The sequence below is a fragment of the Heterocephalus glaber genome, unplaced genomic scaffold (genome assembly GCF_053883595.1).
Source record: "Heterocephalus glaber isolate CG9 unplaced genomic scaffold, H.glaber_assembly_v1.0 deba00001729, whole genome shotgun sequence".
Taxonomy (NCBI): Eukaryota; Metazoa; Chordata; class Mammalia; order Rodentia; family Bathyergidae; genus Heterocephalus; species Heterocephalus glaber.
In genome coordinates, this window is record NW_028258440.1 from 2,824,978 (window position 1) to 2,969,156 (window position 144,179).

The 144,179-nt window shown below is 38.5% G+C and overlaps 2 protein-coding genes across 3 annotated transcripts; one reads left to right on the forward strand and one right to left on the reverse strand.

Moving 5' to 3' along the window:
- Positions 1 to 9,164: 9,164 nt before the first annotated feature.
- Frmd7 (FERM domain containing 7) lies at positions 9,165 to 55,540 on the forward strand. Of its 2 annotated transcripts, none has more exons than XM_087199867.1 (12): positions 9,165 to 9,287; positions 34,501 to 34,605; positions 35,407 to 35,449; positions 37,711 to 37,744; positions 40,192 to 40,289; positions 48,236 to 48,350; positions 48,540 to 48,687; positions 49,551 to 49,646; positions 50,845 to 51,008; positions 52,234 to 52,302; positions 52,415 to 52,490; positions 53,708 to 55,540. In XM_087199867.1, exons 1-12 carry the CDS (start codon positions 9,231 to 9,233, stop codon positions 54,794 to 54,796), a joined length of 2,094 nt encoding a protein of 697 aa, XP_087055993.1. In that variant the 5' UTR covers positions 9,165 to 9,230; the 3' UTR covers positions 54,797 to 55,540. The 2 variants fall into 2 exon arrangements, with proteins under 2 accessions (XP_087055993.1, XP_087055992.1); XM_087199866.1 differs by having other exon boundaries at positions 9,181 to 9,287; positions 37,666 to 37,744.
- Positions 55,541 to 56,540: 1,000 nt separating this feature from the next.
- Stk26 (serine/threonine kinase 26) lies at positions 56,541 to 110,607 on the reverse strand. The gene is made up of 12 exons (XM_004860074.3): positions 110,433 to 110,607; positions 110,179 to 110,332; positions 79,048 to 79,278; positions 70,347 to 70,403; positions 64,842 to 64,950; positions 64,605 to 64,762; positions 63,302 to 63,487; positions 62,060 to 62,208; positions 60,877 to 60,970; positions 60,392 to 60,454; positions 60,174 to 60,310; positions 56,541 to 58,298 (listed from the first exon to the last, which is right to left on the reverse strand). Exons 2-12 carry the CDS (start codon positions 110,218 to 110,220, stop codon positions 58,274 to 58,276), a joined length of 1,251 nt encoding a protein of 416 aa, XP_004860131.1. The 5' UTR covers positions 110,221 to 110,332; positions 110,433 to 110,607; the 3' UTR covers positions 56,541 to 58,273.
- Between the last annotated feature and the right edge of the window lie 33,572 nt (positions 110,608 to 144,179).

Below are 144,179 nucleotides of genomic sequence, written 5' to 3' on the forward strand. Positions count from 1 at the left end.
GCTCCTCACCTCTCAAACAAAGAAGGATGAACCACACGCAATCAGTGGTTTTCAAAATTTTAAAGAAAATTTTCTTCTTGAAAAGGTTCTCCAAAGGCAGCAAAAGCAAAAATAGACAAATGGGATTGTGTCAAACTAAGGAGCTTCTGCACAGCAAAAGGAAACCATCAACAGAGTGGAGATATCCTACAGAATCATAGAGAATAGTTGTCAACTATTCATCTGACAGAGGCCTAACATCCAGAACATATAATTAATAAGCTCAATTAAAATGATCAAATAATCTAACTTTTTAAATGAGCAGATGATCTGGATAGATATTTCTCAAAAGATGAAATACAAATGGCCAATGAATATATGAAAAAATACTTAACATCACTACCCATCAAAGAAATGCAAATCAAAATCACAATAGTATATCATCTCATTCCTATCAAACTGGCTACTATTTGGGCCAGGGATTTAGCTCAGTGGTTCCGCTGCCTGCCTCGAAAGTGCAAGGACCCGAGTCCATCCCTGGTACCAAAAAAAAAAAAAAAAAAAAAAAAAATGGCTCCTATCAAAGAGCAAAAAACATGCTGGCACTATAGAGATATAAAGAGAACTTATATACACTGCTGGTGGCAATGTAAATTAGTGCAGCTATTATAGAATACAATATAGAGGTTCCTCAAAAAACTATAAATAGGTATACCATTGTTATGGCCTGTGTTTAGATGTTCTGACAAAGCCTCATGTGAATGAGGTGGGGCTACTTCGGAGGTGGATGAATCTAGAGTATGTGATTCATGGTGCAATGCTAGGTCCAAGAACACTAGGATTAAGGGTGTGAGTGCTACCTGCCCTAAGGAGTGTGATCAGATAAAAGGGGCAGGAAGAAGCTGTTAAAGTTCCCTTGTTGCTTTTGCTACCCTGTGGGCACCATGAAGTGTTTCTCTGCTGTGAGGCCCCTCTGCTATGTGGCACTCTGTCCTGTAGCCAGCTAATTAAGGACTGAAACCACTATGAACTATAAGCCAAATAAACCTTTCTCCCTTTGACTTTAGGTGTTGGATATTTTGTTTCAGGAATGAGAGAAAAGTAACTAAGACAACCATACTGTCCTTCTGTCGGAGACCACTGCAGTTAGGTTACAGTACCCACTTGCCCAGTATACAATGCAGGCCTGAGAAAAAAATACACTAAGAGACAGAACTAAGAGACGAAAAGTAGGGTGCTGAAGGACCGATGCCGGTGCAACCGAAAAAGGCACTGGACAGTCCCAAGCACTGACTTTTATTGGCAATCAATTGTGTTAAAAGCGAGCTACGAGTGGTTTCTATGGAAATTAATGTAAACAAAGCTCATAAAGGACAAGACAAGGCATTCTCAAATTAGGAACAGAATAGACAAAATATATGATTGTAATTAGAACATTGTCCTTCTAGTTAGAAGGTTTTAGTTCTGGGAACAGAATTTGGGTGTGAGTTACTCTGGCCTCAGCATGTAGGCTTCAGCCAGACTCATGTCTCAAAACAAGCCAATTGTGGGGTTAACTCTTTATAGCCTGCTTTGGGCATAATCAATATTATAGTTGCAGAGGACTGTATCCATCTATCACATGCAAGGAACATGAAATCAGTGTATCAGAGACTCTTGCAGCCCTATGTTTATTGCAGCACTATTCACAAGAGCCAAGACATGGAAATAACTAAAGTGTTCGTCCGCAGATGAATGGATAAAGAAAATGTGGTATATATAAATAATGTAATGTTAGTCAGCTATTAAAAGAATAAAATTCTATCATTTGTGGCAAAATGAGTGGAACTGGAGGACATTATTTTAAGTGAAATAAGCCAGACACAGAAAGGCAAATACATCATATTACTTTTCCTATTGGGAAGCTCTAAGAATGTTGATATAGAAGCGAGCAGAATATTGTTTACTAGAAGTTAGGAAGGGGAGTGGGTAGGGGAAACAGTTGGATATGGATACTCAAATACACTTAGGTTGGAAGAGTAAGTTCTAGTGTTCCACAGTACTGTAGGGGGACTGTAGTTTATGACAACCTATTATATATTTTATGAGGAACTAGAAGAGAGGAGTTTGAAGGTTCTTAACACACAAAAAAAATTATAAGTGCAGGATACTGCAGTATTGATTATGCCCCAAAGCAGGCTGTGAAGAGTTAACCCCACAATTGCCTTGTTTACAGAAGCGAGTCCCACTGAAGCCTACATGCTGAGGCCAGAGTAACTCGCACCCAAATTCCATTCCCACAACTAAAACCTTCTTAACTAGAAGGACAATGTTCTAATTACAGCCACATATTTTGTCTATTCTGTTCCTAATTTGAGAATGCCTTGTCTTGTCCTTTATGAGCTTTGTTTACATTAATTTCCATAGAAACCACACGACTGCCCATCCTCGCATGGAGTTCTGCCTTTGCATGTAGCTTGCCTTTACCCCAATTGATTACTAATAAAAATCAGTAGCTTGGACTGCCAGCACCTCTGTAGGTTGCACTGGCATTGGTCGTCCTGGTACCCCGCTTTCTTTCTCTTAGTTCTGTCTTTTAGTTTGATTTTTCAGGCCTGTGTCATATACTGGGCAGGAGACTGGAGCCTACTGCAAGGTTTCTGGTAATGTTTCAGGGGTCCCCAGTAGATAAGGACATGGAAATGCTAATTACACTGATGTGATCTGTATACCTTGTATACACATATGTGCAATTATTGCATTCTAATTAAAAAGAAAAATTGTCCTCCAGAAAATATTAATATTTAAAAAACAGAATCTAATTTGGTCCCATAGAGTCAGGGGTAGTGTAACATGTGTTCTATCTGTCTCCCTGTGCTGGCAGAGACATCCAGTTTCCATGAATGGAATGTACTTTGAAAGGACACACACAATATTATCAATATGATTTCCTTGGAAAGAGAAGATCCACAAGGATTTATGTGCATAATAAAACAGCATATATTACATATAAAACATATATACAGTGTAATCAAAATGTATGGTGAATGTTTATATTTTAAAATTTATTACAGTAAAAGACACATTAATTCCCCTCAAAATACTTCTCCTCACTCAAACACACTTATCCCATCGTTCTTGCCACTTTCTGAAGCAATTCTAAAAGCCTTCTTTCATGAGTGTCTTCATGAGGTGTGATAAAAAATGGAGTGAATGCCATCCAATGGAAAGGCAGGCTTGTAAAAACATTAGGATGTGTCCTCGTCCACTTCAGTCACTGGATCTGGCATCGTGCAACTTCTGGTTCTTCCCCAAATTCCAAATGACCATGAAAGGTAAATGTTTTGAGTCAGTTCAGGACACTTGAAGCACCCACAATAGCACAACTAAAGATATTCACGAAAAATGACTTCCAGAAGGATAAATTTGAGTCATTTGTAGGAAAATGGGTGAAATTTGAGACCATAATGTTAAGTGAAATAAATCAGACACACTAAATATGACATTACTGCTCTTGAGAAAGCCAAAGTATAAATAATTTAAAGAGCAAAATAAAAGATAATATGAGATAGATCCTCAGCAAATGGGAAGGGGAACTAGGGATGGAGGGGGGAGGGAAAGGAGGGCAAGGGGGAAGCAAGAAGAATGAAGATGTGTTATGGACATGTACCAACTCCCCACAATGAATGTAATCTTTATGTACAGCAAACATGGACTAATAAACATAAAAAGAAAGAAAGTGGAAAGAATGATGAGATAAGTTGTTAATGGTGGTTATCTCAGCTGAATGGATTTCAGGTGATTTTAATTCCTTCTTTAAATTTTTGGGGGAGGGAAACTTTGGAGACAAGTTCTTGCTATGTAGTCCAGGCTAGTCTTGAACTTGTGGTCTTTCTGAAATTTGTCTTCAGAGTATTGGGAGTACAAGCGTGCACCACCATGATAGGACCCTTTTTTGTGCTTTATTTTATTTGAAGGGGGTGTGATGGGAAGCAAACCCAAGGCTTTGCACATGCTAGGCAAGAAATCTACCTACTTAGCTACTCTCTCAGTCCTGTTATTTATGTTTTTTGTTAATCTTTTAAAAAGTGGACATATCAATGTTATCAGGAAAAAAGAGCTGTTTTGATGAGGTACAGAAAATGAAAAAAAATACATGTAAGAAGTCTCTTTTGAGTGGCTGGGGATTTAGCTCAGTGGTGCCGTCGCCTGCCTCACAAGCACAAGGTCCTGAGTTTGATCCCCGGTACAAAAAAAAAAAAAAAAAAAGAGAAATCTCTATTGAGCTGGATATTTTATTAAATCCATTGATAAGTAATAAGATTGATAACATCCAAGAATACTGGGACTTTAATAAAGGATCCTGAATTTAGCAGACATTCATTCCAAAGTAATAAGGAATGAATGAGGAGGTGCCAAGAAATGGGACCATTATTTTGGTCAGAATTCTTCACTTCTAACAGTCAAGTTATATCACAAATTACTCTTGGGATCTTAGGTGAAAGCAGTTGTGTGGTGCTTTTCATTTTTTATTGAATTTTTTTTAAGGCAGGATCTCACTATGCTGTTCAGGCTGGCCTTGAACTCACTGTGTCATTCAGGCTGGCCCCAAACTTGCAGTGATCCTCCTGCCTCAGCCTCCCGAGTGCTGGGATTATACGTGTGCGCCACCATGCCCGGGCTCATTAAAGTTTATGTATTTTTCCATGATAATGCTAAAATCTTTGTCAGCACACTCTTCTCATGCTGTCCCACTCACTGAGCTAGGAATCCATTGCCTGTCCTTCCCCTTTTCTGGCCTCCAGCTCAGCTCCCCTCTCCACCTCCCTCCTGTGGACAAACACAGGGCAGACTGGCCAGGCTCATGTATTCATTAAAAAGTTCAATTTCAGACTTTCTCACAAAAGCAGAATATGAAAATTTTGTTTACAACAGCTTCCTGTTTTGGATCACAGTCTCCTTTGTAATTTTGCCAGTAAAACCTAAGGAAGGAAGTCTAGGTGGAAAAAGAAAGAAAAAGAGGCAATCCGTTCTTCATTTACTGTTTTTTACTTCAGCAAAACAGTGATTTATTCATTTTAATTTTCTTGCTATTGACTCCTTCAACAAACATTTGTTGAGTGCCTACTTTGTGCCAGGCGCTGAAATATATGACTTTGCCAATCTAGAGCTTTTATTTCTGAAATAACTCTGTGAGTTAGGATTGCCACTTTATAGGCAGGAACTTAGGCACAGGGAGCTAAAATGACATGACCAGGTCACATTGCTGGTAATATTCCACATAGACTCTTCAGTCACCAGAGCTACTGCTTTTCCTACCAGCCTTGCAGCTGCCTCTCCAGTTGGAGGTGCTGTGGAGTCTGCAGTGAGCTGTCAAAATATCAGGCAAGGTGTGAACCCTTGTCCATCGTTATGACAGTGGTTCACTGGTCCGATTTTACCAGCCCATTTATTTAGTGCCATAGAATAAGTCGGTTGAATATAGACAAAGGGTGGTGTTTTTGGCTGCCTGCCTAATTGGGCTTAAATGTACTTTTAAAGATGTCTCTTTCAAAAGCTGCAGTCTCACTTAGTGAGGAAGTTCTGGAAGCTTTCCCACTGAAGTCAGGAGAAAAAAAAGGATGCGCTCTATTGCTACTATTATTTAGCATTTTATTGGGAGCATTAGCCTACAAAATTAGAAAAAGAAATAAATTAATGTTACAAGATTTGGAAAGGCACTCTGGAGGCTGAGGCGGGAGTGTGCTAAGTTTCTGGGCTATAGAGCAAGACTCTATCTCAAAAAGCAAAACCACATGTGCACACACATGCACACACACACACACACACACACACACATTGGAAAAGAAATACAGCCATTTCTAATCACAAATATTAGAATTGTCTCATACCTGAAAAGTTAGAATCAAATAAAGAACTACTACACACTTAAGAAAATTCAGTATGAAAGATATAAAATACATTCCTTTATATATGCAAACAGTTGTCAATTCAAAGATAGAATGGCAGAGAAAAGCAACCAAGAAGATTACATAACTGCGTTGAATATAGCAATGCATAAAACCTGTATGTGGAATATTGTCCCATACTTAAATGCTCATGGCCTAAACCCATTGATCAGTCCTAGCATCACTATAAAAGAGATACACCTCCTCCTATAATGTAATATGAACTACACACTACACACCATCAACTACGATGTATCCTTACAAAATAAAAGTTCAATGTGAATCTAATCAGGCATTGATAAGAAACACGGAGAGCAGAGGAACAATTAAATGACACAACAATGAAACAAGCAGCAAAGTCTAGGACAGTGATGGTGAACCTTTTAGAGCTTCCAGTGATACAAACAGCCCACTGCAGCACACATGCCATAGGTTCACCACCACTGGTCTAGTACATATGACATGACAGGACCTTTGGCATAAAAATTGTCAATAAATCAAAAAGAAAACAATGGGGAAGGGATACTGTTATAGATCAAAAGAAGATGGATAGATTTAACAATCAAGCACAATGAATCCTGATTCAAATGAATCAACTGTACAAAAAAGATCTTTGAGTCAATTGGGGAACTAAATATGGACTTTGTATTATATGAGAATGAGAGAGTGTTTGGTAATTTCGTAGGTGTGGTAAATGGCTTTGAAATAATACAAGAAAATGTCCACATTTTTAAAGGAATATCTACTAAGTATATTTAGAGGGGGAAATAGAATGATGTTTGGGATTTGCTTTAAAGTATTTTGTAGGGGAAAAAACAGTGATTTGTAGGAAGTAGAGAGGAGGAAAAAGACCCTAGGGAGAATGGCAAAATTTCAATATTATTTGGATTATGCTAGGATTAGTTTGCTATGGCTGCCATAGGAAAATACCACACACTGGATGGCTTAAACAAAAAAAGTATAGGGCTGGGGATTTAGTTCAGTGGTTTCACTGCCTGCTCGGCAAGTGCAAGGACCAGAGTTCGATCCCCGGTACCAAAAAAAAAAAAAAGAAAGAAAGAAACAAAAAAAGTATTTCTTACAGTTCAGGAGGCTAGGAGTTCGAGATTAAGGTGTCAGCAGGCTTGGTTTCTCCTGAGGCCTCCTTCTCAATGTGTCCTCAATGGTTATTCTCTGTGCATGCATATCCCCTGTGTTTCTCTGTCTCCGAAGCCTCTTCTGCTAAGAACACCCTCATCAGCTTGGGTTAGGGCTTGTCCTAATAGCCCGATTTTAACTTAATTTCTTCTCTAAAGTGCTCACCTCCGAATACTGTCACATTCAGACTTCCTGAGGGTGCGAACTTCACCGTACACATTTTGACTGATGATGTATGGATGGGAGTTTATTGTCCTATCCTCTTTGTTTTTAGGTATTTATAAAAATGTATATTAGACGCAAGAACATTCTAGAACACAGGGACATAAAAAAGTAGATCTGAACAAATTGAGTAGGAAGACTCGCCATCCAAACAATATCAGTTACCCCTAAGTGAATTTATATTTTTTAACACATTTCAATAAATTTACCAACATTCATTTCTTGGAACTAAACAAGGCTATAATATCTAGAAAAATAAGTAAATAAGAATAGGCAGGAAAACTAAATAAAAGAAAGCAGTAGGTTATGGAGCAGCATTACTAGCTAGTATAACATACTCTGGAGTCTCAAAAATTAAAATAGTGTGGTAATATTTATACAGAGTACATATGGAAATTTAGGATATGATAAAGGCAGCTTCTCCAGTCAATGGAGGCAGAAATAAACTTTCTGAACAATGATGTCTGGGTAACTGGCAAGCCAATCAGCAAAAGGTTAAATTGGATTCATATCTCATAGCATACATCAGGATAAAAATCCAAATAGATCAAAGATTTAAGTTTTTAATGCTCAGAAGAAGTATAGTTGAGTCGAATGGAATCTCTCCTTTTAGCTTTCTGAGGAATCTCCATACTGATTTCCACACTGGTTGCACTTAGTTTATGTTCCCGCCAACAATGAAGAAAGATTCCTTTTCTCTACAACCTCACCAGCGTAATGTCCTCTTTTTATAAGGGCAACAGTCAGATTGGATTTGGACTCTTCCTAATGACCTCATTTCAATTTAATTATCACTTTAAAGACACTGTCTTCAAATCTCCAAACGCATTCATGTTTTGGGTGGGGTTAGGATTTCAACATATGAATTTTATGGGACATGATTCAACCCACCACAACCCGTATGGAAGACAATCTAAAAACAGCAAATTCAGCAATGCATTGTCTGTGACCAGCAGCTCCACTTCAGGACTCTGTTCTGTAGATGTACCTGAACACCGTGCAATGACATATGTAGGCACATTGTCATTTCAGCGTCCATGAGGCTGAAGTATTCATCTCAGACTGGCTGAATACACTATAGTTACCTACACAGTCAAAATGATGACGCTGTAAAAAGAACTGAGAACTCCCTGCACGCACATCTAATGGGAGATCTCTACAATATACGATGGAAGAAAGGGAACACACAAAACAGTGCAATAGCCCATTACCTAAATAGGATAAATACCTTTGAGTTTGCATGTACAAGGCTTGTGTAAGGAACTACCAAGGGTCTACACAACTATAGCCAAAAACTAGTAAAATTGTTACTGATGGTGCTATAGTGGGAACACAGAATAGAGGGGACAGTAGAGGAAGTGAGACTTTCTGTATATTCTTTGTGATATGGTTTTCACTTCTAAATCATGAAAGTTCAAAATAATTAGAATTATATGAGATATACAAAATAAAGGATATTTCCATTTCTAAATCATGTAAATTAAAAATCATAAAAAGGCAATATACATAGGGAGATATATCTCCCTAGTCCAGCCTTGAAATTCCTAGTACAGTATGGATTAGCTAATCTTTTCACTTTTGAACATGGCTACTCTCAGTTTTATCAAAGGTTCATGTAGGGTTTCCATATTGTGCACTTGTGAAATGAAGAAAATCCCTAGAAGTCTCCAGCACTTTCTGTTTCTTCATAGAAAGGAACTGAGTTGAAAGTCCAGTTGGCTTTGACATTGACCATAGAGGAGGCTGCCCAGATGCTGCCCATCCCAGCGCTTGGCAGCACAAGCGCCCTCGGGTGTGTATCACTTTGCACAAATAGCAGTGGGCCCCGCCAAAAGTGGGGATGCCTGACTGGGGGTGGGAGACTGAGCGCATCCAGCTGGGAGTGAGATTGCTGGAGAAAGCCCCTTCCTGTCACAGCACCCACAGCACTCTGAGCCTGCTCACAGCCCAGCGGCCTCTCTGAGGATGCTACATTTAAAAGTGCAGTTTTTGGATGATTCCCAGAAGATTTTTGTGGTTGATGTAAGTGGAAATCATGTTGCTATTATTCCTTTATTATTCATTGAATAATGGTCATTTGTGGGCAGCCCATTAGCCGGCGATGCTATGTCTTTTTTAGGAGCGAATGAGCGAGAACTGGGTTTTAGCATTGGAAAAGAAATTTGTATTTAATATCACAATGTAGCTCATGTTTTCCCATTAACCTTTCTGCTAGAACATGTTGTCTTCTCTCAAAGGACAGTGATAGCAGATTTTGAAGATATGCTAAATATTTGTGAAACGGCAAAGCAGCAATAATTTAGTTCTCCTACCCAATAAGGTATTATTGTTCATTGAAATGATTTATCTGTGGCTCTCACGCCCTGAGCATTGGCAAAGAGAAGACTGTGGTTCTGAGGGAAAGGAGAGGGGACAAGCTGCCCTCCTTCTCTGAAGAAAACCTATGGGCTGTGGGTGTAGAATTATGTAGTTCTAATGAGAACTTCAGGAAGTAATAACAAGTATGAAAGAGAAAAATAGGATAAGAGATGATTTAGTTGGATTCAGTACTTATAGTTCAGAGTTCTTAATATAATTCCTAGCTACAAGCTGATTGCATACAATTATACCTCATCTCATGAAAGAACAAATGTATTAAGCACATCATTTGGTGCTCATGTTCCAGGATCTTAAAATGCGTACATTTTTATGTCAGGATTTATGGATGAGCATTTTAAAATGTTCTACATTTTTATTGGAACCCAAAATGTTATTTCCTCTGATATCTACATTAGCTACTAAGAAGGAACAAATAGTTCATTTTCTTGGAAATTCATACAAAATGTTGGTTGTTTGCTTTTGTACATAAAATGACAACTACTGTAGCTCAGCCATAATTCTGGGTGTGCGGGGAGCCCATTTTTCAACTGAGTATATCACTTTATTTGAATCATGTGCTTTGGGGATGATGACTGCATTGGGTTCAGCTGCTGTTTTGCTGTCTTTTCCTTTAAGTTTTATGTGCAGAAGGCATTTCTAGGTCCACAGAGCTGAATGATTTGTTTTCATAGCAAATAGCTTCCATTAGAGGTATGAGGCATTTCCTATTCTTTCTTGGAACTATATTTAAGGGTGGAAAATGTCTTTTGAGTAATTTATCTGTTTGCTGTTAGTGGACGCTCACAGTGCTCCAGTACCTGAATTACTGAGCCTGGTATTCAAAAGACACTGCTTTAGGCTAAGTTTTTAATAGACATTTCAAGCGACTCAAAGAGAAATCTTTGACAAAAAGTGACAGAAGAGTTTTGTGAATGTGCAGTTCTAATTCAGATCCAATTAGATGGGGAATGGGGAGCAGAGTGCTGAGGCTTCAGAAAATTTACCTTCAGAAGAGCCAATTCCAGCAACTTGAAGCCAGCATGATTTGGCTTCAAGACAGGTTGTCTCTTTCCAGCTGCAAATACATTGTGTTCCTTGGAAAGATAATAGGAGAGATTTGATACCCAGCAATTCGAGTGTCAAGGCATCTGATCCTTTTTGCTGTGTGGAAGGCTGCTCCGTAAGTAGCAATCATGGTGTTACTGAGAGTGGCAATAGTACTTGCTGCAGTCCTCTGGCCAGCTTTGTCCTGAGGAGACAGAAGCTTGACTTAGCATCTGATCATGCAACAGTCTCTTCTCTCCCTAACACTAGTAGGTGTCATGATGGTAATGAAATGATGATGATAGTGATGATAATGACAGCAGTGGTAGTGAGTCACTGGGGGATGACGCTTAAAATTCACAAAAGGATTTCCCATCCTTTACTGCATTTGATCCTCCATTTCACCCTGTGAGTGAAGGTAGGAAAAAGATCTTTTCCCATGTTGTAAATTAAGAGATGGGGTTTCCAAGAGCCTAAGTGACTTGTCCAGGACCACACAACGTAGAAGTACAGAGCTGGGATTTCCCATCTAGAACTATCCCTTCCTCCATACGCAGTTTTATCCAGAACATAGGTCTGAAATATTGCTCATGCATGTTATTTTTTCCCATTGCTATCAAAAAGCATATGACACAGAGTGAGCTTCTGATGATTCTTGTGAACAAATTAGTAGATCCTTCTTTCTTTTTCAATGGATGAAGAGTCATGTGGGAAAGAGGTCCCTAGAAGTCACGAGTCCATGGCATGAATCTTTTCACTAATTCAAGTGCTTTAAAAAGCAATCTTAAAATGCGCTTTTAAAATTAGTATTAACATCCTAAATAGGACAGGAAAATACTTGGAATCATAATGAAGGAAACTCAGTAGCTGAGAAAAGTCACGTAGAGGGGCTTTTGATACCAAACTTAACCAAAGTTGCAGGAGGCATGGATTGTTCCTAGGGAGACTTGTCCTTCAAGATAAGATTCAAGAAAATAATTGGTTGCATGAGGAAGAATAGTGGATACTCAAATATTCATGCTGATTTTATAGAAAGTATAGGGGTAGAAATATTTTTAAACACATACACATAATCAGGTAGAACAGTGTCATCTGGGGAAGGCTAATTGACATTCAGAACCCTTACCCTACCCTCAGTGACATTGTCTTGGTGAGTTTGCCAGCATCCAAGCAAGGTCTGGCTTAGGCCTGCAGATTATGAAGTGATTCATTGGCAGTCCACAAGAACTGAAGGCAGAAACTGATTATAAAACCGGAATGCCAGTGTCACCATTTACAGTGGGATTAGGGACACTGAGATCTTCTTGTGGATTATAGGAGGCCAAGTGGTGTCAGAAGAATCAGATATAGGGCTATAATATTTCATGCACCCATCTCCACAAAAGCCCTGTCCCTGAGACCTTTTAGTCATTCATTTATTAATGTAATTATTTAGTTAACAAATTTTTATCAAGGACCTAACATGTGCCTGGCCCTGTCTGCATGCAGTTGACTCTACCATACAGGTAGGTAAAGTCCGTGAACAAGGGCACAGCCTGTTCTGGGAAGTGCTAGCTGGGCACTGCCAGCTTGACCTCAGTGATTCCTTTCTTTCTCATTGCATGGTTGATATGGCTCTCATGCGCCCGTCTGTGTGTGTGTGTGTGTGTGTGTGTGTGTGTGTGTCTCATTGTCTCTTTAACTTGTTGGTAGTTTCAGTTAGATTACTAGGAAGAATGGCTGGCTTCAGAGACATTCTGTTTGAGATTTCTTTGCATATTTGTGCTCTGAGGAACTTGTGTTGATTTTTATAGATGCACTTTCTGAAAATATTACCACCCTTTTCCTTTATGAATTTTCAACAGTATTTAGGGGGCATAGAAGAGATATGGGACTTCAGAATTGCAGGGATGTGCCTACTAAAGTATAACCAATGATGAAATAAATGTAGTACACCTCATCTTAATTTTCAAGCCCTCATATTTATTTCACAGAACTGACCATGTATCAGCATCATCCTTAGTGCTGCTCTTATCACAGACAATATTACCTTGGACAATCAAGGAAGGATTTCTAGAATGACAATGAGAGTAGGGTAGCAGGAGGAGAAAGGGAGTAAGGTAATGACTTAAAAATTAATTAGAGGTTTTAGGACTGGGGATTTAGCTCAGTGGTTCCGCTGCCTGCCTCGAAGGCACAAGGACCTGAGTTCGATCCCCAGTACCAAAAAAGTATATTAATTACAGGTTTTAGGTAAATTCAGTTTTTCTTCCTCAACATGGAGATTGGGTGTTTTCTTGATAGAGAGAATAAGACCAAAGCTGAGGGTTTCTGAGATCTTAGAGAAGGTTAGGTTTTTAGTTTGACTACAAATCCCCCTAATACACACCCCACCTTCTCCCTCACACCAGTTGTAGCGATGAGTGTCTTTGGGGGGCAGTTTTGTTATAACCCAGAGCTATCTACTTGTCTCAGGTGGAGTTGGGGAGTATTATTAAATAGTAATTCCATACCACACTTGACTCACTTCCATCTAGTGTCTGGCTCCCTTTCCCTGCTTCATTTCTGTCTTTGCAGGAATCATTGCTTCTGAATTTCCAAAGCTGATATTTCACTTTGATAGTTTCAGGAACTTAAAAAAACAAGAGGTTGAAATAGCTCTACTCTTACACTTACTTGATTGCTAAGTGATTGTACTAGCCATGCAGTGGTTACACAGAAAACCTAGGAAGTCAGTGTTATGGTTTAGATCTAGAATGTTCCCCAGAAGGCTCATGTGTCCAGAGGTTAGGCTGTTGGAAGGTGATTGCATCCTGGGGTGTTGTACTCATCAGTGATTAACCCACTGGAGAGTTCAGAGCTGAATATGCTATATGAGGTGGGGTCTGGACAGAAGAGGCGGGTCCCTGAGATGTGACCTGGGAGGGTGTATCTCCCTCCCTGACTCCTCCCTTCTCTCTCTGCTTCCTGACCTCTACGATATGAGCAGCTTTCCTCCATCAGATCTTCCCGCTATCCCCTCCCTGCATTGGAGTCTGTGGACTGAATCCTCTAAAAACCATGAGTCAAAATAAGCTTCTCCTCCTGTAATTTGTAGGTGTCAGATATTGTATCTCAGTGACAGGAAAGTGACTAAGTCAGCTCACCTGATTTCCTTTGGAGGCCATCATAAAGGCCACGAGGTCTCATTTGATCAAAGAGACAGAGTAGAGGCAGTGTCAGCGTTGACCACTATTCAAGCCAAATAGGAAAGCAAAGAAGCGCCTAGTGATTGATTGATTGATTGAATGATTGATTTAGCAGTAGTGGTATTTGCCCTAGGGATATTTGCCCAGGAATTTGTTCTTTCAGTTTGTAGTGATAAGGGTTTGTAATATGGCTAACAGTGAAGTAGATAACCCTTTCCCCCACTTCAGAAAGCTACCATCTCTGATGAGAAGAATTGCTCTGATATAATAGAGTGTACCTGGATTTGGGGCTACAGAATTGCTCTAGTTTAGCTGTGTTATCTGGGGCCAGTCATTTATCCCCTATAGTTCCTTGAGTCATTTGAGGAGTAATACAAATGAGATAATGTTTATCTGAAGTCTGATAAACCGGGATAAATTTGACTTTGCCAGTTACAAACTGTGGGGCCCCGGGGACATTATCTGAGCCTTAGTTCTGTCTTTAAGCATCAAGAAAAGATTCCCAAAGAATAAATCATTTAAGTTGTTGAGTATGAACTAGGAAGGTGAAGGGTGGGAGACAAGAGTATAGGAGGAAAGAATAGTGATCTATGGAAATAAATGTATGAAGGCCAAACACAAAAGAGAACATCACCCTTTCAAAGAACAAAAAGAAGGTCAGTGGGAGTGAAGAGTGGAGCCTTGCAGATGAGAAGTGGCTGGAAATTAAGGCCAAATAAGAAAAGCCAGCAGCTAGATTATTCAGGAAATGTATTTGGTGTATTAAAAAGTCTGTTCTTGAAGGTAAAGAATGAATAAAGGATTTACATAGCTCAAAGTGGACACATTAGCATCGCTACAGATTTACTAATTGATGTAGTCACTCATCCAAGCAGTATTTAATGAAATACGTGTTATAAGTGTGAGAGATGTCAGGTAGAATCTGGATAATGACATCAAGTTTAGTGGCTCCGATTTTAGATGGTCGAACTATTTCCTAACCCAAACATCAATATTCCAGCCTGATTGGGGTTGAAGGAGTTAAGAACATGCCATCTCAAAATATCCCAAATTGGTCTATTGATTATTTCAAGGTGAAATCACTTTAGGAATTGCAACTTCAGAAAAAGCCACTTAGCCTGTATTTCCCTACATGAAATAGGCCATAAAGATTCTTTCAGGGGAGATGTCCTTCACATACCAAGGTTGCAAAATAGCCTAGATCACCAGAGACCGGTAATTGAGCCTGCAGTGAACCTGCATAAACATTCTTTGAAGTAAGCTTTGTCTTCTACCAGCTTCTATACCCCCCACCACGTATATCTTAGTGACATACTTGGAATTTAATACCCTATATCACACAGTCACTTGTCATATTATTTCCTCATAAATTTGTTGTTTTTTATCTAAAAAGTATAAACATATCATGCTTTGGTCATTTCTTCAGACTTCACCCTCTTGTGAAGATCTCCCTGTAGGCATACAATTAATACAAACATTTATGCTTTTTTCTAGTAAATCAGTGCTTGTATTAATTGGGTTATTGCATACAGCCAAAGAGCCCACTAAGGAGGGTAGAGCAGATCTCTCTCCCTTACAGAATCTGAATTTAGTTTGTGGTGAATACAGACAGGAAAGATGAGTAAAAGACAGTTTTACAGTTTTAAGGTGTGGGGCTTCAAGAGGTTGACTTCACGCTCTGAGCCTGTGCCCTTATCAGTACAGTGAGGGTATCCATAACCTCTATCACATGAGACCACTGTGCAGATAAATGGGACAGCAGAGGTAAAGTTCCTGACACAGAGTGGTGCGTAAAGCTTGTTAATTCTGTTCTTCCATGCTCACAGAACTCTATTTCTACACTTTACAAACCAACATAGAACAGTCTTTCACCTTCAGCTTGGAGTTTCTTTTGATAATACCTGATTTTGCAGCCTATCTCCAGGTAATAGTGTTGTGGTCCCCCAAGTCTGTGGGGCTTCTTGGGGTTCATTTGTCTTGCCTTTCTGCGGGGTTTAGTCTCTTATTATTCAGCAGCTCCAGGTGATTTGCTTTTTCTCCTGGAGTCATTAAGCCAGGAAGAGTTCATAATAACTTTCTAGAGTTACTTAAAATATTATAGGACTTCCTTTAAGAGAGCAAGTGAAAATAGCCCAACCCTTTGCATTTCACTACATTATAAACGACCCCATGGTTACTACTCATAGCAATGCCAACATGGATAATAATGAAAACAATTTTACTGAATAATTATCAGGAATAGTATCTACTGACAGATTATGTTCTAATTGTATTTTGCATGCACAATCCTACACAATTCTCACACAAGTCAAATAAGCAAGTGTCAAAAATCTAATGTAGTTATATAACCTCTCTGTGACTTGGGTTTTTTCAGGTGAAAAATGAGGATAATATTAGTATTCATTCCACACGGTGTTACAAATGAACATATGCAAAAGAACAGAGCCAGTACAAGCTGTATCAGTACTTTTGCTATATCGATGCCTCATGAAATTGGCCCCCATTTTAGACGGTGAACACACATCCAGATATTTATGTCTAAGCAGCAGTATTCCAAGCTGATGAGGCCTAAAGTATTATATTTTTTTCTACTTTTAACAATCATGTAAACTGAAGCATAGAGAGATTGACATCTAAGATCCTGTTGCTATTTAAGTCAGTAATTGAGCTGGGACTGAAGCCACAATCTACCTAGCTTCCAAACGCTGGCTGGTCTTTGCTTAGGGAGGAGGCTTATGATTCAACTCAAGTGTGATTGTTTTATGTGCAGAGAAGCTTCTTGGTTTGCAGGACTTCATGATATATTCTCTAGTTGCAAGCAGCCTACCCTACTCTAGGTATTTAATCAATGTTTGTTGATAGACCACCAGTCTGATCAGATCAGCTCACCACCACCCCCTGGCTGCCCAGAGAAGACCAAGTGAAGGAGCTTCTAAACCAGCACAGAAAAGGACTCAGCCCAGCCAATGCTGGCTGCCTCTTTGCCAAGGATTTATTTGTCATTGCAGGGGACCCATGCTGCCTGATGAATGCTTCCCTTTAAACTGAGTTTGCTCTGTCCCTCACATCTGAATGTTTGTTGATTTGGGAAATAAATTGAAGAGAAAAGAAAAGAAAGTGCTTCTGCTTTGACTGGCCCAATGCCAGGCTGAGCAATGGGCCAAGTGTGGTTTGGTGCCACCCATTCGTTCCACCCCTCTAGGGGCCCCTTATTTTCTGTGTCACCTGCCTGCCAGGCTGCCTTCCTGCTCCATCAGAGAGGCCTGGCTTGCAGGCTTCCCACTCCTGCCCCTGCCCTGCCTTTTCTCCTCCCATCCCCACAGCTGAAAGGAGGGAACCTAATCCAAGAACATTTGAAGCACTGGAGGAGGCAACTGGGGAGCTGGCTTTAGAGCCAGGTGGGTGGCACTTGTGTGTTCGTTCAAGTCTGCACTCGTGGGACTCTGTGTGAAGAGTTTCAGTTAGTTGGGGCTTGCCACTCCACCTTCCAACCCTGCGCAAAGCCCTCCCTGCTGTGGCCCCGTGGAGGCTCCCTACCTTGAAGCCAGGGCTCTTTTGCTAGAGGGCAAGATTCCCCTGGACTCTATAGATTTTCTCTCTCTCTTCTCAAAGGCCGATTACCTTGGATTTGCATCATTGTTCGACCTGTCACAAACACAAATACCCTTTAAGAGCTTAGTCTTAACTTGTGCTTTAAGACAAAGAAGTTGTCTACTACAACTTGTGGAAGGAGAAATTCTTTGAACTCACTGTGCCCGGTCCACTGCCTTGGGGTCAAAAGGGTATGACCTGAGGGGCAGAACCACCTGGGAGGCAGCTGTGGACCCATCCAGCCTTTTCCTAAAATGGCCTGAAACCTGCCAGCCCAGCAGTAGAGAGCAGTACTCGCCTTTGCAATATAAGCCACTCTGCAGCTGTGTGCCACACCCATCAGAACCGCAAAGTCAGTCGGTTAGACCAGTTCTGCTGCTGAGAGATGCACCCTTGGAGTTCATTTGCACCCCAGGAGGTGGTGCAGAGCTGGCCAATGAGGTGCTAGGGTAAGGCACCCCTGGGAAGAGCTGAGGAAGGCTGTGCTGCTCCGAAAGAATGGAAGGTGACAGGCGTTTGGGAGGCACTTCTCTGGGGGCTGCGGAACTCTGATGTATAGCTTGTCTCATCCTAAACACAGCTGTTGTGTAAAAGCTACAATTATTCCCCATACAGAGTCTTGTTCTATTCTCTTTTTCTGTGTTCCCTCCCTTCCTCTTTCCCCATTTCCTCCTTTTCTTCTGGGTCCCAGGTGTGGGGCCCAAAAGGGGAGGTCTGTCTGGGGAAGCTGACCCCAGGCCCTGGAAGCACTTAGGCTTGGCGCCTTACCACTAATCGCTGGGCTTAGCTGTCTTAAACAAGAGGTCCTTTGTCCTAGGAGATTCCTCCAATGCTGACGAAATTCACCTTTCAACGGACTTAAACAAACACAAAGGTTCTCCAGAACTTCAGGCTCAGACCATTTCAAGTGTTCAAAAGTTGCTGTCAGTTACCTTTAAAGCTATGAGAGATGCCATTTCCTGACCTAATAATATTCCAGGAATTTCAATTTACCTTATTCCCTATGATCATTAGTACATTTGTAAGATAGGTATAATTGTACTCCTTCATTCATTTATCACTAGTTTAGCAAGTTTCCTGAAGTGCTCACAGATTCTATGTTCTGTGTAGCTCTTGAGGATGCAGAGATAAGTAGGAAATAGCACTCTTCCTGCAAGAGCTCATAGGCTAACAGCCGAATAGGAAAATCAAACAAGTACTTCCATTACAGTGTGGAGAATACAAATGACAGCAGCAAGGATAGTTTTCCTGGCACAAAGGAAGAGTAGCATCCAACCCAAACTGAAGTGTGTGTGTGTGTGTGTGTGTGTGTGTGTGTGTGTGTTTAGGGCATGGTCAAGAAGGAGGTGATGCCTGCCCCAGCCCTAAATGACCAGTGCTAATTATTTAGGTATGTGTGGAGGAGTTAGGGGGATGGCGGAACAGAAGCAGAGGTTGGTCTGAGCAAAGGAAGAAGCAGGGATAGGCCTGTGGAGTAGCTGTCTGATTGGATCCTAAAACTGAGGGCAGGGGTGACTGAGAACTGAGACAAGACAAGCAGGAGCCAAGTCATAAATGGGGTTTTTCCTATGAAGACACGAAGATTCACCAAGGTTAAATATGAGCCCAAGGTCATAACTCCAAATAGGTACTTGAGTCAGAAATTAAACGTGAATGCTAACTGCCTCACCCAAGTCTCCTTCCTACAGCCTGCTGCCTTCTAAATACCCAGTTTGGGTTTGGAAAATCCTTAAGAAGTAATGACAATCACTGTCATAAATCCTTCTCACAATTCCTATTCCTATTTCAACACTTGATTAAAAATTTCATGAAAGTTCAATTAAGCATTTTAGTATTTAATTATAAATCACAAACAAAAATAAGGCGAAGAACAACCTAAACGAGCTGGGAAAATTTGATTTCTGCAAAACTGTATTTCAAGGAAAGGGCTGAAGTTGGCTATAAAGATGTATGTACATGTTTGAGTGCTAAGATGCTTATCTTGGTGTTGTTTACAATAGCTAAAAGGACAAAATAACTTACAAGCCCAACGAGGTAGTTTCTTATACAGAAACTAATGATATTCATAACACTAAGATTTTCAAAAATTGATCAAAGTGTATTTTTATGTCACATGCATTGAAAATTATCTAGAAAGCTTAACTCTAAGATCCTTATACTGACTGTTTCTTGATGAATGTGATTACCAGCACTTTATTTCTTCTTCCTCCTTTTCTGTGTATGTTCTTTGCTTACTATTTTAGTGAGCATATATTGCTTTGGAATAAGGCAAAAAAAAAAAAAAGAAAAGAAAAGAAAGAAAGGAAGTTAATTTAAAAAAAAACTGTCCTAGTGATAAATATCTGAGATAATATATATGTTAATTAGCCCAATTTGGCCATTCCACAATGTATACATATTTTGAAAGGTCATTTGTACATGAAAAATACATATAATTTATTTGCTCATTAAAAATAGTAAAATAAAAAACTGCCGCTGTGTAAGATCCATTTCCTCCAAAAACAATCAAAATAGGGAGCTCCTCTCAAAGTGGCAGTTCCAGAATTTGCAACCTGTTTGCAGCCACAATAGGTGATATGCAGAGGTTCCAGGCACCTGCCCTCAAATATCAATCTCCTTGAACGTAAATTCGTCATGACTCAATTCTTTTCCAACCTAAATAATAGTGATAAGAGCTAATATATGTGAATAGAATGTTCATTACGTACTAGGCACTAGTTTAAGTGTTTTACTTATATTAGCTAATTGAAATCCTTAAGTATTTTACATGTATTAGCTTATTGAAATTTTCCATACAGCAGGTGCTTTCTGCATTTCTATTTGACAGATGAGCAACAGGGAAGAGAGGTGAACTTGCCCAAAATTTCAGACGAGTAAGTGGTAGGAACAGGATTTCATTTGGGCACTTCGGGTTAAGACCCCATGCATTTCGATCTATCATTGGATCCAGCTATACACTCCTGGGTATATTCTCACATTAAAGTCACCATACTTTGGGATACCTGTACATCCATGTTTATGCAGCATAATTCACAATAGTCAAGCTATGAAACCACCCCAAGTGCCCATCAACAGATAAAGGAATAAAGGAAATGTGATATATATATATATATACATATATATATATACATATATATATATATATACATATATATATATACATATATATATATATATATGATGGAATATTATCCAGCCATAAAGGAGGATGAAAGCATGTCAATTTCAGAAAAATGGATGGAAGTAGAGAAGTAGAGAGTATCACCTTAAGTAAAACAAGCCAGACTCAGAAAGACAAATATTGCATGTTTCATGTCATATATGGAGCCTAGAAAAATTAGGGTAAAAAGAGATGACAAAGAAGTAGAAGGAAGACTATTTATAAAAGAGGAAAGGGGGATGGAAGGAGAAAGATGAAGGGGAGTATGGGGTAAAAACAATCAAAGTAAGTTATAAGAATGTATGAACATACCAGAATGAAACCCATTATGCTTTATAACTAACGTGCACTAATGAAATTTTTAAAAATCTAAAAAGCCCATGCACTTGATCACTTTATCCACTTTTAAGCCTTTTCCTAGAGTGTCTTGGAGTTATCTTGGCATTTCACATCTTAAACTGTTCTCGTGTGTTTAAGGAAAAGTGGTGTAGAAAATGGTCAGCAGTTGGTAGGGAAAACTAACTGAGGAAGCAGGACCTTCAAGAGCCACCAGAGAACTTTCATGATACTGATGAACAATGGAAATGACTCAGAGAAACAGACAGGGTTAGAGAGGTATGTGGTGTCAAGCATTACATGAGGCCGAAAAGAAAGGATATTTGGAGCTCAGTGGGTGGGACCAAGTCCAAAAGAACACAGTGAGTTCTATTAAATCTGTGAAGGCAAAGTACATCTGTTGAATAGTTAGTACTTAACTTGAAACATCGTAAATACAGAATAAATATCTATTGAATCAATGAAGAAATTAATTCTGTTCTAGTTTTCAGCTGCCAGGCAGCTAATCCCTGCTCAAATGCGCTAATTGATAAAATGTCAGTTTGCTGATAAAACATTCTAGGAAGTAAAATCTTAGGTCAGGAGAAATGTGATACAAACATTTCATGTTTTATAGGAAGGATTTTTCTCTACACCATCCTTGTGCACATGTAAAAGTGTATGGTCACAGTTAGCCTTTGCTGACTTTTTAAAATGGGGTTCCCAGAGATGACAAATGATCAATGGCGAGTCTTCTAAGAACAAAGGAGAGATCATCCTCATACCTAATCATCTAGGAGGGCTCCCCAAGTCTTTCTGTGGCCACTACAGTGAACATATTTGTTCGTTTCTGTATTGGGAGGATTGCGGATTAGAGCCTCCTAAATTGGGAAAAGCAAATGTCAAATTCAACATTCAGATGAGAGGAATATCTTTGGTTTTGATTTATAAATAGCAGTGAGTCAGCTTAATCAGATCGTTCTGCACAAATAATTCTACTTGAGCAATTATAGGAGAAAGGTATTGGGAAAACTTGCATTGGGAGTGTGCAACTAATTTTAAGACAAAGTTTAGTATCTCCTGGGCCCCAGTTTCTCACTAAAGATTGATTATAAGTTGCAAATCCTTCTACTACCCCCTTTTCGGGTTGTCTGCGATCCTACATTTTGCAAGTTAAACCATGCTTTCTCTTTCTTTCTTTCACATTAGCCTTTTTATTAGCCTTTAATAGTTAAAGGAAATATATGAATTAAAAATATTCTGGGTACCATGTGTGGGGTAATCCCAGCTACTTGGGAAGCTGAGGTAGGAGGGTTACAAATTCAGCCCCAGCCTGGGCAACTTGGTGAGACCATGTCTCAAAATAAAAAATAGAAAGGGCTGGGGAATATAGCTCAGTGCCTCTGGGTGCAATACTCTGTCCTGCAAAATAACATTGTGCTTGGTTTTGCTTGCACTAGGGTACAACTAGAAAATCCCACTCAACTGTTTTGAGTTATACTATATACACTAACAATAGAGGTGCCATACTTACATAGTATTGGGGCAGGATGGTGGCTAAGGCCCCCAACCTGGGGCCAGCCCCAGACTAGGCCAGACTGAGAAGAACATGTAACTCCTAGGGTTTGGTTATAGAGCCCAGATTAATCTGAGACTCACATGTGTGAGTTAGCACTAAGAACATGGGTGGCTTTATGCCAGTGTGGGTTGTAAGGAAGGGGCAAAAAAACTGCAAGTATGCTGGGTGTGGTGGCGCACGCCTATTGCCCCAGCACTCGGGAGGCTGAGGCAGGAGTATTACCATGCGTTCAAGGCTACCTGGGACTACACTGTGAGTTTGAGGCCAGCCTGAACTACATAGTGAGACCCTGTCTCAAAAAAAAAAAAAAAAAGCTGCAAGCAGACCTGAGTTAAGTTATAGTGCTGAGCCACTGGTTCAGCAAATCATTATGAAGCACCTACTGCATGCATGACAAATGTGGTGATCAGTCAAGAGGAGAGCAGAGCTCAGTGAAGGCTGTGATAATAGGTCCGAGTCAGTACCAAGCAGCAAGAAGCCAAGTGAAGAAAATAGGGGAACAAGGGTCAGAAACTCAGCCAGATGTCTGGGTAGGAAAAGAGCAATTTTAATGATAGGTCCTAAGTGATTGCTGCAAATGTGCAGCTTGGCAAGGAGCCAAGTGGAGACTGAGGAAGAGGCCCCCTGTAAGGTTCCTGCTCCAGGGCAGAACTGGTCCCTTAGTGTAGTCTGCAGGTGTTGACACGCAAACACACCTGGCCAGCATGAGGGTGTTGAAAGGGCTAGGGACTGAGATGAATAATGGCAGGGTGATCCCAATGAGTGATAGTTCACACGGCTCATGGAGCTCATCAGTTAGAAGTCCTTAGTTTGTTTTTCCATTTCTCATAACCACTTCAATAAACAATACAACCAGAGTTATTTGTAATACATTAGAAAATTCTGATAAAAAGAAAATTAATTTGAACTATACTTCCATTGCAGATTTTAACATTTTGGAAGTTACTTTATAGATTGCAATACTATTTTCTTATGGATTCCTAAACTCAACATGCACTTTCCCACTCCACTTAGTTTGGGATAGTTTCTGGAATATATTCAAAAAGATTTTCTGTTTAGTCAACACCTGTTTTCCATGTTAACCCTAATATGCTGGGTTTCAGGACCTCCTATGACTTAAATGTTGGAAAAGGCATTATTCTTTAAGGGGTTCTTTATAGTGTTCCTGTGAAACTCACAAGCTGTCAGGACACAGTGGCTCCCAACCTGCTCACAGCCCATCTGGCCAACAGAGCGAGCACTCTTTCTAAATGGAGCAAAGCTGATTTAAGGAAAGAAGAGACAGGAACAGGAAGCAAGCGAGGAAGAGGAAGCTAAAGGAAAAGGAGAGGAGAGGCATCGGAGGAATAGGCAGGAGAGAAAAGACAGTCAACAATACAGTCCAAAGGTGAGAAAAGATGATAATGGCAGGAAAACAGACTGAGTATGAACAGGAAGAGTGACTGAAAAAAACAAACTACAAGTGTTGTGGTAGGGTACAGCTCAATGGTAGGGTGCATACTTAGTATGTGTGTCGCCCTGGGTTCCATCCCCAGCACCACATGCAAGAATTGGGTGTTTATTTCTTTCTTATCCTTTATCTACCTAGATAGTAGTTTTTCCTTTATGTGTAAGGGCAGCATGATGTAATGAGATGAGCCTATTACTGGAGGCCAAGAGACCTGGGTTCCATCCCCAGGTCTGCTATTCACCTGCTGAAAGACTACAGGCAAGTCTCTTACCTCCTCTGGATCTCAGTCCTCACACTTGTAAAACGAGGAGCTGGGAGGAAGTGATTTTTGATGATCTCCATTGTGTCATTGCTGGATGTATACAGATTCAATTTCAAGTTTAAGAGAAAATTTTAACTACCATTTAGAATCTGGTTGTGCACCGTGCACACCGCATAGATTTAGTGCTAAAGCATTACATGGAAACAAACAATTATAATTGTTTTAATTACCCAGGGCAGCTAGTAATTTCGACAAGACTGGGAACACTGTCTTGAGAATGCTATTATTACACTGTCACTTTGCAGCAGTCTTTCCAGTATAGGCATGATAATTTCAGCGTCCCAGGAGTGGCGGCAAGGTTGCTATTAGGGTGGTAATCTTGTGGCTTTTTTCTTTTTCCCCTTAGTAGAAAGGGTAATGCTGCCTGGTGAGAGTCACTTAGACTCCCTCCAACCACTCTAGCAAAGAGTATGAGTCAGATGTAACCTGTCCAGGTCATGAGGCCCATGGCAATGACACATTATCACTCCCTGTGGTTTTGGAAGGATGTCTGCCAGAAAGTATTACCTATCAGGTATTAGACTAGGTAATCTAATTCTAGAATTCTCTTCGTAATTTGGTGTCATCACATCAATATGGTGGAGGGTAGAGGGTTGCTGGTCAGTCAGCTGCTCAGTTCTATTCTCCAGGACCCTGCAGGACAGTCATGTGGGCTGGAACTCTTTCTGAGCGGTTAATCCCAAGCAACTTTAAGCTTCTCATCTTTCACACATGCAGTGGCTTTGAACTGCTTTATGTTTTCAGAAATCAAATAAAAAGCAGTTGTAATTTGGTGTGAATTTTACCGCATGCACAAGCAGCTATAAGGGTTGTTCTTTTTGCTTGCCCCCACCAGGGAATCTTAAGTACACAGTTAAATTGTGCTTCCCTCCAGGGTTTAGGGCAGAGTCCTGGCGATCTGGGAAAAGGGCCTTGGTCGACTTCCTACTTACTCTTTGTTCTTTGATGTGTAACTGCACCTTGTTCTCCACCAGATGCTAAAAGACCAGACTGCCTGCAGCAGCGAGAGCTCCATTTTAGGAGGAACTGCTGCTACATGGTAATTACCCTCTCAAGGCCTTTGGCAGTTTTCCTTTTACCAGGAGTTAACCCCCCCCCCAGAAAGGTTACAGCCTGGTCAATGAAATTTTCCTGCCCTGCCCTAAAGGAGCTCCCTGAGTGGCTTACATAGTGCAAACTTTCAAATTATTGAAATTATTTCACTTTGTTTCTTAGAAAATTGGTTGCATCCGATTCTGTTGGCAAATATATAACATGAATACCTTGTTTTTAAATGTCAAAATGTTTGCATTTTTAATGAAAAAAAAAAACAGTCCCAGGCTTAATGCTCAGGGGGTTCTGAGATTTCTGGATATAGCCTATAGATGATAAGAGGAAGGTTTGCCTTCAGAGAGTCCAAGCTCTCTGCAAATAAGCTGCAAGCCTGTTGCTGTTCACAAACAGGGGGAAGGATTGGAGTGACAGAGTATAAACCCAGATGCAGAACAAGATTCCACTATGATTCACACCTGAGGCTAAACCAGCATCACTGAGAACATGCTTAGCCTGGAAGTTCACCGACTGTTACCAAAATGCAGAAATAACTCGAGACTTTCTGTTCCACTTAGCGTAAGTCTGATCCTCTCCCTAGAGTGATCTACTGGCTCCGGGTTCCAAAATACTATTTAGAGTTCAGAATTTGAAGAGTCAAAGGAGAAATGAAAATTAGTAAGAAGATGGGGCCGGAGATTTAGCTCAGTGGTTCCGGCGCCTGCCTCACAAGCACAAGGTCCCGAGTTTGATCCCCAGTACCAAAAAAAAAAAAAAAAAACCCAGAAAATTAGTGAGAAGAGTAGCCAGAAGGAACTAGTTCACAATGGTCTATCTGTACAAAGCTGCTAACTGGCCATGTGTTCATAAATGAAAAAAGCTGGTTCTGGGCCAGTGCTGCATGAATGACTTGGGTCAGCTGCAAAAGAGATCACACATGAAGATGCTCTGAGGACAGTAAAGACCATGCCATGTGGGTGACTATAAAATGAAATAGTGAACACATTAGAGGTGGAGTGTTAAAGGGATGTTTTATCAGTTTATGTTAGCTTTAAATATGTCAGGCCATGATTTTCTTTTCAAACCTGGGCAAAGAGTAGGGAGTGGCAAAAGAGGGGCACAACTATGTGCACAGATTGGTGAGGAATGTTGTAGCATTCCTACTGGTGGGAAGGTCAGTGTGGGAAGAATTCCGCAACAAGGTGTGGGTGGGATGGAGGCAAGCTGCTTGGGTAGTGCCTTGCTGTGCTGTGGTCAGTGAGCCAACTGATAAACAGCAGGCATGTGCATGAAGGCACAAAAGACTGCAAAATGTAGGCTTATGCCAGAAGCAGTGGTGCACAGCTGTTACCCCAGCTACTTGGGGGACTGAGGCGGGAGGGTTGCAGGTTTGAGTCCCACCTGAGAGACATAGTGAGACCTTGTCTTAGTCACTTTCCCATCGCTGGGATGTGGTACCTGACACCCACAATTTAAAGAGGGTTTCTTTTGCCTCACGTTTCAATCCATATTCAGCTGGCTCCAGGTCAGGACCTTGTGGCAGAGGAGCATAGGAGAGGAGAAGCTGCTCACATAGAGAAGCAGAGAGTAAAGGGTGGAGCAGGGAAGGGAGATACACCCCTCTGGGTCACACACACAGTGCCAAGCCTCTTTGGATCAGACTCACCCTCCTAAAAACAAGCCGAGTATATTGCTCATAGGATGCACTCACCTGCCAAAGACAAGAGGCACTGGGGGGTTGGGAGTCCTTTTAGATGTAAACCATAACAGACCCCATCTCAAAATTTAATTAAATAACTAAATAGATCGATTGATCAATCAATCAATCAATCAATAAGTCTGGAGATGTAGCTTAGAGTCCCTAGGTTCAATCCTCTATACTGCTCAACAAAAGAAGCCCAAGCTCAGTTATGGTGTGTGAAAACCCTCACCCTGGCAGAAGGGGAAAGGGGAGCAAGCCTCTAAAGCCTGCAGATAGAATACCAAGCATCTCTGGGCTTCTCCCTTTCTCTCACCTGCCTAAGTTCTACTGCACCCACTACGGACACATGTCTCACATCTTACCTTCTTCTATTGTCACCACTACTGGCTTAGTTCAGGCTACAATCTTCTCTGAACTGAACAGTGACAGCAGCCTCAAACTGTCTACCTGTCACCTATTTTGCTCCTTCCTCACATCTACTGAATCTAAATCTGCATTTTAACAAAACCCCCTGGTGATTCATACACACGTCTTAGTTTGAAAAGCTATGCCCCAACAATTTCCTGGCTAATGTTTCTTATAGCGGCCACCTCTGGCAAAAGTGATAGATTTTTTTTTCAGTATTGGGAATGGAACTCAGGTCCTTGCACTTGCCAGGTACGTGAGGCACTGCTGAGCTAAATGCCTAGCCCCCTGGCTAATGTTTCTAAACCACAACTCTAACCATGTCAATTCCCTGATTCAAATCATTTGGCTACCCCCATTCCCATTAGATGGGAATTCCCCATTCCTGCCCTCAACTTCCAGCCCTCCTTGGTATGTATGGCTCCAGCCCATTTTTCCAACCACTGTAGCTCACTTTCTCCTTTAGCAACACTGAACTGCTTGGAGGTTCATTGTCCACACCAGGTTTTCGAATCTCTTCTGCCTCTGAGAACCACCTCCTTTCCTTCTCTTCATATGGCTAACTCCAACTCTTGCTTCCTTCTGATTACTTGGCCCTCCATTAGAAATCCTTTGTACTGCCCCTGTACCCTCTTCTTAGGTTAGATGCCCTTTGGGTGTGAACTTGTATTGCCCCCTGCAGACATAGCTCCACAAAGGCCTTTTGCCAAGCTGACAAGAACCACTGATGAGCCTCATTTGGCTGCAAGCCTTTGTGTTCCTTTGTGGTCACATATGTGTCTTCTTCACCATAGTCTTCCTGGAGACTAGGAAAGTACCTGGCACTATTAAGCAGGTGCTCAATGATACGTGTTGAATTATATATGTTGAATTGAAGGGATGTTGGAAAGGGTCACAGAAGAGTAAAGGCATATATAGGAGGACAAAGGTTTCTATGAGGAGAGACTAATAGCGGTGGAAGTGATCCCTTACATTCCAGGTCTTGAATATTCAAAGAAATACCACTCTTCTCAAAACAGACACTGTAGGTTGTCCAAATGCTAATGATTAGGCAACTATACATCTGGGTTTGTTCATGACTATCCTGTTGTGACAGTATAATTATTATTAATGTCCCCTGTCACCCTCAAATTATCCAAATTTGTTTGAGGAATTATATAGTCATTCCCTAATAGTCAACACTCTTGAGTTCTTCTTTTGGGCCAGACACCATAGAAATCACCTTATATGAATATATCCATTAGATGCTCACTATGACTTTTTAAAAATTGAGATACAAAGCACATAGCAAAAATTCATCCTTTTAAAGTGTATAACTAAATGTTTTGAAGTATATTCATTATGTTGTGCAACTATCTACTTCCCAAATATTTTTATCACCCCCCAAAAGAAACCCTATGGTAGCTAGCAGTAACTTCCCATTCCACCTTCTTGTCTGCAGCCCCTGCCAACTATTAGTTTGTTTTCTGCCTCTATGGATTTCCTTATGCTAGATATTTCAAACAGATGGAATCATATAATATGTGGCCATTTGTGCCTGGCTTCTGACCCTTCCATTTCACCATTGAGACTCAGCAAGATGAAGCAGCCTGCCCAAGACCACTTCTCTATAGGGACAGGAGTCAAACTAGACTCAGGTATGTTTGGCCCAAGAGCCCATATTCTTAGCCACCATGATGCTCTGCCTCCTAATATTTATTATCGGTGCTCAGCACATTCTTGGAACTCCTCTTTGGCTTTTTGTAACTGGATGCATTCTTTCCAAAATGCCTCACATATCTTCATTATTTGAAAGTATATTTAGTATTTGAGAATAGCCAAAAATGATAAAGAGTAAGTATGGTAACTAAAGTGACTATCAATCTGGGGAATTGCTATGAACTGATTTGCGTAGAAGCTCATGCCCACAATGTGACTATATTTGGAGAGAGGGCATTTAGAAGGTAAATGGGGTTACATGAGAGCATCAGGATGGGATCTTTATCCAAAAGAATTGGTAGCTTTCCAAGAAGAGAAAGTGATCTTGTCCTTAAGCCCCAGGTGAAGACGTAGGGAGAAGGTGGCCATCTGTAAGCCAAGAAAAGAGCCTTTGCCAGAACCTGACTCTCCTGCCACCTTCATGTCAGATTCCCAAACTATGGAAGGGTGAGTAAATTCATTTCTCTTCCTTCAGTTGCCAGTCGATGGTATTTTGTTATGCAGTCCTGCTGACTAAGATGATCACATTTGAGGATTAAAGAAATGACCTGTAACCAGAGAGGAGGATGAGTGATTATCATCTGTGACATTGAGAACAATCTCCTAAGGGCAGCATGATAGTATTCTGAATGTCAGGATAAACACTGAAAAAAAAAGAGAAGTATCTATAAGATACATTCTATGATATTTGGCTTTTAACATTTATAGTATCAATTGTACCTCTGGAAAATATAATAAATAAAAGGAAAAAGTAAAAATAACCTTTTGGGCTGTCATTAATAATGTGGTATATTTTGTTCCAGTCTATTGATTTCTGAAATCTTAATTGTATAGTCTGTATTTTGGTTTTTTTGCAATCAGTATGTAGATATATTAGAATCTCTTTTGGGGGAGAGGTACCAGGAATTGAACCCAGGGTCTTCTCACTGAGCTATATCTCTAGCCCATTTTTATTTTGAGAAAAGGCCTTTCTATGTCACTAAGCTGCCCAGGCTGGGCTTGGACTTGTGATCCTCCTGCCTCAGCCTCCCAGAGTGCTGGGATTACAGGCGCATGCCACCATGCCCAGCTCTAGAATCTCTTTTTTCTAATGTTGTTCATGGTCATTGTTGGACAGGTAAATAATATAGTTTGCTAAAGTGAAGACCCTTAATGAATCTTATACATACACCTTAAACTACTGTATTTATTGTAACATAAAATGTACCATTATGCTCATATGTCAGTCTTTTTTATGTAAGGCCTGGGCTTTTTCTTTTTTAGTATGGACTTCTGCTTGCATTCTCCTTTGTCTGTCTTTCCTAAATCACACATATATTGCATCATCTGTGATTTTCAGTGTTGGCTGATTTAAAACAGAAAATGAATGTAGCTGCTTGGGAAACAATTTGGGTACAGAATCCATTCAGATTTTGATATACTGTCTCTTCCAATCTTTTACTGCTGTCATATACAAAACTAATTTGACAGCATATTTTTAGGGATTCCCTCTTATTGAGTCTTTATAAACAGATCAACTTAATTTTCATAGAAACAACTCATGCTTTTACTGTTCATAGCAACTTTTGATATACATAGTAGAATTAAATTGTACATTTACAATAACAATTAAAACAGACACAAATATGTTCACATCACTGTATTTATCTACACACATGCATTGCTTATGTCATATGATGTGCCAGGCACTGAACTAAGACCTTAATGTAAATTACGGTGTTCAACCCCCAGAGCAACCCTATGAGATACTGTCATACCATTATTATTTCGATTTCATAGGTGAGTAAAATCAGACTCAGAAAGGCTCAGTAATTTTCCCAGGATCACAGAGTGACTGATCTTCCTCCTAAGAAAACCATTATACTAATATGCATGGTTCAAGTTAAATGTTTGGGTCCATTGGGTCCATTGATCTATATGTTCAGTAAATTTTTATTGCATGTCCAATTTTTACCAGTCACTGTGTTTAATGCCAGGTATTCAAACATGTGGATATTGTCTTTAGATACCTAGAAAAGGTAGATGAATCTGTGAGCTATCTGATTTGTCCCAATTCATCCAGTTGAAGAGTAGAGCAAGATTATTATTAAGTAATGCCTTATGTTTAGGTGTCCCACCAAAGCCTCATGCTTTTTTAGAGGTGGCTGAATCTAGAGTGTGTGATTGATTTATGGTGGGTCTAGGCCCGAGGGCAATAGGATTAATGGTTTGAGTGCTACCAGCTCTAAGTAGTCTGAATAAAATAAAAGGGGCAGAAAGACTCTATTATGGTCCCTTGTTGCCTTTGCTACCATGTGGGCACCATGAACTATTTCTGCTGTGTTGTCCTACCCCTTCCCTTGTTGCTTTTGTGTCTTCTGCCACCATGAACAGTTGCCCTCTGCCTCCCTGCCTTGGAGCCAGCCAACTATGGACTAAAACATCTACAAACCCCTCCTGCTATAACTTTGGGCGCTGGGTATTTTGTCTCAGCAATGAGAGAAAAGTAACTAAGACAGTTATAATCTAGGTTTATTTTTAAAAATTGGTATATGGCAAACGTAGGTGCATAGCAAGCTGGGTAGGTTGGGTTTTAGAGCAAGCGTTTTTGAATATTATCTTTTCCATGAGGAGATGAGTTTCAATCCCCAGGATTCAAATCAGTGTCCAATGGTTATAGTAAATTAGACAAGAGAAATACAAGTTCTAAAAGATTTTAAAATAGTATACACTATATATATATATATATATATATATATATATATATCAGACACTGCTCTCTTGTAATCCAAAGGAGATGAGAGAAAGACAGAATTCAGGATCAGAGTTTCAATTCTTTGAGCAGGAGGACTGACTGGTGGTATGAAATTTAGATTCATGAAGGAGGTTGATCAGAATGTTGAAATGTGCTGATTTAAACAAGAGCAAGCAACTGTACAGAGAATTAGAAGTCTAGAACATTAGTAAAGTTGTACATAAGGAGATATTATGAGAAAGATAATCATAACATAGAAATTGAGGCATTGGATCATAATGGTAAAAAAATTAGAAGCTGCATGTTGAAACAGAACCAAGACCATAACTATTATGCAACTCATTCTGCAAGGCTGGCCAATTTCAACCTAGGGAGAATTGAAGGGAAATAAGCCTGTCCTGGGAATGGGGGTGGAGAGCTTGAGCCATGTGAGCGCCTGACCTCCAAGTACATAAATGCCAAAGGCGTCTAGAGTCATTTGAGAACATTTACTGCAATGGAAGAATGAGGGGATTATTCTTATAAACATGTTATTGCATCTTACAGGAAGGAGCAAAGAGAAACCCTTGACTTGAAACCTTACAAGTATTGCTATATATTTATTCCTGGTGACTACAGAAAAATTTAAGCACACAAACATGTGGAAGGTGACAGCATAAGGAGGTTTAAGTGTCTCTGTTGGAAATAAGAATAAAAATGAAGAGGAAAAAAGAAAACATTGAGCTTCTTGAATTGGTTGCAAAGAACCTGTAGTCTATGGTGGAGTCCTTGTGACTGAAATGTTTCTTTGGTGGGAAAAAGTATTGCTGTTTCTCTCTCTCTCTCTCTCTCTCTCTCTCTTCATAATAAAAATCCTGTAGCATCTCCTTGTCTGGAGGACTTTACATATAGGAGCGATTTCATCATCTGCCTGGAATGGTCTGTCAGCACTTGCCCTAGGCAAAGATGCCTCATAGACAGAAAACACCTCCCCCACTAGACACCCCCTCCCTCAACCACCCTCACCTGTCCTTGGCACCCCCACCCCCAGTGCTGACTTCCTTTTGCTGGACCTTAGTCCACTGTGATCTCTTGCAGTAAATCAAAGCCCTTCCCTCGGTATAGCAGCTGTCTTTCCAGGTGCTAGGGATGCAATGGGTTTCACCTTTTGTGGCCTATTTGCATTTAAAAATAGGGCCCCGGTTAAACCCACATGAATTTGAGCTGGTGGAGCTCTGTGCAGTGTAACCGAGTGCAGGGAAGTTCAGGGGGAGAGGGTTGCATGTTTGGTCAGTCGGGGACAGACGGGGCTGAGGTAGCCTCCTTCCTGGAAGCTATTAAATCCCAGATGTGGGCTCTGTTCAGTGTGGTGCTGCCTTGGGGTGGGGGTGGAGAGGATGGATTCCCTGACCTCTCAAGGTTGCTGTTAATTCTATGGGTCGGTGATTTCCAGCTACGTTTCCCCGGCACAGGGCTTCTTTCTTTGCAGGAATAGGGCACCTCGTGACTTGGCTTTAACTAGGGGTTTTCAGCAGAGTGTCATTGTGCCTATCAGCCAGGGCCCAATTTTCCCATCAGCATCCTCCCTGCAACAGCAATGGCAGCAGGCGGTGGCTGAAGATTAGGCCGGCCATGCTCAGCTCAGAGATGTTCACGGAGAGCCCTTTAAAGCTCTTGTTCTCAGAAAAGGCTAAGAAAGGCACTGCTTTGTGATGTGTGTGTGTGTGTGTGTGTGTGTGTGTGTGTGTAGGGGGCTTTATGAAGACAAAAACACCATGTGTGCCCTTAGTGAACAAAGCATGCTGGGTGCATATTTGTTGGGTCAAGCCGACAAAGGAAATCTCCTCAGAGTCAGATGATTAATTTGACCAATTTCATGTCGGATCACAAATATCCCATAGCCCCTACTCTGTGCCAGGCTCCGAGTTAGCCTGGTCAGTAAGAAGAATAAGAAAGCACAGTCCCTGCTGTGGAGGAAATCAGTTTAAGTGGGAGAAGTGCGTGTTTGAGGTAAGGCAGGGCGTTGGCAAGCAGGGGGCCTGCTCAGGAAAGGACAGGGAGCTGAGTGAGTAGGAGTCAGCTAAAGCCAGGGAAGGTGGGAAGGGCAGCTGTGCCAGGGCTGACAGCAGCAGAGGCACAGAGCATATGGGACTTGACAGGTGTGGGGAATTGCAAGCAGGCTGCGATCATGAGATGGGAGAGTGGCAGGCATAGGGCAGGCAATGAGGCTGAGGAGCAGGCAGGGCTGGGGCCGGCATGCCAGCCTCCCCTGTGGGGGTGCAGGAGAGCTGCAGAGGATTTGAAGCAGGGAAGTAATAGGGTCAGATTTCTCTCTTGAGTAAAGGATCTGTCAATTTAGGGAAAATCATTCAAATTGCCTGTGAGATGCATTGACTAAAGATTTCCATTGGTAGGGGAAATTTGGAGAACTAGCCATGGTTAAGTGCAAGGCGGTCTTTTCCCAAAGGGTCCGTTATTCTAAGGGCTCTTTTGGCATGTCACTAAACCATCTATAGATAGATGCACGGGTCTGTGTGTGGCACTCTCTGCATCATTTAGTAGGACAGCTGTAGGCACCCTAAATGGTGCTTAAAGGAAACAGATCTTTAAGAGTCTCATTGCTTTGTTCCTTTATTCCACACTGGATTGACAATGCCAGATTAGATACACAAACTATGCTATAATCTCTTTGTTTTGTTTAGCAAAAATCATCTGGAAAAGCCCTGTTTAACCTGAGTTGTAGCCACCTCAATCTTGCTGAAAAGGAATATTTTGGATTAGAATTCTGCAGCCATTCTGGAAATAATGTAAGTTGGTTTTATTACAGGGCTGTTTGTGTCTAGAATTGCTTCTAAAGGCAGTGTGCATCTAGATTTATAGGATCAACCCAATTTGAAAGATGACAAACCATTTATGCCCTTTCAGAATTATTGAATTTAATAACTCGCCCCCTCATTTATTAAAAATCATCACAGTTTGCCAAACACAAACTCTTTCTACCCCATAACTCACTGTTTTATCCCTGTGAACAGCTGTCAGCACTTTATCTATTTTGGCTTTCCAGCGGCTGGACCTCAACCCTGAGAATTAAAACCCCTGACCTCACCAGTGAATATGCAGGGGAATCTCCTTTCCTGATCCTCGGGGGCTAACGTTCATGAGACTCTTCCATGAGACCCTGCTGTGGGATATCTGCACTCTGGCTCCTCCCCAAAAGGCTCATTAGGTCTATTAAGCTGGCATTTGGGATAGGCAGGATTCAAATATGGAGCCAAATGCCTTCGTTAGTCTTTGTAGCAACTAATGAGCCCTGTACGTGACACTTCCGTCATCCTAATGGGGCAGGGGAACAGTGATTCAAATGTCAACAACAAAGAGTTTATAGATCAACAATGTTCACTGTCTGGGAAAAATATAAGAAGGCGGGTTGAATGTGGTGAAGGTACGTCATCTCTTTGACATTGCTATGTTTCCAAGTACCTTTAGAAATCTAAATAATCCTGCTGTTTGTTTATTTCATGTTGACCTTTATCTGGAACGAAAAAACCAGAAAAAACTACTGCACTCAATGCAATGTTCTATCAGGTTTTTCATTAATGTTATTTCAGGTTTGGTTGGAACTTCTGAAGCCCATAACAAAGCAAGTAAAAAGTAAGTATGGAAAAGCACAAAGGGAATAGAGTTCTCCCTTAAAATTTGAAAAATACATATTTCAGCAACCCTACATAATTCCTCACCTACATATGAGGGGAGGGCTTTGATATATTATTTCAATCCTTCACACATTCAGTACATTTAGCAATTTAGAAAATTGTTTTAATTTTGCTTGAGATGAAAGAGCTCATTCTGCTGGATCTTTGAGTACATGTGAAGAACACTGGTAATTACAGAACTCTGTGGATTGGCTTTAGGAATATATCTCATGCTCCCCACTGCCAATCTTCAAGCATCCTTAAGTCAGTCTGCAATGCCATTTGCCCTCTGCCTGAAGACGTTTTCGTTTTAGCTCATCACAAGCATTGCCAGTTTGCTTCAGTTCATATTGGGGTGCCCACTAAGTGTAAATTATTTCCCCTTGTATTTGACAATTGATGGTGGTGGTTCTGAAATTTCAGCGTATATTAGGATCACCCTCATTCCTGGGTGGGGTACCAGCAACCTGGATGATTAATCAATTTTACTGGTGTTTCTGAGGCAGGTGGACCAACACTTTGAGAAACACTGTCTCAGTGTCTTTTTTTTCCTGGTTCCTCTTCCCTTACCTGGGTTTCACATGTTGGTTCTTCTCATAGTTCTGTCTCTTCCCATTGTATAATGATCATCTGTCACGTTATTCCAATAGCTTCTAAAGTGATTCTTCCCAATCCATCACCTATATTACTCCCAGAGGGATCTACTGAAAATGCTACCTTGACTGCATTACTCTCCTACCTAAAACACTTCCATGGCTCCCTATGACCCTTAGAGTAATGTCCAGTCTTGTTCACCGGACACTCAAAGCACTGGACTCTTACTGCCTTTCTAGCTTTGCCCCTGCCACTAACCGTTTGTATTCCTTCTTCTTCTGACTGTGACAAAACTAATCTCAGATGTAGGGCTTAAGGATAAAATACAGGATGCCCAATTAAATTGGAATTTAAGATAAACAAAGAATTTTTTATAACTACATCCTATGATAGTGTTTAACTGAAATTCAAATTGAACTGGAGTCCTGTATTTTGATTCACTAAATCTGGTAGCCCTACTCAGGTGTCAACTCCTCTAGGAGGACTTCCTGGACCTTCTCCAAACTCTTTTCTTCCTCTGTGATTCCCAGTACTCAGGAACGTTTTGTGGTATAATCGTCTACCTGTCTGTCCTATCTGACTTGGAACTGCCTAATACTTGGCACATAAAAAAACTTAACTCAGCGAGTATTTATTGAATGAATGATAATGCTGCAATTATGTGGTTAATTTTGATGCAAAAAATTCTTTTTGCTTTGCTGGGAACAAAACCCCAGGCCTTTTGCGTGCTAGGCAAGCACTGTCCCACTGAGCCACACTCCCAGCCCCCAGTTTCTTATTTTCAAATCCAAGTAGGGATGAAAGAGAGTAGATGCAGTCTTTAGATATATGTTTTACGATAGAGACATTGGTCTACACCGCTTCTGGTTCCCTTTATGAGCTCCTGAAGCCAAGTGAAATTCATCTACCCCAGGTAAAATTGGGCCCTTTTCTCAGGCAGCAATGCAGAGCCCCAAGTAGCAAGTGGCATATTTTTCTGAATGGGACACTCCTCAAAATAGTACACAGTAGGTCCCAAAGGGGTACGGTTTTTTATTTTTTTATTAGTCTATTTTATGATACATAATAATTATATTCATCTTGGGGGATTGGTACATACATATATCACATCTTGGTCATTTTTACCTTCTCCTCTCTCTCTCCTTCCCCCAAACCCCTCTCCATCCCCAGAGTCTACGTCCCTGTTTCCTATCATCTCTCTTTTATTTTGCTCTTGAAATTATATTTTGGGTTTCTCATATTGGAGAAACTATCTGATATTTAGCCTTCTTTTTCTTTAGCCTTCTGTGTCTTATTTATGTTACTTAACATTATTGTCCCAAGATCCAAAGGGGCACATCTTTAGAAAAAGAAACAAAAAAGGGAAAAGGGATGGGAGAACTTTTTCAATTGCTGTCCACATAGAGACACAATCCAGACACACGTGAAAAAATGAAATTTAAAATAAAAGGAATATTGGAGAGGGGAGGGAAGTGGAGTGTGGGTGTATGTGTGTGTGCTTGCGTGTGCGCATGTATGTAAAGACCTGTAACTATTGTGATGAACATTTAAATAAAACTTATGGAGATATTGTGTTTTAAGATCCTAAGGAGGTTGTTTTCAAATTTATGGTGAAATTTTTCCCAGTGGACCCCGGGCATCTTCGGGAAGAACTTACAAGGTATGGTACCTATCTGTGTGTCTGCTGCATGATGTTACTTGAGAATCATCATTTTCCATTTATCAGGGAAGGGGCTTCTGGCCTCTTGCAAGGCTTGGCTTTAAGTCACTCTCAGGAGATGGTGAGAAACTGGAGAAGGAAGGCCTGACTGGCCCCCAAGGTGTTTATCTTCCAAAAGTTTAGAACTTCAGGGAGAAGTGGGGTGGTGTTCCAGAGGGGGTAGCAGAACTGGGTGACCCCTTAGTGGACATGCCATTAATTGCTGTGACAACAAGCATGCTCTCTTTCCATGGTGTTTGTGTCTCAATCAGCATAGCTATGATGCCAGCTGATTTCCATAGACGTTGATAGGGGAGTGTATGAGGGTGTATCTCCGGGGTAGAAAGTAAAGTATTCTGAAATGATGATATATGTACTTAGGAAAATGCCCTTCAGAATTACAATGTGAAAGTACTTTTACAAAAATATAATGCCAATATAACACTTCCTAAAGCCTTACTCTGCTTTCTCAACTTAGGCTTGTACACACAGAGTGGACCTAAGAGATGCCCTAGTTCGGCCCTCTTGGTTTACAGATGACCAATCTTGTCCTGGGAGCTAAAGTGACTTGGCAAAGATCATGGGATGTTGGCAGTTATTCTCCCCAATATCTCCCCTCTTTCATGGTTCATAGCCAGGGCATCCTCAGGGCATCCTTTTTACAGGGAGGCCTTCCCTCTGGGTCTTTGCAGAAGTCACTTTTGTATAAGCTCCTGTCTCTCGCTTTCTCTCCCAATTCTCTCCACACTTGTGAGTTGCAGGCCACTCTCCCAGATAACTTGATATCTTGGTATCTATATCAGTTTGCATTTGGCAACCCATTTCAGCTGAGTTCTAAACACGACCAGTTTTGATGGAGATAAACTTTCTCAAAAAATGAGAAAATCAATGCGATGATAAATGGTTCATCAGCTGTTCAGAGCAAGGATTTGTTATTTATAGCAGTCAGCCACCCTCTTCACAGCAAGAAATGTGTCAAATGACAAGAAATTTTATTTCTTGCTAGGAGCAAAATACATTTATTTTCCCTTTAGCAACAGGACTGATTATTCTCATGTACATCTATATTTGAATGGTCACAGTTAGGTTTCCTTTGATTTTTCCCCATTTGTCCATTTAAGAATACTTAATTGTAGTTGAGTTTATGGGGATGCCTTGTTTGAGGCCAATACATGAATTTCTGAGAGTGGTGTGCAAATGGAATTTTTCTAGTGGAATCATTTCTAATGCATTAGAGGAGCTCACAGTTTGAAGGGTTATAATGATTAATGTTTTTGTAAACTGGATTATCACCTGCTAAGTTTTTTTCTCTAATTTCTGTCTCTCATCTGCAATTAATTTTATCCACCATATTGCCTTCAAGGCTTAATTGGTTACCCAAAATGTTCAAATAGAACTTTACTTAGAAGATCACATTTTACATAGGGAAATCCCCACAGTAAATACTCAGTCTACTTTTGATGTGTAACATAAAGTGTTGGGACCAATTTTGAATCACGGAAGAAAGCAGTTAGTGGTCAAGTCTTTGTTTTACATTTTTTTTCCAATTTGATTTTCCTTTGATAAAGCCTTATATGTGTAAGACAAATGCTGTCTGTTAGGCAGATCCCTGGATACCAATCTGCATTTTATGGGTCCTTGAGGCTTCAGTGGGAAAAATGTCAGTCTGGCTTAGTTCCATTCAGTAAGCCTTAATTACCTACCTACTCTGTGTAAAATACTGTGCTGAGCTCTGGTGATACAGAGATAGCAGTGCCGCCAAAGAGAATGACACCAGCAGGAGCATGGCCCCAGACCCTTGATTTTTTGCACAGCAAGTAGCCTGGTTTCAGTGGCAGAGCTGAGTTGTAGCCAGCTTTACTATCTGTGGGTGATGGGACATTGTCAAAATCACCTAACCCCTCTTTGCATAGGTGTAAAATGGGGTAATCTTCTTGCCCTACTCACCTCCTCATTTGCAACAGTGAGTGCTTGACAAGCACTTTGGTTTGTTTTTGTTTTTTTTTTGGTACCAGGGATCAAACTCAGGGCCTTGAGCTTGCCAGGCTTAGCCTCCTGTGTACTCATTTTTGCTGGGTCTACTTTCCTCTCTAGCTCAGCATGTGGCTTTGCTGCAATGTGGCAAAAACCACCAGAGGATAGTTGGCCAACTCCCTCAAGTTGGCAGGAGGATTTGGCCAGGGAGATTCCCAATGGCTATGAAACCTGCCAAAAGGCTGGATCAGCCAGGTTGTGGTCTGGGGCTGGCTTAGGGCTGAAGAAAAGCCTATGTATTACTCACCATCCCTGAAAGGCATGTGACTGGGGGTTCCATTCCTTTCTTGAATCGTCTTTATTCTGGGAGAAGGGAAATGCTTCTTTCTTCCTTCTGTTTCTTTGTCATGAGGTTACCCCTGACTTTTTTGCAGGTATCTTTTTACTCTTCAGATAAAGAAGGATTTGGCTGTAGGAAGGCTTCCATGCAGTGACAACTGTGCAGCGATGATGGTTTCTCACATCTTACAATGTAAGTAACAAATTTCTGCTTTGGGACCCCCTCAGCCAGGTAGAGAAACAAGCAAAGGAGCTGAGAACCTCCAACATGCCTCTCACTGTGTCAGAGCTGGAGAGGAGAGAAACAGGAGAAAAAAACTGCTTCATTGTAGCCACTGGGGTTTGGATTCAAATTTTCTCTCTACTACTTCCTATTGCAGGGCAAGGACCCTTACTTCTCTGACCCTGAATGTCCGTGCCTTTAAAACAGTGACATAAGTACCTTCTGGTACTTCAGATACCTTCAGGGTGCATCTGTGGATTTAAAGTAAAGGTTGATTTTCTTCTACCTCTATTCAACCTTCCCCTCCCACTGCCCCTGGGCTTGCTGGCCAAGAGTTGGTTTGGACAAATCTGGGCATGGAGTTTGCCAGGCAGGTTCCAACTTCCTCTGCTTGCCCCAGGATACATCACTGGTACGTGCTGTCTACAGCACAGTGTCATGTTCAATATGATTTCTGTGTTTTGCTCTTTATCATGATTCCAGAGAACAAAGCACAGAGTACAGCAGGTGCAGAGAGGCTAAAAGGGAAAAAGGCCCCAGGCATCTATTAGTGTTCCCCATATCCCAGCAGCCAAGCAGGAACCAGTCTGAATAAGGAAAGTAGGCTGAAGGAAGCCTGGGGGCCAGTGGGGGCCTGCCTGGGAGGGGGTGACACCAGGCAGGCCAGGCTGTTCCTGCAGCTCTTAAGTGTAGGGTCTAGGCAGCCCGAGATAGCATCTCTTCTAAGGCCAGCTGGACTTTCTCTGGCGTTTAGAGAGGCCTCCCAAGAATACACTGTTCCTTACTAATCCTGCAGGATCGTAACTTCACTTTTGTTTGTTCATAAGTTCATTCTTGACCTCTGTCCCTTACCTTTGTGCAAGTCCATAAATGGTAGATTTCTGATTTCATGGGAAGCTCTAGAATGCAGTGCTTGGATAGGGACTGTGTTTATCAAGTGACTCCTGGCTGGGTCAATAAAGATAGTCCTGAGGTCTCAGAAAGGCAGTGGGCAGTAAATAGTACCTAGGGAAGGCTGAGAGAGAGGGTGGCTTTTGTGCTGGCCTTGAAAGGGATGCATCAGAATGGGTAATGGTAATTGAATGGGTAATGATCAGCAGAGAGAGCAGCGTGGAAGAACTAGTGGGACAAGAGACAGCACATATAGAGAATGCAGTATGTTTGCTTAAGAGGGGCAGTGGAAAATGAAGTATCATTTTGAAGGGTCTTGAATGCCAGAGTCACTGACTGTGTGCCCACCAATATACTTAGCACTGAGGTACGGGACACAGGGTAGAGCAGATAGAGAAACCATTACTGGAAAACACCCTTCTCCACTAGTTGACTCTTAAGGTAGTAGTCATGGAAAGGAGGTCTCTTCTATGTCCTCTTTTGGGGGAGCCGTTTCATTCTTAACAGTTTTGCCTATGGATTTGGGCATTCCCTAGTGGCCATTTCAGGCATAGTAGAGAGCACTTCAGCTTTCCCCGAGGTTATTTTGTTTATCAATAGAAGCTTTCTCCCTGGGGAAAAAAGCTGAAGTTGCAGAGTTAGGTTTTCGCCTCACAATCCCTCGCGGTCAGACTCACTGGACTGTAAGGTAGTGCACAGAACAGTCACTTGCTCATTTATCTTCTCTTTTACTCATTTATCCAATATTTGTTGAATGCATGATACATTCTAGGCATCCAGGAGCCTCCACATTCTGACCTTCTCATCTGCTTAAATCTTTTTTACACACCTTTCTCCTGTAGTCACACCCTCCTTCTTAAATACAATCCGTATATTTCAAATAAAGCCTCCCTCTTACAAACTCTTAGTAGCTTTTCTTTGTCATCCATCCAACAAAAATTTATCGAGTACCTACTGTGTGCCAGATTTGATTATAGGCATTGAGAAAACAGCAGTGAACCAAGACAAAACTCCTTATCCTTGTGGAGCTCTCATTTTGACAGTGGCGGAAAATTAGACAGAGACCAAAATAATAAAAGAAATGGCACGACTCATGTTAGAAAGTAGTGAAAGCAGTGGAGAAAAATAAAGCATGGAAGGGAGATGGGGAATTCTTGGGGTGGGTACTGAATATTGCAATAAGCAGTCAGGGTTGGCTTACTGTGAAGATGCCAATTGAACCAAGACTTTAAGGAAGACAAAGCAAGCCAGGCAGCAAAATGTGGAGAAAGAGCGTTCTAGGAAGAGAGAATATTTGGGGCAGAAGGTCTAAAGCCACAGCATGCCTGGCTGGAGCTGAGTGACAACAGGAGACAGTAATCATAGACAGCCTTAAAAATATATTAAAGACCTAGAACATAACTCGCAATGAGATGAGAAACCACTGAAATAGTTTAAACAGAGGAGTGATCTGAATGTTGTTTTGTTTGTTTGTTTGTTTGTTTGTTTTGGTGTTACTGAGGATTAAATCCAGGGAGCCCTGAGCTATGTCCCCAGCCCTTTTTAAAGTTTTATTTTCAGGGGCCAGGGATTTAGCTCAGTGGCACCACGCCTGCCTGGCAAGCACAAGGCCCTGAGTTTGATCCCTGGTACAAATAATAATAATAATAATAATAATAATAATAATAATAATAAAATTTTATTTTCAGATAGCATCTCACCAAGTTGCCCAGGCTGGCCTTGAACTTGCAATCCTCCTTCCCCCTCCTCCCAAATAGCTGGGATTAAAAGTGTGCACCACCACACCTGACATGAATTAGATCTTAACAGAATCATGTTGGCTGCTGTGGTGAAAACAGACATTAGGAAGGAATGGTAGAAGTGAGGGGACCAGAGAAAAAGAAATTGCAGCATGGTAACAGTGAAATGACATTTATTGCTTTCTGCTACTAGTGATATTTACTCAACTGTATGCTGTAGTTGTCTTCCTAGATTCTCATAAGTCTTGCGTAGGGAGAAAAACAATTATAATCTTATGGTCCTTATGTTTTCCCAAGGTTCTCATGGGATCTTGTGTTCAATTACCCAAAAGATTGATATATGTGTGTGATATATTTTTGAAAACAGCTCTATTAAGGTATAATTGACATACCATAAAATTCACCCATTTAAAATGCACAACTCAATGATTTTTAATACATTTACAGAGTTGCGCAGTCATTACTACAACCCAGTTTCAGAACATTTCCATAATGTCAAGAGGTTTCTCACTCAAGCTCATTTGCAATTACCCTCTGTTCCCATGCTCAGCCTCAGACAACCACTAATTTACTTTCTTTTTCTATACATTTGCCCCTTTTGGACCTTTCATGTAAATGGAATGATAAGATATATTGTCTTTTGTATCCAACTTTTTTCACCTAATATAATGTTTCTGAAACTCATTTATATTGCAGTACATTTTTCTGCTGCTGAGTAGTAACCCATTTTATGGATGTACCTACCACATTCTGTTCATCAATTCACCTGGCCATAAACAACTGGATTGTATCCAGTTTGGTTATTATTAGTAGTGCTGTAAACATTGGCATATGAGTCTTTGTATGGATAGATGTTTTCATTTATCTTGGGAAAATTCCTAGGAGTGTAATTGCAGGGTGTCAGTGATAAATTTGTGTTGAACATTTTTTTTTTTTTTGGTACCAGGGATCGAACTCGGGTTCTTGTGCTTGTGCAGCAGGCGGCGAAACCACTGAGCTAAATCCCCGGCCCTATTTGTATTGAACATTTTAATAAACTGCCATACTCTTTTTCAAATTGTTACACTAACAACAGAAATGTGAAGTTTCCACTTCTTCCACATCTTCACTAATACTTTGTATTGTCTGTCTTTTTTGTTATGGCCACTCTCTTGGGTATGAAAATGTATCTCACTGCAATTATAATTAGCATTTTGCTAATGACTAATGATGTTGAACACCTTTTAATATGCTTATTGCTTTTTTGGGGGGGTAAAATGCCACTTAAATCTATTGCCCATCATAAAATGGGTTTCTTACTATTGAATTTTTAAAAACTCTTACAAGTTCTGATTTATGAACTAGGTGATTTGCAGTCTCTCTCTCAATCTGGGCTTTGTGTTCTCATTTTTCAGTGATGTCTTTTGAAGTACAATTTTTTAAAAAAATTTTGGTGGAAGTCCACTTTCCAAATATTTTTTAATGAATCAAGTTTTATTTGGTGTATTAATACTTCTCACGTAATTTAAGATCACAATAATTTTTCTGCTAAGTTTTCTTCTAAAACATTTATAGACTTGCCTCTCAGATTTGGATCTGTGATTCATTTGGAGTTAACTATTTGTAAGCTTAAGTGGTATATGGTATGAAGTAGGGATCCAGTTTCCTAGTTTGGCACATGGATGTCAGTTTGTCCCAAAACTATTTGTTGAAAAGGCTATTATTTCCTCATTGAATTGTCTTGACACATCTGTCAAAAAACAATTAGCTATAAGGGCCAGGGATTTAGCTCAGTGGCTCTGCCACCTGCCTCGAAAGCACAAGGTCCTGAGCTCAACCCCTGGTACAAACAAACAAACAAACAAAAACAACTAGCTAAAATGTAAAAGTTCACTTCTGGATGCTCAGTTATGCCACATTGATTTTAATGTCTACCCTTTTGCCATCACCGCACTGTTTTGATTGTTGTATCTTTATAGTAAGTTTTGAAATAGCAAAGCGTACATCCTCCAACTGTATTTCTCCTTTTCAAAATTGTTTTGATTATTCTACATGCTGTGCATTTTCATGTAAATTTTAAGACAGTCAATTTATTTATTTATTTATTTATTTATTTATTTATTTATTTAGGTACTGTGGAGTGAACCCAGGGCTTTTGCATGGAGCTATGTCCCCAGTCCTTTTTTTGTTTTTTTTGACTGGGTCTCACTAAGTCACTAAACTGCCCAGGCTAGGCTTGAAAATTTTACCAAAAGAAAGTCTGCTAAGATTTTGATAAGGATTGCATTAAATTTATGGTCAATTTGGGAAAATATTGCAATCTTAACAATATTGAACCTTTTAGTCCATGAACCTGAAGTATCTTTCCATTTATATAAATCTTTTAAAATTTTCTCTCAGCAATGTTTTGTCGTTTTCAGTGAACAAGTCTTATACTTGTTTTTTAAATCTTATTCCTCAATATTTTATTCTTCTTTGCTGTTATTGTAACTGAAAGTGTTTTCTTCATTTCATTTTTTGATTTTTCATTGGTAGTTCATACAAATACATTTACCTTTTCTATGTTGATCTATCTTGCATCCTTGATGAACTAGCTTATTAGTTCTGATAGTTTTTGTGGATTCCTTAGGACTTTCTACACACAAAATCATGTTGACTCCAAATAAGAACAGTTTTATCTCTTCCTTTTTAGGGCAAATTGTTTATGTATCTTCTTTTTGCCTGACTACTCTTATTAGTATAGTGCTAGGTGGGGTGATAAAAGCAGACACCTTCCTGTTGTTCCTGGCTTTAAGGGAAAGCATTTAGTTTCTTACCATGTAGTATGATTATGATGCTGGCTGTAAGTTTTACATAAATAAATTCCTTTGGGTTGAAGAAGTTTCCCTTGATTCCTTATTTGTTGAGTGTTTTTAACCATGAATGTGTGTTGGATTTTCTCATTATCTTATTTATGTATCTACTCAGGTGATAAAATATGGGGGGTTTTTTTTGTCTTTTATTCTATTACCATGGTATATTTCATTCATTGTTTTTCATATGTTGAATTGGCCTTGAAATCTTAGAACAAATCCTACTTGGTCATAGTCTAAAATCCTTCTTATAAGTTGCTGGATTCAGTTTACTTTTTTTTTTTGGTGGGGGGGGACCAGGGATCAAACTCGGGTCCTTGAGCTTGTGCAGCAGGTGGCGAAACCACTGAGCTAAATCCCCAGCCCAGTTTACTTTTGTTTTGAGGATTGTTGCCTCTGTATTTATGAGGGATAGTTATATGTATTTTTCTTATGATATCCTTGTCTGGTTTGGTTATCAGAGTAAGACCAGCCTCAGAGAATGAATTGGTAAATATCCCTTATTCTATTTTCTGGAAATGTTTACGGAGAATTTAAATTTATATCTTCTTTGAATATTTGACAGTATTAATCAGTGAAGCTATCTGGGTTTCAGTTTTAGTTGGATTTGTACATTCATCAATATTGGTAAATAAAGCCATTGATTTAGATTTTAAAATGTTTTCTATAAGGAGATTTTTATTATATTGTGACTTAAAAAAATATATATATATATCACTTGTCTAAAAATCAGTGTATCTTCTAAAACACAAATGAAAATCCAAAGCAAAGAGAAAAAGCAAAACAAAAAGAACAGCCATTGCATTGTCTCTCTGGTGTGAGAAACTGAGAGTATAAATAAGGACCAAAATACATAAGCCATATTGTTAAACAGGAAGAAATTGTTCAAAATTATACCGAGTGTGAGATATTTTGTTAATAGCTAAAATGTTTTCTACAAAAAGCTATAATATTATTAGGAAATGGGTTGATAGATTAGCAATCGAAAATATATTCTCTGAAGATCATGATACACAGTGTATTTACCATTGTTATGCTCTAATTATGTTTTTTATGAAAAATTATTTTTCCATGGAACTTTTATATTTTCTTTATTAATATCTACATGTATTATACTAAAACAAAAAATTTAAAAAAGAGCAGCCTTCAAGCACTCAAACCCAGTACACTATTGTCAGTAGGAGAGCTCCCATGAAGAATCTACTTTTACAGAGCGTACACTGCTAACAGTTGTGGATGTCTAGTTCCTCTTTTAAGTTAAGTTAGAAGTATCATTTTAGAACAAACTGTTCTAAGCTTGACTTCAGGAAAAGTCAGTGACCAGAAAGCAATTCATATAAATCTGACAGATAGGGAAGAAACATGAAAATTTTTTAAAGGGCAAAAGAATTCAAAAGCCAAAGCCATTTCAGGTTATTACATTAGGGCAGGTAATCCTAAATACCTCAATTGCCAGTGTAGGCCCATTGCTGTAATCGATGTTCATAACAATAAACTGGAGGCCTCTAGAAAAGAGTAAATTATTATCATGGACAAACTGCCAGCTGTTTGGAAAGGCAGAATGATTTCTAGAATGATTCATCTACTGGGAATTCCAGATAGCTGGGGATTTAGGAGATTCCCAATGTACAGAGTGATGAATTGGCTGTGGCTGGCTTACATTAGGGTTAGCATTTTTATTCTCCTTTCTTGATAATGTATGATGAGGGTGGAGTGAGGTGGGGTATGCATTCGTTTACTAGGGCTGTCATAGCAAAATACCAGAGACTGGGTGGCTTAAATGGGAGAAATTTATTTTCATACCATTCTGGAGACTGAAAATCTAAGATCAAGGGGTTTGCTTGTTTGGTTTCTTCCGAGGCCTCTCTCCTTGGCTTTCAGATGGCTGCCTCTGGCTGTGGCCTTTTTCTGTGTGCTCACATCCCGAGTGTGTCCAAGTTTCCTCTTTTTATATGGACACCAGAGTAAATTATGTCCCACAATGTTCTCAATTTCACCTTAACCACCTGGGTAAAAAGGACTATTTGTCTCCAAATAGCTACATCTGGTAGTATTGTGGATTCAGAATTCAATGGCAAATTTTGAGCAGACAAATTTCAACAGTTATAACAGGCCTGGCTGGAAGTTGAAGAGATCAAAGAAAAGAATGTGAGAAGAAAAAACTAATAAAATATTCAACAATGACCTTGGAGCCTTTAAGATCTGTACTGGGCCTTTAACTTAACTATACTGAGACTTCATAGCATCCCACTGCTTGTGACTTGAAAAAGAACCATTTGGCCTTCCCCTATATGAAGACAAATACTGTATGCATAAAACATGGAGTGAGAAGCATGGGACTGCACTGGCTCCAAAGAACGGGCTGTTTGGGGGGAGGTCAGAAGGTTTATCGGGTGTTCCGTTATTTAACTTTTCAATAGTAATGTTAAAAATGTCCCCCTTTTCCATCCTGCAGCAGAACTGGGAGACTTTCATGAAGAAACAGTTAGGAAACATCTGGCACAAACCCGATACTTACCAAACCAAGACTGTTTAGAGAGCAAGATTGTGCACTTTCATCAGAAGCACATGTAAGTACTTTAACTGACATCTGCTTCCCTAGCAGAGGACACTAAAGACAGGGACAGACTCTTAAAAGCAAGCCCTTAAGCCTGAAATTTTTCAGGCTCAAGAAAACGCAGATCTCCTCATGGAGATCTCAGGGTGGAAGTGTCATTCTTCCTGCATTTATTAGACTCATAAATTCTTTTCCCTTGCAGTGGGAGGAGCCCAGCTGAATCTGACATTCTGCTACTGGATATTGCGAGGAAGCTGGATATGTATGGCATTAGGCCTCACCCTGCCAGTGATGGTGAAGGGATGCAGATTCACCTGGCTGTTGCCCACATGGGAGTGCTGGTGCTGCGGGTAACAACTTTTTCCATTCCAGCCCTTCTTCTTGCCAGGTGGCGAGTATCTTAACTCAAACTTGGGTGTCCGGTCCCAAGGTGATCACACACTCAGTCTTAGCACCAGTTAGAAAGTGAAGCAACATTTGGGTATGTTTTGGGTCAGCCCTCTCTCCTCAATGTGCTTTCCTTCCATTTGCAGTCTGTCACTGACTGTCTTGGTTCTGAGAAACACACGTATCAGATTAGGCCTGTGGGAAGATACAAAGGGGCTCTTTGGACCTTCTACACCAGTGGATTTAGTCGTGTAAACAGCCTATGCTGTGACACTGTCTAAATTCTCCAGAGTCACCTTGAGGGTTCCAAAATGTGGTATACTCTTTTTGTCATCGATTTCACTTGAGATGCTATCTACTTATTCATCTATTTTCAGTATATTTATTGTGCATCCATACTGTGACAATCACTAGGGCTATAGAAGTAAACAAGAATCATCCTGACTTTAGGGAACTTAAATTCCAATAAGGAGAAAACAGATCATTAAATAAGTCTAACAAGCAAATGTGATGTGCTTTGTGCTCGGGGTATGGAGTAGTCAGGTAACACATGTGAGAGGGGCTTAATGTTTAAGCTGGGATGTGAGGAAGTTATTCAGGCCAAAGGGATAGGTTTGGGAGGTGAGGAAAGGTGTTTCAAAGGAAGAACCAACAGACAAAGGCCCTGAAAAGAGCAAAGCATGGCATTCCAGAGCAGCCTCCTGCCCCACTTGTAATGCTTGGTCATAGTTTCTCCTTAGATGGACAGGATCAATCTATGCAAGAGATGGGTCGAAGAGTCAAAGACGGCGACACATTCTGAAATTTGCCGTGTGTTTCATTGTAGGGAAATACCAAGATCAATACTTTTAACTGGGCTAAAATCCGCAAGTTGAGTTTTAAAAGAAAGCATTTTCTCATCAAACTTCATGCCAACATCTTGGTAAGTATTTTTGTTTTATTTTTGGTCCCTTGGAATTTCTTGTTTCTGCAAGTGGACTAAATGTGAGTAGTAGAAACTGGCTGGCTCTGAGGAGTGATATGTCACCCCTGCTGCTTCTTGACAAACTAGTCAGAGGTTTAGTCAGACTTTTATTAAAGGCAAAACACTAAGAATTCTGATTTTCCATTTAGAATGAATAAAGGCATAGGAAAATGTGTCAGCTGGGCTGAAAGGCCTCTCTGTGGAAACTGTTTGTGAGAGATTAGATAAATCAAGTGGGAGTGACCAGATCTAACACTATGGAAATAATCATTTGTTCTCTGCTCCATTATAAAAGTGTCTTCATCCACTTTCCTTAAGGAAAAATTATTGAATACCTATTACATGTGAAAGCCAAGCAGAATATGGGTATACATGTATACAAAAGAAGCAATTATCAGGCAAGTTTGCATTGTATAGGCTGAGAAAAAGGTACCAGAAAGAATGTTCTTTTGTGACCATAAAGAAAACAAAATCTGTGTTATCAACTACAGAAGATCCAGTTTGGGCTTTATTCTTTGGCATTATATAAATGTGTTCATTTGAGCAGTTCAGGGGACCAGATCCAGTGTGAAACTCATGAAGAAAGCCCCAGGGGCTGCGTGCAGAAATCTGGGAAGGAATGAGAGAAGGGAAGTCAGTGTAATGGGTTGGTGGGACTGAAAAAAGGGGAGCTGTGAGCGTGCCATGAAGCCTTGGGCTAATGAGGCATATGATGAATCAGGTGATAAGAAAACCTTGAACTCTAAGTCTGGAAGGCCAACCTCCCCTAGAGCAGATTAAAATACATGAAAAGAGCAATACAGAACACCATAGAACAAGAGAACATATAGAGAAAATAAGTGTTTCTAGGTGGTCCATTAAAAAAAAACTCATGCATGTATAATCATCCCATAAACCCTACCATCTCTAAGGAAATCTCCATCTTCCTCTTTTCTGTTGGTCATGTAGAATTTATTGTCTCCTTGAATGGATGACCCTTTCTGTTCCTCAGAAAGTTGCTGATCATTTGGTTTCAGTAGGTGTGAAACCCACGGGAAGCCAAGGGAGAATCAGAAGCTGCATGGGCCCCTGGACAGATAGTTTGGAAGGCATTGGGATTTGAAGGTCTTTGATATTCTCAGAGGATGTTTTGCTCAATGGAAATTGGTTCATACAGGTGTTGTGCAAGGACACTTTGGAGTTCACCATGGCCAGCCGAGATGCTTGCAAGGCTTTCTGGAAGACTTGTGTGGAGTACCATGCTTTCTTCAGGCTTTCTGAAGAGCCCAAATCAAAGCCCAAAACCCTACTTTGCAGCAAGGGTTCCAGCTTCCGTTATAGGTAATTACATACTGCACATAGGAAAACTACATACACTACTTCTTTCCAATAATATGGGAGGCAAAATGAAGGGTCCAAATTGTAGAAACAATAAAGAATCCACTTCAATCACTTGAGATATTATATCCTTTACTTCTTCTACTTCATATGCCACATTAAGTAAATATTTCCTAACTGGGAGATAGGGAGAGGGAAGTACTCCACCTGAGAGATTGGATCAGAATCACAGCAAGAAAAGGGGGGTATAAGCAGTTTACAAATGTGTATTCAATGAACCATTGTTTCCCTTATATGCAAACCATAAAAAGGAAAGCTCAACAACATCCTTTTGGTGATGTTTAAGCAAAAGATAGCGTGACAAAGCCCAGGAGGGGATACAGGATTTAAAAAGATTGAGAAATATTATTCTACAAGCTCCTCACTATAGGTCACATCTTGGAAGAATGGAAGTAAAGTTGAATTAAGATCTTGTTTTTACTTGAACACACCAGCCTAGGAATTCATTGAAAGAAGCTTTCAAAACTCTTAGCTAAGATTAAAAAATTCTAATCAAATGCTTCCACACGAGGGATTTTTCAAGTAGTGGAAGGCTGCCCCAGTAAGAATTGAGTTATTAAAAAAAGCATATTTTTGATGGAACCTTTCCAAAGTGTATTCTACAAATCCCTGCATTCTTAAACAGATGATACTGAGCATATTTTGCCCTTTTCTTAATGACCTGAGTTATTATAAACATCACTTATGATCCTCTCCAGGCAGCTGGAGTTTGGTGATGGCCTCAGGGCGGGGGAGGCATGTCAGGCCCTGCAGTTCAGTGATAAACAGCCTAGACTTTTGGGGTTTTATTATTCTTGTGATTTCTTTTTCGACTCTTGTGTTTCTCCTAGCAGTCAGCTGGATTTCTTTGCTAGTGTATGCTTGACTAGAGCAATCCTCTTCTACTATTTAGTTAGCTGTTTTTTTTTTCTGGAAGTGGTATATAAAATAAGTCAGTTTACTTTTTACATTTTTACAAAAGATTTAGGCTCTGTGTAGTTGAGGTTTCTCTATTTATGCCTGGTTGTTGGATAAGTGGGTATTACCATTACTGTGATAGGCAAAACTTCACATTCTGTGTCATTTATCCAGGTGCTTTTGGTTTCAACAATAAATGAAGCTTCCAAGTTTTTAATAGCCTCTTGGCTTATGACTGAAATTAATGATTTTTATCTCATCTTTATAACAGTGGGAGAACCCAAAGGCAACTTTTGGAATATGGGAAAAAGGGGAGGTTGAAGAGCTTACCATTTGAAAGGTATATGGTTTTTCCTCTTCCTCTTGCTGATTTTAAGTTGAACTCAGAGATTTATGTGCACCCTGGTATTCCCATGATGGACATTTCAATTACCTCTCTCTGGGGATTGCAGGAAACATTACCCATCTCAGTACGACGAAAGACAGTGCAGGTCCTCACCGGACATACTCTCTGATGTATCAAAACAGGTAAGTTTTCTGAAAATTCCTACTTCTTTAGATAAGTGTAATTTATCCAAATTTTAGATGGTTCCAAGAATTGAATCTGCCAGTCTACCAATGTGTGTCACAGTTACTCTGTTCTAGTAGGCTAGCCTCCTCCTACAGAGGTCTACCGGCTCAATCTTTCCTGCCAATAGAAGACCGTTTAGCAAACTACCACTGGTGTATACTTTATAAACTAGAAAGATCTGACACATTTTCAAATTGCAACCCGTATTGTTAACATCTTACAAAATTCAGATCCAAGTAAATTCCTATGGCTTTGCATTTTTAAACTAGAAGCTCTGCTTGTTCTTTTTAAATAATAGAAAGCTTAAGGCTTAAAAGAAGGTCTTGTGTTAAGATTTTAAAGAATTTTTGTTGCTTAATTGTGTAGTTTAATGAGAAAGTATTGTTCCCCCTGGAACTGTCAAATGATGGCTTCATTTTAGTTTTACAGCAGCAACCTTGTTAATCATTTTTCTTCAGATGTCTCTACAAAAATAAATTATGTGTCTCAGAAACTCTTGTGCCTGCATTCAAGTCACTGAACATTTTTATTCAAAAAGCATCAAAGGTATAATGGTTAAAATTATCATCTAGCATATGGACTTCATGTACCATTCATAGCTCTGCTACCACTTTTGTAGTAAATTGGGAGGAGGCTGGAGCAGGGAAATTAGGGGACCTGCCTGAGGTCACACAGCAAGTCAAAGGGAGAACCAGGACCTGGCAGGTTCATTGAAACAGCTACTGAATCAAACTGCTTAAGGTGCATGCTGCTTACACTCTAAGCAGAAAACATGGTGGCCAGAAGTGTCATATCCCTGAGAAAGAATAGTGTCGCATGTACTTTAAAAAGATTTTCATATCTTTAATTTAGTTCTTTTTTTAGCTTGATCACATAGTACATGTTATTTTTTAAATTTATATTTTTATTAGTACATGTTTGTAGTGCATAATGATTACATTGCTCATGGGTCTTGGTACATGTAAATAATACATTCTAATTTTTTAACACATAACTTGGGATATTGTACAAGTTATTACTCTTTAGATACATATTTACCAACTCATGAATAGAATATGGACTGAAATGACTTTGTGGAAAACGACCTTTCAAAATTCAAGGCCAAGTTAGAATCTTGCTCCCACCTCAAGCAAATAGCTTTTTCATCCTTTCACCAATGTCTCCTTCTTTCAAGGTGGAAGATTTGAGACTAGCACCTGGCGATGGGTACTACCGAAATGTGAACGGAGCACACACCTCTGAGCCTGTGCGGGACAGCAGGAGGAGGAACTCTGCAGTAGAGGTGACATTTGCAGTTGAGCTGGAACATTCTAAACCAGAGGCAGATCCAATATTGTTACATCAGTCCCAAAGCAGCTCCTCTTTCCCTTTTATTTATTCAGATTCTGTTTTTAACACTGACCCTGATCCAGACCCCAGAGACTTCTTTGAGGAAAGGACTCCTCTAAGCTCTTTCCAAACAAGCTCTAAGTTTGCTGACAATCACTTAAGCACATCTTCTGGCCTCACAAGCAAAGTAAGTCCAGCAAGGCAGCTATTTTACACAGATGTGCCCTATATTCCTTGTACTAGCCAGCAGGTTGATATCATGGCTCCCCAAGTCTTCTTTTATGTGGACAAGCCACCCCAGGTACCCAGACGGTCTCAACTGATGGCAGAGGAAAAGGTAAGACCAGACAGCTATATAGAGCCTACTGCAATAAAGACTACCAAAAGAAGTCCACAGAATATCAGACTGAAGAGCTTTCAGCAAGACCTCCAAGAACTCCAAGAAGCTATGGCGAGGACTAGTGGTAGGAACAACATCAATGTAGATCTAGAAGAAGAAGACCCAAATTTAGAAGATGCATTTGCATATAATATTCAAGAGCAAACCCCTAAATGGTCTCAGAGCCAATCAGACATGAAAACCATTCGTTTTCCTTTTGGGTCAGAATTTAGGCCTTTAGGACCTTGTCCTGCTCTGAGTCATAAAGCAGACCTGTTCACATGTATGTTTGCAGAGCAGGAATTCCCAGCAGTTCTAATGGATCACACTGCAGCAGAAAGGTATATAGCTAGTGAATCCAGCGATTCTGAGTCCGAGATCCTTAAACCAGACTACTACTCTTTGTATGGCAAAGGAATAAAGTCACCCATGGCCAGAATCCGCTTGTCCTCTGGTAGCCTGCAGCTAGATGAAGAAGATGAAGATGCTTCTTTCAGCACACCAACTACTGAAGACAGGACTTTGCTAAAACCATGTAATTACTTCTTAGCTTAAAAGCGTGGACTCTATGAACATTTTCAAGCCAGTTCCATGTCACAATTTCAGATTTAAAAAAATAAGCAACTTATTTATAAATCATTTTCTAAGCCTCTCTTCATTGGTGTTAAGGGAATCTTCTAATTTTGGGTGCCTGGCTTATGAAAGATTCAGCTGCCATTCAGTCCCCTACCTTCACACTTCTATTCCCTCTGAACATGCCCTCTCCTCTCCAGCAGTGTGGCAGGGTTGAGAAGTATTTGTCATCTCTATTTTATACATCTTCATAGAAACAGTATAAATGAAGGGCAGATTCTTCAATACTGAAGAATGGTAACAGGATGGGTTGGCATAGGGAATTGGCTTCTAACAACATTTTGTGATTTGGTAGACTGTGACTGTGTTGGTCATTTTGTACTTAAACAGTTCCTCCTACAATGTCAGGAACAAGATGGTAGCAGAGATCCTCTCAACACAACACGTGTTTAGAATTAATATTGTACTTGGCAGAATTCTAAGCCCACGAAATTCATGAAGAAGGTCAGTTTTTAAAGCCAGATATATGCCTGATGGGGATATGATATCTGATTTATAACTTCTCTATTCTTAACTATCTATGTACTGAAAGAGAAAAGTTAACAGGTCCATTTGCTGATTGAATCTCTCCTGCCAGAATTTATTTTTGTCATATCTTATTGCATGCTTGTAGGCAAGGAAATGAGATGCTATTTTAATAAAGAGTGATGGAAAATCCATTCCATTAAAAAATAAGTATGGTCTTCCTTGTGTTTGAATCAATTTCAGAAGTGATTGGTTCTGGCTTATTACTAAGGGCCAGGACAGTTACAGGACAGAGAAAAGGAGGGAGGCAAGTGAAAATGTATGGTCAGGGATGGAGAACAGGAACTGAGGTAGCTAAAAGAAAAATGATAGTATTGACACCATACTGTGTTGGTGAACCAAAATTCTACCCTTCACCCATTCAGGATGAGACCTTTATTTGGTACATTGACCTTAATATTAAGCCCAACATACTGTTAAACATAATGTTAAATGCAACACAACGTTAAATGCAAACTTCAAAGGCAAGAAGCAATTTACAGACAAGCTATTTTTGTATATAACTTAATGGAAAGAAGATGGATAAAATAGTTTCCTCACTCTCCTGTTTCTTGTATCTGAAATATTCCTTTTAGCATACTTCATTATACCACTTTCCTTTTCTTATATTGATTGATATACAGTAACTCACAAGTCTAGAGTAGTTATTTAATAAAAAGAATACACTGAAGCCCAATCACGTAGATGTTAATTCTATACATTCTTAAAGATAAATAAAGTTTACCCTCACCCTTTTCTCTAGGAAGAACTCAAACTCCTTTATGCTGCATGTTATTTCTCATCTCAATTTCTGAACATATTTCTAACTTCGTTTTCCTCAAGAGATGTAGTGCTGAAATCTACATATGTTCTTCTAATAAGACAGTGATTAGGGATACCATATAATTTATTATCTAACCCAGGACATTTTTAAAGGGAATTTTATTAAATTTTTAAGATAGGAGGGAGAAATCAGGACAGATGTTCACTGTAGCTATAATGAATGCTTAATAAAATGTGAAGAGTACCTTTCTTTTAGTTTCCCACAAAACTTTTATTATAATGTTCCAGTAATAAATGAAAGGGCAAAGGAGAAAAAAAAATCTTGAAACAACTAAAATACCATATCATATCGCCCCAAGGAAAAAAACACTGAAGATCGTGAACTTTAAATATTTATTTTCAAAACCCGCAAAACACTGGAGTGTGCCTCACTTAGAAACAGTTTACAGGACTAATAATTATAATGAATAAGCAGTACAATTTGTATCTGTGATGCAGTTGTGTTGTAAGGTTTCAAACAATCAATCTATAAACTTGTTGCTTTTACTTTTACAAAAATATTGATTTGATCCATGGTATGAATTGCAGAATTATTTTCAGAGCTCTACATTATAAACTGTAATTGACTTTTAGTTACACAGCAGGCAAAATATTTAACTGAACCATTACTTCCAAATACAGTGCATTAAAAGTAATCGTTACAGTGTAGGCACCAATGAAAATAATTTTCTTGGCACGTGACACACAACTTTCTCAAGAGTCTGTATTAAAAAAAAAAGGTTATAATGGCCACTTCCACTAAACTTTATTCTTTATTTGCAGAACATCTTTCTTCTAATATTTGGCAAATATTCAGATTCTTTAAAAATGACTTGTGCAAAAACCAAATGTGCAGATCCAAACAATAAAACATTAACTAACAAAAGTAATTGATATCAACAATTCTACAACTACTGATATATAACCCCCTTCCAGCAAATAGGCAGGCACAATATATATACTAGGTTTAAAAGAAAAAGGCATTACCCACTTAACAGTACTATAAATATAAATGAAAATTAACTGTACAGTCTAACTTACCTTCGTATGGATAGAAATCATCCTGTACTAGGGTTATTTTCATATGAACTGTAAAATGCTCATTTAAATACCTTCTCAAAAATGAACATGCTGCTTATATACTGATAATTATGAAGAACAAAAACTTATAAATAGTTTATAGAACAATTACTGCCATGACAAAAATATGCTGGTGCAAATTATATTCATACCTGTTGATCAGGTATTTAATCACATGACAATTAGCTTTGTTATAAGCTCTCTAAATCCAAGCATGTAATATGTGTTTATGTCGAAGATTTAAAGAATAAAGCCAAACTAATTCCTCCAGTGTTACCAAAATACTGATATTACTTCAAATTTTTAACCATATTAAATACAGGTTAATTGCCTCTTCCATCTAAAAGAGAAGATGAATATTGTACACCAAGAGGTACTTCTGTTACTACATTTTGCCTGTAAATGCTTCAAACAGGGCTCTCAAATGTGATCATCATTGAGCTGCCTGGAATTCATACCAACTTGGTGTTAAGAATGAAACCTTCCAAGTTTTCATTTTCAAGAGCCTCTTAGAAACTTCTATTTTAAGAAGGCATGAGTTATTTCCATCTTCCCACAGATAGTCATTTTGTGAATATGCGTGTGTACAAAAAGCTTTTTGAAGCTTGATAATTTACCAGAGTTGAATATTTTAGAATGACTTTGCAAGACCTGTATGCTTCATGGGTGTACAGTTAACTAAAGATCAAAACACGAAAGGTATTTATCCTCGTAACTTAAGAAATAATGATACCTAAAGGCAAAACTGTATCTCAACATTTACTACAATACAGGTGAAACTATAGTATTAATAGTTATTCACTAGAAAATAATCTCCTGAAAATATTAAACGATAAACACCATCACAAAATAGTTGAATAGCTTCTTCCAAATCTTCAGGGTTGTGAAGATCCAAAAGGCACACAGAGCTCACGAGTAAAGCATTGTTAAGCTTGAAGTAGCTTTGGTGGGTTTCTCTGGATCCATATGAAATAGAAGCCACTGATAAATTTCTTAGGGGGATTCATCTGCAGAACATCTATAAAATTAAGAACGATTTAAATTGATATACAATTGTGCCTCTTTACATTTCTCACTTATATATGAACTCTGTGATGAAGGAACTGATTCAGCAAACAAGATAAATCCTTTTAATTGAATGCCAACATGTAGATGGTAAAATACAAACATCTGATTTCATAACTTCCAATTGATTTGCTTGTGAATTGAAAAGCAGACGAGCATTTTTCCATTATAATAGAAGGGATTTTAAGGGGGCTTTAGTTTAGGGGTACAAGTGGGCTTAAACACATAGAAAGACCTGTGAAAATATGTGATTTTACAGGTCATTCAGTTTGTACCACTTAGATCCCAGTGGCACCCAGGAATACAAGCAAATACAAAGGTGCCCTGAGAGGAGATGTAATGGGTTTAAAGTGAAATTCTGTATAACTTTCTATGTAGCTTGCTTAAGCTAAGGAATGTATGTGTGTATATTCATACAAAAGTCTTGTTTGAAAAAAAATTTTAAAAACAGACATTTCTCAAAGAAGTAGAAATAGCAAATAAACATATGAAAAAATGCTCGACATCACTGGTCATTCGAGAGACGCAAATGCAAACAATGCTGAGATTCCACCTCACTCCAGAAAGAATGCCTGCTATCATGAAATCAACCAATAACAAGTGCTGGCGGGGCTGTGAGGAAAGAGGAACCCTGCTCCAATGCTGGCGGGAGTGCAGACTGGTGCAACCACTGTGGAAATCAGTGTGGAAATACCTCAAACAATTAGGACTGGAAGTCCCATTTGACCCAGCTATTCCCCTGCTGGGGATCTTCCCCAAAGAATTAAAAGAATCATACCACAGTGATATATGTGCACCCATGTTTACAGTGGCACAGTTTGTAATAGCTAAAACTCAGAAAAAGTCCAAGTGCCAATCAACTGGATACTGGATAAAGAAAATGTGTGGTTTTTTGTTAATGGAGTACTACTCAGCCATACAGAGTGAAAAATTAGAGACACTTATAGCCAAATGGATGCGCATTGAGACAATACTCTTAAGTGAAATAAATAGGACACACATGTGTAAATACTGAATAGTTTATCTGGTGTGAGAAACTGAAAGTATAAATAAGTACTAAAAGGTATAACAGATAAGGTGAAATAGGAAGAAAAGGGAAAAGGGGAAGCAGAAGTGGGAAGGGTAGGTAGGGGAATGGAATTAATATGAGAAAAGGAAAAAATGGAAATAAAGTCTTTGTAAATAGGGCAGGGTGGAGGGGTTGAAGGGAGGGCAAGGGAATGGGGAAAAAATAAGAACCAAGATAGATTATGTAAAAGTACAAATGTCCAATGATGAATGTCATTATATTGTATACCTAAAAGTACCAGTAAAATTAATTTGAAAAATAAAAGAACTTTTTTGAATAAAATGAAACTAGCAGTTCAAGAGAAAGTATAGAACCTGAAGTTGAACATAAGAGCCTTTTATTGCCTTATCGTTTCCTTATCTTTTCATATGAGGGTCAAACTTAGGAACTTCAAGAATGGATATTGTATGAATAGTGGAGTTTCCGAAAATACTGAGGGTGGTAGCAAGAATGAAAGCATTCCTAAACAAAGTTTACAAGTGCTCAAGTTAAGACCTTTTATCTACATTCCCCTAGGGAAAAGAAGTAGAGGAGGCTATTTAATTCAGTAGAAAACTATCTGGCCATATTTAAAGAAATAATTCCAACACCTAATTTTAAGATGAGCAACAAATGAAACTGTTTTCAAGCACACAATGATTAAAAAGTGATTTTGTAGAAATAATTTAAATGACTGCATCAAAATAATTATATTGCATTGTAAATTAATATCCAACAAAAATGTCAACATAATAGTTTAAAATGACATTTCAAACTTACTTTTGAAATTTTTCAATTAATTTCTTCACCATTTTATCTGTAATGCCTGGGCAGGTGGCTTCAGCCACAGCAATACTTTTCTCAAGTTCTTCAATTGCCTGATTCCTGCGTGCATTATTCTCATCCTGCTGTTTAAGCTGAGAAACAATGATAGCTATAAAATTTAAAATACTGTACTACTTAAAATAGATATCCAGTGCTAAAGAATCTGCACTTACTTCAGCAAATGCAGGTGTTATTATCATAGACAAACAGCTCAGGGTTTGCACAAGGTCTTGCTCCTTTGAATAAATAATATACGTTATACACATGAAATTACAATAAGCATTCATGATTTTCCTACTTATCCTGTAAAGAATGAACTACTTTGGATTCCTCCCTCAAAAGACCCAAGATAAGGCAAATTGCTATATTTTCTTCCTATCACTACCTCCCTCTCTCTCCTAGGATTACAATAGATGTTTATGACTCTTTAGACTTGTATATCTCTAGGTGAATTGCATTAAAAATACTAATGACCACTCAAATGATTTCTAGTATCTTTTCTTTTTAAAGTTTGTGTTAATTGGCTCAAATCTAAAGATAAATGGAGAATACTATGTACACAGTGAGGAAAATTGACATTTAGGCGTATTAAATTCTAACTAGTATTATAACCTCACTGTAGTCTATCAAATGGAGCTAATCATCTCCATATACATACTGCCCCGTTCTGTAGTTTCTTTGGATCGGGCTTCTTTCGCACAGTGGTGAAACTCCATTCAGGGTGAGTATTATTTTCCCTGCTTGTGGATTCCCTAAAGAGATGGACAAAGACACCTCTATAAATTCCTAAATAATTCAGCATAGAAAAAATATTAAATCAATGCAGGCAGAATCTGAAGAGATAACTATCCCAATGTTTAACAACTCACAATAAAACAAAAAGATCACAGTTTCAGGTAGATACATTTTATTGAAGCGTAGCAGTGTCTCTCAGCTCTAAATGTATATCAGAATCCCATATGGAGGGCTCCTACACATACAATTCCCCCTGAGGACTGAATCAGGATCTCCAGCAGCATGGCTGTTTTCAAGGGTCCACTGGGCAATTCTTATGAGCAGCTAAGGTTAACAGCCTTTGGAACACAATATAAACTCTGTTAATATATTGTACACATTTCAAATTTGGGGCAATCTCTCATACATGCAGTAATTGGAGTCTTAGCTAAAGAAATCTGGTGTTGTCTTTGTTTCAGTTCACCTACCAGAAGTGTAAATTCTGGTATAGCCTGTAGATTCTCCTAGTCAAAATTAAGTTAGGGAGTTAGAGGCTCAATTGTTAATATGATACTGCCATGAAAAAACCACTGGAATCTTATTTAAGGGGTAAAAAGTGCCAGAGATTGAACCTAGGGCTCTGTGCACAATAGGACTCTCCCACCAAGCTATACTCCCAGCCCCCGCTGAGGAATATTTAAATGTACTGGTCTGATCAGAGCTTGGAACATGGCCAGGAGGTTGCAGGGCCTGCAGGTCAGTCCTCCACGGGGATTTTGCAGGGTGCCATCCAAGTATGGGAAGACCCGGTACCTCATTACTTTTTGTAAACGAATGTAACACCTTTAATTGATTCTTATTCCAAAATTTTGTAATATACTCACATATCCACTAGGGGTTAGACCAAGACCATTCAAAACTAGAGCTAGTCCCTTTCAAGAAAAAATATCTTTCTAAATTCATTTTATTCCACAGACGGTGACTGAAAAAGACTTTCACAGGTTCGAAAGTGAAGCTTCAGAATGTGTTATGTATTTTATGGGAGAACAAACATACTGGATTACTGCTAAAAGATATAGTGTATTAAAATGGGCTACCTACATACAAATGAAATAATTTGTACATACGAATCAGAGCCCTCGGAATCAGATTCATCATCACTGTGTCCTTCTGCCTTCCATCTCTTAAACCGGTCTATCAGTTCTGTCAGATACGAAGTCTTCTTTGAATTCTTTACAATGAATTTATGTTTCAGAAGTTCTTTAGCTGTAGGACGCTATGACATAGGATGAAGGATGCATGACTATTTCAAGGCTCTATGATTGCAAAGGGTGGTACAACTCCTTTAAATTATTACATAGAAAGTTAGAAAAATAAGTCTATGAACATGAAGGCAATTAAATTGCCAGAATATTGCTGTGAGAAAATAGGTAATCATATTCTTTAATTTGCTCACGAGACATTTGTTACTTTGGTACCCCAATTTAAAGCCCAGTGGGCAGAAGGTAGACAAACTCCCAGCAAACGACCAGGCAGGCAAAGTTTTCTCAAAAGCACAACATACGGTAGGATTTAGGAATTAAAGATTTAAAAACACTTCACCATAGTGCTTTAAAATACTTTTATAACAAATTTCTGTAAGTTGAAAAAATCCACAAAACCCAGGAAGGCTGTAATTTTGTTATCTTCTGTATACATTTACGAACTCCTAATTTTGTTATTATCTGCCCACATTTTATAATCCCTTCTCTATCAAGCATCAATTCTTATTGCATCTAAATACAAACACCAAATGGCATGGGAGATATTTTTCCTCCAGCATTTTATTAGTATAAGAATGTTTATTAGCAACTTAAAATAGTTACATCAAATTTAGACAGTTCTTACATATTTCTAGTCTCCAGAAATTAGCAATAGTAAAACAACTATAATAAAACTTGCCAAGTAAATGAGAGGAGCTCACTAGACCAGGAGTCATGTTGGAGTTTTTAAACATTAAATAAAAATAGATAGACATAACTTACATGAGAAACGAAAACACAGTTTAAAAAATCACTGTGAATATATGTGTGATTTAAGTATGGCATAAAATAAAGTGGAATTTATTTCTTAAATATCTTTCCCCCTTGAAAGAGGAAGTGATCAATAGAATAAACAGGAAATAGGGGCAAAGAAAAAGATGTAGGGAAAGGAGAAAAGGAACTAAGGATCTGGATAAGAACTGAGTAGAGTTAATAATAGAAAGGAAAGACCGTGGATAGATCTCAGATAATTTTCACATGCACTTCTAATCCCTGTTGTAGGAAAAGCCAGCTTTGCCATCGGTAGATCTAACAAAAGAAAAACAAGTAAAAGCGATATATACTTACAAATGATGGATCTTTATTCAGGCAAGCATCAATAAACTCCTTAAAAGATTTAGTAAAGTCTCCAACAAGAGTGGGTGGATTGTTTTTTGGAATAAGAAACAGAACTCTCATCGGATGCATATCAGAGTTAGGTGGCTCTCCCTTGGCTAGTTCAATGGCAGTAATTCCCAATGACCAGATATCAGCCTAAAGTAAGAGAAAGGAACAAAAGTATATTACCTTGAAAGTCCATTCCAGCTTACTGCCACAAAATAGTCTGTAGAATGCAGTGGTCATACAGTATGAAAACCTTGCGAGAAAAATACAGTCTACATTTTTACTTATAGAAGTCACTTATTAAAAATTTTATTGAATTCCATACTTTGCACCAGGGGATTTGGGTGGTGAATAAGCCAGACAAAAATCTCTCTTCTCAAGGAGCTTGCATTCTTAGCAAGAGGGCTAGATAAACTGAGTAAGTGAGTCAGATAGTACTCAGTTCTATGAAGAAAATAAGAAAGTGGAATAAGGAACTAATGAAGGACAGGGCCAAGAGGTTGGAAATTTATATGTGATGGCTGGGGAAACATCTTTTTTTGTGGTTGTTTTTTGAAACAGGGTGTCACCATGTAGTTCAGGACGGCCTTAAACTCACTATGTAGCCCAGGCTGGCCTCGAACTCATGGAGAGATCCTCCTGCCTCAGGCCCCTGAGCGTTGGGATTACAGGGCTGCGTCACCACGCCTGGCTGGGAAACATCTCTAGGTAGGTGATGTTTAAGCAGAGGCCTGATTGAGAGAAGGGTTATTCTAGACAAAGAGAAGGGCGACAGTGAAGCTCCTGCTGTGGGGGTTTATTTGCTATATTTGAGGAACAACAATGAGGCCGCTATGGTTGAAGCAGACAGAGTACAGAAGAGAGTGGAGATGAGGCTGGAGAGGGAGACAATGAGATCTAAAGTGAGAGCTGAAATATTACCAGCATCAGGGAATTTATGACTAAGCAGCAAATATGACATAAGTCTTAAGCACTCAGAAAAGAAGGAAAAATAAGGCAGTCAATTAACTAGGATGGCAGGCTATATAAATTGATTATAGAAACAAAATAGTTTAGCTGGGCATGGTGGTACATGCCTATCATCCCAGTTACACGAGAGGCTGAGGTAGGAGAATCACAAGTTTGAGATCACCCTGTACAATTTAGCCAGAGCCTGTCTCCAAATAAATAAAAAGGGCTGAGGATGTAGGTCAGTACTCCCTGGGTTCGATCTCCAGTACTGGGGCGGGGGGTAAAACCCCAACAATTTGTACAGGTAATACTTTACTTTTGAGTCATAAGCTGACTGCTGAATAACTTCCGGAGCCATCCAAAATGGAGTTCCCACAAAGGTATTTCTTTTAATTTGTGTATCTGTCAGCTGTCCAGCAACTCCAAAGTCAGCAAGCTTAACATCTCCTTGTTCTGAGAGCAAGACATTAGCAGCTAGGAAACAAAGAAAAAATAATCCTCAATTCCTCAGAATGCATTTATTTTTTCAGGTTCATATTAGACTTCTGTATACCTTTTATGTCTCGGTGAATTTTCTTTTCAGAATGCAGATAGTCCAGACCTTTCAAAATTTCCTTTAGCATGGTAGCAATCTGGAACTCATCAAATGGACCAGCTCGCAGCTTAAGGGGAAAAACACATACTCACACACACATTTGAAATTTTGCAAAAATAAAATTTAAAAATGATACATTTGAAATAAGGGAATTACTTAGCTATGTGAAACAGTTCTGTTTATTAAACCACTACTTAAGCAAATGAAGAAAAATTTTAAATGTAGGGGAAGAAAGCAAAAAAAAGAGTTTTAAGACAAAGGGCTGTACAGGTTTGTAAACGATTAAATTTAATCTTGAAAGATAATATAAGCACTTTACCTAGATACTGGCTCGAAATTTAGAGGTTCCTAAAATTTAACAAAGAGGTATAAATAACGGTAGAACTAGCTGTCCTTTTTTCAGAAGAGAAAAACCCCAGCCATTTAAATTCTGGCATTTGCTATTAAAAAGTTACTCTAAATATTGACATTGAACTGATTTTTATATCAGACAATCCATAGGATTTCTGCAGCAATTATTTGATGACATGGGTCACCTGTAACATAGTTCTTAGCATTTATATGTTTCAATAATATTGTGAGGAATAGAGCCTTTCTGAGTCTTAAATTTTAAATTTGCCAGGAATATAATAATCAAACTATTAAGACTTTCATTGTAAAAAAAAAAGCCAAATCATGGAGGGCTATATTTTTTAAATAAATGTAACACATTTCCCTTTCTTTCGCCATCCCTGTACCAAAGCCAATAGTTCCAACCGTAATACAAGGAAAGCAATGATTAAGTTTCAGAAGAAGTTGTAATGGAATATCTGAAAGTTTCTCTTTAAAATACATGGTTATTTTAAAATTCTGGTACCTCATAAAGCACAAACAGTGGATTGTACAATATTATTACTGGAAAGGGTGGGACTCTAAAGTCAGAGCAGAGGTAGAGTTCTGTTTGCTGGAAAAAAGGAAGAGGTGGGTAAAAAAATCAAACATTGCCTCCTTTGCCCTCACACTGGGAGGGATTCACAGCTCTTTGGCACTTTACGTATTTCATCTTTCATGAATGCCATATTTATGCTGAATAAAGAGTACTTTCATGTTGAAATTTAACAGTTTAAAATAGAACCCATACTTGGGTCTCACCATTTAATATTAACTGTGGTCTATGTATATAGTTTACTCCAGGGATATCTGTTATTCATTAAATCCCTTCCCTAGGTAACATTACCTATTTACTTTTAAATCTATCAATTTCCACCCCCAAAATTTCCATTTAAAAAGCAATGATTAAAGTCATTCTAAACCAAGGAAATACTTTGGTGATCACTGATAATGAAATTCTGGAAGATTACCAAAAAAACTGGACAAACTGATGTTACTTAAGGCTGGTACTTACTATCCCCTGATCATAAAATATTGGCAAGGTTAGAGGCATACCCTTGGTTACTGAAGAAATTGGGCAAGACCTATGAGAGGGTACCAACTAGCATTCTAAAGGGCTTCTAAATGTGGCACAGATAAACCACTATCCTACCTAATACACAATTTTAAAAAATATTTAAGTAAAAAAGGGATCATAAAGACTCATTAGCTTATCTGATGTACTTCAAGTTCACTTGAAAATTCAATGAAAGTAAAACCTCAAATAATTGTGTGCTAGAAGAGGATGGGAGGGAAGACGGTGGCAGGGATATGGGAGGAGAACATGACGGGGGCGGATTTTTCTGCTTCACTACCATACAGAAAACTGACTTAAACCTGTGCTAAAAATGTCTTTAGTACTACTGGTAATGATGGCAAAAGATCAAAGGGAGTGAGAAAGGGTAGATGAACACCCATGTTCTGTTTTGTTTTGTTTGTTTCTCAGTATTGGAGCTCAAATCCAGGGTGCTCTACCACTGAGATATATCCACAGCCCCCTTTTTAATTTTGAAAATGTTGGTATTTTTATTTCACTAAACTGCCCAGGCAGGCCTTAAGCCTTCAAGCCTCCTGGCTCAGCCTCCCAAGTAGCTGGGATTACAGGCATGCACCACTGTGCCCAGCTTAGGTTTTTTTTTTCTCCTAATGTCCAATACAACATGGGAAGAGATAATGCTAAGATCTTGGTCTGCACCCTTTGAGTGTATAATGGAACTCCTCTCCAGTGATCAAAGACTTTGCCATGTCTCTAAAGGGAATAGCTCTGCTCCAGGACAGGGAATTGGCCTCATGTAATTTACCTCTGTTGTCAAATAAGTATTTGCAAAAAGGGGACATCTGTTCTTTTAAAGACTGTGCACTGGTGGGACTGTGGATTTTTCCCCACACTCCTTTGATTGCAAGCCAGTCTTTTAAGCCATCATGGTCTATTTAGCCTTCATTAATAGTTAGCAAGTTGCTTCTAGCGTTTTTCTTGATCCTCAGGTTTTACTCTATTTACCTTATTACATGTGTTTTGTTGCAAGCCACTGCAGCTCTTTTTGGAAAGAAGTGGAGTAAGATAGATCCAATAAAATAACATACAGCATGCACAAAGTCTATTCACATGTTGGACTGGGGTGTGGCTTAATGCTGGAACACCTCCCTACCAAGCACAAGGCCCTGGGTTAAATCCCTAGTACCACAAAAGACTGTTTACATGCAACCAATAGTTTTTCAAGGATGAAAGAGACTCCTGAGGGGCACTATGAGTAATGTTGACATAAATTGGAAGTCATAATCTTAAGGTATTCCATTAGCCAGGCACCAGTTTTAAGTGAAAAACACTTCGCTCAACATTCTTATTTTCTCATTCTTGGTACCAAAACCCTCCTCTACACCTAAGTCTTTTAAGATTGCCAAAATGATAGCGCTCATTTGTAGATGACTATTGATAGAGAAGAAACAGTATATTGCTTCCCTTCTAAGGTCTACTTAAATGAAAAACATAATTCAATCACAATAACATTAAATTTTAGAGCCAGTTTTTTTTGGGGGGTGGGGTGGGGTGTACTGGTGGTTGAACCAAGGGCCATTTCACTGAGCTACATCCCCTGTCGTTTAATTTTTTTTTTCGTGATAGCAAGATAGGGTCTTGCTAAATTGCACACACTGGCTCAAACTTAGGATCCTCCTTCCTTGGCCTTCCAGAGTGCTGGGATTATAGTATCGGTGCACATCGCTACATCCAGCTTAATCCAATTTCTTTAGTTAATAGTCGAGGCAATAAAGGGATAAAGATGTTAGCTTGCCAGATATTAGCCAAGTAGTTAATGGCAGAACTGGGACTAAAACCTAAGTCTTCAAATGCTTAGCCAGTACAGTGCTAACATTTTCATTCATTGAATTTATACTAATTGCCATCGCCATTTGTTTTATTTGTTTTTATTAGGTAGAGATCAGAATGACAGGATGAGATTAAGAATGCACATTCAATTCAGAGATTTCATAACATTGACCATACTACTAGTAGGGGATACAGATTATGTTGTTAGTTGGGGGTTATGCCAGTATCCAATGCTATTAGCAATTCTGATAAGCAGAGTGGACTAGGTTTGCCAGTGCCTACAAAATGGAGAAGAGACGTGGTAAGTACCTTCGGTGACCAGGTAACCGATATCTGTAAAGGCCTATCAATATTTGAATAGTGAAAGGAGACTCACAGAGCATTTGAGAGGCTTCTTGTGGAGCTAATGAACAAACTATTGTATAATAAGACTCTGACAAGGCAAATAGAAATGAAATTATTTAACTTCAAGAAGAAAATGCAACCTGACTTCATACGCATGAAGGATTATTATATAAAGAAACGCCACTGGTGTTCTCTAACTAGAGAAGAGAGAAAAAAAATGAACTTGAGCTTGAGGATATAAGAATTAGATGGACACAAAGAAGGATTACCAAACTTAGCAACTGATTAAACTGAAAGGAATTCCTACAAGTAGATGAGGCTGTCCATCAAGTTTAATTACCACTTCTTTCAAATAGTTTAAGTACGGCTCTGTCTAAAGGAAATAAAATCTATATGGTCATTTTTGTTCATAGAATTATTTGAAACTTTCAGTCACTTGCAGTCAGAGTTAACCCTTTTAAAAATATTTAATCATCTTCAGTTAGGAAAATTCATCTCCACTTAAAAAATAATTAATTTTGAAAGCAGAAGCAATACAAACTAAATGTCATATAATATTAAATATGGAAGAAACTTAGAAACAACTTAGAGCAACTTCCTCTCCCTCCTCCCCTTCCTCTCCTCCACCTTCTCCTCCTCCCCTCTTTTGTGTTGCTGGGGATCAAATCCAGGGTCACTAGCAAGCCAGGCAAGTGCTCAACCATCAAGCCACAGCCCAGGCCTTTAGTCCCACTTCTTTGTTTTATAGGACACCCAAGTCCAGGGAGTGTATGTGTCTGGTTCCCAGTCACAGATTTAATCAAGTAGAGGCAGCCCTATAAACTCAAACTTCCACAGGCCAGCCTAGTGGTCATTCCACTATAAGAATTGATTTTCTTAATTCACACTGAATGTTAAATATAATGTCGTAGTAATAAATATCTATAAGGGGGAAAATATTGACATGATCACAATAATCTGGGGGGAAATAATGAATTTCTCAAAAGGTATTCTGCTTATGAACTTATCTTCATTAGGTGGAACTGTTCCTGCACAATGCAAGACTTTAGCATTCTAATTCCTGCCCACTAAAATGGCACTAGCACTTCAAGTCACTGGAAAACCACAACAGCATCATACTTCTACATGACCCATAGAAGGGCAGAGATAACTCCATAGAAAACTGTATCTGTAGGCCTTCAAGATCAAACCCCTAGATTTGATCAGTTAGGGCTGCTGTAACTGAATACCTCAGACTGGGTGCCTTAAACAACAAACACTGATTTCTCACAGTTGTGGAGGCTGGGAAGTCCAAGGTCAAGGTGCCAGAAGATTGGTGTCTGGTGAGAGTGCTCTTCCTGGATTCTAGGCAGCCGTCTTCTCACAGTAGTCTCATATGGTGGAAAGACAGCTAGCAAACTCTCTGAGCTCTCCTTTCTGAGGACACTACTAGCATTCCTGAGGTCTCTACCCTTATGACCTACTTGCCTTCCAAAGTTCCCACCTATCACAGGAGTTAAAATTTCAACATGAGAATTTTAGGGGACAGAGACATTCAATTTAGAATCACTTTTAGTGACAGTTATCTCATTTATATATTTTTTAAAATCTAAGAACATTCAGTCTTACTGGAAATTGACAGTGATTAGCATATACCCATTTGTAATTTGAAGGACTTTTTCATTAAGCTATTTGCATTTCTTATAAACTCTCAGATTGTCAGCAACATACTCAAATTTGCAGTACAGCTGCATCTGCATAAGAGTAGTGGTCCTGAAAAAAGGTTTTAATTTGAACATATTAACTAAAATAACCACTTAGCTTGGCCAAACGTCATTGCTTAACTCAATTAAAATAAAAAAGTATGGATGAGTGTGTACATGTAATTATTTTAAAATACTTACAAGATCCAGTGCTGAACCACCACCTAGGTATTCCATTATTATCCATAATTTGGAACCCTGTAAAGCCATGGAACAATTTAATATTTATAAACCTGGGCCAAAGTAACATACAAGCAAAAATGTTAAATCTTACATACTAACACACGGATTCTAAAACATAGATCTTAAAGTGGTTGCTTGGAACACAGAATATTTTTTTCATAAAATATTTCACAATGAAAAATAAAGTTCTGTGCCTAGATTGCAGAAAATCTACTTAGCCTTTGATTTAGCTAAGCAAATAAGTACTGTTTGCTAGCATTGAGCTATTAGTAATTTGTAAAGCCAAGAAAAATGAATTATGGCCTTCAATTATCATCCTGAATGATGATACTGAAAGGAAAATAGTTGCATGAAATAAATTAGACCCACAGCTTAAATACCACATTTTTTCTCTTATATGAGAAACCCAAAATATAAACAAAGAGCAAAATAAAAGATAATAGGTGGGCCAGGGATTTAGCTCAGTGGTTCTGCTGCCTGCCTTGCAAGCGTAAGGTCCAAGTTCTATCCCTGGTACCAAAAAAAAAAAAACGGTAATAGGTGGGCTAGAGATGTAGCTCGGTGGTGCTGTGCCTGCCTGGGAAGCAAGCGCAAGGTCCTCAGTTCAAGCCCAGGTACGAGGCCGGGGGGGGGGGGGGGGGCTGTAGATCTTTTTCAAAAGGGAAGGGGATCAAGAGATGGAGGGAGGGGGAGGGAAGAGGGAGAAGGGGGACAAAAAAGGAATTGTATGTTATGTATGTGTACTAACCCCTCGCAAGGAATATAACCATTACTTACTACAAACATGTACTGATAAAACAAAAAGTGGCCAGGCGGGGTTGCACATACCTGTAATCCCAGCACTCAGGAGGCCAGCCTGGGCTACACAGTGAGTCCAAAGCCAATCTGAACTACATAATAAGACCCTGTCTCAAAAAATCAAAATAAGAAAGAAAAAAGAATAAAAAATAAAAATTGAAAAACTTTCCAAACAAGAATGAGGAGGTCGGGATACAAAATCAACATGAAAACAATCAATAGCTTTTCTACACACCAATAAGGAACCAGTTGAGAAAAAAAATCCGAAAAACAATTCTATTCACAATAGCTCACAAAAATACCTAGGGATCAACCTAACCAAGGAAATGGAAGACCTTTACAAGGAATATTACAGAGTGCTGACGAAAATTGAAGAAGATGCTAGAAGATGAAAAAACTTCCCAGGTTAATGAATCAGCAAAATTAATGTTGTCAAAATGGCCATCTTACCAAATGTGATCTACAGATTCAATGCAATCTTCATCAAAATGCCAGCTATATTCTTCATAGAAATTTTTTTAAAATCCTAAAATTCATATGGAAACAAAATACCCATAATAGTCATCCTAAACAAAAAGAGCAAGGCTAGACGCATCATAATATCCAATTTCAAATTATATTACCAACCCAAAGTAGTAGAGACAGCATGTTACGGGCACAAAAATAGACAAACTGATCAATGGAATAGAATAGAGGACACTGAAACAAATCCATCCAACCATAGCCATCTGATTCTTCACAAAGGAGAAAAAAAACTTAATACCAAACTAAACAACAAAAATAAACACTGGGGAAAAGACAGCCTCTTTAACAAAGGATGCTGGGAAAACAGAATATCCACATGTCAGAGACTGAAACTAGATCCCTTCCTCTCACCTGTACAAAAATCAATTCAAAATGCATCAAAGACTAAGGTATATGACCAGAAACATTGGAACTGCTGGAAGAAAACAGAGGGGAAATACTTTGAAGCCATAGGCACAGGCGAAGACTTCCTAATAGAACCCCAATAGCACAAGAAATGATATCAAATATCAACAAATGGGACATCAAATTGAAAAGTTTCTACACAGCAAGGAAAACAGCTAACAGACTGAAGTGACATGTTATAGAATGGGAGAAATTTAATGCTAAAAAATCAAATAGCTCAAACAATAAATGAAAAATGAACAGTCATTTCTCAATGGAAGAATTACAAATGACCACTATATTTATGAAAAAATGCTCAAGGTTTTTAGCCATTGGGGAAATGCAAGTCAAAACTACATTGAGATTCCATTTCAACCTAGTTAGAACGGCTATCACTGAGCATACAAAAAAATGATGCTGGAGAGGATTCAAGGAAAAAGGAATCCTTCTAATTCTGCTGGTGGGAATGTAAATTAGTATAGCTCCTGTGGAAATCAGTATAGAGTTTCCTCAAAAATTAAAAACAGAACTACCATTTGATCGAGCTATACCATTGCTTGGTATATACATGAAGGATTAAAGTCAGCATACTATAGGGATATCTGTATACCCATGCTTATTGGGGCCTAATTCACAATAGCCAAGATATGGAATCACCCTAGGTGCCCATAAACAGATGAATGGATTAAGAAAATGTGGTGTATATACACAATGGAGTACTGTTCAGCCATAAAGAACAAACTTTTGTCATTTATAGGAAAATGGCTAGACCTAGAGATCACCATCTTAACCGAAATAATTCAAACTCAGAAAGACAACTATTGCATGTTCTCTTTAATTTGTGGAATCTAAAAAAGATGACACAAAAATCAAAGGGAAACTATTGTTAGACAAGAGGTAGGAAATGGAGGCAGTGGGAGGGGAGTGTAAGGGAAGGTAATGGGGGATGGATATGATCAAAATATAGACACTGGCACCCAATAGTTTGTAAAATTCATAGGCACTAATAGAAATTTAAGAAAGAGTGAGGAAATGATTGGATATAGAAATTTTGGATGCTTTCCATGTGATTTTAGAATTTGAAGATACTGGATATTTTGGCTTATTTCTAATTTTTGGTTTTCATTTGTTTTTAAAACTTTACAATTTTTATGAGGCAGTATTAATGGGCATTTCTGGTGGCATGCATGGACCCTACAAAGAATCATTTTCCCGGGCCGGGGATTTAGCTCAGTGGTTCTGCCGCCTGCCTTGCAAGCGCAAGGACCCGAGTTCGATCTCTGGTACCAAAAAAAAAAAAAAAAAAGAATCATTTTCCCATCTCTTATAAATGAATAAGAAAAAGTGCTGTAACTTCAAGAACATATGAGTACTCGAAGTGAAATTAATATTGTTGTAATCTAAACAAGAGGAAGTACTATTCATGGAGGAATGCATGTATATGAATTTTAAAATAAGTGTTAACAAGTACACAAACACACACATCACCTAATTCTATCAGTTACTTATCACTAACCCCCTTTTTTGACTATAGCTTGAAATACTAAAGCTACCTCTCTCCATACCATTTCATGAATGATATTCTCTAAATTTTTGTGATATCACATAAATGACTGGATTGTACTATAGTGGCAACAGCAAAGTTGAGAATGAATTATGTTCCAGAAGTTTACTTTTAAATAAGACATTTGGAAGCAAACATTTTAGCAAACATTTAAAGCAAACATTTTCCCATAAAAATAATGTCTAGGTTCCTGGGGTAGTTCCTCCAACAGATAACTATAACACAAATCTATCTATAGTATAGCATAAAGAATTTCAGATTTGAAATAGGAAGAAAAGGTCCAAAGGGGTAGATGTAGTGGGAGGGAAAGGGGAAAGGAAAGAAGGGAAAAGAAAAATTATGAGAAAAGAAAAAAAATGGAAACAAAGTCTATGTAAATAGGGAAGGGTGGAGGGGGTGAAGGGTGCACAGGTAACGGGGAAAAAATAAGAACCAAGATACATCATGTACAAGTACAAGCACCCAATGATAAATGTAAACGTACTGCATACCGAAAATGTACCAATAAAAGAATTTAAAAGAAAAAAAAAGAATTTCAGAAAAATTACTGTTATTTATACTTTAAATATTTTCTAGGGGAAAAATGTACTCAGCATCATGTTTCAACTTGTCATACCAAGAACAGATATCTCACCTTAGAGCTGGAGCTGTGGAATGAAGATTCTCAAGATACTGCTAGCAGTCTTCAAACTCTAAAATCCTTAGTCAGTATTCAGAAGCTCAATTTAAAATTCCCAAGCATCTGCATAGGGCTGGGACTGTATCAGGGCTGAGAAGGGACCCCAGTGATATGATGATGTGTGCTTAGGGAATGGTGGAGGGTTGAAGAATCAAAGTTGAGTTGACATTGTAGTGTAGGGTTAGATCTGACTTAGGGTTATGGACTGAGAAGGAAGGGCCTGGTAAGACAAAAGGATTCCCCTTCCTTGATGCTGATATTATGTAGGATACATAAGAGAAAACGACAGTGTTCCCTCATGCTGCCCCCACCCCCAGACTAATATTAACATCCATTCTGTGTGGCCACAGGAGTCCAGCTGGAACTTAGGAAAGAAAGAGGTGATAGTCCTGTGTCCACAGTAGGAAAGAGAGGAAACACATTCCCCTAATGGTGGGAAGGGAAGAGAAGTTCTAGGAATGGTTCCTCTACCTTGTATTTATATAGAAAATTAGGTTCTCAGAACCTGAGAATTACAAACCTGATGTATCTTAATTTGGGGGGGGGTACTGGGGATCGAACTTGGGACCTTGCACTTGTGAGGCAGGCAGCAGAACCACTGAGCTAAATCCCCAGCCCTTAATTTTTAAGAGAAGAAAAAATGTCTCTCTTACAATGTCTTAGGCTTAAAATTATTTTTTTCTTTTGTCATAAGTTTGTTTCTAACAAATGCTGTTTTCAGCCCCATGAATTCAGAAAGCTTCCTATGCACCTGACACTTAAAAGTTTACCTTATAAAGCATGTTGATCTGTTTTACAGTTCAGCATAAATGAAAGCACCTGCTTTCCAAGTTAAAAGCAGTGTATGCTTTCTTGTTTGCACCAACTCAAACTGGAAACTTACCAACTCTCTGTCACCAAACAGTATTCATGAAAAGCTTGAAATGTGACCTAAGAAAACAGTATATACTGCTGAGTTATTAAAGTTACAACTAAGCAACTTCTAGATCTGAAAATTAGGGTTCCTTCCATTAAATGAGCCGTTCAGTACAACCAGGACTCCTCTGAAACAGGCAGGGGACCAAAACTAACCGACAGCTTCACTAACTTCGTCCTTTTGATTGCTGCTTGTAGAGACAAGCATCATTGGAAGATGGCCACAGGTCTGGACATTCTGTAGATTACAGGCAGGCCTGAGCCTAAAGCAAGGCCTGAGGGAACATGTAGGAACATTAGGCTGGCAGGCTCTTCTCTGCTCAAGGAAGCTTAACGCACACAGGTTCTTCTAACCATCTCCTGGTCTACAGCCCACCCGAACTGCTCAATGAAAACACCAGTCACAAATGAAACAATCCCCAACAACCTAGACACTTATTTTAGGATATGACAGCTTCTACCTTCGATTTTTGTAGGAAGATTTCAGTGTTGGAGAATGCAAATAAGTGTGTTTGGTTTGGTTTTTAAGTCACTTCAAATACTAAGGCGGTATCTACAATTCCAAAAGAGTCAGGGGACTGTGAACCGGAACCATAAACCAAGCACATTTAAGCATAGGGAGTTTCTGGTGGAAAAGCTCCACTTCTCCACTGAAAAAAGAAGCATTTGAACAATGGTTTGGCAGCGTGAGATTAAAGTCCAGCATCAACATGGATGTTCAGTCAGGGGTTCAGAAACTGTTCCCAAATTCAGAGCATCTAAAAAGGAACTGCTCTAGAGTTGTACTTTTCAGTGGGAAGAAGTTAGTGTTTCCAAACTATTGGTGTCTGAAGCCTGATTCCTTTGAATCCCAGTTATTTGCTGGTAGAGACTTGGCCAAAGTAGGGAAATTTGCTACTATGAACTAGAAAACCATTTAAAATCCTCCCTCTGTGTATTTGAAAGAGGTTAATTTGTACTATATTCATGTTGAATTAAGTGGCTGGTTTATTAATTCAATAGCCAATAATAACACTGGATATATAAACCAGAATGTAAAATTAATTTAAGCCAGTCTTGAGGTAGCTAGAGTGGTCAAATTCATAGAGACAGAAAATGGAGTGATGGCTGCCCTGGGGGAGGGGGTGAGGAGTAGTCATTTAAAGAGTACAGAGTTTCAACAGGTAAAGATGTCCTGAAGATGAACGGCAGTGATGGTTATGCAACAATGTGAACATACTTACTGACAGTGAAATGTACACTTAAAATGGTAAATTTTATGTTATTTATATTTCATTACAATTTTTTTGAAACAGCACATAATAGGTGTGTGGCACAGGTCTGTAATTTCAGCACTGGTGAGGCTAAGGCAGAAGGAGCACAAGTTTGAGGGCAGGTTGGGCTATTTAAACAGTTTGAGGCCAATCTAGGCTACACAGTGAGACTCTGTCTCACAAACAAACAAGCAAACAAAACCCATGGCATATAAGATTCTTCAAGGGACAGTAGACATCATCTTGTCTAGACTACAGCGAGGTACTCTTGCACTTCTAAACTGTTTTCTTCCAGACTGAGTGATCTTGTCCATACCTCACCTTAACCTTTCAACCCCCACCAAGATCATACTCAAGACCTAGTTCAAATGCTACCAGCCAAGTTTTAGAATTGTTGTATTTAACATGCCTACCAATAAGTGGGTAATATGAGGCAGGTTAAGAAATATGTGTCTGAAGCTGAAGAGAGAGAGGCTGGAATCATAAACATGAATTTATAAGTTGTCAGAACAAAATGGATGAGATTGACCAGGGAAAATACACAGAATGAGAAGAATACACATAGTAGGCACACAATATATACATATCTGTTAAAACTGAATCTAACATGGAGCTTCCTAAAAGATATATTATATTAAGCTTAAAGTTACTCTTATCTTGAGAAAACATTTTAAGAAAAAAATTTTTCTGTACTCAGTTTCCTTCAAGTTTTATAAGAAAACTCCAAAACAAATTTTTAAAAATACAAAGGTATTACAGAGACATTCTGTAGACACTGGATGTGAGCACACACCAAATATGAAAAACAATGAGAAGGCCACAAAACTCTACTGAAACTATTTTGGAATATTTTGCTTCATTCATTGTATTCTTTTATAAAATAAAGAATATTGGTAATAGTATATGTATGTGTATGGGAGGGTGTAATATTTCCTTAACATAAACTGATGTCTGAAGGTGATTTTAGCAGCAAATAAAGGCATGATTCAAATTCTATTCAATGCCTGAGTAACCTTCATTTTAAGATTTACATTGAACTAGAAAAATATGTAAAAATTAGAAAAGATTCTTCCAATATTATGAGATCAGAAGGGAAGGGTTTGCTTATTTTAGCACTCTTCATAAAGACTAACTTTGTACCTCAAGAAAATCTGCACTGAACCAAAATTAAAGGAAAACACTGTGGTCATACTGATGTGTTTGTCTGGTTTTTAACTCTTGTTTTTAAAAATGAAGTTATACAGTGAGCTCAGTCAAAATGAAGACCTAGTACATTTTTGCATGCCTCAAAGAAATCACTACAACTGCAAACAGTTTTAGAGAGCATATAATTTTCTCTTAAATTCAATAACCTTTTCTTCCAGCTTAGAGTGGGCTCTTGGTTATATACAATATACTTTGTAGGAACTACCTGAGAAAAACTCAAATCCTACATTACTCAACTAACTTGACTTGCAAAATCCCATCTTCTGAAATGGAAGTATGGGTCACAAAAGGCACACAAGTTGACTGTTACTGAACTAAGAGAATATGACCTTGGATTATGTTGACTGCACTAAGCAGAACCCTGTTATATTTCATGTGATTTTAGTTTAGAATAAAAATGCAACTCCACACAGTTACACAATTGTTTAATATAAATGAAAAATAAATGAGTTTGTCCAATTTAGGTGATTTAAATAGTATTAAAAGACTATAAAAGAATAGGTTATTTCTCTTTTCTTGTATGTATATATTTCTTTTATAGAGATACAAGTATATATACACACATTTAGTTCAAATAGATTCCGGTAACAAATGGTCAGTATCAATAAACTGTGCATTTCTATGTTCTTATCATGAAACAACATGTTCTTCAAAGTAGTCTTTTGATCCTAGATTTCAGTTAATGATTGGTAAAGAAGATAAAAATCATTCAGTTTAATGCTTTAAGAAACATCTGAGACAATAGTTTGTATATCATCAACTGATCTGAGTAAATTCCACAATCAAGATTTGGGATAAAAAAATAGTTCATATTTACTTAAAGGTTAATTACTGGATGACTAGGGGATGTATACTACTGTGTTAGGCTTTGAAGGAATGTGAGATGTTCAAAATAAAAAATACAGAATTGTAATACATTGTCCACAAGATTATTGAATATAAATAAATAAATGCTATAAGTAACCAATAAAAAGTTCAACACCATATCAATACTTATTTTCAATATGACACAGAATAAGCAATTTTAAATAGGGCTTATTTAATATTTCATGTGAGTCACCAAAAATAGCTTATCTGTTACAGGTGCCTAAAAATAGCAAGGGTTTGGGTGGCTCTAGAGTAGGTCTGGAATTACCAGGATGAAATCCAGAAAGAGTAAACCAGAATAAGCAAATAACACATGCACACACACACACACACACACACACACACATAATATACAAATTCCTGAAGACTGCCAAATTCTACTTTAAGACATCGCCTTTGAAAAAACAGAATTAAAAAAGAAAAATATAATGAAAATACCTCATGACTTTAATGCAGCACACACATTACCTTTAAATATGATCCATAGTATTTTGTTACATAGGAACTGTCACACTGACTCAAAACAGTTATTTCTTGCTGAATGTCTTCTATTTCATCTTCAGCTTCCTCAAGGTCTATGATTTTAATAGCAACCACTTGCTGGGTACGGTTATCAATTCCTTTGAAAACTTCTCCAAATGAGCCTTTTCCAATGCGCTCTAATTTTGTGAATAGCTCTTCTGGATCAGCTATATTCTTCTAAGAGGACAAGTAAAAAGAGAAAAGACACAAATGTTTTAAATCAAATTTTTTTAATGAAGGAACCTAAGTCACGTAAAAGAATACTTTTGTGTAGGTTTTCAGATTTATTTTTTTAAATTGTACATATTATTGAGTACAATATAATTAAATACATCTATATAATGTTTAATGATCAAACCAGGGAATTAGCATTTCTATCTCCCTAAATATTTATCATTTCTTCACTTGTTTTGTCTTGTTTGAGACAAGGTCTTGCTATGTAGCCCAGGCTGGCTCCAAACTCAAGGCAATCCTCCTGCCTCGGCCTCTGAATATTAGGATTACAACAGGCCTGTCCCACCATGCCTGACTTTCTTGATTGTTTTAAGGCCTACAGACTCCTTTGACTTGCCACATTTGCTTTCTTACAACAACAACTGTAATCTCAAACAGCCAGCTAGACCATACTCTACTGGATCACCCACATTAATTGTGCTTAAATGCTCATGCTACCACAAACAACCCCATGGAGCAAATGTGGTCTCTGGGGTCTAAAACAGGATCAGGTACATGTTGTAATAAAGCAGCTGCCTACATATAGTGGACACATTAATGCAAATGTAGCAATAGTGAGGGAATACCTTACTTAGACTGAGGTAAAGCACTTAAAATTCTACATTTCTGCCAACATTACTTTAATGCTCCTTCTCTATCTCCAATTCAGACATCCCTGCACTTCCAAACTACCATCTAAACAATAGAGAACACAACAAAAGACTCAAGGATATACAGGTCTTTGTTTTTAAACTTGGGATCCTATTTGTATGTAATATTCTCATTTTGCCTGAAATATGATTCCATGACTTTACTAAGAACCTACCCCCAAATCACAGGAATCAAAAGCAAAAGTAGACCAGTGGGATTATATCAAACTAATAAGCTTCTGCACAGCCAAAGAAAAAACTACCAGAACTGGAAGAAAATGTTTGCAAACTGATCGTCTAACAAGGGATTAACATCTATATATAAAGAACTTAAAAACCCAGTAACAAGTAACAAATCCAATTAAAATGGGCAAAGGCTATGAATAAACAACTTCTCAAAAGGAGAAATTTAAGTGATCAACAATTTAATGAAAAACTGTTCAACTTCATTAGCTCTCAGGGGAACGTAGTACAGCCATGATGGAAAGCAGTATGAAGGTTTGTCAAGAAACTAAAAATATATCTACCATATGATCCAGTTACCTTGTATCTGGGTATATAGTCAAAGGAAATGACACCAGCATATCAAAGAGATACCTGGCCAGGTGTGGTGGTACACACCTGTAGTCATGGCTACTTGGAATCTGAGGTAGAAGGATCATAACTTCAAGGACAACTTAGTGAGACTCTGTCTCAAAATTTTTTGAAAAATTAAAGGGAATATAAGGGAATATAGCTCAATGGTAGAGCATGCCAGGATTCAAGCCCCAAGAGAGGGAAAGAGAGAGAGGGACTCACAATAGTTAAAATATGGAATAGCAGGGCATGGTGGCACATGCCCTTAATCCCAGCACTGGGAGGGGTTGGGGATAACATAGTGAGTTCAAGACCAGCCTGGACTACACAGTGAAACCCTGTTTCAAAAATCTAAAATAAAAAAATGGAATCAGCATAGATGCCAGTCAAAAGATGAGTGGATAAATGAAATTTGATGAATACATAAGGATATATAATAGATTCTTTTCAGCCATAAAGAGAATGATATCATTTGAGCAGAATGGATGGAACTAGAGGACAGCGTGCTAAGTGAAACAAGTCAGAGGAAGAAAGACAAATTCTGCATGTTTGCCTTCAGACCATATTGTTTTAAAAAGTTGATTGGAAGGTGTAATAATGATTACTAGACGCTGACAAAGGGGAGAGGGGAGATTGTGGCAGGTTAGGTAAGGGGTTACCCAAACACAGAAAGAAAGAATAAGCTCTAGTGCTTTATAGGACAGTGGGGTAACTATGGTTCACAGTAACCTATTACATATTCTATGAACACCTAGAAAAGAGGAACTCGAAGTAATGAGAAAAAAATGGAAATGTTAATTACCCTGATTTGATCAGTACATACTGTACACACAGATTGAAACATCACATTTTACCACATAACTATGTACAATCATTACAGGTTGATCAAATTTTTAAAAAAATGTTTAGGGAGATGGAATCATTACCCCAAATTTGTCACACACTGTACACATATACCACATTATCATACAGTAGCCCATAAATTTTTACAATTAAAATAATAATTTTAAAATAAAAAAATATATAAAAGAACTTTCATAACTCATTTCACAGTGGGGAACAAGAACGATTTAATGCTTTTCTAAAATAAAATCTAGAATCAAGTATAGGCTTTCAGGTTAACAAATACATAGGTATGACTTGAGATTTATAAATCTACTGTCTTTCCTCATACAGGAATTTCCTTTATCTTGCAGTATACAATTTTGGATTAATATTTTACTCCCATCTGGGCATTGCACATGCCCAAAATCTTAGCTACTCAAAAAGATAAAGCAGGAGGATCAAAAATTCAACTCTAGCCTGGGCAACTTAGTGAAATGCTATCTCAAAATAAAAATTTTAAAAGGGCTATGGGTATAGCTCAATAGTAGAGTGCTGATCTAGGTTGTACAAGGCCCTGGGTTCCATCGTCAGTACAAAACAATATTTTTTACACTCATGAGATAATCTGTTTAATCTTCACTTAAATGTATATTGTTAAAGATATACTGCTGATCAAGTAGAAACCCAAGATTTCCAAGCCTTCCCAAAAAAGCACATCATTAAACTATTCTTAAGTGCTTTATTAGTCTAAAACTTTACTTCGAATTCCTGCAAAATACAGGAGGACGCTGTCTAGTTCTGGTGAATTATCTATAATCTAATTTATCAGTTGGACCTATAATATCTGTTCATGAACTATAATTTTATCTAGTTTCACTTCATCATCAATTTCAGGAGACAATTATGGAATGACGATGTCCCTTACATCTTATTAGACAAAGAGGCCCTGAGAGTATTTTTCTCTTGTCAATTTTTTTGTGCCATGATCACCAAATAAATAATATTACTCTAGCAAACTTGTTCCTTGTGAGATGACTTCAAAATTTACTACTACTTTTATACAATTTCACCAAGTTCTCATTTCTTGACCTGCCCAAATTACAGTTTATACATATCCTGTTTACATCATAAGTGTCCCACATTCTCCTTGATTGGATTTTTCATTTTTAAAAGATGCAATCTCTGTGTAGGAGTCTTTCTGATATTACACGCTCCATGTGTACCCCTGTCCCCCCATACCCACATATCTCCAGAAATTACGTGGAAAAAAATCGTAAAATTCCCGTACGGGCTTTAGAAACAGTTGCATACTTTCAGTAGGTTGCAAATGGTCCTTTAAAGCTCACATTTTGTTATAATACCTTCTCAAAAACTTCAATACCACAATTACTGGTTTCCTTAGTGTTTCCTTTTATCCAGACATTGTATGTACTTTATTGTGATTACTATTATATAGTGGCTAACCCACAGTTACCTCTTTCTACTTTGGGTGATGGTTTTGTTTTCTAGTACCTTGTGGTAAAAATATCCAATGCTTTGGTGGTGGATTCATCTCTCTATAACTTCCCAAATTCAGTGGACGGTTTTTGTTATATACAACTATATAACAATTCTCAAATTTGGAAATATACCATTGATTAAAAACCACATAGCACGTACCTTCTGATACACTCTGGGAAGTGTGTGTATTCAATAACTTTGTAACAAGAATCTTCTGTTGTTAAGAAACAAAAAATAAATCCTAATCTTCCTAATTAGTGTTGTAAAAGGATTTGACTGAAATGATCAACTCCAGGGAAGATACAGCTGTTCCTTGCTTCTATAATAAATGGGTTTCGGCAAATACGTAAATCAAAGATTTAAAAACCAAGTCACACTTTGCATTTTTAAGGAAGCTCTGAAGTGAATCCTAAATCATCAATATAGTTGAAGATTTTAAATTGAGGAAAAGCAAGTTGGAGACAGAAAAAGAGGAAGACCCATCATTCACACAATGCTTTTACTCCCTACTCTTTTATTGTGTATGTAAAACATGCAAGATATCACCTTGCAGAGTGGGAGGAACCAGGAAAATAAGTTTGTAGTAGTTAACCTCACTTCCATAACTATCTGAGGGATGGAGATTCCAGCCCCATTTACTAGTACCTAAATTCCTGATAGATAATAGCCAAGTTCTAATTTTCTCTTCACCATCTTAAAGCAAGTATTCTAATATACTTAATAAAGACAGAGTTCTCTCTTGTTTTTAGTACAAGGACAAGATTTAAGTGAATAAATGGAAAATAAGCTAGAGGTGATGGTGCAGGCCTGTAATCTCAATACTCTGTGAAGATGACTCAGGAGGATCGCAAATTTGAGCCCAACCTGGAACGACAATTTACCAAATTAGTGAAACCTGTCTCAAAAAAAAATATTAAAAGTTGGATCTATTTCAGTGCAAAAGCCCTGAGTTCAATCCATCCTCAGAACCAGAAAAAAAATCCTAGGCAGTACAATTAAAAACCCCCTATATAAAGATACTGATTTACCAAGCCACTGCCGTTGCTGTTTGGAGACTAAAGGAAAATCAAGTCAGCCCCCTCTCCACCCAATCAAATATTCTGTAAAAAATATTAGAAATGCTAAATTTTTCTACCTCTGCTGAAAAATTATAATATACTACTATATCTGCCCATACAGTGCTTTCTCAAAGTCGTAGCCTATGAACAGGTTCTAAGTAAGTTCTGTGGCAGCAAAGAGGAACTAAATGAATTTCATATTAATTTACAAATATGATAGATGATTTCTATATGCCCAACCCACAAAAATGGGTCTGTGAAGATGAAAGCTTCACAAACCCATTTCAGGACACTCACTCCTTGAGCTGCTTTACCTGTTCTCTGACTTCAATCTGTATTCTTCACCTACAGGTACACTGTTACAAATGGAAATACTCTCACAAAGTCTAAGAGAGAAAAATGTAAGGGGATCATCTTGCTTTTCTCTGTGTAAAGTCAGGGGCAGATGAAAGAAGGCTTTTAGTTTCTCAAACTACAGAGATGGAGGGCTAGAAAACTCTTAAAGTTTCTCTAAGTGCCAGGCAATATTGGCTATGCATTAGGATCACCTGGATTAAGTAAAAATGCAGATATCTAGGCTCCTCTCCCAAAGCTACTGATTCATACGTAACAACTACAAGTGGGCCCCCACAATCTGTATTTTCTTTTTTCTTGTTTTATTGTATATTTTATTAGTACGTGTTTGCAGTACATAACGATTACATTCCTCATAGAGAGTTGTTACATGTACATAGCACATCTGAATTCTTTTTTTCATTCCCCTCCCCTCCTCTCCTTCCCTTTCCATCAGTATTTTTTAAGCTCCCCAAATGATTTCTGTGTAGTCATTTTGGCACCAGTACTGTATTGAGATCAGCATTTGGAAACCCCTGAGAAGACAGATGTGAAATATGTATCCTTGATTACAGAGAAGTCATTACAGCTCTTTTTCCCAGACAAGCATATGGGTCTTATCTAGTGCTGTATACTAAAACTGAACAACTTGAAAATGACAATAAAACCAAGAGGACTTTGGTATTCAAATATGAATACATATATTTGAATACATATATTTACAGCACTTCTTCTAAAAATTAGTAATCTTTTCTCGATTAATTTCACAATGTTTTACAAAACAAAAGCAGTAGATCAATTCCCCATGTGTAAGAACCCTTAAAATTTTTACCCAATATGGTCTATGTATATTCTATAGGTTAAGATGTAATTAATAACAGAGTTTTGAAGTTAAGAGCCAACTAAAAGTTTAGATCTAGTTAGCAGTAGAAAATAGGTCCAAGAAGGCATGGTGGTGGCACGGGACTGTAATCCTAGCACTCTGGAAGGCTGAGCCAGAAGTACTGCAAGTTTGAGCACAACCTCGGAAATTTAACATATTAGCATCTCAAAAAGTTATATTTTAAAAAGGTATGGGAATGTGACTCAGTGGGAGAGCACTGGGTTCAATCCCACTACTGAAGAAAAAAATGAAAGAAAATGGTAGAGGAGCATTAGGAGTAGGTGGCCAAAACGAAGAAGAATATAGACCGAATTAGAATTAGACTCGGGGTTCTAGCAAAATGAAGATCTGGAAAGCCAAAGGGGGTGGAAATCAAAAGTAAAGAATCTATTTCTTTGAATCTGAGCTAGCTAAGTAATATGTCCAGCCTGGGACCAAGAGTGAAAACATACTAAGCAGTATGATCGAAAACTATGGTGAATGTTTAAATTTTTAAAAATATATTGCACTCTAATACACTTATCCCATCATTCTTGCCACTTTCTGAAGCAGTTCTGGGCTGCCTTGTCCTTAGTCAGTTCCAAACGTTTACCTCTTATGGTCATTTTGATGTTGAGGAAAAGCCAGAGGTTGCACAGTGCCAGGTCTGGTCAATAGGGTGGATAAGGACACACGATAATGTTTTTATGAGCTTGCCTTTCTGTTGAATGGCACTCAGCAACAGTGTTCACTGTGTTTTTGATCACATCTTGTAAAGATACTCCTGAAAGAGGACTCCCAGAACTGTTTCAGAAAATGGCAAAAATGATACAATAAGAAGGGCCGGGTATTTAGATCAGTGGTTCCACCGCCTAACTCGCAAGCGCAAGGTCCTAAGTTGGATCCCTGGTACCAAAAAAAAAAAAAAATGATACAATAAGTGTGTTTGAAGTGGGGGGAATATTTGGGGGGGGCTTAATGACAATGTCTTTTACTGAAATGATTTTTTAAAAATTAACATTCACTGTATATTTTTATCACACCTCATAAGATTAAGGAAGAGATGGTAGATTTCGCAGAGAATTTGACCAAAAATGATTGCATACAGGTGTTCTGAAATATCTCTCCAGGGGTCAGAACCAAGCTCAACAAGGCCGGACTCTATGTTTTCTATTTGCCTCCCTAAAGTAAGGAAGCCCATAGTATGAACGCTCTCAGCAATAACTTTTTGCACTGTAGGAAGGCTGGCCTGAGTATAGGCCTATCAGTGATTCCCTGGTGAGGAGGGGTAATACCAGAAATGCCAATGATATCAAGGCTTAGAAACAAATACTTCTTATGGCTAGGATTTAGCTCAGTGGTTCTGCTGCCTGCCTCGCAACCACAAGGTCCTGAGTTTGATCCCTGGCACCAAAAGAAGAAGAAGAAGAAGAAGAAGAAGAAGAAGAAGAAGAAGAAGAAGAAGCAGCAGCAGCAGAGGAGGAGGAGGAAGAAGAAGAAAGAAGGAAGAAGAAGAAGCAAAGACTTCTTACTCCCTTCAAATTCTCAAGTGATAACACTAGGAGTGACATGCAGTACACTCAGGGTATCCTAACAATCACAGAAAGTAACAAAAAACGTCAGCCTAGCAATGTACTAAAAGCTAAACAAACAAAAAAAAACCCTAAACAAATGTCTAATTGACTACCTCTTTAAATTGCTCAGATTAGTCTTCGCTAGCTAGAGATGAAATGCTTTTCTGGATTACCCCCATGCATATACTATTACCTACCTCCAAACAAGTAGAATGCATATAAATACAGACCATTCTCAACTGACTCCACGAGCCTCAAATTAAATTACTGTTCTATTATAGTCACCCATGTTATGATTTTTTCACATGCTTTCTAGGAACATTGCCTAAAAAATGACTGCCAGAAAAAAAAATGGTTCAAAATCAATAGTTGTATTTCCCTTAGCATTGGTGAGTTCAAGATTACAGGATACGATCTTGGTAAGTACTAGATATCATCCAAGCACAACTGATTTTGGCCTCAGTCAGAGGCTTTTGGAGCTGGAAGGAAGTATAGAGGTCATTCAATCCAACTCGTTATCACTACCATCAACAATAAGCATTTACTGCATGCCTACTGTATCCTAAATGAGTATCACCTAACACAAGCCGTGAAATTTAAGGTCATTTATGCCAAAATGATGGTACAGGTAGAGAGATGGTAAGAAGCAATATAGAGTGTGGTGATGAATCTTTGAGATGAACAGGAACTCTGCAAATACGTTTAATCTGATTTCTCTAGCAGAGAAATCTGTAACTTAGAGAGGTTATAAATTGTTCAATTATATAACATAATTAACTAGTAGCAAAGCCCAGACTACTTATATAACATAATTAACCAGTAGCAAACTACTTTAACGAGTAGCAAAGCCCAGATTTCCTGACTCTTACTCGTAATTTTAAAGTTTCTTCACTACAGCTTGAATTTATTTGTAACTTAAACTATACTCCCTTTTGCTATAAAAACCGAAATTATTTCCATCAGAGAGAGATCACACAATTGTCCAATGTCTGTTTTGTAATATCCCGACATTTAAAGAAGTTGAAAAAGTTGAAAGAATTTGAAAAATTTTGAATAGGACTTTTTCATTCCAAATGATATATTTCCTTTATTTTTTAAACTGACTGATAAAACTGCAAATGTTTATCATGTTTGAAGTACATATATGTTTTGGAATAACTAAATCTAGGTAACCAACACATTTGTTACCTCACATAATTATCATTTTTTGTGGCAAAAACACCTAACATCCACTCCCTTAGAATTTTTTAAGATTACAATATATTGTTGCTAATTGTAGTCATCATGTTGTACAATAGAGCTCTTGAACTTGTTCCTGCAGTTTAGCTGAAATTTTGTGCGATCTCTGTGCAATCATTTGCCAAAACATGGAAGAACCTGGAGGATGCTATATTAAATGGAACAAGCTACGGACAGAAAGACAAATATTGTATTCTCTTGCTCATATGTGGAATCTCAAAAAGTTGACCTCACAGAACTAGAGAGTAGAACAGTGTTATCAGGGGCTGGGGTACTTGGTGGGAGGAGTGTGGCATGAATGTCAGGGAGATGTTGGCCCAAATGATATGATTTCATATAATTTTGAACCAATATGAAATTGATTGACCCCTATACCACCATATATTTCACATCAAAATCTTAAAAGTAATCTGTATATCATGTTGACTCTTTATCAAGGTTACTATATTTGGTCCATTTTTCCCAGGTCAATAACTATACTACAATTTGCTAGGCTCTTCAGTATGGGAGGCAAAGTAGTGATTGTATTCCAGAGCATGATTCCCATGGAATCCAACATCAGGAAGCCAAAAGGCCCAATTCTAACTCTATCAGAAATGTTTAGATTTCAGTAACCTTTAATACTAAGATTTTCAGATTTGTTCATAAAAAGTTAATGAATTTTTCTAAGAATAAAAATAATATTTAACATCAGTTGTTAATTTTCTGATAGGTTTTATGTAGGGTTAGAATTGTTCAAGAGACCGTATAAATACTCAAACTCCTTTAATAATAGGATAAAACAAACTCCCTATAGGTTTTTTTTAAAATTCTATAAGAATGTGATGTTAGCAGAGTATTTCTCTAATTTCCACAACCCCAAGTTCATATTATAAATATCTGATAAAACTGTATGAAATCCTTAAGAAACTTCTGTGGTTTATATCTCTGAAGAAAATACTTAACTTCACAATATGTTGCGTAAGACAATACAAACTAAGATAAAAATTAAGTATATTTGTATATGTTTCAAATTAAACATAAAGTATATTGCCTGAGATCAGATTCCATTAGGTGGTCATTTGTGTAAGTTCGTATTTCCATGTTTATAAGAGCTCAAAATATTTAACTAAGTGTATAAAGAAGATGTTCTTAGTTTATTTTTATAGTGTACTCACATTTTTGTCTCTCCCAAAGGTTAATATACTTGCCTTTGTAGCATAAAGTAGAAGTGAAATTGTCAAATTTTACATTTTGTGCAATGAGATAAATGAAATGCAGTCAGAAATACAACTGAAACAACCCTGGGTTTCCTTGTGGTCATCAGACAGCATTCTGTCAACACACACTTGAGCCCCTTTCTTTACCCACCCACTTAAAAGGTCATTTTGAGATTTTTGAGATGGACAAGACAAGCACTACAACCCTTTTTTTTGGGGGGGCGGGTACCGGGGATCGAACTCAGGACCTTGTGCTTGCAACGCAGGCGCCAGAACCACTGAGCTAAATCCCCAGCCCCTACAACCCTTTTTTTTAATGGCAAAGCGTGAAGTCAAAGATCTCACATTGTTTTGTACTCTGAAGGGAACCATTTAAACTTTCAGCAATATTGTACATAGCAACAAGAAAAATGTGTTCATAAAGCAGAAAGAAGATTAAATTTATAAGTACTTATTCATCTCCCTTTATTTTATTATTCCTATTTTTAAATGTATCTCATTAGGAAAAATACTAAGACTGCAAATATTTTAGTAAAGGATAACTTCATTAAATTTATTACAAAAGATTTTGACATCGCTGCATGAATAACATAGCAGTTTGAGGAGTTTCTCCTGATTAGTAATTTTGAGTCTACTTCATCTTTAAGAACAGAAGAATAATTGTTAATACTCCTTCATCTTAATTCCTCCTACTCAAGAGATAAGAGTGTCCTCTGCCTCTTAACTTGAATTTTTTCTTTACAGTGAAGCAAGCAGGACACATTCTGAGATGTGAAGAATAAAGTTTTTTACATATGTTTGTAAGACAATTCAATTCACAGTGGAGTAAAAAAGAATGAGACATTTCTCTGATTCTATTGTCACTTCACTATCTACCACATTTTTCTAAAGAAATGACATACAGCCAGGAGAATAAATTTAACCACGCTTCCTCATGTTAGAAATCCTCCAGCGGGAAAGAATTTCATAATATGCAGCATTTTTATTAGCTGTATTTCCCAGGTATGAAGGTATTCAGATTCTTGTTATTTTCAGTGAGAGTAGAAATGGCAGATTATTTTGTTCAGACAGGTAAATCACCCTTGGATCTAAGACCATTTAAATGAAAGGAAATAACTAATTTTACCTTTTTGACCAACTATAGGAGCCGATGTTTTCTTAAACCTTTACTTAGATCCATGGGTAGGGAAAGGAAAAATCCTGCAAACAATCACATTTTTCTCTCAATAAACCAAAAGTTAAAGCCATCATCACTATAAATGCTGGATGCACATTCCATTGCATCACTTAACTCATTCCTTTCTGACCTTACAGCCATTCCAAAAGAAAAAGGATATCTGGCTTCTCGTAAGTATTATGGAGGAAAAAAGAACAGAGAGGTCAGGCAAAATTGGCTTCATTTTGCTTAGGCTGGAAATTATAAGAAATGAGCAATTAAATGTTGGCTTCACCCTCTGAATAATGAGGGAGAGCAGTGAACTCCAAGATCTCTAAATTCCTTGCTGTTCTGAAGCTGGGTGAATCTGAGAAGTATTCGAAGCCAACACCCTGTGATAAAGAATCACTTGCAGTCACCAACACTAGTTTTGAAACTTAAGGTAGGGGTTGTATTGGCGTTGGCCACGCAACCAGTTCTATCACAGTATGCAGTCGCTGAAGTGAAAAGTATATACAGCCCTGTTTTTTCCAGTAAGAAAATGAAAAGCACTAGCAGACTGCATTCAAGTTGCAGCTCTCTGAGACTGCCATAAAGCAGGCCTACAAGCCCAGGATGGACACAGAAGTAAAGGGAGTCGTGCTCCAGACTATTTTCTGCCCTTCACTCTGGCCACATCCTATTATATGTGAGAGATGGTCCCCAAGGGAGTACAGCAGAGAGCAGCTTAATCCATACAAGACTAAAGGTCCTATTAGTCTTCCTCTAATTGTGAAATATGTTCATCCAGAAAGTATTCAGAAAGTAACATAGTTGTACTTAACCATAAACACAAATTGATATCCAACAAAACAATGTGCCCAAAGGGAAATTTCCAGGAATATCTAAGTATATCTCAAATCCCAAACTTCAGGAGGTAATAGCCTAGATATACAAACTTAAATGCAATGCTCCATTAGGGAATGACTCTACTTTCTTATTTTTGAGACTTTGACTCAAGCCATTTTCTCAATCTACAATATCCTGCCTTTCTTTCTCCATTTTTGTATATCCCTTCAGTCTTTAATTAAACCCATAAAAGGAAAGCAAACAAAACAAAATCTTCCCAGTCCCCAGAGGAATCTGTTGCTTCATCCTATGGCTCCCATTGCCCTTTACTTACGCCTCATTAGAGCACACATTTTATTAAGCTCAAGCTCCCTTTCATTGCCATGAAAAGGGCTCAGCACCAGGTACACTCACAGTACCTAGTACAGTACTTTATATACTGTAGTCCCTTCGTCCTTGTGTTTACCTGGAACCTGCTACAGAAAAATTCTTTGGCCTGAGGTTATCCTTTCATTTGCAATTTGATTTCTGACTTTTCCTACAAGGGAGATTACATTCAGTAAGCTAAAGGATGTTAGAATCGGTATGAAATTTTGAGCTAATCCACATTCTCATACATGATTAGCATAATAAAAGTTTTCCAAAACTTTGAGTTTTTTCTATTTCAATTGGAGAGTTGATTAGGTTGCAAAACAGCAGTTCTTCAGGTAATGTGAAGCTGTATACAAAGAGTTGATAGCAGCCACACACACAAGGATGCATATCAGATATATCTGCAAATCTGAGGCTGGAAGCACATCTGAGGTCACAATTAACTCGTGACTACTGCATTCCTGGAGTTGTTTTGGATTTCATACTCAAGATCAGAGGCCTCCGAAAGCCACAAGATGCATTATCACTCTTGCACATCTCTTTTAATTTAGTTGAGCTAAACACACATAGAAATACACAATTCAACCAAGGTCAAGTTTAACCACGAGCATTAACGTTAAAATTAGAGGGATTATTACTGACTAGACAGGATGTTACATATATATTGCCTGGGATTGATAATAAGCCCTAACTATAAAATATTCATTCGGAAAGGGGAACAAGGCCATACAATGAAAGGGAGATAAAGATTCTGTTAATATATAAATGATAAAACAGGTATCCTAATTTATTCAAGCCATTATTTAATCAAACCCACACAGCGCACTTTAAAGTGATGGACAGTAAGAGCCTCATTTATGCTATCCATGGAAGAGGTAAAACAAAAGGATGCCATTCTAGTACTTTCAGAAATAAGCGCCTTTGGTTAGAATCTAAGACAGTGACTGTTACAGAAAATATCGAACTATCACAGGTAATGTTAGGGTGAATCTTTAGCACACTTATTAAAATGCATTGGATTAAAACAAAATTGATTTCCTTGCTGCCTGTCTTCCTTTTAGATGCAGAACTCCAATTAAAATCAATAGGTTTGAAGCTTGTAAGCACAGCACTAAATTATTAACACCATGAGTTCTTTTAGAAAATTAACACTGATTGAAAAAGTGGAATTTTACATAGACTTACCTTTTCGTTCTTAATGGGAAAGTGGCTGTAGAATAATTTTCCTCCAATATTTTCCTCCTTAATCAAATCTATACTCTGAATGAATTTAATCAAAGAGTATTTGCAAGGAGTTACCCAGTGGAATCTCAGGACTCTGAAAAATTATCTCTTGGGTCCTGCAGGCTTTAACATTCTATCACAAGAAAATGATACTGGTAACATGATGTTGTCACCAGCGAATGATTTTCATCTTGGCAAGCACTAAGAATGATGTGGAAGGAGATTGTGCTAAAAGTGTGCTCTCTAATATGTCCAACATCCTGCTTTTTATTTCCCCAAAGTGAAAAATATCAGAGTGTATGCTGACATGTGTATGTATGTGTATGGGGCTGCAAAAATGCTTATTGTTATTTTTATACTCTTTAAAATATTTGAAGCACATCAATAAATAAGAATACACTCAGAAAATAAGTGAAGTGGTGCTATTCTATACGTAAAACAGTTACTATCCCTGAACATCCAAGCTGAGAAGAACTATTACAAATGAGCAGAAATGTCAGCTCTGCAGTGACTATGATACCCCCAACTTGCATGAAAAGGTAGCTTATATCAACAAAACGGGCTGGCTGGATTTCCATGTCCTTACTAATGATGAGTTTATTATTGTTATTTCCTTTCCTTTGCATAAGGAATGTCGTTCATTTTTTAAAAGCCCCAAATATGATCATATTTCTATTTTCCCAAAGAATTCTGGCTTAGAAAAATTCTATTTTTATTGTGAATTAATCTCTTCTGGAAGTTCCCCAACAGTTTTTGAACTAAAATTTTAAACACCTGTCTCCATCCCACTCCCTATTCATTGTCTTCCTAGTCAATAGCATTATGAATATCCTACTCTCCTTCCCTACAGCTACAGATCCACCAGTTTTTACACCCACTGATCTGTGCTGACATTGCTGAAATCTGTGCATCTGACCAAAGCACAATTTAAATGTCCATCAAATTAAATGTCCAAATAAAGGGGGAAATGCTCCTGAAATATGAGATATTTGCTACAGGAGTCGAATCTTTAATTTTTAACAAACATCATTATAAGCAAAGCAGTTTCCATGTTTTCTATACAGATATGACTAATATATAACAATGTAAATACAAACCATTTTGTTGGTTGAAATTTATAATCCCTGTCTATTTAGCAATCAACTTGCCAAAGTTGTAATTCTCCAATTAGGATAATCAACATCTAGTACCAAATTTGCATACATACATGAAATCTGATTTTTTTCCTTCAAAAAAATCTACATGGTTTATTTAGGAAATTTAAAGAGCAGGACGATATGATTTTAGAACTGGATGTGACCCTTATAAGAACATTTGGCTTTTTTCAATTTTTTTAATAAGTGATTTCTAGGTGGGGGTGGAAGGTGAAGTGGGCAATGACAAATAAGTAAACTCAGGATGGAGACAATGACAAACTTCCTTAATTAGTTCCTGACTTGCCATCATCAAAACAAGCTTGATGAGCAAGTCAAAGTAATTAAAATGCTTTGAGCAGTGCCTAGCCAAAAAGATCTGTGATCTACAACTTCAGCTGGTTTGTACCCTATCATTTGCAGTCCTCACCAGAGAGAAAGTACCATTCACTCAACAATTCCTCGCAGACCACCCCAAAAGGACTTAAAAAGCATTTTGAAAAGTACAACCTTAGAACTCCCTTTGTTCTTTCTTGCCTTGACTAATTTCTTTCCCTCTCTTTCTTTTCCTTCTTCACACCCAGCCTTACAGCCAGCTCAGCTACACAGCAGTGCATTTCCTGACCATCTCTGCAGCCTGGCTAGACCCATCTTTCCTCAGAATTTCTGGTCAGGCTGGTAGGGAGCCACTGACAGCTTTCAGCAGATGAGTGATAAAATAAATGCTGTGTTTCAGCTAACTCCATCATGTCTGTGCACAGCCTTGAGTCTACTTAGTGACAAAGGCCAGGATGGCATGATAAAATAAGGGATGATGTCTGACACGTTCTGGGGAAAATTGCTGATAAAATTTCATGATTAACTAAACATGGAGAGAAAGGAAATCAGCAGCAAGTTACAACTAATGCCTACTGGTCAGTTCTTCCCCTGATAATTTTGTGATTTACCCAATACATGTTTTATGGCTGCTGGCACCTCCCACACGAAATCAAGTAATTAAGTAGCATTCGGTGGAGCCTGATTATTCTGCATGCTATGATCTAATAATTTTAATGTATTTTTGATTAAGTATTATTCTCCTTGCTGCTGACAGGGTACCTGAGGTGTTAATTGTAGGGTGAAGATACTCAGTACAAGGAGGAAACAAATGTGATTATATCTGACACTTAACACTCACTATTCATTCCCATCCTCTAATAGATATGGCTGTTTAATTTAAAATACTGAAAAAAACAATTAATGTTCTCTCCTTCTCTCCCTTAAATTCCTTTTCAGAATGTACCACTTTTATTTTCTTTCTCTAGAAACTAAGAAAAATGTTAAAATGTGACCATACACAAACACATACACAACTTATCATTTATCATCATTATCAATCCAACTTTCCATCTAATTCAAATGGTTAAAATTTCTCTTTAAAAAGCAATAAAAACTATGTGCATATATTTATTATAATCTGGTTTCTTTCTGATTCCAGTGTTACAATAATGGAACCAATACACAAATAAGTTGATCTGTGAAACAGAAAAACTTCCATTTTCATAATATGTCACCAACCTCAGTGAAATTATAAAACCTTTCCTTCTTTAGATCCGCAATTCTCAGTGGAGTTCAAGGTCCTAGGGTGCTAGTTAGGAAACTTTTCTGTAAAGGGCCAGATAATAAATATTTTAGCCGTTGTGGATCGGATGCACTCTGCAGTCTCTGAGTGTCACATATTCTTCTTCTTTAATCCTTCCTCTGAAAAGTACAACACACACGCACGTGCTTGCAGGCCACATATAGTCTTCAGGCAAAATTTAGTCCTTGACTGCAGTTTGCTAACTTCTGCCCTAAGGAATCCACTGTATAAAATAAATTAACTGCTCTCTAATGCACCTCGAACTGGTCTTAGTTATATGACCTTATTAGGAGAGTTGAGAAAGAAGAACTCAAATCGTTTTCTCTGTTTTATAGCTCAGATGATGAACCCTGATTGGAAAAGGTACATTAGAGTCACAAAGCTCCAAAAACACTACTAAAAAGGAGATGATTGTTATTTTCAAAAATGTAGGCATTCAAAAATATTTACTAGGGATAATTTAAAAAGCAAAAATTTCAACAACTTGCCTTTTGTCTAAAGCATAAGGCAAACATTAGAGCCTTAATACTTCTTAGTAGAAAATTAATTACGCATAGTCAACAAGTAATGGCACATCAATTGCCTCAGTAGGAAATGAATTACATCTAATTCAAAATTTGTGTGGAATGTGCACCCAACTCCTTTGATATACAAATAGTCCTAACCAATTTCTAATTCCTTAGTAGGAGCTCCAAAACACATTTTACACGTCAACTATGCAATCCCTCACTTTACAATAAAGGAGATAACTTGCAGGCATTACTTCACAGTACAGAGGAATAGAATACACGGCATTCTTCATCTTAGTACACAGGAACAAATGACTTAGAGCCCTATGGCAAGGGATTAAATACTTAAGCTTGGGGAACACTTGGGCATATTAAATAAGAATATTCTTCCACAATAAGCATATCACCTTTTCAGATAAAAGAGTCTTTTTTAAAAGCCTAAAGCTATGCCTTATGTTTCAACCAGGATTACCCCTTACGCTGTAATTTTATGACACCCTGCTATTAAAAACTACACATCAGAGTAATTCAATTAAAATGCTTCTCATTACACAGATTGGCCCAGAACCCAGCCAGGTAGGTGGACAACCAGAGCGAGTTGTCTCTATCCTGGAAGTTGAAGAGGGGGCTGCAACCCCTGGGCAGAAAGCGGTGGTTTTGTTTCCCTTTTTTCAAAGTATGAAGGCATTTATATCTTTTTAACTACTGAAAATTGAAAGTCAGTAAAACAAACAATATAGTATTTAGTATCTGTAAGTTTTCTCAGAAAAAAGTAATTGCACTACTAGTACTTACAACTCTAAGCCAAAACATAAATCAAATGGTGCTAAAAAGTCATTAGACAAACTTATTTTAAAGTAAATCTGAGATACTATTTAGCCTTGAAATGCTCCCAGGAACTATTTTCCTCGAGGGATACTTTTAATGCCAAAGCCTACTGGAAAATAACAATGATGTTAAGTCTAGTCATTTGAAAGTGAATCTCCTATTTTGCCCTTCCCTCCCCACAAAGCAGCAGTTCAAATTAGCCAAATAAAATCCAAAGGATATTCTGGCATTTTCCCTTGTTAATGAAAAGTACTCTTTCAGCTCACAGAGGGGGAAAAAAAGACCACCCAAAATGACTTCAATTGTCTAGAAACAATTTATTGGACCAATACACATAACACCAAAATTGCATATCTTAAATAAAAAAGCAGCTGAAATCACCAACCCCATGTAGCCAGCTCTTCCCTGTGATTGTTCACAAGCTTTTTCCCAACCAAAAAGATTCTTTACATTTTCTTGCCATAACAAATTAATTATGCAAATGTAACTTTTATCACAGAAGTCATAAGCAACAACAAAGAAACGAATTACTGTTACCACCCCAATTTCCTTTTCTGTTACCTTTTTCTCCTCTCTGCAGAAAGTAGAGAAATTTCCCATTCTAAAACAAATTACAGAATTCTCAATCTTTAAAGCAAACGACTACTTTTCCCTTTCCTTGGAAATACTGTCTTTCTGTTCTTCCAGAGTCCAATATCTTTTACCTCACCTACATTTTCTGTTTGCTCATGAGGCAGCAGTAATCCTCTGGTATTATGAAATTCTACCTTCCCTAAGCAGGGTTTACACTGCAGCCTCCAAAAAACGATGCCTGAACCTCAGCAGATAGAAGATCCATAGCAACAGCGGTAATAGTTTTTTTTCACTCGCTATTACCAGAAATCACAGTCCAAAAAAGACGACCATGGAGGTGTCACTTATGCTAAAACCTCAAAATTGATTCATTATTTAACTAGTTGAGCCCCGCCTTTTCATTGTATGTGCCCTTTGGGAAGCTTGTAACAGAATAAAAAAGATCTTTCAGTGACAGTCACCATTTTTCATAGAGATAAATAGTTAAAAAGAAAAAAAGCAGCTCTCAGGGTACGAGATTTTGTTTGTCAGTGAAACAGGCTCTGATGCCTGATCCCCTCCATTCCTATCACCTTAAAATCTATCGTTTGAAGTACCTATAACAAATTGAGCTTCAACATAATAGTTTAGACACTGATGACAAGTTTCAGTTAACTAGAAGTCATTTGTATACTGTCCAATATCTCTGATTTTACTATCACATAAACAGATTTATATTTATCAATGGCAGTTGACTAGAACAGTAAGACTATTCTAGGAGAGAAATTAAGCAGTGAATTGGAAATTGTGATAAATGTAATCCTATATAATGTTGAGTTCAATTCTAAATCGCTAAAACTGCTTAACACTGGTATTGAATTTCATTAAAAGTCATTTCCAATGATCTGTACCCTGTATGGAATAGACTGCTGAGTTCAATTTCTTCAAGAATAACCGGAGTTTAAATATCAAAGGCAGAAAGAAGTAGCCAGGATAAAAGTGCAACATGTGTTACAATAAATGTGCATTGTATAAAAAATCCTGATAACCTTATTAAACACTTAGACATAAGTATATATACACATTTACCTTAAATATTTTAAATGAGGTAAGGAATTCTACATATTTACTCTATCTTTTCATGTAGTAAAAATATTTAGCAGCCACATGGATATCAACTTTACTGAATATATAATTTCACATACATTTTACTGACTTCCTTTATATATGCAGACCTTCTTAAATAACATTATCAAACCATATTTTTCTGCTTTTTGACCATCAACCTTTTTATCAATTTTTATCTTGACAATATATTTTTTCACTTTTTAAAAGCAGTTTTTTCTATGACTGATACAGTTGCAAATGTTGAGTTGTCGGTTTTTTGGGAAAGATTAAAAGTGTTTTCAAATGCAAAATATACTTCAGGTGCAGCACACGTTGTGTGTGCATGTACACAAACATCCATCTAGTCTGTCCATCTATACATCTATCATTTTGAGCAACAAAAACTTAATCTACCATTTGCAAGAGTAAGTATTCTGGAAAAGAGACAACTACCTGAGAAGTGTGAGGTATAAGGTAAACATATCTGAATTTTCATATATAAATTTTATTCTCTAAAGGGGAAAAAGTCACCTGGTGACTGTATGGATTTGTTCTAATGATAATTAAACATGGTTTTAAATGTTTTAAGAAGACATTTGTGTACATGCTTTTGAATATCCTCATTGATGGCAAGTCTTTGATTCTAAGGGATGGATTCATTTTTGTTGGCTGTGCTCATTTTAGAAATTAAAAACCGATCTAGGTACAAGGCTGGTGAATCAGGTGGGTAATCAAGTTCACACATATTGTTTGGTTCTGGCAAACTTATTAAATATTTGTTTGTCTTATTCTCAATCCTAATCCTTTGTTTGAACTAAACTGAGTTTTCGCACAAGGTACCAGTTGGCAAATACTAATATATTAATCCGACAGGTATAGGGAATATTTTAGAGAGCAGAGAGGCCATTTAGGCAACAATTGGATGTTTCCTTAATGATTGAGAATTAACTTCTTCTCCTGTCCAAGAATTTACATGTGGAACCACTAGTTCCCTTTGGAGTGTCATAATTATGAATAAGTGTTTTATATATAATCACAGCCCAAATATATTAAATCCAGTTTGTTTGATTTGGGGAATGTGGGTAGTGGAAGTAGGATGGAGGGCAATAACAGGAGGAGAGAAAGAGATTCTGAATAAGAAAAACTTAATGAGATATATCAAAATTGGAAAAGGTCTTTAAAAAATCTCTAACTTGGGGCAATATTGCCACTTAATAGCGTTTAAGACACTGACATTTTACTTCTTTTAACCAAGTTGCATTTTTGCCACTATATACATAAATAGAATTCATGTTCTTGGTGTTTACATTTGGACATAAGAGCATTTACTAAGTTGTTTACTACAGTAAACACCTAACCAAATAACAGAATTCTAGAAAAAGTATCTCTTTGTAAGAATTTGTCATCTATCTTTGTCTATCTTTATCTTATCCAGATAAAGTTAAAATATATGTAACAATAATAAAATATTAGAGCAATAAATAAAAACTGAAGTAGTTTACAGTACACATGGGTCAATGACAAATAAATAATAAAAAGAATGGGCATTTGTTGTCTAAATTGCAAACCTACTGCAATCAAGGCAGACAGAAATCATGGGTGACAGATTTGAAAGCTTTAGCATTTGCAACAAAGTGGTATTCAATTTCTTAGATGGATAATTGGAAATCTTATTATTTCCACCTCTCACAATTTCATCCACTACCTATATCCACAAAGGACTCTCAATTTTCCTCTACTCTACTGAACAAACATGCTCTTAATTACTTCTGTTTGAATGTGTAACCAGCACTTCAAATTCAACATTTCTAAAACTGAACCTTTATCTGACATTTTACCCTCTCCTCATATTTCTTCTCTTCCCATATGCAATTAGTTACCAAGGTCTGGTCAAGTCTTCCCTGCGAGATACTCGGGTTAGACCTCAAACCAGGAGAGCAGCTTGGAACACATTAGAAATGCACACTCCTACGTTCCACCCCAGACCTACAGAATGAGAAACTCCAGTGAAGGGGCTTTGCAGTCTGAGTTTCCAGACTGCAGGTGGTTCTTATGGATGGTCAAGTTTGACCATCATTGCTGTAGACCAAACCCTCACCAACTAAAGACTCTAGCCTTTCCATATCTCCAACCCAGCCAGTTGGGGTTTTTATAGCCTTATGAAATCTTCCAAAAAAACAAACAACATTGTTTCCAGCATTTCACTATCTTGCTGAAAAACTCATTATCAACTGAACACAGAATTAATGTGTCAGTCTAGCATTCAAGGTCTTTCACAATCTGGCCAAAACACAGTTCACGCCAATAGGTAACTACCTCAAACTTCTTCAGTAGAAAGAACCTTGAGTGTGCCTTTTGTCCCTTGCCTCCTATTTGTGTCCCAATCTTTTTCAAGAAACTGTTGATGGTCACCCTGCCTAGAAGCAAGGGGTGCAGTGGAAAACACAAGGCCCTAGCATAAAGGGAGTTTGTAATTGATAGCTTCTTCTGAAGTCCAATCTTCCTGGGATGTTTTGATAGCAGCCTATGTCATTTGGGATTTATCATTTTTGTTCCACACTAGAAGATTTCTAAACATGTGGGTGTCTAGTAACTCCAGTTGTAGAATAAGCATCTTAAGTTCAGAGACTTTCTTATAACCTTTGGTTTCTCAAAGATAAGCATCAAATCTTATGCCCTACTCAAAATAAGCCTTCCAACCTTGCTGCTAATAATTTTCTAGCCTAAAGTCAACTCAGTTGTTTCACAAAGGTTAAGTGTGCAAAAACATTAAATCTTCTCCAACTTGGAAAGTTCAATATATTATCATTTACTGACAAGCACACAGAAAGATATAGAGCTAAATTCAAACAAAGAATTTAAACTAAAACTGGGAAAGCAAACAGAACCTTAATTAATGAGTTTGCTGAGTATTCTTACCATAGGGTAAATAGCATTGAAAAGCATACATTTGAAATATGCTTCTTGCCCTGCCAGCCATACTGACTAGAGTCTCTTTAATCACAGGAGGTCAAAGTTCTATTTTCTATCACCTTACTTAGTTGCATGTGTGCATGCTTTACTGTTTGGTTTCCTTTGTGCTTCCACTTAAAGTTAAGGCAGGCAACAGGAAATTGAGAACAGGGAGTCTAGAAACTTTTCCAGCTCTAGTGAGCAGCAATAATGATGAGACAGAGGTTCTGGGAAGAAATTCTGATTTTATGGTTTCTACTGGCTCAGTTCCCCCAAGTTTTCTTTCATTACAACTTACACCCCACCTGATTATCTGTGTTGCTCATCCTCCCCCATTGGCCCCTGCTCTATTATTTATTCTAGACTGCATCAAACAGTTAAGCCTAGCTCAATATGCATACTGTAAAGTGATATGTCCCAGAGTCAATGGTTTAATGGAAAGCTGGGAGAGAAAGGGGGGTTAGGAAAAGGCACTAACAGAGCAGCTCAAACATGCATCTTCAAAGAAAAATCTGGGTGCTTCTAGATGTCTTTCAAGTATTTCTTCCATCTGCCAAAAATTGACTCCTAGGATTATGTTACCAGGCACTATTGAAACCTGGTAGAATAATTCACTTCTATGCTTAGAACTGTCCTAACACATCTAGCATGGTATGGACTTTAAATCCAGTGAAACTTCATTAAGTTGATAGGGGAAAGCTGTTTCTACAATCCAAAGCAACTGTTGTTCTTTGGCTAGACACCCTATTGTTGTATAACAAACAAATTGGAAAAAAAAAACCCAGTGATGGTTGATTTGAACCCAACTTGCTTTGGTCTTTTCTATTTTAACTTAATAGGGTTTTAAAAACACCCCGTCCCCAGTTTTTAACAGCCAACAAGAGAGAGGAAAAAATCTCACCACCACACATCATGTGACAAGGACTACCAAAAAAGGTTGAAAGTTTTTCCATAAACATTATTTTTTGTTGTTTTGAGACACACGGTCTTGCTAAGCAGTTCAAACCGGCCTTGAACTTGCAGGAATCATCCTGCCTTGGTCTCCCGAGTGCTGGGATTACAGGCATGCGCCACCATGCCCGGCTTCTCTAAACATTTTTATGAGAAAAATACAAAAACAGAATGCCTTGGGTTTCTCAACAACACATTTTTGAAGTTACTGACCAAAAAGGGGGGAAAAACATTTTTTTTAAAATGCTAATTAGAATATCTTCAATTCTTTCATCTAAGCCTCCTATAATTTTGTTTACTCTGAGGCTTAGGATGTATGAACCAAAATTTTCTTCTAACTCTGCCAGACTATCCAAAACTGTGCCATACTAATGGCTAATCTGATACTTTGGGGATAGGAATCATTCTAATCCATGATCTTATGATAAATGAAAGAAAAGAAAGGCCAGCGGGCTACTGTTAGGGGAATTCTGGAACAAGCCTGGAAAACGATGAGTTCTCAGCTGGGCCCTGTAGCTGTATCCCAGTATAGCACATGTTGATAAGTGATGGAAGAGGGGCAGGAATAGAGAAGGACAGGATCTGCCTATGTATGAGGTTTCTTTATGTTTCTGTACATTCATGTCACGAATTTGTCTGAGACATACGTAGTTTGGCAGAGGGACAACCACAACGATCATGGGTAGAGTCGGCTAGCAATCTGCCAATAGTCTTATATATAAATCCAATTTTGAAGGCATTTTCCTATACAATCACCCTTCCTATTTTATAAGGTGGTTGAGAAGAATTAGTATCTTTGATAAATATTTGACTTCCCCAGACATCAATTCTAAGATGTGGTCCCTACCATATAACACCTTAGTCTAAAATGGCAGATGATCAAGTAAAGAATGTACCAAAGATGGGCATCCACATTTTACTTGTATGTATTTCATGGAGTTTTGTTTGCTTTTAGAGAGTTATTTCATGGCATTCCTCCAGAAACATTTTACATGTACCTTTGGTGGAGATCTTTTGAGTTCTGATATGAGAAATGAAAGGAATTTGTTGCATCACATCTAGTAATCATGTTCATTTTGGTTCTCCTAACTCCATTTTTAGCAACAAATAAAAATAAACTACCAGGCTGGGGATTTAGCTCAGTGGTGCTGTCACCAGCCTGGCAAGTACAAGATCCTTAGCTCGATGCCCGGTACCAAAAATAAAAATAAATAAATAAATAAATAAATAAACTCTCACCTTTTCAGAAGACACAACTGAGTCAAAAACTATTGTCAAGATGTCTGAAATGCTATAGATTTCCATTTCATTAGGGCATTATTCCCTGTGAAATGTGAACATCATTGGGACAGTTTGAATACTAAGCCATTAGTCAAAAGCACCTTAGTACAGATGACATGATCAAATTCTAATGTGATGGCTGGGACAGGAAAATGAAGAAGTTTGAAAAATTCATGTGCTTAGGAGGGAGGAGGAAGACAGAAGGAAGGGTCAGCAGGTAGGTAGGTCCTAATCAGCAGGAAAAGCACCCTGAAAGCCCAATCGGGATTACAGCTAGAAGGAAGGAGAAAAAGAAAAGAAAGGAAGCCAAAGGAGTCTGTTTCTCCCAGGTTTGTCTGGAAGCCCTTGTTACTAAGAAAGCAGTGAAGCTCATTTTTTCTGAAAAGCCTTGAAAACAAGGAGAACGAGAACCCCAACGTTCAGACATCCGACTACTTCACAAGTATACTGTGCTAGACATATTATGTATAATGCATTAAAACCATTTTAATAAGTATAGAGAGTCTATATTGTACACACATAATTTAGCCTTCCGGATTCACAAAATTTAAGCATTACACAACATATCTGAAGAAAGCGAATTGAAAAAAGGTTAGAAAAGTCTTGTCTATAACACATCTACATATAATTCCTATGTAATGGTGTAAAGAGTAGTAAAATACATGGTTCCGGGCCCGGGGATTTGGCTCAGTGGTTCCGCCGCCTGCCTCGCAAGTGCAAGGTCCCGAGTTTGATCCCAGGTACCAAAACCCCCCCCAAAAAATCAAACCAAACAAAACAAAAGCGTGGTTCCTGCCTTCAAGAGATTTATAATCTAGTGTTGGAAAAATGTATAGTGTACTTACACAAAATCTAAGGCAGTATATAAATCAAAGACTGTCTGTGGCTGACAATATTTATAATAAATGCTTGGAAAGAAAGAGATTTCTATAGCCTGGAACACTCAGAGAAGTTTTATGAAGAAAGTAAAATAGTTAACTTCAAAATCAGGTAGGATCTTGCCAATCAGTGATTTTCAATTGTAACTGGCAAGGTAGAGCAAAGGGGATTTCTTGTTTAGCTCTACAGAGAGTAGCCAAATAACAGAAAGTATGGAAAACTGAGCAGAGGGTTTTGGATCTGACTGGGGGGAATGGGGTGGTTGTGGTAGGGTTTCAATAGAAAAATGTGGGTTACCAAGCAGGAAAGAGATGGGATAATGACAGTATTTCCGTGAGATTAGCCTAGCATTGTTTTGCAGGATGAGCTATCCACAGACATCATAACACCTTTTATGAAGGAGCTCAAAATGTACTCCACAGATGATAGTTAATTCATCAAAATAACCTCTCATTAAGTCACAGGAAATGCAGCGTTTATTATTCCCAATTTTGTAGATAATTTGCTCAAGGTCACTGAATAAATGAAAGGAAAAACAGAAAATATGGTATCACAATGTTCAGTGTTTCCTAGTATCAGCTGAATTATATTCTCTCATTTTCTATGTCTCAAGCAAAGCAGGTACATGATGGACCTTTGGACTGAAAGGCCAGCCTCATTACTGTTCCACACATAAATCCTACCTCACCCATTCCTATTTACGTGGCCCTACAACCCCAGGCCCTAGCTTCAAAACATCCAGCTAAGATACTCCCACCTCTCCAAGCTAACACTTGGCTTTGATTATTTTGTTCCAGCTGGTCTCCTGAGGCTTTGATTATTTTGTTCCAGCTGGTCTCCTACCACTGTTATTAGCATATTCAACACCTCTGCATCAACCAGGCAACAAGAGGGACAGTGCTTCGGGTCCAGCAATTCAAGGCAAATGCTTTCCATCTGAAATTGCAAATCTTGGTAGTTCCTTAGGAAGGTGTTAGGGAGTTGAGAACTCCGTGTTTGGTACCAAACAGAATTCTTTCTCCAATTTAAGTTTCTTGGGAACAGTTAAATAAAGAACTCTCCCCAGTTAACTCCCTCTTTATCTTGACACATTTTCACAACCTTTCATGTATCTTAAAGCCACACTTCCTCTTATGTATGTATGCATGTATTTATTTATTTATTTATTTATTTATTTATTTATTTAGAGACAGGGTCTAGCTATGTAGTTCAAGGTGGCCTTGAACTCATTATGTAGCTCAGGTTGGCCTGGAGCTTACTGTGATCCTCCTGTCTCAGCCTCCCCAGTGCTCTCTTCTTAAACCTATTTTGCCTGTCTCATGAGGGCCCTCATCTCTGCATATTTTTGCTGGTATTATAACTCTCTCCCTCCTTGTCCTTCATTTTCAAGTAAAGTGGCTGACATGTACAGTAGTAGATACTCAGTAAATGTCTGATGAATGGGTAAAGGTCCTGTTCTATGTCTCCAACTATTTGAGAATTTTATTGTGTCATTCCTTTGTTACCTCAAAGTTCAAAAGTGTAGAACACTAATTATGGTCTTCCTACCAGATCTGACTTTTCCTCGTTACATTCTAATTTTCTCCAAATGTATTATGATTCTCCCAGTTTGCCATAGGCAACACCACAAAGACTTTGACTCCTCCTCCTGTAACTAGCTCATTTTTAAGTCTAGTCATTTTGTTTTCTTCATAGTAATAGGCCTATGGGAGGCAAGCTGTCAATGTAAGGTCCATTGCATCTGTATATATCATCCCACTAAAAGAGCCTCTACAGATTAAAGTGCCTTAAATCTCTGGTTCACCCATTCGTCCAATACTGAGTTTTCACTTCATATTATAACCTTCTTCACTGAGTATCCTTCACTCAAAAATGTTTAAAGGGTAGCTCATATGCTTAAAATCATTCCCTAGCATTCAAAGATGACCATAATGTAGACCCCATCAAGTTTTCCGACCATAACTCCTATTATTTCTCTAGCAGAATTCTTTATCATGGCTTGAGTGATTTTATCCCACTCTCAGACTGCATACATGCTTACACATGAATGGGTACCCTTTCCTATGTATCTATGTATACCTTGGCTCAGGGTATTTCCCAAATACAGATCCTAACAATACTTTGGATCAGCTTATTTTCTTGAAGCCTTCAACTCTTCCAGTCAGAAACTTCTATTATACTTACAGTAAGTTTGTAAATTTTGCATTATTTGATATTTCAATGCTAGTTTTAACAACCCAACAAGATTTTAAAATCTTTCAAGGCAAGTCATGTAGTAGACTTCTGTATTTCTCTCAGAACCCATTTCTAGGTTTACCAAGGCTGGGCAATATTTTCTACCGCTTAGTTAAAAGTCTTCAGTAAAGTGTTCATGAATCCTAAAATGTTATTTCCACTCATATCTCAAATAATAACTGTTGTTAAATTGCACTATTTGATCATATTTAAAGATACACAAGAACTAATTTTAAAATTCCTTAGCAGCCACTTTAAAAAGTCTTTAATGAGAGACAAAGCATAAAGCATAACATGTGACATTTAGTACTCTGACGATTACCTGTATTTTTCCCCCTAAACTATATGAAAAATTTAAAAATCAATTTAAAATGTGTCTTCATAAATACTAATACAAGTTTTAAAGGGAAATATCTTAAACTTTTACATGATTTATGACTGCAAACTTCAAAGAAAAAAACAGGTTTTAAATCATAAAAGAGTAAATATTTAGTGGAAAGAAACAGGTTTATTGGGTTATTTTTTTAAATTGTATTTTAAATATTGTCCAAGAGTTCTTCTCCTGGTATGGAAAATTCCTTTAGTTATACACTAAAGAAGTAAGCACAAATTGAGAACAAAAAAGTTCATGCCTTCGACATTTAGTGTAACAAGGCAAAAATGTTCATTACCACAATATTAAAAAATATCAACAATATGAGCCTGAGTAACAAATTCATAAGGAAAAGTTTAAATTGGACCAAATCCTGGGTTTTCTTTCTTCATTCTAAGTTTCTTTTCTATTTTAAACTAGTAACAACAGAAATTTCTTTGTTCGAAAGTCAGGAATGCTAAAGTCTTAAGTGATAGAACAGGTAGCTCAGCTTCTACTTCATGTCTGTCCTCAGAGGGAGAAAAACATTTTGGATAAAGTAATTTTGTTTTTATTTCTGGAAAAATAATTTTTCCATCAATCTTTATAATTCATAAAATAAACTGTTAAAAAGTTATAGGCCAGTCAACCACTTCCCCGTGATTTGTGGATATACTATACTATACATTAATTTCAAGAACACATGGCTTACTCAAGTTTTCTTACTACTTTAAAAGCCTAAAAGTTGCTCCTAATTCTAACACAATTCCAGGGGAATTTTACTTGCTCATCATATATTTCTACAGCTCATGTGCAATATTTTTGCAAAATATAAACACTCAAGAGTCTAAGCTCAGGATTCACACTGCATGCCACTGAGTTTATTTTTAGGGTACTGCACATTTTCACCTAAGGAAAAATCTTTTTGTGTTGCACCAACTACTTAAGAACCATATGTAGCTGGGGATTTAGCTCAGTGGTTCCATCGCCTGCCTTGCAAGCGCAAGGTCCCGAGTTCGATCCCTGGTGCCAAAAAAAAAAAAAAAAAAAAAAGAACCATATGTAGAAAGAAAATGGAAATGTTGCCATTCACTGTGAATGACAAAATAGTCATCTTTCTTTGCTAATATTGACGAGCTTGCTCTACGAAAATTAGGTTTGACAAAGTAATCACAATTTTTGGAGGGCATGAAGCAAAAGGCAAATTTTAACATTTAAAATATGTGATTCACAGTCTAACCCACCTTAATTAAGATTTAAATATTCAAGAAATAGCCAACTCCTATAATTAAACAAAGCAGGGAGCAGCAATAGGAAACACCGCACAGCAAACAGTTCTTAGGCCATATAAATCAAATCAAGGTCAAGACAAATTAAATAAAGACCAGAAACCATTTTCTCCTCAGCACACACAGTTCCCCAGAATCACAAACAGGACGACCCAGAGGGAGGCGGGAGGCAGGGCAGAAGCACCACACGCAGGCGCGCGCGCACACAATGGAGAGAGGAGCTTGGGGACCCTCAGCTGACTGAAAGGAGAGCGCGGTGGGAAAATTTCACTTGGTTTCAGATCAGACAGAGTGAATGTGCAGTTAGTGTTGCAAACTACCAACTCTCTGGATACAGTCAAAGAGAGAACTGAATGAATTGGGCCTGGGGCAGGGGAGAATGCTCAAGAAAAACAGTTTGAAGTACTTTGCAAATCTTGAATGGATTAACTTTTTAAAAAAATCTTAACTATTTCTTATTTCATATTTCCTCCCCAGTCTCTAATTTTTATTAAATATACACGGACTTCCTGGGGCTTAACCTAGACTTGCCCTAAACTCAGCTTCAAAGGCCTGGTGCTCAGGAAACACGAGGAATCTGAAGGTAAAAGTATGTCCTATACAGATGGCCTTTTTGGAGGGAAAGGGATTTAAAATATCACTTTTGTGATCACGCTTAAAATGAGACCAGTGGCAAGAGGAAAAGATGAACTCCCTGAGTCCATAAGTAAATCGAGAGCCCAATCTACAGTGCTTTGATCTTTTTCTACTAGAAACAGACGCTGTGTGCTACTCTCGACATTTTTTCTTAACTTGAAAAAAGTTTGTTTTCACAGTTTTAGACTATGAGGGACTGAGCCATTGGTGTTTTGAGCCTCTGACCTGTTCATGAATGGCTTGTTAGGCTATCTTGCAAAGGAAAAACCAAAACGTGAATGCTTTAAAAAGTTAGATTTGAATAACATTTAGCAGATAGCCTGAAATGTACACATTTAAGAACGTAACGACTTAAAAAAGTCTCTCCGCATGGCTTTTCTTTAGTAAAATGAAAATACAGTTGGAGGATGGTGCTAGTTAGGCCTTGGTTAAGAAGTTGGGTCCCATTTAGTAGTCCCTTGTGCTGGACAAAAAGCTTCCTTTAAAGCTTCCCACGTGCGTGGATCTTATGGGAAAAGCCAGGAGAGGGGGCTGGGAAGTCATCAGGACCCTACATTTCTCCTGTCACCACCGGCTGGGCCAGGTGGGGGAGCGAGATACAACTTTGCACTTTAGAAACAGCTCTGAAAGGGAGAAAGAAGTCACCTCGCTTTGCGCACAGAGGAACAATCAATTCAATGCCACCTCCACCCCTTGTCTCGCTCCGCCCTAACTTGTGTGTAAGTTGTTGGGGGGGCACGACTCGCGTTTACTCCACTATTTCCAAGACATCTCCGTCTCTTCCACGTTAAGTCCCCCAGCCCTGGTCCCCGACCTCGCGCCACACGCTCCGCAGGCGCAGGTGTCTATTTTTATTACGCCCCCCCTCCCACGCACGCCACCGCCCCGCGCGCGCGCAAGCCCCATCTAGTTGCGCGCCCCAGTCCCTCCCTGCCTACCAGCGCGGAGCCCCAACTACACAGTCTAATAAGAGACTCCAGGAAACACACTCCGAGCCCTACTCGCGGGTCACCTGGCCAGAGTGGCCGGCTCTGTCTTTAGGGGAGCCCTGGGACCGCCCCTCGTCGCTGGTGTCCAGCGCGGGGCGCGCGAGGGGTTCCGGAGTAGTCACGTGGGCGGCTGGGGAGACCTGGGCTTGCTCACCTGCATCCCGGGCACTTGGACAGCCACCGGTGAGTGAGCCATGAAGGCGACCGCTGCTCCCTCCACACTGCTTAGGTGGCGGTGGTGCCTTGGGCTCAGCTGGCTCCTCCTACAGGGGTAGCTCGGCGGCCCGCCCAGGCTTTTCGATCGGGGCCTGGAAGGACACACAGAAGTAGGGTTACTGGGCTGGTGGCGCCTAGCCCCAGGCTGAGAGGTGGGCGGTTCGCTGCCTGGCTCTCCGGGACTCAGTCTACCTTTTTGGCGCCCGCCCGCCTCTGTGACCGCCGCCTCCGCAGTTGCTCCTCTTCCTGAGCGCGGGGCGCCGTGTGCGGCTGTGGCTGGGACCTGGGCTCGAGTGATGCCGCTCGTCTGCTCCTCGCCGCTTTAGGAAGAGGAGGTGGAGGCGCCCCAGCAACCCGCCCGCTAGCCTGTCCCGGGAGGCGGTTGGAGGCGGTTCCGCCTCTGGCCCTGCCCCCGCCCGGCAGCCGGGCGGCGTCCGGGGAGTTGAGGCTCAGGGCAGCTGGGTTTGGCTGAGGCTGGAACCTAAGAAGGGGGAGACTCTGCACGCGGAAAGTAAAACTCCGGGACTGGGAGAGCGGGAACACAGCTAGGCCTGCGAAGAGAGTGGAAGACTTTGGAAGCCCCTGGGGGTGTGAGGGCTTCTCAGAACCGGCCACGTTGCAGGCAAGAGTGAGAGGCTGGGCACATGCAGCCTGGGAGACATCTTCACTTGAAACTTGGGAAGTGTTGGAAGCTTTTCTTGGCTCCTCCGCCTGGCCCTGGGTAGGGTCACTGAGAGCCACCAAGTGGGTAGACTTACCCCCCCCCCTTCCCATCTCCCCAGCCAAGACTCTAGGACACCACTGGGCAGATCCGTAGCCTCTCCCCCTGCTTCTCCACCCCCAGGACTTGCTTCAGGTGACTTCAAAGGAGGCCACCCCTACCTCTTGGGCTATCAGCTGAGGGACTGTCAGGCTGACACTTCTCTCCACAAGTTCGGCACATGTGCAGGAAAGGAGAATCGGAAAATAGATGGTCTATCGACAGAAACGTTAATGAGGATAATAGAGGCAAGAAAAATGAGATTAGGTGGCTAGCGGTATGTATTACTGAAGTCAGCATACACCGTAGTGATTTCCACAACTCCCTGCCGCATTTCAAGTTCCACTCCTGGAGCTCTTTTGAGTGTACCCTACGAATGACAACAGTGACAATAGTAGTAATGCCAGTCACAGAGCTCTCATCATGAAGGCACCTCTGAGAACACACAAGGGGTTAATCACATTTTTAAACAGTAAATTCCAAGTACCAGTGTAATGTGCAGGTGAAATTCCTTACCTGTTGGTTTGTCAGGGTTCTGTGTACCCAACACATGGAGGGAGGGGGGCTCTAGTAAATAATAAGTGCTCTTCCTTTTACACCTCACAGAGGATATGATTATTGTCAACATCATTGTTACTAATGTATATCATTTTTATGCTAGGGGCTACAAAGTGTTTTATATGTTACCTTATTGAATTTTGACAAGGCCCTTCTGGGGTCACACCGATTTCCCCTACTTTACAGAGAAAGAAAAAGGCTCAGCCAGGTAAATAATTTGACCTACGTACAAATAATTAAAAGATGGTAAGCTAGGTTCATGCCTGTAATCCCAGCTTCTCTGGGAGGCTGAGGCAGAAGAAGCCTTGCCTAGGAAACTGAGCAAGACCTTGTCTTAAAATGAAAAATAGAAAGGCTGGGGTCACAGCACAGTACAAAGGCCCTGAGCTCAAACCCTGCAACTACAAAAAAAAAAAAAAGTGGTACAACTAGGAATTCAAACCTAGGTCCCACTGATTGATCATCAACTTATTATTTCCCCACCATACGGCTTCTGTTTGTTTTTAAAGATGATAAAGGACATAATCACATTTTCCTTACTCCTGGTTTTCCAAATTTGGGCTTTCATAATCTCTAGCTTTCTGGTAGGCCCCAATCTAGTGTTTGTGTCCCACCAGCCCAGCTCAGACTTAATGCCAGAAACCTGCAGTGCCACGTACACTATAATGTCCATAGAAATCTCCTGGGGTTCTTTTTAACGTGAAGATCTTGATCTCAGAAGCTTGGAGTGAGTCCAAGATTCTGCATTGCTAACAAGCTCCCAGGGAGTGCTGAGATGACTGATCTTTAGATCACACACAGTTAGCAAGAATCTGAATCAAGCTCTGTCACTTAAGACCTACCTCGAGTGGGTGGGTCCGCTGAGTGTCCCAGTTGCTCCAAGCTCTCCTTTAAACTTTCCTGTTGCATGTCAGTGGAAGCAGAACTCACACTGTAGTTCTTTCTTCTTGTTTCATCTATTTCATGAGTTTAGTCTGCCCATCAAAATTTTGGGGCTTTGAAACCAGAGATCCAGCTCCTCTTACACAAAAATTATTCAGGTAGAATGGCAGCTCTCTGAGGGCAAGTGTTTTGGTTGTTTCATTCATTGCTGTAGCCCCAGAGCCTAGAACAGTGTGTGAAACATACTAAGCCCTCAGTGAATATTAGTTGAATAAATAAATCCAATTCCTTTGAATTCTTCATTGAGGTTACTGGGTGTATAATGGGTTCATCGCATATTTTATTGATGCCAGGTTAAACACCTAGGCATTGCTCTTGCCAAAACTTTAAATTGGTCACTTTATGTGTTACACCATTCATTTTGTCTTGTAAATTCTTTCCACTTACTTTGATTTTGCAACCATTTGAGAGTGTATTTTATGATTTTAATAAATAAGTAAATTAAACATATCAGAGAAGTGACTTTTCCTGACTTCATTCTGGGCCAGAGTTACATAATAATGGAAAAGAGTGAATGCTAAATTTTCAGACCTGGACCATTGGAACATTTCCTAGAGTCATTGCTTAGTAAACTGTTTTTTTTTTTTTTTCGGTACCAGGAATCAAACTCAGGACCTTGAGCTTGTGAGGCAGGCATGTTGCCACTGAGCTAAATCCCTGGCCCTCAAATTCCTAATTTAAGTCAAATGACAAGAAAATCAATTATGCTTTTGTTACCCACCCCTCACACACATACATTCATAGTCTAATAATATAGGTTGAATATCCCTTATCAGAAATACTTGAGACCAGAAGTGATTTGGGACTTTTTGGATTTGGTACTTTTTGCACAGAGGTTATCAGTTGAGTAACCCTAATATGAAAATCTGAAACCTGAAATGCTCTAAAATTGAAAAATTTTGGAGCATCCTACTTGGCAAAGGAGTGTCAGATTTCAGATTTCAGAGCTTTTTGCATCTTGGATTTTTGAATGGGGGGGGATGCAACGTGTAAATTGCTATGTATTCCTAAAGCTTGATAGAAGAGGTTCCTAGAGGAAAGACTCTACATCTTAGGCTTTGGGTAGCACAGGGTGTAATACTGCACCTCAGAATTTGGAACTTGCTTGTTTGATGCGATCTGAGTGGCTATGAGTACTTGATAGTTATATAAATAAAGATTATATATAAATTAAGTAAAGTCAGTGAATTCCAAGTGAGTGTCCTTGAGCTCCCCCAAATTTAAATTTAGTTTCTGTGGTTTCAGTTTCCTGTCATTTGTCAAACCTTCAGTATTAAATATTTAACTTTGCCCATGTTTATAAATATTCACTGAATGGACTGGTTCATAGCTAAAGTACAGGTAGATAAAAATGGCCAAACTTTAATGTATGCAACAATGAAATAATGTATTAAAGCCAGGATTCTCAACTATGTGCACTTTTGCCTCCTGGAAAACATTTTGGAGTGTCACAGTGAGGAGGGAGATACTAGTGGAATCTAGAGGGTAGGGGACAGGAATGCTAACCATCCTATAGTGCACAAGACAGTCAGTCTCTAAACCAAAGAATTATCCAGCCCAAAATGGCAATGGTGCCAAAATTTGAGAAACCACACTCTACACTTTTTGTATTAAGGGCTACTAATCAAGAGGCAGACTTGGGAATCACTGCTTCTTGAGGAGTTTAGTTAAATGTGTTTGGGGCCAAAGAAAAAACATCCACAGTATAGTGGGCCATGTTAATTTGGTGCTGGAAACAGGAGTATTATTATCTTACCTTTGTACTAAGCCATAGATAAATTGGTCCAAAGGAATAGATACACAGACAAGAAATTCATGTATGCTTTTGGTACCCTCCCAATATACAATGGACACTAGAATATTTTACTTCTTCAAAGTAAAATTGAACAGAATATAGCTTTAAGAAAACATAGATTTGTTTAAAAACTTATCACTGAACGTGTTCTAATATACTAAGCATTACCTAAAAGACTTCCAATATATTAATTCATCAAGATAAATTTGACCGCTCTTCTACATTACAAAATTTAAGGGTAGGGGCCCGGGATTTAGCTCAGTGCCACAGCACCTGCCTGGCAAGCAGGAGGTCCTGAGTTCGATGCCTGGTACAAAAAAAAAAATTAAAGGTAGAATTTCACATTTTGGAGTTTCACATTTTTAGCCTAGTGGCTGTGTTGAAATATATAAAATAAATAAAATATCATGGCAAACTGGTAGAATTATTTGAATTTCTTTCAATTATCAGAATATCTAAAACCAAAGGAAATTATCTGGGTAATTCTAGAAGCTTACCATCCAGTGATAGGGATATTTTGATTCAGGCTTTAAGACATTGTACTGATATTTGGAAGTACAGCATTCAAAGGTCCTTTTCTTTTAAATAAAAACATATGTGATACCTCAAATCTCCTTTTTACTCTCTGTGGGTATCAAATTGGAAACCATGAAATAATAGTTCTTGCAGATGTACCCTCGCTATTGTTCTGACAAAGCATCCCGATGAAAAAATGATTGAAACAGTTCTTGTCAGGCAACATTAAACCTGTATAATTGCTGAATTCTCCAGAATCACCTTGTATTTTTGAGCCTTGAACAATCCCCTACCACAGTATTTTTTTTTAACAAAGGCTATAGTATTTAAGACTTTGCACAGCTGAATGTTCTCTCTAGCTTTACTTCCGGAGCTGGTGACGGGGAATAGAGCAACAGAGGAGGTGGCTGGAAGCAGATGCTGCTTAAGCGGTTTCCTGCTTATAGCGTTTCTTTACATGTACACTTACTTGCTTTGAAATATTTGCATTAAATACTGCAAGAATCGAGCTCATAGCTTCTTGTCTTCACCAATTGGTTACAGAGCTGAAAGAAGCAAATGTGACCTGGACAATTTCATACACATGAAGAGGGAGGAGTGAAAACATAGAATGTTCAGAGTTTCTTTCCTGATTGCAGCTTTGCTACCTGCCTGAACTCGGTTACAGAATCTCACTGCTGACCTTTAGATGCCTCAGGCTGAGATGAAGACCCTCAGAGCCCACATGGGCCCATTCCCAGTGTTCTCAGTGCCAAGAGAAGCACAGCTTGCTTCACTGGCAATGCCCTAATGACAGTTTGGTTTCCCCACACGGGCATGTGCAGAGGCTTTCTTCTGTGAAGAGTTTGGAGGGCATTTCTTGGACAAACTTTTTTTGGGAAACGGAGCTCTTTGTAATAAGGTCAGGTAACTTCTTTTTGCTCTCTTGAGTAGTTTTTAGTCACAGGAGAGCCTTTTCATATCTTCCCATGAAATGATGCTCAACAACCAATCCCAGTAATATTTCTTCACCACTGAGTGGAATTTTAAAAATGTATTGAATTGACAACTTGTTCTTTAATTCATAAGCACCTCAGGAGAACAGCTCTAGTCAAAGGTGGCAGTTAAAAACAGGAAAAAAAAACGGCAGTTGAGACCAAATAGGAAGTGACTATGCCATCAGCTCACACTGAGGAAAAGGAAGTTGTTGCCAGGACCTTTAAGAAAGGCAGTTATGTAAAACTACCAACCTTCAACTTTCTCAGCTGAGGGTCCATCAACCTGTGGCAAAAACTTCCATGGTTTCATTACTGCTGTAAGCAACAGAACTTGAAGAGACCAGGGACTCACAGGCACCCCTGTAGAACTGTTATCAGGGACTACCAGAAGTTTCTCAGAGCAACAGCTAGACATTGTAAACAAGAAAATCTCCCATCCTGCTCCTCTTTTTTCCCCATGGGGCATATTGGCTTTTTAAGATTAGCTAACATTCCATATGTCATATGATGAAGTCTGTCACAAGGATCCAACTATAGCCTATAATGGAATTTTCACTAACAAACCCAAGACAGAATGTCTTTTTTATACTTTCACTTTACCCCCACATTTCAGCCTAAGCCAAACCGTATCTTTCCATTTCTCCTGTCTTTTCTTGTGTCCTTCTTGAGCACGATGTTAGGCACTGTGCTAAGTGCTGGGAGTTTGCTTTCTCACAGGAGAAAACCATGGACAAGGCACAATCAAGGTAAGAAATGAACACAATAGTCCTCTATTTAAAATATAGCAGCAAGCACTCAAGAGCAATTCATTGTACTTGTAGAGGTCTCAGAAGGCTTCACACAGGAGGTGACATTTGAACTTAGCCTTGAGAAATGAGTAGGTAAAGAATTGAGGTGAGGGGATAGAAAAGAGAGAGCATCCCAGACAGATGGAACAGCACGAACAAACTCCTAAGCTATGAGTGTGTATGGCCTGGCACCTATGACCTGGTGAAAACATAGATTCTGCTCACAATTCTGAATTTATAGGTTTCAAATGAAAAAGGGGCACTGCAATTTTATTTTGTAAAAGCTGCAATTAGCCAGGAGTGATGGCGTCCACCTGTAACCCAGGGAGGAGGCTGTGAGGGAGAGGTAGGAGGCAGTTCAAGCCCAGCCTGGACAGCTTAGCAACTTAGTGAGACTCTGTGTAAAAATAAATGAGAGCCAGGGATGTAGCTCAGTGCGAAGGCTCTGGGTGGAATCCCCAGTACCATAAAAAAAGCTATGATAATGGGTATTCTTGATTAACAACCACTAGCTTAGAGAAGTGAGAAGCTTTCTTTGAGGACTAGCTGGCAGTTTGCTTTTGAACACACACAAACAGTTGATGAGGCATCCCAGCAATGAGGCTGGAAGGATAAGTTAGGGGCTGGCTGTGGATCATTGTGCAGGGCTTATTCTTGATCCCAAAGGCTCCTAGGAGTCCTGAAGGGTATTAAGGAAGAGAGAAATTTGATCCAGATTTGTTTTTTCAAAAGAAAACTCTGTTTAGCACATAAAGGATATATTGGACATAGAAGAGAGTGGAAGCAGAGGGACTTATTAAGAGGCCATTAGGAGGCCGTTTAAAAGTATGGAAGAGAGATTGAACTAAATTAATGGCTGTGAGAATATAGAGGAGGTGATAGGTTCCAGAAACAATCTGAAGGTGGAATCAGCAGCATTCAATTGATTGGATGTAGACAGGACCAGAAGGAGAGGTTTAAAATGCCAGAGACATCTAGCTTCAGGAACTGGTCAGATGATGCCTGCAACTGAGCCAGGGAATAGAGAAGGCCCAGGGTTGGGGGAAAGATAAGGAGTTCAGTTTGGGTACCTTGACTTTGAGATGCCTATATCACATCTAAATGAAAAATGTCCAGAAGGCTTTTGGAAATAGCAAGAGGTCAGATTGCAAATATAGATTTGACAACCGCAGAGATGAATCCTTTGTAACCTCATGGCAAGGTATCAATAAAGGAAATAAAAATAGAAACCAAGTTGGAATCATTCATTTCCTATTTAGAAAACTACTTCTTGAATAATTGTCCTATATTTTGGACCAGTCAAATGCTGCCTATTGGTGCCATATCGTTCTGCAGAAAGATACCATTTTCTTCAAAGTAGTGATTGTTAGTCTCGTGTCTGTAAGATTGTATTACTAAGAATTTCTGCTGTGTTCCTGCATGCATAAATTACCTTTTGAATGTGTGATAATGACAGTAAAGAAAGGAGCTAAGTAAAGGACAAGAATGATGTGAAGAGATCTGAATGCTACAATGCCAAGTTTTCTGAGATGCTTTTCTCGCATGCAACTGTAAAATAGATTATTGTGCACCAGAACAGTTTGTATTATACTTCCCATCCTACACTCAAAGAAAATGAGGTGGGAGCTGACATGCATGCGTTGTTTCACAAAGCCAAGTTAGTGTCTCCTACAATGGAAAGAAAAACAAGAACAATTTATTGCAATCTAAAGCACAGATTACTGGTAAAATCACGATATTTGCCTGCTGGGAAAGTGTGTAGCGACTTTAGTTAATATTTCTCCAATTTTTCAGAATCATTCATACAGTTCTGGTTCTTTCCTTCCTGCTGTGCTATTGACCTTTTATGAAACCTCACATATCCCTGCAGTTTAGCATACATGAAGGTAAGCATTCAAGTGGCTAACTGCCAACTTGAAATTAACACAGATAAATCACACTTTCCACATAAATTGTGAAAATAGTGGTAGACATTTACAAAATGAGACCATGAACACATAAACAGATTGTATATTAAATAGTTTGTACACTACATTTTTTTTACTTATTTGGGGTTTTTTTTCCTCAGGTGTTACAAGAAACGGAAATATACCAGCTCTTAAATTTTAATGCTTCTTTTGCATCTGGCAATATACAGCTCCCTGCTAGGCTAAGAGAGAGAAATAGTTGCTTACTATGTTGTGAAGGATGGATTTAGTTCATAAAATATATTTTTTAAAAGATATATTTTCTTATTTTTCCCAGACTCTAAAGGCATAAAAAGGTTGCTGCTGTATGGAAAGGTCATTCATATGAACAATAGCAGGAGGAACTGTGTCTGGGTTGCAAAATGCCAGGTTATTGAACATTTTTCCTAGTGAAAAGTAAGGTATTCAAAGTGAGTACACATAGAACAAAGTTGCACTCTCAGTTCTCTACTGCGGTTCTACACATAGTAAGTGAGGCACAAAGTAATTCTTTCCTTGTCCTTTTTAAAGCAGAAGCCCAAGCCACACTTAAATTAATGTAAATAGAGGAATTAATTATAATAGCTGTCATTTATATAATGTTCACTCTGTCTCGGGCATGGTTGTGGTTTATATATGATACCATCTAATCCTTACCTCAATTTCATGAGCTAGCTACTCATGGAATTACCATCGAATCTTGTCATTCCCACTTTACAGATGAAAAAACTGAAGCACAGATAGATTAATAACTCTGTCAGATGAAATATAGGATACTAGTTGAATTTGAATTTTTAATAAACGATGAATAATTCTGCATGAGACATCAATCAAGCATTGTTGATTATCTGAAATTCAAATTTAAATGGATTTATTGCATCTTTATTTGCTAAATCTGACAAACCTATAAGTGAAGGCCATACTGTTACTAAGATATAGGGCCAGAATTGTTTTTTTGTACTGGGGATCTAACCCAGGCCTTTGCACTTGCGAGGCAAGTGGTGGAACCACTGAGCTAAATCCTTGGCCCCGGAGCCAGAATTTTAACTTAAGGAGTGTAGCATCAGAATTCATGATTTTTACCTGCCAAAGATTAAAACTAGACCTATATCTATCACCATGCACTAAACTAAGATCAAAGTGGATTAAAGATCTAAATATTAAAACAGAAACACTAAACTTGATGGAAGATAAGTTAGGTAGAACTCTTGAAGACATTGGCATAGGAAGAGACTTTATGAACAAAACCTCAGGAGCACGGGAACTAGCACAAAGAGTCAACAACTGGGATCTCATCTTATTAAAAAGCTTCTGGACTCCAAGAGAAACCACCAACAGAGCTAACAGGAAACCCACAATGTGGGAAAAAATTTTAGCACCTGTTCCTAAGACAAAAGACTATCTAGAATATATAAATAACTGGAAAAAATGAGAGCTCCCAAATTTAAAGACCCAATTCACAAATGGGCATCTGAAATGAACAGACATTTCTCAGCCAAAGAAGTAAAGGCAGCAAATAAACATATGAAAAAAGGTTCAACACCACTGGTCATTCGAGAGATGCAAATGAAAACAACTCTGAGATTCCACCTCACCCCACAAAGAGTGGCTGCTATCAAGAAATCAACCAATAGCAAATACTGGCGGAGGTATGGAGAGAAAGGAACACTTCTCCATTGTTGGTGGGAGTGTAGACTGGTGCAACCACTGTGGAAATCAGTATGGAGATATGTCAAAAAACTAGAATTAGAGGTCCCATTTGACCCTGCTATTCCCCTGCTGGGTATCTTCCCAAAAGAATTAAAAGAATCATACCACAGTGATATATGTGCACCCATGTTCATAGCGGCACAGTTTGTAATAGCTAAAGCTTGGAAGCAGCCCAATTGCCCATCAACTGGAAACTGGATAAAGAAGATGTGTTTTTTTTTTTTAAATAAAATGGAGTACTGCTCAGCTATAAAGAACGAGAAACTAGAGACATTTATAGGTAAATGGATGCATATCGAGGCCATACTCTTAAATGAAATAAATAGGATTAAAATGATTAAAACAAATAATTGATAATTTGAAATAGGAATAAAAGGGGCAAAGGGGAAGTGGAAGTGGGAAGGGAAGGGGAAAGGAAAGAAGGGAAAGGAAAAATTAGAAGAAAAGGAAAAAATGGAAACAAAGTCTTTGTAAATAGGGAAGGGAGCACAGGGAATGGGGATAAAATAAGAAACAAGATACATCCTGTACAGGTACAAGCACCCAACGATAAATGTAAACGTATTGCATACCTAAAATGTGCCAATCAAAGAATTTAAGCAAAACAATAAAAAAAGAATTCATGATTTTTAACCTCCATATTTATACTGATTATAAATTACAGGGAGTAGAATGCTTTTCTATATTTGGAACATTGAAAAATATCCTGATTAATTTATAAGCCTCATGGTCAAGATCACAGATTTAGAGCTGGCGATTTAGCTCAGTGGTTCTGCCATAAGGTCCCAAGTTCAATCCCCGGTACAAAAAAAAAAAAAAAAAATGAAACAAGAAAAGATCACAGATCTATTAGAGTTTTGAATTTATTTTAATGTACTCTAATTATTAATATCATTTAAGAACAATATTTTGAATCTCAGTTTTCATTCCAAAAGTGATAACATCCATAGTATTTTCAAACTGATTATTCTTTAGTGTTCTCCATGGAAGAGATTAAGGAAAAGTGTGATTCACTGTAATGATCCACTATAATGAGTGAATTACCTGATCAGTACTCTTGCTCAAAACACCTTTCCCTTCCATTAGAAAGCACCTTCATATTCTTTGTAAAGAATAAGAGCTTTCTTTCAGTAAAAACTTTTTAAAAGACAAAATATATGTATTCAGATAATTTTCTTTTGATATTTTTACTCTGGAACAGAGAGTGAGACATTTCGCGAAAGATGGTGCAATTTAATAGAGGGGAAATACAGGCTTTGCAGCCCGGCAGACCTTGTTAGGGTGTGTGAAGTTCATGTCTGGACCTCATTTTCTTTATCTGAAAAATGGGCATTACTAGTATCTACATCAAATGGTAATGGTGATGGTGAAATATTGTAATGAACTCAAACTGTTATAATGCAATATCGGGTACAGAATTGACAATTTGCAAAGAGTGGTAATTCTCCCTCCTGTCAATTTGCCCATTCTCTGAGCCTCTGCTACTCTTAGCAACCCTTACGAGTCTCTAAACCCTTATTTAAGAAAGCATTTGGACTTGTTCAGACATTATACAGCAATCAAGGGTAGAGTCTGTTGGAATCTGGAGTGCCTAAAATGCTTTTCTTCCTTCTGCGGTTTTCTGAATCCCTAAAATGTTTATGTTCAAACAAAAGACTATATTGTGATTTCTGCTCTATTCAAGAGAGAGATGGGGGGGAGAATTGAATGAAAAAAATGGAAACAGAGTTTTGGTAAATGGAGAGAGGAAGAAGGGTTGAAGAGAGGGGAAGGGAATGGGAAAAAAGAATTAAGATAGAGTATATTATGTACAGATACAAATTCTCCATGATGAATGTGATCATTACATATGGCAAACATGTACTAATAAAAAAACAAATTTTGAAAAAATTAGAATATTCTTAGAGTTTCAGGTTGGAGTTTCTATACTTTAGTTTCCTTCAAAAGACGTCAAGAGACAAACAAATAAATGGCAAGGACAGGGAAATTATGTCATTAAAGCATTTTCCCTTTTTTATCCTCTAAATGGGTATGTGGACACATGTCCACTGAATTAAGGAGTGGTGATATATAATTAGGGGAAATACAGAAGCAGATGTAGTTAGGCCTAAATAAAAGGTCATCATAAGCTTAGAAAGCAAATAACCTTGACACTAAGAAAAAATCAATTCTGAGATGCAGCACAGAATATAGTATATTAAGAACAGAATTCAGACTACTGAGTTTCAAATCCGACTTTAGGCTTCCTACTAGCTCTCTGGTCTTGCACCTCAGTTTTCTCATCCGCTGAAAGAAAATACTAAAAGTATCCATTAATCGAGTTGATTTAAATAATGGCTTTCATGATTTTTTTCTTTAAACTTTCATTAATGTGTGAGATGCCTACAGAAACCTGCACAAATCCTAAGTGTGCAACAACTCAGTGAATTTTCACAAAGTTAACACATTCATGCACTTGTCACCCAGATAGTGAAGAAGCACACGACCTGCACGCCAGCTGTCACCTTCATCCAGCCACCTTCTCCTGCAGCCCAAAATTGTTTTCAAGCATTGTAGGTTTGCATTGCCTGCATGGGAACTTGCAGTGGCGATCTATAGAAAGTCCCTAGAGCAGGGCGCACAGCAGCTAACTCCATGGAAATTTGGCGATGTGTTTTTCACAGTAAGAAAATAGGTACGATTTTTCAAATAGAATGCTTAATGGCAATAATAAAAAGCAAATTGTGAAATAGAGCACATGACAATAAAGTTAAATATGACAAGCCGATTTTTAAAAATTAGAGTTCTTAACATTTTTCTTCCATAAATTATATCTATTGTATACTCCATGGGAAGAAAAATACACTCCATTCGAAACATCAAAGTAAACATATTCCCAAACATCTCAGCACAATCCAAAATAAGAATTTTACTAAAATATTTAAAAGACTAATAGGTAAAAAACAAGTTTGGCAAAAGCCTTTCTAGGCCCCAATTTCCTTATCATAAACTGAAGAGAATTAGGCTATCTCTACAGCTCTTTCCAACGCTGACATTTAATGATTCTGTGAAAAACTTTCTTAAAAAGAAGAATCTGGAAACCTATTGTTTTATAGCCTAATAATAAATCTAGAGTCACAGTCGAACATGACCTTTCAGGAGGAAAGCGGCCGGTTTCTGTGAGGAAAATCACGTCTGACTAATCTATTAGCACTCCTCAAGAGAGTAAATAATATATGGACAAAAAGGAAGCAAGGGATAGAATTTACAAAGACTTCATAAAAAGTCCTTGACAAACTTTCATTTTTTTTTTTTTTTTTTTTACTATTGTGTTGTTGTTAAAATGAGACCCTATGGGATTTGCGAAACATTTTTTTCATGAAAGGAAAGCTAAGTTACAGAATGAATTGGAGGATAGGAAAAAATGGGGGCTTCTCAGGATGGAGATGTGTCAGCCCTAGGAATCCCATGGGCCCAGGCTTATTTAAGTATTGCAAATAGATAGGCTTGGCGAGGTGGCACATGCCTGTAATCCCAGCACTCAGGAGGCTGAGGCAGGAGGATCACCACGAGTTTGAGGCCAGCATAGGCCACATAGTGAATTCAAGGCCAGCCTGCACTAGCAAGTGAGACTATGTCTCAAAAATGAAGTATTACAAATAATGCACAATTAAGCATACACAATGTCTTTCTGTATTTGTAGCTGGCACTCGCTCTTCTCAGTAGCGAAATGACAAATTAATGTAAGATAAATGGAAAGAAGATGTCTCAAAAATGAGGGAGTAGGAAAAAAGAAAGAATAGATCCTCTCTGTAAGGTAAAAGAAAAAATTAACTGTACAAAAAATAATTAAATGTGTTGTTACTTATGGCTCTGGAAAATGATCTAAAAGTGGTAAATTATTTCTGAAACTATTTCAGCTCACTGCACCACTTTGGCTAGAAAGACCAGTAAAATTCTGTAAATCAACAGAGAAAGACTAGAAAGAAAACAATGTGTTATTCTATTTTTTAAAATTTGTTTTAAAAATATTTTGGAGATATATCTGGAGTGTAATGTGAAACTCAAGGGGTGAGAAGTCAAGAAAGGTGTCATGAAGCCCAAGGTGGTGCAGAGATGGGCAGTGAGAACTGGGCAATGAGAAGGTGCTATGCAGTCAGGTGTAAGAGACAGAAACAGAGGCAATGGCCAAAGTTAGCATTAATACTAGCAGTGCTAGCGACGGTCACTTATTTAGGGCTTCCTCTGGGCTCAGCACATATCTAAGCACTTCACATGCACTGAATCATTCAGTACTGTGACCCTGTGAATAGGTCCCACAACTTTCCTCATTGGAAAAGCATCGCGAAGGGTATGTGCAGAGACAATATTTAGTAGAGCTATCTACTGACTAGAGCTCAGCACAGGGCCTGGGATTTAGTTCAGTGGTTCTACCTCCTGCCTTGCAAGTGCAAGATCTGGAGTTAGATCCCTGGTTCCAAAAAGAAAAAAACAAAACAAAACAAAAAAACCCCTGCCGGTGTGAAAAACTAAAAGTGTAAAGAAGATCAAAATGTATAACTGATATTGTGAAGTAGGAAGAAAAGGTCTAAAGGAATAGTAGAAATGGGAGGGATAGGGGAAAGGAAAGAAGGGGAAAAAATTTGAGAAAAGGAAAAAATGGAAACAAAGTCTTTGTAAATAGGGAAGGCCAGAGGGGTTGAAGGGAGGGCAGGACAGTGGGAAAAAAATAAGAACCAAGATACATCATGTAAAGATACAAGACCCAATGATGAATGTAACTGTATTGCATACCTAAAATGTACCAATAAATAAACTTAAGAAAAAAAAACCTGGATAGAGCTTAGCATTCAAAAGTCAAATCCAAGACAAATTAAAGGAAGTGAGACTTTTCACACTGGGCAGTACACCTGTGGAACTCATCCGCTCAAACAACAGTATAAATGACAGTTAAAGAGATTAAAGATTTAGATTACTTTTGTAGAAAATAAAACCAGTATATCTAACTAGAAGAACCTTTATTTTTAACTAAAAGAATCTTATGAATTGTCTTGAACCTTTGAATTTGTCCTCACAGAAGACAAACACACCATCTCCCCTCCTATTAACAACTTCTCTCTGATCCTCTCTTCAAAGATTCTGGGCTGGGTCAGGCATGGAGCCACCTGATTGTAAATCAAGCTACTCAGGTAGGCTGAGGCAAGAGCATTATAAATTTCATGCCAGCCTGGGCAAGACTTTGCCTCAAATAAATGACTTTTTTAAAGGACTGGGATGTAACTCAGTATTAACTGGGTTCAATCCTCAGCACCATAATAAATAAATAAATACATACATACATATATACGTACATACATTATGGTCTTAAGGTCAAGAAATTTGGCTCAGTGTGGCTTTTCTTTTTAATTATGCCATAGAGGAATGGTAACTAAATTTCATGTGCATACCTCAATATAGTTATAATTCATATTATGCTCGAATCTGTTTTGATATTCTAAATTACAAAGAATTGTATTAAAAACAATGTTTTGTACTCTATAGAAATGGAATATTTTTGAAGAATGACTTGCTGAAGAATAAATTATGACAAAGAGAGTAAGTACAGGATTTTTTTCTTTAGAATCTATTATCTCAGCATTTATTCTGGGTTATTCCATGTTCAAGTTTCTTTTAAAAATGCATTTCAGTTCCACCGCCACCAGCCCAGAGGTAGGGGCCTCCAGACTGTTGTTCCACTGCTCCCAGCCCAGAGGAGGGGGCTTCCTGGCTGCCATCCCACCACTCCCAGCCCAGAGGAGGTGAGCTGCGTGGGCTCAAATAGCAAACCCCCATGCCCAGTCGAAATGAGAAGAAACATAAACAAGTCTCAAAACCAGACTTCCAGATGACCTACAGCAATCCCAAAGGGAAATGAGATGGAACACCCTGATACTCAACCACCTGGACTCCCTGAACTGGCAACAAAAGAGGATCTGGAAAAAAGAAATCAGAAATAATTTCTTAGATAACAGCAGAGATTGTGCTCATAGTGCAAAACTTGATTCATAAATCTAGAGAGGACACAGATAAAAATTAGAGGAGCTGAGGAACATGATAAAATCCCAACATAGGAAACAAATGGAATCAAAACAGATACAAACAAATTTCCAGGAGATTAAAAACTCCGCTGAAAGTCTACACAGCAGAATGAGCCAATGTGAGGACAGAATTTCAGATATAGAAGATAAAATTGCAAGTAGTGACCAGAAAAAGAAAAATTGCTTCAAAATTGTAAGGGACCATGAGAAATAAATCCAGCAGCTGCTAGACAATGCAAAGAAGAATAACATAAGACTGATTGGAGTCAATGAAGAAACAGGAGAGAGTGCAGATGACATAAAAAAAACTGTTCACAGAAGTAATGGCAGAAAACTTTGCAAGCAGGGGGAAAAGAACTTGACATACAGATAAGTGAGGCATATAGGACTCCAACTAGCCTTCATCAAAAAAAATCTATACATAGGCATATAATTGTTAAGATACTGACACCCAAGAGAAGAAGAAAATTCTACAAGCAGTTAGAGAAAAGAAACAAATCACATACAAAGGAAAGTCCATCAGAATCACAGCAGACTTCTCAATGTAAACTGTCATGGCAAGAAGAGCTTGGAGTGATGTGTTCCAAGCCCTAAAGAAAAACAGCCTCCAACCCAGATTGATGTACCCTGCAAAACTATCTTTCAAAATTGATGGAGAAATAAGATACTTTCATGAAAAAGGGCACCTTAGGAAATTCATGAATACCAAACCAGCACTACAAAACACTGTAGGTGATATCCTAGGTACAGAAAATGAGGATTACAACCCCAGGAAGCACAGCAGAATGAATCCATCAGGCGCAACAAGAAATTAAATGTAAAAGGGGAGAATCCAACAAAAAGAAAAGGTCATGACAATGACAAGTCAATCTGTATCACTTATAACCATCAATGTAAATGGTCTTAATTTACCAATCAAAAGAAATGGACTGGCAGAATGGGTCAAGAAGCAAAATCCAGCAATATGCTGCATACAAAAAACACACTTAATTCAAAAAGAAATTCTTAGATTGAAAGTTAAAGGGTGGAAAACAATATTCCATGCGATGACGGGAACCCAAAAAAAAGCAGGAGTAGCTATCCTCTTTGCAGATCAAGTGGATTTCAAACCAACACTGATTAAGAGAGATGAAGAAGGGCACTACATGCATGTAAAGGGAGCAATCCAACAGGAAGAGATGACAATCATAAATATATATGCACCAAACACTAGTGTGCCCAACTATATAAAACAAATACTAACGGACATGAAAAGTCATATATGCACTAATACAATTGTAGTGGGGGACTTCAACACCCCACTGCCATAAATATATAGCTCAACTAGACAAAAAATAAGTAATGAAATACTAGAACTCAATCAAACTCTTGAATAAATGAATTTAACAAATGTTTAAAGAGTGTTCCACCCCACAAAATTAGAATACACATTTTTTCAGCTGCACATGGGTCATTCTCCAAAATAGACCACATACTCAGTCATAGAACATGTTTAAGTAAGTGCAAAGGAATTGAAGTTATCTCCTGTATATTATTGGGACATAATGCGATGAAATTGGAGATCAATAGCAAAAGAAGCCACAAAAATTTCACAAACACATGGAAATTGAACAAAACACTTGTGAATAACCAATGGATCACTGAGGAAATTAAAGAAGAAATCAGACAGTTCCTTCAATTAAATGTCAATGACAATGCAACATATCGGAATCTATGGGACACAATGAAAGCAGTCTTATGAGGGAAATCCTTAGCAGTGAATACGCATATTAGGAAAGCAGAGCGAGCCCAATTAACCTGATGCTGAACCTCAAGCTTCTAGAAAAAGAAGAACAGGACAAACCCAATACTCATACAAGGGAGAAAATGATAAAGATCAGAGCACAAATTAATGCATTGGAGACTAAGAGAACGATACAAAAAATCAATGAAGCCAAGAGTTGGCTCTTATAAGAAAAAGGAAAGAAAAGGCCCAAATCCATGCAATTAGGAATGAAAAGGGTGAAATTACAACAGACCCAGCAGAAATCCAGGGGATAATCAATACCTACTTGCAGAACCTATATGCCAAAAAGATGGGAAATACAGAAGAAATGGACAGATTCCTAGATACATATGAATTACCAAAGTTGAACGAAGAAGACCTAAAAATTCTAAATGACCTAATATCAATCAATGAAACTGAAAGTGGAATTAAAAACTTACCAACTAAGAGAAGTCCGGGTCCTGATGGCTTCACCGCTTAATTTTACAAGACATTTAGAGAGGAACTACTGCCACTACTGTTTAAACTCTTCAGTGAAATTCAAAGGGAAGCAATACTCCCAAATTCATTCCTGGAAGCAAGCATCACCTTGATGCCCAAAGCAGAGAAAGACTCAACCCAAAAAAAGAACTATAGGCCAATCTCACTAATGAACATAGATGCAAAAATCCTTAATAAGATACTGGCAAATAGAATGCAGAAGATCATCAAAAAGACCATACACCCTGATCAAGTGGGATTCATCCCAGGGATGCAGGGATGGTTCAATATACGAAAATCAATCAAAGTAATACACTATATCAGTGGAGCCAAGGACAAAAACCATATGATTATCTCCATAGATGCAGAAAAAGCATTTGACAAAATCCAACATGCATTTATGATAAAAACCCTACAAAAAATTGGAATAGATGGACTCTATCTCAAAGTGAAAAAAGTCAATTATGAAAAACCAATAGCCAATATCATACTAAATGGTCAAAAACTGAAATCCTTCACACTAAAATCAGGAACAAGACAAGGATGTCCACTATCACCACTCTTGTTCAAAATAGTTCTGGAAACATTAGCCATGGCAGTTAGACAAGAGAAAGAAATAAAAGGAATAAAGATAGGAAATGAAGAAGTCAAATTGTCATTATTTGCAGATGACATGATACTCTATATAGAAGACCCCAAGAACTCCACCAAAAGTCTTCTAGACTTAATCAGCAAATTCAGTCAAGTAGCTGGTTACAAGGTCAACACAAAAAAATCAATAGCTTTCCTCTACATGAATGACAGACTCACTGAGAGAGAAATAGGGAAAATAATTCCTTTCACAATAGCATCCAAAAAACTGAAATACCTAGGAATCAACCTAACAAAAGAAATCAAAGACTTCTTCTCTGAAAACTATAGCACTCTGAAAAGAGAGATTGAAGATGATATCAGAAAATGGAAAGACATCCCTTGCTCTTGGGGAGGAAGGATCAACATAGTGAAAATGGCCATACTTCCAAAACTGCTATATAGATTCAATGCAATCCCAATTGAGATCCCAGCAGCATACTTCACGGGCCTTGAGAAAACAATCCAAAAATTCATTTGCAACAAGAAGAGATCCAGAATAGCAAAAGCAATTCTAGGCAACAGAGACATGGCAAGGGGTATCACAATCCCCAATTTGAAACTATACTACAAAGCTAATGTGATAAAAACAGCATGGTACTGGCAAAGAAACCAATCTGAGGAACAGATTAGAAGATGCTGAAACAACTCCAGACACACTCAGCCATCTCATCTTAGTAAAGGATTCAAAGACCCTCACTGGAGGAGAGATAGCCTCTTTAATAAATGGTGCTGGAAAAATTGGGTTTCAACTTGCCAAAGATTAAAACTAGACCTATGTCTCTCACCATGCACTAAACTAAAATCAAAATGGATTAAAGATCTGAATATTAAAATAGAAACTCTGAACCAGTTGGAACAGAGGTTAGGTAGAAACCTTGAAGACATTGGTGTTGGAAAAGATTTTATGAACAAAACTTCAGTTGCCCATGAACTAGCAGAAACAATCAACAAGTGGAATCTCTTCTTATTAAAAACTTTCTGCACAGCAAGAGAAACCACCAACACTATGAAGAGACAATTCACATTGTGGGAAAAAATCTTCACCTGCTCTTCCTCAGACAAAGGTCTACTATCTCGAATCTATAAAGAACTTAAAAAGATCAGACCTCCCAAATTTAAAGACCCAATCCAAAAATGGGCATCTGAAATGAACAGACATTTCTCAGACAAAGAAGTAGAAATAGCAAATAAATACATGAAAAAATGTTCAACATCACTGGTCATTTGAGAGATGCAAATGAAAACAACACTGAGAGTCCACCTCACTCCAGAAAGAATGGCTGCTATCATGAAATCAACCAATAACAAATGCTGGCAGGGCTGGGTGGAAACAGGAACCCTACTCCACTGTTGGTGGGAGCTTAGACTGGTGCAAGCACTGTGGAAATCAGTATGGAGATACCTCAAAGAACTAGGACTGGATGTCTCATTTGACCCAGCTATTCCCCTGGTGGGTATCATCCTCAAAGAATTCAAAGAAGCACACCACAGTGATATATGTGTACCTATGTTCGTAGCAGCACAATTTGTAATAGCTAAAACTTGGAAACAGCCCAAATGCCCATCAATTGGAGACTGGATAAAGAAAATGTGGGTTTTTTTAAAAAATGGAGTACTACTCAGCCATAAAAAATGAGAAATTAGAGACATTTATAGCTAAATGATATGCACATTGAGGTGATACGCTTAAGTGAAATAAACAGGACACACATGTGTAAATACCAAATAGTTTCTCTAGTGTGAAAAACTGAAAGTGTAAATAAGGACTAAAAGGTATAATAGACAATATGAAATAGGAAGAAAAGGGGCAAAGGGGAAGGGGAAGTGGGAGGGGTAGGGGAAAGGAAAGAAGGAAATGGAATTAACATGAGAAAATGAAAAAATGGAATGAAAGTCTTGTAAATAGGGAGGGATAGAGGGGTTGAAGGGAATGCAGGGGAAGGGGGAAAAATAAGAACTTAGAGAGATTATGTAAAGGTGCAAATTTCCAATGATGAATGTCATTGTATTGTATACCTAAAATGTGGCAATAAAATAATATTTTTTAAAAATTAAAAAAATGCATTTCGGGCAAGGAAATACATTGCATAAAAGGAAAAAATAGGTAATTAGATTACATGAGAATCCCTGTGTAAAAATTCTCCAGTGGAAACATGCACAGTGGCTTCTCCATCATATCAGTCCTCATAAGCCCCAACAACAGGCTCATCCAGTGTTGCCTGGAACATCTTCCATCTTGTTGGTGTGATACTGGTGGTTTCCACCAAATGTACCCGCATCCTGTCTTACCTTTGTGACCTCTTTCTGGATTGAAGCACTGCACTGGTTCTGGGCGCACCATGAACCAGGGTGGAAGAGAAGAATGACTGCGAAGGACAATCTAGTTCACAGATCACCAGTCTTATCAGTGGAGAGGAATTATGAAAGGAAAAGTGAAACAACTTGGAGATCTGAGAAGCAGAGGGAGGGGAAAGGGACAAATGAATAGATAAGAGTGCACAAATATTGTTTAAGAAGGAAAATAGGACCAAATGGTTTTAAATGGTAATAGGGGTAGGGAGGCCGCAAGCAAAATGGTGAGGCTGGATAGTCAGCCCTTTGAGTTCTCCTACTTCTTATAGCAAAGTTGCAGCTGTCCTCTCATTTCTTCACCCTGATCCTGTGTCCTCTGGCTGCCCCACAGCCCATCTCTGCAGCTGGTGAGTAACCTAGGACTCCCCCAGGCAGTGCCCTGGTTCTAGGCCATGCTCAGCTTTCTTAATCAAAATGTATCAGTGTTCTGCCCATTTGTTACCCTGGGCTGAGAACATTTTCATTTTTCCAGAAAAATAAGATGATACTTATTAGATACTGCTCTCTATTTCTAGTTACAAGGGGAGATACTTTGGGAAAAGAGAGTTCTCCTCACAGCCTCAAAGAACAGGTGAAAAGCCAACAATTTCTGTCAAAGTAGGGTCACCACTCTGAGCTTACATTTCTTCACCTGTAAAATGTAGATAACACCTTTTGCTTCTATTACAGTTTAGAACGTTTTCACATGTGTTCATGTATTTGATCCTCCAAGGCACCCTCTGAGGTAATTATTGCTCCTATTTTACAGATAAGGGAACAAAAGCTCATGAAGGTTAGATAGCTTGTCCTGAATAATGTGAAAGGACTTGGTACCCTCCAAGACTGTGGTCCACAGGAGACAACAGGACCTCCCTGGACATTAGCTTGTGGTGCAGGAGCCCTGTGTTTGTGCGGAGGCAGTGTGAAGTCAAGGTTATGAGTATGAGTCAGAGACCTCAATATGAATTCTGGCTCTGCCCCCTTAATTACCTGGATCCCTGGGACAGGTCACCTTCTCTTAGGTGATGTTTCTTCACTTGGAAGATGAGGGTAATGTGCTACCTCATAAGAGCTGCTGTAAGGATTGAGCGAAACAATGAGTGAAATGTGCTTAGTACAATGGAAAGCACACGGGAAACTGGCAAAAGGTGGAATCTACTGGAAGGATAATTAGTATTGATATTTGGCGTACTCAGTTGCCCAGAAAATGGAGTCCACTGGCCCTAAGATAGAGCTAACCACTAGGGACTAGGCTGTAGAAAAACTGAACCAAACACAGATGATCAAAGGAAAGGAAGAAAAAGGAAGTGTGAGTTTTGCAAGATGGAACTAATCAAAGCTAACAGGACCAGGTTGCGCTAGCCTTAGGCCAGTTGTTCTCAAACTGGACTACACATCAGAATCCAGTGAAGGGCTTGGTAAAACACAGATAACTGGGCCCCTCTCTCAGAATTTCCCATTCAGCCATTCTAGGGTAGGAACTGAGAATTTGTACTTCTAATGAGTTCCCTGGTGTTGCTGATAATAATGGTCTACCTGGGAAGCCCTCTTTGAGAATCACTGACTTGGACTAAAGAATCTCAGGACTTTAATCCTGTGGAGTTCTGGTCATCAGAATTTCCTTGAATTTGTATTCTATTTTCTTAGTAAATAGCCACTTGAAAAACGCCAGCTCTGCTTTGGTAGAACAAAAGGAATTGTTACTCCTTGGTCTGCGTGACTTAGGGCAACCAGAGAACTGCTGGAACCCAGGGTTGGTAGTGACAAAGACTGTCCTGGCTGCAAGGCTGAGGAGAGACTCAGAGTAGAACAAAGGTGAAAAACAAAAGAAACAGAGTTAGAGACAGCTCGGATCAGTGATCCTTTCCCAGCTTGGATGTTTCCCTCACAAGCTTTTTCTTGCTAGAACATTTTATCTCTTTTACAAGTACTATGACATTTGGTGAAGGGTGCAGGAAAGACTCAGTCTCTTTTACATTTTTCCTACTCTCTTGTTTCAGCCTTTTCACCCACAAAGCCAGAGTGTCCTCTTGGAGAACCTTGAGCCACAGCACAGATTATGGCAGTCTAAGCAAAAAATTGAAAGACCTAGACATCTCTCTTGAGACAAAGGCTGTGTTCCAACCTACCACCTGGCACTTGTCAGTAACTAAGGCTCTGCTACCTGTTAAACATAGTTAATGAAGCAGTCTGTGTTTATAAATTCTAGGAATTGTCTTTGAAAAGAGTATCTCAATAGAAAGAGAATGATAGCTTGGGTTTAGACTCTGTATTAGAAATCATCTGTCCCCTGAATTTGAAGGGGGTGAAAGAACTTATGATCTTATTTATTAATGAGATTATACGTTTAAAGTGCAAATCTTTGGAAACTGAAACATAAACATGAAAGTCTGGTATGATTATAAAATGTTGTTTCTTCAGCTCCCAAGACAGAGATTCTTTGGCCTAGGGATTCCATAGAGGGCGTCTGGGCCTGCTCTAAGCTATCAGGTATTTGCCTGTACCAACCTGTCCATATTACATGAAAACAGGCCTCCCTCATTCTTTCAGAATTCATGGCTCTTGTCCTGAACCATTCACCCCAACTTAACTCCTATTCCAATTCCTAACTCTTCCTCAGTCTGTTCTAATTTCTGACTGAGTGACTCATTTTTCCTTTTACTGCTTTGCCTCACCCTAGAACCTGGCACTTGGTTTTATTTCTCTGACTCCAAGCTTTGCAGTCCTCTTTGGCAATCATCAGCGTCCCTCCTTGGCTACATTTCTCTCATGCCTGAAAGAGTGCACCAGTGGAACCAGCTTTCTCCCTGAGCCCTAATACTTTCTCACACAGGTAACCCTGCCCAGTAGATGTGGTCCTGGGGGCAGAACTCAGACTAGAAAGATTTGGGGCTCCTTGGTACTCCTCTCTGAAGGTACAAAAAAAAAATGGAAAGGGAACAATTTGGTTACCTAATCACTATATACAAAAAAATCCAGTTGAATTTCAACATGGTCTAAAGTAATGAGGAAGAAGAGTAGTTTATAGTATGTAAATATTCTGTAGTTCCAATTTCTCAAATTTTAAGAATCACTATTTCTCCCTCTCCTTCACATCCACCTGTCTGCAGCAGTCCACCCATTGATTGATGGCCAGGACTTACTAATTCTGTCTTCTGTGTCTTTTGACTCTATCTGCCCTGCCTGAGCTGCTTGCAGTGGTATCTTAATAACTGGTATTCCTTTCGCCATGTCTTGTTCCCTCCCCCACTGTTCTACGCCCCTCATCTTGTGCCAATTCATTCTCCACACTGCCACCAAAGGAGTCCTTCTAAAATGCAGATCTGATTATGTTAATCACCCTTTAATACTTTCCCTGCCCTGTATGTCACTGATTGTTCTTATATGAATTGGTTTTTGAAAAGATAGAATTTTCTAATTAGGGCAACCATATTGATCTACTAAGTCTGTACTGCACTTCAGAGTATTTTTACACCTATAATATAATGTTTTAAAACAACCCTAAGACTTACATATTATTATATCTCTACTTTTGAGGAGAGTGTGTTTTTACTTTTAGTGAATGGTACATACATAGTATGAGGTAGAAATTTAAAAATTAAATTTGTTCTGGCCAAGTTAACAGATTAGGTAATACTAAAGAAATGTCAAACTTTCAGTTCTAGAGAATGAATCCATTAAGTTTTATTCAAATGCTGGTACATTTTAGTTGTTTAGACCATGTAATTACTGAGGTCAAAGTTGATGGTTCAATTTCCATTTGTTTAAGTTAGCCTCATTGAATTTCATGGACATAGTCTGTAACCCTAACCTCAGCAAGCTATTTTTCTATTGTTGGTCCCAATGGAAACTGGATAAAAGAATACAGATAAATCTATGCCATGACTCCATTCTTACTACCTGAGATTGTAAATATACTGGTAGCTCCACAGTGTTATGTAGTTTTTCGCATATGCAGTCTTACAAAGAAATTTTAATAATAATTGTTTAGACAAAATATTAAAATGCTTCTCCAAAATGCTACTGTGAGGACTCTAAATTATACTCTATAACCACCTAGTTCTAATGCTGCTTTCTAATGTAGCAATGCTAGTTTCATCTCTACTGAAGACTTAGGTAATAATTATTAATGTAGCTTCAGATAAACCCCAAATAGTTCTGCTTATTAATTTCTATATTCTCCCTGGAATGAATAATGCAATATTGTCCAGATTATACTAGCTTTCTCATTCACAAAAATGTAATGAAAACTAAGCTCAAACTTTGTACCGATGGTGTCATAAATTTCGTGCATGGTAGCACCGAGACAATCCTGACCTGGAATTTTCAAATTCCCTCTCATTTACTCTAGGTCAAGGCAAGAATCAATTGCTTTTTGCTTTTGTTTTTGTTTTTTCGGTACCAAGGATCAAACTCAGGACCTTGCGCTTTCAAGGCAGGCGCAGTGGCGCCACTGAGCTAAATCCCTGGCCTAAGAGTCACTTGTTAATATGCAAATATCTACCTAAGGAGTAACAGATCTTTGTCAGTCATTAGTACCTACATACGAATTAATTTATCAGAGAGATGTCTTAAGGATAACATTTGACTGGTGTGCCTTGAATGGAAGATAGTGGAGGCAAGGGCGCATTGTCCCAAAGAACAGGCCTCGGTGGCACTCACAGATAAAACAAAGCGGAAGCAAAAGACCTTTCCTGCTCACCTAAGAACTGTGTGTGACAGATCCCCGGTACCAAAAAAAAAAAAAAAAGAGTAAGGATCATGTGTAAATACCGAATAGTTTCTCTAGTGTGAGAAACTGAAAGTGTAGATAAGGATGAAAATGATAAAAATGAATAATTGATAATTTGAAATAGGAAAAGGTCCAAAGGTGTAGGGGTGGCAGGAGGGGAAGGTGAAAGGGAAGAAGGGAAAGGAAAAATTATGAGAAAGAAAAAAAAATGGAAACAAAATCTATGTAAATAGGGAAGGGTGGAGGGGGTGAAGGGCGCACAGGTAATGGGGGAAAAATAAGAACCAAGATACATCATGTTCAGGTACAAGCACCCAATGATAAATGTACATGTATTGTATACCTAAAAATGTACCAATTAATATATAAATAAAAAAAGAACTATGTGTGAGGATTCAACTTGTAAGATGTAGTGTCCTTCACAAAAACAATTCAGAAGAAGAGAATATGGTGCACACTCCTTTTCAGGATGAGAGTTTGGAGGCAAGACATAACTGACAACCAATTCAAAGGTCATGTTTATTTTATTTGTGTAGAATTTTAACTGACTGTTCAGACAAAATAATGTTTGTGTTTTTGTCCACCTTGGACCTAAGGATATTGTTCTTGTAAAGAATCTGCTGATTAGGAGGTATAAACAAATCTCCAATCACTGAGTTACAACTATTGCTTTTTAAAAACATGAACAATGAGTGCTTACCTATGTAATTAAAAGAAGGCCAAAACACCAGATTTGATGGAATGTCAAAAATATGACTGCTAACTGTCACCTGCACAGTAGCCCCTCACAGTCATTTCCTGCTTCTCAGCATAGTGAAGAGGGCTGGAGTGTGGGTGATTGTCTTTTCATCTTGACTTGTCATTATGATTTGAGCAATCTTTTCTGCCTCCCTGTTCTGCATAAGTGACATTTACTTTTGTTCCCAGTACGGAATAACTGTTTCTAAAGAACAAAGTCATGATTTGGTTCTGCTAGATTCAAGAATGTAAGTTTTAGGGGCTGTGGATGTAGCTCAGTGGTGGAGTGAGTTAAACACTCCCTCTAGGTTCCAACCCCAGCACACACACACGCACACACGCACACACACAAATTTTCATGTCAATAGCACAATAGCAACTTCTAACATATAATGCATGCTTATATATGATCACATTTAATTCCCACAAGACCTATGAGGTAGGTTGTAGCTATTTTTACTTCTACAGTGAAGAAACTGAGTTTTCAGGGTAGAAAAGACTTAGCAAATGTCACAGCTGATAAGTGGTGAACCTTTCAACTTGAACTCCAAATTCTAGGCTCTTGACATCATGCCTAATGTTGATTAATATTATCACCATCTGGCAGGGTTCTCAATCTAAAATTCTTATGTCTGACCTCTCCTTCAAGTGCTTTCTTCCATTAGTCACAAGATGCTATTTATTTTGCATCTGTAATGATTCTCAAACCTACCTACTTTGAACTTGAACTTCCTCTCCATGTTTCCATACCTCTAGTGCAGGCCATCATTGTTTCTCACCTGGATTATTGCAATAGTTTTCAGAGTTGGTCCGCTCACAATCTTCTGATGTGTGGTTTATGTTGCTGTTGGAGTGGCTGAACATGATGGGCCTGTACGTAAAACCTTGCAGTGGCTCTCTGATACCTTCAGAATGAAGTGCCAAGTCCCTAATATGACACTACCACATGCTTTTCTCCTTGTCTTTCATCTACCCTCTGTGGTCTGCTCTCACAAGAGCTAGTGCTTTTCACCCTGAACATTTCATGATGTTTTTGCCTTTATTCCTACTGGAAAAACTTCTTTCTATTGTCTACCTTATTATGTAGGAAGAGCCTATACCAAATGTCATCAGTGAGTTTTTTCACCTGATGTAGTGCCTCCATTCATCTTCATATAAATGCCTGCTATGGTACTTAACAGGTTTAGTTGTAATTATCAATTCACATATTCATCTAACCAAGTAGACCAGTGGTGGCGAACCTATGGCACACGTGTCACAGCGCGTTGTTTTACCACTGAAAGCTCTAAAAGGTTTGCCATCACTGCACTAGACTCTGAGGTAAGAGCAAAGATAGCTATAATGAAACATATGCTCAGTATTTTTGCCTAACATAGGTTTTGTAACATAGTAGGTAGGGGGTAAAAATGTTAATAACAACAAACTCATAACCAATCATTAATTATGTACTATGTACTCAGCTTGATAAAATATAGTAAGGCACTAGCTCCAAGCCTTACTGAAAAAAGAATTATGTGATTCGTTTTACTAAAAAACAATGTAAAACATTTTATGATTGGGAGATTGTATGCTACCAAATGAAAGTCGATAGCAGTTCAGAAGATTTGAAACTTGGGAGGCATCTCTTTCTTTGAGACATGATAATTACTTATGAAGGATCTATTGAATATTTACCATCTGGCAACTGCCAGAGTACTTGTTGTATATAAAATTTAATAAATTCAAGCCCTTTGAAAGGTGAAGATATTTTGTGTTATTTAGATAGAAATACCATCTCCTAGGAGAATCACTCAAGGAAAGTACATAGAAACTGAAACTAAATATCTCCAATTGTTGGGAGGCAGAGTTCTATAGGGCTGGGATTTGATATAGTTGGAATTTCTTCATTAATGGAATTCACCATCATTACTTCCATTGGGGAGAATAAATCATGCTTGCTTTGTATTTAACAGGTTACTTTGAGTAAAACAAGGTGGACATTAGGTGCTACCCACTGAGTATTTCTCCTGGGCTAACACTGCCAATTCACTTGAACAGAATATATGCCAGTGGCTTTCCTGATCCTGGCTTTCACCCTCTATAAGAATATAGCACAATGTGTATAAAAGTTTTCCTCCCTTATAGGACATCTAACTGGGAAGCTATATTCCTTCTCTCAAGCGATTGTGAACACCTATCCTATCACAACAGAAAGTGTATAAGTGTGAAACCTTGAGTATTTTCCTAGTAAAATTAAAATAAACTGGATTTATCTTTAAAACCTAGCTATATTTCGCTGCCTGTTGCGCAAGCGCAAGGACCGAGTTTGATCACAGGTACCAAAAAAAAAAAAAACACCAAAAAAACCCCACCTAGCTGTGAAATGCCATTAATCATCAGGGAAATGCAAATTAAAACCACAAGAAGGTATCACCTCCACCACCTATCAGGATGGCTATTATCACAAAAATAAAAGACAACAAGTGTAAAGGAGGATGCAAAACCACTATTACCTGTTAGTGGCAATGCAAAATAAGCCCAGCCACTATGGAAAATAGTAGAGTCCTTTAAAAATTAAAAGATAAGGGTCTCACAGAACATGCCAAATCAGCCCGCTGCAGACAGGCAGGTCTGTGCACGCCCTACCGAGGTCCTGAGTCTCACAGAACACGCCGAATGGCCCCGCTGCAGACAGGCAGGTCTGCCCACGCCCTACCGAGGTCCCCAGTCCTGCTGAATACCCTGAATCAGCCCCCTGCAGACAGGCAGGTCTATGCACGCCCTACCGAGGTCCTGAGTCTCACAGAAGATGCCACATCACCCCGCTGCAGACAGGCAGGGCTGTGCACACCCTACCGAGGTCCCCAGTAGTGCGGAAGATGCCCAGTCACCCTGCTGTAGACAGGCAGCCACCTGGTTCCACACTACAAAGACGCAGAGGACACGAGACCACCAGACCAAGGTACTGAGTTCCGCTGCTCCCAGCCCAGAGGTAGGGGATTCTGAGCCACCATCCCACTGCTCTTGGTCCAGAGGAAGGGGCTTCCCGGTCACCATTCCTCTCCCTGCTCCAAGCCCACAGGAAAGGGCTTTTGGGTCACCATCCCTACCGCTGCTCCCGGCCCCTGTCCCACCTCTCCCAGCTCAGAGGAGGTAATCCATGCAGGCGCTAACAGCCCCCCACCCCAGTCGAAATGAGAAATCACATAAATAAGTCTCAAAACGAGATGTACAGATCACCTACAGCAACCCCAAAGGGAAATGAGATGGAACACTCTGATATTCAACCACCTGGACCCACTGAACTGGCAACAAAAGGGGATCTGGAAAAAATGAAATCAGAAATAATTTCTCACATAACAGGAGAAATTGTGCCCTTAGTGCAAGACATGATTAATAAATCTAGAGAGGAGCTCAGGAACATGATGGAATCCCAAAATAAGAAACAAATGGAATCCATAAAACAGATGCAGATAGATTTCCAGGACATGAAAAGCTCCGTTGAAAGTCTACACAGCAGAATGAGCCAATGTGAGCACAGAATTTCAGATATAGAAGATAAGATTGCAATCAGTGACCAGGAAAAGAAAAATTGCTTCAAAATTATAAGGGAACACAAGAAATCAATCCAGCAGCTGCTAGACAATGCAAAGAAGAATAACATAAGACTGATTGGAGTCAATGAAGAAACAGGAGAGAGTGGAGATGACATAAAAAAATCTCTTCACAAAAATAATGGTAGAAAACTTCCCAAGCAGGGGAAAAAAACTTGACATACAGATAAGTGAGGCATATAGGACTCCAAATAGCCTTGATCAAAAAACAATCTACAGATAGGCATATAATTGTTAAGATTCCAGAAACTCAACAGAAGAACAAAGTTCTCCAAGCAGTCAGAGAAAAGAAACAAATCCCATACAAAGGAAAGCCCATCAGAATCACAGCAGACTTCTCAACACAAACCATCAAGGCAAGAAGAGCTTGGACTGACATATTCCAAGCCCTAAAAGAAAACAACCTCCAACCCAGATTGATGTACCCTGCAAAACTATCTTTCAAAATGGATGGAGAAATAAGATACTTTCATGACAAAGAGCACCTTAGAAACTTTGTGAATACCAAACCAGCACTCCAAAAAATTTTACACAGTAGCCTAGCAACAGACATTGAGGATCACAACCCCAGGAGGCAAAGCAGAATGAACCCATCTGGCATGACAAGAAATTAAATGAAAAGGGGGAGAACCCAACAAAAAGAAAAAGTCATGGCAATGACAAGTCAATACTTTTGAGTTATAACCACCAATATTAATGGTCTCAATTCACCAATCAAAAGAAACAGACTGGCAGAATGGGTCAAGAAGCAAAATCCAACAATATGCTGCATACAAGAAACACACTTAATTCAAAAGGAAACTCATAGACTGAAAGTTAAAGGGTGGAAAACAATACTCCATGTGACAGGAACCCAAAAAAAAGCAGAAGTAGCTATCCTCTTGGCAGATCAAGTAGATTTCAAACCAACACTGATTAAGAGAGACGAAGAAGGACACTACATCCTTGGAAAGGGAAGAATCCAAGAGGAAGAGATGACAATCATGAATATCTATGCACCAAACACTAGTGCACCCGACTACATAAAACAAATACTAACGGAGATGAAAAGTCATATATGCGCTAATACAATTGTAGTGGGGGGCCTCAACACCCCACTGTCACAAATAGATAGATCAACTAGACTAAAAATAAGTAATGAAATACTAGAACTCAATCGAACTCTTGAACAAATGAACTTAACAGTTGTTTACAGAGTCTTCTACCCCACAAAATGAGAATACACATTCTTCTCAGCTGCACATGGGTCATTCTCCAAAATAGACCACATACTCACACATAGAACATGTTTAAGTAAGTGCAAAGGAATTGAAGTTATCCCCTGTATACTATCAGACCATAGTGGGATGAAATTGGAGATCCATAGCAAAAGAAACTGGAAAAATTTCATAAACATGTGGAAATTGAACAAGACATTTCTGAATAACCAATGGGTCACAGAGGAAATTAAAGAAGAAATCAGACAGTTCCTTCAATTAAATGACAATGACAATACAACATATCGGAATCTATGGGACACAATGAAAGCAGTCTTAGGAGGGAAATTCATAGCAGTGAATACCCATATTAGGAAAACGGAATGATCGCAATTAAACAATCTGATGCTGCATCTCAAGCTTCTAGAAAAAGAAGAACAGGACAACCCCAAAGCTCATACACGGGAGGAAATTATAAAGATCAGAGGAGAAATCAATGCAATGGAGACTAAGAGAACGATACAAAAAATCGATGAAGTCAAGAGTTGGTTCTTCGAAAGAATCAACAAAATTGACAAACCCTTAACCAACCTTGTCAGAAAAAGGAAAGAAAAGGCCCAAATCCATGCAATTAGGAATGAAATGGGTGAAATTACAACAGACCCAGCAGAAATCCAGAGGATCATCAATACCTACTTCCAGAACCTATACACCAATAAGATGGAAAACACAGAAGAAATGGACAGATTCCTAGATAAATATGAATTAGCAAAGTTGAACGAAGAAGACCTAAAAATTCTAAATGACCCAATATCAACCAATGAAATTGAAAACTTAATTAAAAACTTATCAACTAAGAAAAGCCTGGGCCCTGATGGCTTCACTGCTGAATTCTACAAGACATTTAGAGAAGAACTGCTGCCACTACTGTGTAAACTCTTCAATGAAATTGAAAGGGAAGCAATACTCCCAAATTCATTCCTGGAAGCAAGCATCACCTTGATCCCCAAAGCAGAGAAAGACCCAACCAAAAAGGAGAAGTATAGGCCAATCTCACTAATGAACATAGATGCAAAAATCCCTAATAAGGTAATGGCAAACAGAATACAGAAGATCATCAAGAAGATCATACACCCTGACCAAGTGGGATTCATCCCAGGGATGAAGGGATGGTTCAATATATGCAAATTAATCAATGTAATACACTATATCAATAAAGACAAGGACAAAAACCATATGATTATCTCCATAGATGCAGAAAAAGCATTTGACAAAATCCAACATGCATTTATGATAAAAACCCTACAAAAAATTGGAATAGATGGTCTTTACCTCAAACTGACAGAAGCCATCTATGAAAAACCAACAGCCAATATCATACTAAATGGTCAAAAACTGAAATCCTTCACACTAAAATCAGGAACAAGACAAGGATGTCCACTATCACCACTCTTGTTCAATATAGTTCTGGAAACATTAGCCACAGCAATTAGACAAGAGAAATAAATAAATGGAATAGATAGGTAACGAAGAAGTCAAATTGTCATTATTTGCAGATGACATGATACTCTATATAGAAGATCCCAAGAACTCCACCAAAAGTCTTCTAGACTTAATAACCAAATTCAGTCAAGTAGCTGGTTACAAGGTCAACACACAAAAATCAATAGCTTTCCTCTACACCAATGACAGACTCACTGAGAGACAAATAGATCAAATAATTCCTTTCACAATAGCATCCAAAAAACTGAAATACCTAGGAATCATCCTAATGAAAGAAATCAAAGACCTCTTCTCTGAAAACTATGGCACTCTGAAAAGAGAGATTGAAGATGATATCAGAAAATGGACAGACATCCCCTGCTCCTGGGTAGGAAGGATTAATATAGTGAAAATGGCCATACTTCCAAAACTGCTATATAGATTTAATGCAATTCCAATTGAGATCCCAGCAGCATACTTCATAGACCTTGAGAACACAATCCAAAAATTCATTTGGAACAAGAAGAGACCCAGAATAGCAAAAGCAATTCTAGGTAACACAGTCAGGGCAGGGGGTATCACAATCCCCAACCTGCAACTATACTACAAAGCTACTGTGATAAAAACAGCATGGTACTGCCAAAGAAACAGACCTGAGGACCAGTGGAACAGATTACAAGACGCAGAAACAATGTCAGACACACTCAGCCATCTCATCTTCGATAAAGGAGCCAAACAGCCTCACTGGAGGAAAGATAGCCTCTTTAATAAATGGTGCTGGAAAAATTGGGCTTCAACTTGCCAAAGATTAAAACTAGACCTATATCTCTCACCATGCACTAAAGTAAAATCAAAATGGATTAAAGATCTGAATATTAAAATAGAAACTCTGAACCAGTTGGAACAGAGGTTAGGTAGAAACCTTGAAGACATCGGTGTAG

Excerpts from the sequence above, each read along its gene's own strand:
- Frmd7 (XM_087199866.1), top strand. The coding sequence starts at position 9,231 with ATGCTACATTTAAAAGTGCAGTTTTTGGATGATTCCCAGAAGATTTTT. Across the intron at positions 49,647-50,844 it reads AACTTCATGCCAACATCTTG|GTGTTGTGCAAGGACACTTT; the intron begins GTAAGTATTTTT and ends TGGTTCATACAG. Across the intron at positions 51,009-52,233 it reads GGTTCCAGCTTCCGTTATAG|TGGGAGAACCCAAAGGCAAC; the intron begins GTAATTACATAC and ends TCTTTATAACAG.
- Stk26 (XM_004860074.3), bottom strand. The coding sequence starts at position 110,220 with ATGGCTCACTCACCGGTGGCTGTCCAAGTGCCCGGGATGCAG. Across the intron at positions 64,951-70,346 it reads GTGGTTCAGCACTGGATCTT|CTGCGAGCTGGTCCATTTGA; the intron begins GTAAGTATTTTA and ends TTTCCCCTTAAG. Across the intron at positions 58,299-60,173 it reads TTAATTGAAAAATTTCAAAA|ATGTTCTGCAGATGAATCCC; the intron begins GTAAGTTTGAAA and ends TTAATTTTATAG.